This window comes from Trachypithecus francoisi, unplaced genomic scaffold (assembly GCF_009764315.1).
Source record: "Trachypithecus francoisi isolate TF-2019V2 unplaced genomic scaffold, Tfra_2.0 Lachesis_group12, whole genome shotgun sequence".
Lineage (NCBI taxonomy): Eukaryota > Metazoa > Chordata > Mammalia > Primates > Cercopithecidae > Trachypithecus > Trachypithecus francoisi.
Window position 1 is genome coordinate 14,964,511 of NW_022681457.1, and position 127,531 is coordinate 15,092,041.

General features: G+C 50.2%; 5 protein-coding genes across 23 annotated transcripts; 3 read left to right on the forward strand and 2 right to left on the reverse strand.

Moving 5' to 3' along the window:
• Positions 1-4,585: 4,585 nt before the first annotated feature.
• On the reverse strand, positions 4,586-10,304 carry PINLYP (phospholipase A2 inhibitor and LY6/PLAUR domain containing). The gene is made up of 6 exons (XM_033224888.1): positions 9,755-10,304; positions 9,414-9,560; positions 7,990-8,106; positions 5,326-5,478; positions 4,988-5,128; positions 4,586-4,823 (listed from the first exon to the last, which is right to left on the reverse strand). The coding sequence occupies exons 2-6, from the start codon at positions 9,553-9,555 to the stop codon at positions 4,678-4,680; spliced, it is 699 nt and encodes a 232-aa protein (XP_033080779.1). The 5' UTR covers positions 9,556-9,560; positions 9,755-10,304; the 3' UTR covers positions 4,586-4,677.
• Positions 10,305-11,016: 712 nt separating this feature from the next.
• XRCC1 (X-ray repair cross complementing 1) lies at positions 11,017-44,922 on the forward strand. Of its 6 annotated transcripts, XM_033224881.1 has the most exons (17): positions 11,017-11,286; positions 11,698-11,790; positions 24,611-24,721; positions 33,809-33,967; positions 34,942-35,016; positions 35,113-35,224; positions 35,531-35,640; positions 35,714-35,825; positions 36,309-36,567; positions 36,894-37,010; positions 41,012-41,105; positions 41,264-41,396; positions 42,136-42,190; positions 42,285-42,424; positions 43,992-44,082; positions 44,542-44,617; positions 44,724-44,922. In XM_033224881.1, exons 1-17 carry the CDS (start codon positions 11,236-11,238, stop codon positions 44,835-44,837), a joined length of 1,902 nt encoding a protein of 633 aa, XP_033080772.1. In that variant the 5' UTR covers positions 11,017-11,235; the 3' UTR covers positions 44,838-44,922. The 6 variants fall into 6 exon arrangements, with proteins under 6 accessions (XP_033080772.1, XP_033080777.1, XP_033080776.1 ...); XM_033224886.1 differs by lacking the exon at positions 33,809-33,967 and having other exon boundaries at positions 11,026-11,286; XM_033224885.1 differs by lacking the exon at positions 24,611-24,721 and having other exon boundaries at positions 11,097-11,286.
• Positions 44,923-52,972: 8,050 nt separating this feature from the next.
• Positions 52,973-56,151, reverse strand: ZNF575 (zinc finger protein 575). 8 transcript variants are annotated; one of them, XM_033224895.1, is made up of 4 exons: positions 55,961-56,151; positions 55,158-55,259; positions 54,555-54,650; positions 52,973-54,033 (listed from the first exon to the last, which is right to left on the reverse strand). In XM_033224895.1, exons 3-4 carry the CDS (start codon positions 54,631-54,633, stop codon positions 53,375-53,377), a joined length of 738 nt encoding a protein of 245 aa, XP_033080786.1. In that variant the 5' UTR covers positions 54,634-54,650; positions 55,158-55,259; positions 55,961-56,151; the 3' UTR covers positions 52,973-53,374. The 8 variants fall into 8 exon arrangements, with proteins under 8 accessions (XP_033080786.1, XP_033080789.1, XP_033080785.1 ...); XM_033224898.1 differs by having other exon boundaries at positions 54,555-54,720; XM_033224894.1 differs by having other exon boundaries at positions 55,932-56,151.
• A 5,874-nt stretch (positions 56,152-62,025) lies between these two features.
• ETHE1 (ETHE1 persulfide dioxygenase) lies at positions 62,026-85,664 on the forward strand. 3 transcript variants are annotated; one of them, XR_004440571.1, is made up of 7 exons: positions 62,026-62,202; positions 62,633-62,777; positions 62,944-63,092; positions 80,897-81,026; positions 83,309-83,398; positions 84,301-84,686; positions 84,719-84,766. XR_004440571.1 is itself a non-coding variant. In XM_033224889.1 (7 exons), the coding sequence occupies exons 1-7, from the start codon at positions 62,122-62,124 to the stop codon at positions 85,517-85,519; spliced, it is 768 nt and encodes a 255-aa protein (XP_033080780.1). In that variant the 5' UTR covers positions 62,031-62,121; the 3' UTR covers positions 85,520-85,664. The 3 variants fall into 3 exon arrangements, 2 of the variants coding, with proteins under 2 accessions (XP_033080780.1, XP_033080781.1); XM_033224889.1 differs by lacking the exon at positions 84,719-84,766 and adding an exon at positions 85,464-85,664 and having other exon boundaries at positions 62,031-62,202; positions 84,301-84,417; XM_033224890.1 differs by lacking the exon at positions 84,719-84,766 and adding an exon at positions 85,464-85,664 and having other exon boundaries at positions 62,113-62,362; positions 84,301-84,417.
• Positions 85,665-87,523: 1,859 nt separating this feature from the next.
• On the forward strand, positions 87,524-119,914 carry PHLDB3 (pleckstrin homology like domain family B member 3). Of its 5 annotated transcripts, none has more exons than XM_033224900.1 (16): positions 87,524-87,644; positions 88,107-88,432; positions 90,115-90,297; positions 90,531-90,668; positions 95,270-95,398; positions 95,872-96,033; positions 97,537-97,647; positions 97,798-97,881; positions 98,213-98,326; positions 106,709-106,808; positions 106,964-107,054; positions 107,138-107,225; positions 107,473-107,529; positions 115,107-115,323; positions 116,562-116,647; positions 119,480-119,914. In XM_033224900.1, the coding sequence occupies exons 2-16, from the start codon at positions 88,223-88,225 to the stop codon at positions 119,612-119,614; spliced, it is 1,905 nt and encodes a 634-aa protein (XP_033080791.1). In that variant the 5' UTR covers positions 87,524-87,644; positions 88,107-88,222; the 3' UTR covers positions 119,615-119,914. The 5 variants fall into 5 exon arrangements, with proteins under 5 accessions (XP_033080791.1, XP_033080793.1, XP_033080796.1 ...); XM_033224901.1 differs by having other exon boundaries at positions 87,634-87,756; XM_033224902.1 differs by lacking the exon at positions 90,115-90,297.
• The last annotated feature ends 7,617 nt before the right edge of the window (positions 119,915-127,531 follow it).

A 127,531-nucleotide genomic window follows, 5' to 3' on the forward strand; every position in this document is an offset into this window, starting at 1 on the left:
TGACATGCTTGAGTATTATGACTTCTTTTGGGGGTGGTCGCCTTTTAAATCATGACTTTCGATGGGATTGAATTTTAGTCTTTGTGAAGGCATAAGGTTGTTGGTAGGCATCTGTCTCTGGGAGCATCCAAGCAGAAAAGACTAAGACTCCCTTGTAGACAGATCACTGGCCACCATTGGAGTGTGTCTGCATGGCACCACAGGGCTGGAAGACCCTTGGAGGCAGGAATTCAAGGAAATGTATGATGAATTTTGGCATTGCCATCAGAAGCAGAACAGGCATGGAAAACGGGTGAGTGGACGAGACAACCTCATCACCACAGCAGAGTTCCATACATTCCTGAATAATGATGGAGGGATTTGTGTCCACTGCAGTGGGGAACCATGAAGGACACATCAAGGGTATGGTTGGCCTATGGTGCTCTTTGGAGGAATGAATAAAAATGAATAGAATCCTATTGCGTGTCTGTTCTTTTGGAGTTTGAGGGAAAAGAAAGATCCTTGAGATTTTGACTGGGCTGGAAACCTAGACTCCAGCATCTGGGCATAGGAGGGATGGTGGGGAATCTGCTGGGAAAAGACTGGGCTGTGATCCAGAGAATTTATCAGTATCTGAGTTTTGCCACCTTGGAAGGAGTGCAGGCAGACTTACTGTTTAAACATTGGAAGCTTATGATGGTAAAGCGCCTTAGCTCTGGAGCCAGCTGTACCCACTAATGACCCCAATTGGGCCAGCCTTTCTGTAGCCATGCCCTTGGATTGTTGCTCTCCTTCTAGACTTGACTATGTGGTTTGCTTCAGCCACTAGAACAATAGCAAACATGATTCAAGCAGAGGCTTGAAAAGTACTTATGTAGCCGGGTGCGGTGGCTCACACCTGTAATCCCAGCACTTTGGGAGGCCAAGGCGGGTGGATCACAAGGTCAGGAGATCAAGACCATCCTGGCTAACACAGTGAAACCCTGTCTCTACTAAAAATGCAAAAAATTAGCCGGGTGTGGTGGTGCACACCTGTAGTCCCAGCTGCTCGGGAGGCTGAGGCAGGGAATAGCTTGAACCCGGAAGGTGGAGGTTGCAGTGAGCTGAGACTACACCACTGTACTCCAGCCTGGGCAACAGAGCGAGACTTCATCTCAAAAAAAAAAAAAAAGTGCTTATGCACTGGGACTTCTTCTTTTGCTCCCCTTGGTACCCCTACCACCACTGCCACATCCAAACCCCTGGCTGGCTGAGCATGGTGGCTTATACCCATAATCCTAGCACTTAGGGAGGCAAAGGGAAGAATTTCATGATCCCAGGAGATCGAGACCAGCCTGGGCAACATGGCAAGACCCCCATCTCTACAAAAAAGCAACTACAACAAAATTAGCCAGATGTGGTGGTATGCACCTGTGTCCCAGCTACATGGGGGAGGCTGAGGCAAGCAGATTGTTTGAGCCCAGTCGAGGCTGAAGTGAGCTACGATGGCTCCACTGCACTCCAGCCTGGGTGACAGAGCAAGACAATGTCTAAAAAAATAAAAAGAAGGAAAGAAAAAGAAAAGACCTGGACTAACCTGCTGGGTAATAAAGAGAAAAGAGACACATAGCCCAGTCATCCTTGATCCCCGCCACCCATAGCCATCCAACCTCTGAAACAGAGCTCCCTGACTGATAGGCAGCTGAACCCAGCTGAGACCAGCAAAACAACTGCCCAGCTGATCCCAGACCAAGTAGCAACCCAGAGAATCAACTAAATAGGTGATTGTTCTAAACCACTAAATTTTGGAGTGGTTTGTTATGTAGCAAAAGCAATTCATACAGACTTGTTCTCTGTGTGTGTGATGTGGTCTCTTTCTCTCCAACAACATGACTCAGTGATTAAAATCTTTTTTTTTTTTTTTTTTTTTTGAGACGGAGTCTCGCCCTGTCGCCCAGGCTGGAGTGCAGTGGCCGGATCTCAGCTCACTGCAAGCTCCGCCTCCCGGGTTTACGCCATTCTCCTGCCTCAGCCTCCTGAGTAGCTGGGACTACAGGCGCCCACCACCTCGCCCGGCTATTTTTTTTTTGTATTTTTTTAGTAGAGACGGGGTTTCACCATGTTAGCTAGGATGGTCTCGATCTCCTGACCTCGTAATCCGCCCGTCTCGGCCTCCCAAAGTGCTGGGATTACAGGCTTGAGCCACCGCGCCAGGCCGATTAAAATCTTAAACTCGGCCACTTTTTAGCTGTGGGACCTCCAATGTGACAGCCCTCTGAGCCTCCGATGTCTCCTGAAAACAGGGATGTGAATAATAGTGCCTATCACGTACAGTAGTGAAAATAAAATGAAGAACAGCTTCTAAGGGGTCATGATGGTCATTTGTGCTATTAATGAAACATGTCCAGTTCTCTGCCTTCTGACCTTGGGGCAGGATCTCACTTCCTGGTCCCCATGTGGCTAGGTGGGCCATGTGACTAGCTCCATCCAGTGACTTGTATTAAGTCACTTCTGGGTCACAGCGTGTGATTACCCATGGTAGACTTCCCGTGACACAGAAATTGGCCACGTTCAAGTTGGTGGATGCTTTATTTATTTATTTAAGACAGGGTCTCTGTCATCCAGGCTGGAGTGCAGTGGCAAGATCTCGGCTCACTGCAGCCTCCACCTCCCAGACTCAAGCAATCCTCCCGCCTCCGCCTCCCAGGTAGCTGGGACTACAGGGGTGCACCACCATGCCTGGCTATTTTTTTTTTTTTTGTATTTTTGTAGAGACAGGGTTTCGCCATGTTGCCCAGATGGGTCTCAAACTCCTGGGCTCAAGTGGTCCTCCTGCCTCGGCCTCCCAAAGTGCTGGGATGACAGGCGTGAGCCGTCACGCCCTGCCAGTGGCTGATTTATGACTGATGAGCAGAACACCCTCTGGATAGTGCTAGGGTGAAGGAAAAGTTAACCTTTTGAGAATGGGCAGTCATTCAGCAAATATCCACTCGTCTCCCTTCCACTGGAGGGAAGTATATTGCCCCTCTCCACTGATGGGTTTGACCATTTGATTTACTTAATGGAATATTAGCAGACCTAACCTTAGCAAGAGCCTTAAATGCCCTTGGCTTTTGTGCTCCCGTGATGTGCCATGAGAACATTTGCCAGGGAGCTGCTGATCCCAGAAAATTGTGGAATCTCATGGAAGAGACCTGAATCCTCCCAAACTGGAACCAAAGCAGCCATCCCACAAACCCTTAGAAGAATGCTTGTTGGTGTAAGTCTCAGTTTTCATGTTGGGAGGCCTAGGTGGGTGGATCACTTGAACCCAGGAGTCTGAGACCAGCCTGGGTAACATGGGGAAACCCTGTCTCTACAGAAAAAAAAAAAAAAAAATACAGGAAATAGCTGGGCGTGGTGGCACATGCCTGTAGTCGCTGCTACTAGGGAGGCTGAGTGGGGAGGATCCATTGAGCCCATGAGGTTGAGGCTGCAGTAAACGGTGATGGTTTCACTGCACTGCAGCCTGGGAGACAGAGTGAGACTCTCTTCTCAAAAAAAAAAAAAAGAAGTCTCAGTTTTAGGATGATTTGTTATACAGCATTACTACAGTGTTAGTTAATACAACTTTGTTGTTTTAAACCACTGAGATCAGGGACTTGTTTTGTTACTGTAACATCATCTAGTCTGTCCCAATTGATGTCAATGTTTAGCACCTGTCAACTAATGGCCACTCAGTAAGTGGCAGCTATTATGATGATTACTGTTTACTCAGGCATACATTGTCTTTAGAATCCACATGGTCTTAAAGGTGCTAGGCATTGCACTAGGCGCTTTTTAAATTGTCTTTCATTTGACTCTTACAACAACCTTGAGGTTATAACTATTAATATCTACATTTTGCAGACATGAACATTGAGGCAAAAAGAGGAAGCAGTTAATTGAGAGAGATAATCATGGACTCTGAAGTATACCAGACTTGGGTTCAAATCAAGGTTCTGATCCTCCCTAGTTGTTTGACCGAAGGCAAATGACACCCACAATCTATGCCTCAGTTTGTTCATCTGTAGAGTGGGGATAATAATATCAACCTCACAGAGTTGTTATGATCATGAAATGAGGTACAGCATGGAAAACACAGCACAGGGACCTGGCAAAGAGTAATTCCTTCATAAAAGGCAGGGCCACCAGGTATGGTGACTCACACCTTGTCCTCCCAGCACTTTGGGAGGCCAAGGATCGCTTGAGCCCAGGAGTTCAAGACCAGCCTGGGAAACGTAGTGAAACCCTGTTGCTACAAAAAATAAAAAATTAGCAGGGCGTGGTGGTGCACGCTTGTAGTCCCAGCTACTAGGGAGACTGACGTGGGAGAATCACCGGGCATGGTGGTGCATGCCTGTAGTCCCAGCTACTAGGGAGGCTGAGGTGGGAGAATCACTTGAGCCCGGGAGGTTGAGGCCGCAGTGAGCTTTGAATGTACCACTGAACTACAGCCTGGGTGACAGAGTAAGACCCTGTCTGAAAAAAAAAGAAAGAAAGAAGGCAGGGCCTTCTTTCTCCCTCAAAAGGAGGGGATTTGAAATGAGGATTGAGACCCCCTATTTCCTGCATTCTATCTCCTCAAGATACATCACACCACAAGGACTCAGGCTCACTCTATTAACTTCTTTATAGGCACACGGGGAGTTACAGCCTGAGGACAAATGGGGACTTCACACCACGTATATCTTCCTCGGTTCAGATAGCTTTCCCGGGGGAATGAGTGCACTCTGTATGGTGGAGGAAGAGGACGTGGGTGCCTGTGGGCAGTTCAGCACCAGGCTTGGCGAAACACATACTCTCTGTAGCACAGCCCCGCATGGCAAATCTGGGTTTGAAGATACCTGAAAGGGAGATTTCAGACTGGAATCAGAGACCTCAGCCCCTTCTTCCTCATAATCCCAGAACACATCCTCACCCACTTCTCTGGAACCCTCGCCTCCCATGGAACCTAGAAGTTTGGGCCTCTAGTTCTGTTTCCTTCTGGAGAGATCCAGGCACCACTCACCAGCCTGCACGTGTCCAGATAAGGAGATGCAGTGGTTTTCCTGACCAGTACAGCGGGTCATGGGCCCCATGCATTTGTCCCTGAAGGTTGCAGTGCAGGCAGGGCACATCAGGCCATTCTCAGTACGATCGGTCAAGGGAACTGAGGATGAGGATGAAGTGTAAGGTGAATTAGGGATGTTTAAACCGTCCCCCCAACCTCCCAACAACCCGGGGAACACCAGGGTTGCTAACAGACACTGCATTTTACAGGTAAGGAAGCAGGCTCAGAGCCGGCAAGTGGCTACAGCAAAGGTCAATGGAGAGCCAGAGCACACACCACACACCACGGGCTCTTACCGGACAAAAAGGCACTGTTGCAGCCGTCGCTCTGGCAGCAGAAGGATCTGGTTACCATGTAGTCCTTGGGGCCCATGGTGGTGGATACAACGCCGGAGTAGCAGTCCTGGGACCTGATGCAACCCTTGTAGGTGTGCACCCACTCCTTGCCCTCTGTGGGATGGGGACGGGCGGTATGGTGCTGGCTGACCACTCCCTGGCCTCAACCCCTGCCTCAAGGTCTCGCCTAACCCTAGGCCTCCCCAACCCCACAACTTCCTGGGGTGGTCTCTTTTTTGTTTTTCTTTCTTTTTTTAGACGGAGTCACCCAGGCTGGAGTGCAATGGAGCGATCTCACTCACTGCAACCTCCACCTCCCGAGTAGCTGCGATCACAGGCGACTGCCACCATGCCCAGCTATTTTTTTGTATTTTTAGTAGAGACAGGGTTTCACCATGTTGGCCAGGCTAGTCTCGAACTCCTGACCTCAGGTGATCCGCCCTCCTGGGCCTCCCAAAGTGCTGGGATTACAGGCAGGAGCCATTGCGCCCGCCTGGCCAGGGTGGTCTCTTTCAAGCCCCCTAGAGCCATGCGGCCTAATCTGTCTGATGCATGGCCTGGAGTGGTTTCTTAGGTAGCCCTCCCTCCTGCTGCCAGAGCCCCTAGTCGGCCTTTGGTGGTCTCTTCCAGCTCCCCATTGCCAACCTCAGCCTGCCGGATGTGGTCCCTTCCACCCGACCCCACCCACGGCCACCCATCTCTCCCTGTCCTGCCAGGATTGCTCTATTTCAGGCCGCCTATGGCCACCCCCATGCCTTCATGAAATGGTCTCTTCCAGCCTCCACAACTCCCCACCAACCCCCGCCCACCCCGTAGTCTCTTCCAATGAACCCCAGTCCCAGCAACAGGCATCCTCCTCTCTCAGATCCTGCCATGGTCACTCCTCAGACCTCCCATCGAGGGTCTCTTGCTGCCCCTCTTAGCTATATTCAGGTCTATGTTTAAGGTGGGTTCTTCCAGCGTCCCCGGCCTTCCCCCTCCCCACCATGTGGTGGTCTCTTCCTACCCAATTCACTGGTTCCCCCTTTACCCCATCAAGGGGGTCCCCCAGCTCCCTCTCCTCCCTTCCCCAGGGTGCGTTTCCTCTTCTATGTCGGGATGGGGGAGGTCTCTTCAAGCCTTTCAGGTCGTTCCCTAACCCACTAACGCTGGCTGGGTGATCTTCTATCTCACTTTCCTTTCATAGCCCCTCCCGACCAGTGGTTTCTCCCTGCACCCGAAGTCACCTTCATTCCCTCACCAGGCCTCACCTTCTCGCCTCCTGTGACTAAAAGTCTCTTTCAGCTTTGTATAAACATCCCTGTTCCCCATTGGTCTCTTCCATTGCTCCCTTTCTCCTCCATTCTTTTTCAGGTCTGGGGTGGTCTCTTTCATTTAACTCATGCCCATCTTCTCTCTTCCATTTTATTTTCTGAGACAGGTTTCCCTCTGTCACCCAGGCTGGAGTGCAGTGGTGTGCACTTAGCTTACTGAGCCTCGATCTGCCAAGCTCAAGTGATCCTCCTGTCTCAGCCTCCCAAGTGGCTGGGACTACAGGCATGTGCCACCATGCACAACTAAGTTTTTTATTTTCTTTTCTTTCTTTTTTTTTTTTCTTTAGAGATGGGATCTCTTTTTGTTGTCCAGGCTGATCTCAAACTCCTGGGCTTAAGCGATCCTCCCATCTCAACCTCCCAAAGTGTTGGGATTACAGGCGTGAACCACCATGCCTGGCCTCCCTTTCATTTTGCTCATCCACATCTCCCCCTCCCTGTCTCTGCTTCTCCTCTTTAAGATGATTTGCTCAGCCAGGCACGGTGGCTCACGCCTGTAATCCCAGCACTTTGGGAGGCCAAGGTAGGAGGATCACTTGAGGTCAGGAGTTGGAGACCAGGCTGGCCAACATGGCGAAACCCCGCCTCTACTAAAAAACACAAAAATTAGCCAGGCATGGTGGCACGCACCTGTAATTCCAGCTGCTCAGGAGGCTGAGGCAGGAGAATCACTTTAACCCGGGAAGCAGAGGTTGCAGTGAGCAGAGATCGTGCCACTGCACTTCATCCTGGGTGACAGAGCGGGACTCCGTCTCAAAAAAGAAAAAAAATGGTTTGCTCCATACTTCAAGGTTATCGTCCCTCTCCTGTTTGGGGTGGTCCCTTTTCTGTCTCTCCCACTACTCAACACTCCAACATCATCTCTCCTCCCTCTGCCAGGAATGACCTCTTCCTTTTTACACTCTCCCACCCCAGCCCAGCCTCTTCCTTCTCTATCCACTCTCCACCATTTCCACCTCCTGCCGGTTAGATTCTTCCCCTCTCACTATTTCTCTGCCCCCCCCCGACAATATCTTTCCTTACCCCTCTTCTGCCTAAGAAAGTCTATTAACTCTCACCCCTCCCCCCCATTTTCCTTCTCTTTAGGACAGTCTGATTTTCAGAATCCCGTGACAATAATGATTTCCATCACACCATTTATTTCTCTTCCCTCCATCTCATGATGGTCTTTCCCTCTTTCCTGCTCTCCACTGATTTCTTCCCATGCTTCCCCATCTTGAGAACCGTGATGATCCCCCCTCAGCATGGTAGTCTCTTCCACCCTGAAGGTACACCCCATCTCCCCACCAGGTCCCAGGCCACATCGTCTTACTTGAAGTAGCCTTCCCCACCAGGAGCATGCACGTGTCCTTGTCACTGCTGCAGGTCCTCATTTGGCCATGGCACCTGCTTCCGGGCGCCTTACATATTTCGCAGCGTAGTGGGCACCCTGCAGTGTAGACAGAAGGTGAGGCTGTAGTCATGGGTGGTGTGGTCTTCGGACCACGACTTTGACTTAGGACTTTTGTGTCCTGAGAGAGGAGGGACCAGCAGCTCCCTGGTTTTTCATGGTCAGGATGTTGACTGCTGCCCAAGGAACTGTCCAGAGTAGGACGAAGAAGCAGTGGTGATGCCAGCAAAGCTGCTTCCAGGGACGGGAAGCGACTCCACCATGAAGCCTGTTTGCCTAATTACATGGCTGGGCATTTTAGATGCCAGGGTCCTCTGAGAAAGCTCAGGGGTAGGGAGGGGTTGTGGTGGAGGTTTCCATGGACTTTTGTGAAACTTCAGGTCCAGCTGGTTCCTGAATGTGGGATTCTCCTCCTTGAAGGTATCACGTAGGTCTTGCAGACAGCGGGAGCTCAGGCAGGGGGCCCTGAGGCTGGGGTCTGCATCCCAGGTCAAGGAGGGAGAGTGAGGACCAGGAGGGCAGAGGACTTGAACTTCTTGGTCATGAGAGAGGGGAAATCTAGGGGCCCAGATACTTGGATCCTGGGGAAAGTGAGGCTTGCCCGGACTCCTGTGTGCAGGGGAGGAGGGGACTGGGGCCTGAACTTCTTAGTCTAAGGAGAAAGGAAATCTCTCTCCCTCTTTAAAAAAATATATATTATATTAATTTATTTTTTTGAGATGGAGTTTTGCTCTGTCACCCAGACTGGGGTGTGCAGTGGTGCGATCTTGGCTCACTGCAACCTTTGCCTCCCGGGTTCAAGCAATCCTCCCACCTCAGCCTCCCAAGTAGCTAGGATTACAGGCACCCACCACCACACTCAGCTAACTTTTTTTGTATTTTTAGTAAAGACAGGGTTTCACCATGTTGGCCAGGCTGGTCTCGAACTCCTGACCTCAAGTGATCCACCCGCCTCGGCCTCTTAAAATGCTAGGGTTAGAGGCATAAGACACCGCACCAGACCTTCTCCCTCTTTTAAAAAATTATATTTTTAAAAGATTTCCCTTTCCAGACATGCTTTCATCTGATTTCCTAGAATTGAGATGTATTTGGGATCCTTCCTGAAGGATGGAGGATTCAGAGCCCACCAAGCCCCTCTCTCAGGGATCCAATCACAGGAGCTTTTCTTTTCTGGGACCCCCAGGCTTTCTCTTCCTTTACCCTTGACCTCTTCCATAAATCTGAATTTCCAGAATGTCTCCCCATTCACCTTGAGGACTTGCTGAAGGCTCTCTCTCTCTTTCTCTCTGTCTGGGACCTCTCTCTTCCTGAGGTCCCAGAGAGAGTCCAGGTCCCTTGTCACTTACCAAGACCCAGGAGGGTGCAGAGCAGCACGAAGTCCAGCAGAAGGGTCCCTTGTCTCCTGGAGGGCCTCATGGTGTGTGTATCGGCAGTACCTGGTCCCCAGCTTTTATAGGAAGCTAAGGAGGGGCGGGTCCGTACCCACATTCACCCTGCGGGGAGAAATAGCTGAGGTCAGAACCTAGGGCAGTCCTCTGTGGCCTCCAGGTTGGGAAGGCGGAACCAGAATCCAAAGTGACCTGGGCATCTTGTGCCCAGCCCCCCACCTCCATGGATACCCCAGGAGTCTGGGCTTCTAGCCCCCTCTTCCATTAGAACCCAGAAAGTCACTACCCTGACTTCTCACCTTCCCACGGCCCATTTTTGTTTGTTTGTTTGTTTGCTTGAAGACCAAGACGGAGTTGGGTCACTTGATTCCCAGTGGCTGCGAGAACTGGGATGCCCTCTCCTTCTCTCTCTTTCCCTCTCCTCCCAAGGAAGCACCCAGTGTGGATAGGGCCCCACCTGGGAGCACCCAGCATGTCCAGGCTGGTCCTGTGGGTGCGGGGTGCCTTGTCTCCCTTCCCTTCTCTTCATGTGCTTGGCTCACACTCCTTGTATGTTTGGGCTGTCTCCAGTTGCGACCCCACCCCGGGCTGCACCCTTGGGTTTCCAAGGGACCAAATGAACAGAGGGGATGCCTGTCAGCAGCCATAGGCGGGCGTAGTAAAAGACAGATGCCCACAGTCTACATATTGGGAAACTGAGGCTTTTGTGGATGAACTCCAGGATAGGGGTGTGTGTGTGTGGGGGGGGTGGGGGTTGGGCACATACTTTGCGTTATATTTAGGACGCTGAACCCTTCTCTTTTGGCCTCAGGCATAAGGCTGAGAGAGATCTGATTTTTTTTTTTCGCGCGCGCGAGCGCGCGTGTGTGTGTATGTGTGTGTGTGGGGGGGGTGGAGCAGGGGGACAGAATGAAGAGTGCAGCCGCCTGAGCCGTTTGAGGAGATCCTGTTGCGTAGAATCCAGGTTCCCTAGGAAACTACGAAAATTCACTCAGATTTGCTGTCCTAGCCCGGTGCGGTGGCTCAGGCCTGTAGTTCCAGCACTTTGAGAGGCCGAGGCAGGTGGATCGCTTGAGCGCAGGAGTTCGAGACCAGTCTGGGCAACATAGCAAGACCCGCCGCCCCCTCACCCCGTGTTTCCACAAAAAATACAAAAATCAGCCGAATGTGGTGGCGAGTGCCTGTAATCCCAGCTACTTAGGAGGCTGAAGTGGGGGGATCCCTTGGCCCCAGGAGACAGAGGTTGCAGAAAGCCGAGATCCTGCCACTGCACTCCATCCTGGGTGAGAGAGCAAGACCCCGTTTCAACAAAAAATTTTAAAAAATAATAAAATAAATAATAATAATACAGCAAAAAGATTTGCTTTCTAGGCTCCAGTGTGAGCGGCGACTGCATCGTCCAATGAGAATGGCGAATTTCTTCTAGACACCAATCCCGGAGGTCGCTTCTGTTGCTAGGCGCCTAGAAAGCAAGGTGCGGACGTCATCGGGAGGCGGGGCTAGAGCGAGGGTGTGTGACAGAGGGAGGCGGGGTTGGAGGGAACGCTCGTTGCTAAGGAACGCAGCGCTCTTCTCGCTGTGGAGAGGCGCGACTGGGCTTGCGCAGTGTCGACGCCAGCTCCGGCGCGCCGGGGTTTGAAAGGCCCAAGCCTCGCGCGCTTGCGCACTTCAGCCCGCGCAGGGCGCACCCCACCCTCTCCCACCCTCTCCCACCCTCTCTGCCTCTCGGACCCCAGACCCTACCTCATCCTTCTGGCCAGGCGAAGCCCACGACGTTGACATGCCGGAGATCCGCCTCCGCCATGTCGTGTCCTGCAGCAGCCAGGACTCGGTGAGGGACCTGCATGGGGGAGGTTGGAAGACGTGAGGGAATTAATTAGGACAACTCTTAAAAGAACTCTTGGGGTTCTTCTTGGAAGTCTAAGGAGAGTCATGGGGGGATTTCCAGGAGGCTAAAAGTGAATTGTGGAGAGATGTTGAATTAGGGACGTTCCGGCGTCTAGGGAACGAACTTCCGGAGAGAAAAGGAGGAATAAGGAAAGCGTTCTTGGAGAGCCCGTAGGTGAACTTCCACGGGAAAGTGTTGTAAGGGAAACTCCAGGCAGGGTGTGGGGGATTAACGGGAGAGCTTAAGTCTGGAGGATCGTAGAGGCCTTGGGAGGACTCAAAGGAATCATCTGAGAGCTGGAGGCTTAGCTGTCATTTCTGTGCTCTAATTCTTCTCTCCCACTGTTGTTTCCAGACTCACTGTGCAGAAAATCTTCTCAAGGCAGACACTTACCGAAAATGGCGGGCAGCCAAGGCAGGCGAGAAGACCATCTCTGTGGTCCTACAGGTGATCCTGCCACCCCACCTCCTCCTCACTAGGAGTCTGGAGTCCGGGGTACCAGATTCTGCGCCTGAACCAACTAGCAATGCGTTGAGTCACTTTCTTTGCTGGGCCTCAGCTTCCTTACTTGGAAAATGGGCGGCATAATCCCTGTGCCCCTCAGCAGACAGCAAAGGAGACCCAAGGATTAGGTCCAGGATGACCATAGGAACCAGTGTGTGATCCTGGGCTGGTGGCTTCTACTTTCTGGGTTTCAGTTTCCTCAGCTGGAACAAAATGAATCATTGCCACGTACCCTGCCTCCTGCAGCCAGTGGGCTCGGGGCTGGAAGGTGTCCAGGAAGGTCATCTAAGCCAATCAACTCCGCTTTAAAGAAGGGGAAACTGGCTGGATGTCGTGGCTCATGCCTGTAATCCCAGCACTTTCAGAGGCTGAGATGGGAGGACTGCTTGAGTTCAGGAGTTCCAGACCAGCCTGGGCAACATATCAAGACCCTGTCTCTATTTTTATTAAAATAAATACTTTTTTTTTTTTTTTTTAAGAATAATAGGCCAGGTGTGGTGGTTCACACCTGTAGTCCCAGCACTTTGGGAGGCCGAAGCTGGAGAATCGCATGAGCCCAGGAGTTTGAGACCAGCCTGGGCAGTATAGTAAGATGTCATCTCTACCAAAATTTTATAAATTAGCTGAGCATGGTGGTGTGCACCTGTAATCCCAGCTACTGGGGAGTCTGAGGTGAGAGAATTGCTTGAGCCCAGGAGATGGAGGCAGTAGTGAGCTGAGATTGCGCCACTGCACTCCAGCCTGGGCATCAGAGCGAGACCCCCAAAATATAAAAAATAAAAGAATAATAATGAGAGCTAACATTATTCAACATTGCCTGCCAGTCACTGCTCTACACACCTCACTCACGTGGATTAGCTCATTGAGTCCTCATAAACCCCAACAGGCAAGCTCTGTTATCCCCACTTTTACATATGAGGAAACTGAGGCCCAAAGAAGTTATACAACTTGCCTGACAGTCAATCTTTTATTTATCTATTGAGACAGAGTCTCACTCTGTTCCCAGGCTATAGTGCAGTGGCACGATCTTGGCTTGGTTCACTGCAGCCTCTACCTCCTGGGCTCAAGTGATCCTCCTGCCTCAGCCTCCTGAGTAGCTGGGACTGCAGGTGTGCGCCAACATGCCTGGCTAGTTTTTTTTGTATTTTTTTAGAGACAGGGTTTCCACCATGTTTCCAGGCTGGTCTCAAACTCCTGGACTCAAGCAGTTCTCCTGCTTCAACCTCCCAAAGTGCTGGGATGACAGGTGTGAGTCATCGTTCCTGGCCTGGGGGCTGGTTTATGACTATAAGGAGCAGAACACTCTGTGGATAGTGCTAGCGTGAAGGAAAAATTAACCTTTTTTGAATGGGCAGTCATTCAGCAAATATCCACTCCTCTCCCTCCCACTGGAGGGGGAGTATATTTCCCTGCTCTATTGATGGGTTTGACCACATGATTTACTTAATGGAATTTCAGCACATCTAACTTCAGCAAGGGCCTTAAATGCACTTGGCTTTTGTGCTCCCATGATCTGCCATGAGAACATTTGTCAGGTTACTGCTAATCCCAGAAAACTGAAATCTCATGGAAGAGACCTGAATCCTTCCAAACTGCAGCCAAAGCAGCCATCCCATGAACTCTTAGAAGAATGCTTGTTGGTGTAAGTCTCAGTTTTCATGTTGGGAGGTCGAGGTGGGTGGATCGCTTGAACCCAGGAGTAAACTGAGTCCAGCCTGGGTAACATGGGGAAACCCTATCTCTACAAAAAAATACAAGAAATAGCTGGGCGTGGTGGCACATGCCTGTAGTCCCAGCTACTAGGGAGGCTGAGTGGGGAGGATCGATTAAACCCATAAGGTTGAGGCTGCAGTGAACTGTGATGGTTTCACTGCACTCCAGCCTGGGAGACAGAGTGAGACTGTCTCAAAAAAAAAAAAAAAAAGGTCTCAGTTTTAGGATAATTTGTTACACAGCATTATTACAGTGTAAGTTAATACAACTTTGTGGTTTCAAACCACTGAGATTAGGGACTCCTTTGTTATTGTAACGTCATCTAGTCCATCCCAATTGATGTCAATGTTTACTGCCTGTCAACTAATGGCCTCCACTTCCCAGGTCCAAGTGATTCTCATGCCTCAGCCTTCTGAGTAGCTGGAATTTACAGGCATGTGCCACCATGCCTGGCTAATTTTTGTATTTATAGTAGAGACGGAGTTTCGCCATGTTGGCTAGGCTGGTCTTGAACTCCTGACCTCAGGAGTTCAAGGCAAATTAGCACCAAATGCTAATTTAAGTGATCCACCCACCTTGGCCTCCCAAAATGTTGAGATTACAGGCGTGAGCCACTGTACCCGACCTCAGTCTTTTAAACTGTGGTAGGTACAGGTTGCTGACAGTTTTAGTCTTAGGACCTAGATTCAAGCCCCCAGCTCTTCCTCTTACTCGGTGACCTCAAGCAAATTGTTTCATTTCTCTAACCTGTTTTCTCATGTCTGAGAATAATGACATCCAGGCCGGAGTTGTGAAAATTCGGTGACATAATGTATGTACAAGTGCTCTGTCAACAAGTAGGTGTTTGTGTAGAGGGAGGGATTCGTGTTTTTATTACTTACTGGGTGATGATTCCGCTGGGCTCTCTTATGATCAGGTGACTCCAGCAAAATCACATTTCATTCTGTTACCCCAGTTGCTGTGGAAACAGAGTGACTGGAGGCAGAAGAGACAGAATCTGTCCCTGGCCTGGGAGAGACTGAGGGAGTATTGCAGCTGTCACCAACATGGTAGACCCCAGAGGGAGCAGCTTAGGAAGGTGATGTGTTTCAATTGGGATGTCCAGGTTTGATGTGACTTTGGGATAGTCAACGGGCGGCATCCAGGAGGCAGTTAGGGATTACATGTGGAGCTGGAGACAGAATGTGGAAGTTGTCAGTGCAGGAAAAGAACCTATAGACTCGGGGGTAGATGATGGATTTATTTGTTCATTCACTCATTTCTTTAGTCAAGTATTTATTAAGTGCCTTCTGTAGGCCAAGCACTGTTTTAATACAGCAGTACACAGCAGAAGACAAAAAATATTCACTCTCAGTGGGGTGCAGCAGCTCACGCCTATAATCCCAGCACTTTGGGAGGCCAAGGTGAAGGGTCATTGAGCCTAGCAGTTCGAGACCAGCTTGCGCAACACAGGGAAACCTCATCTCTACTAAAAATACAAAAATTTGTCAAGCGTGGTGGCCCATGCCTGTGGTCCCAGCTACTCCGGAGGCTGAGGCGAGAGGATCACTTGAGCCTGGAAGATCAAGGCTGTAGTGAGCTATGATGGCATCATTGCACTCCAGCCTGGGCAACAGCGAGATGCTGTCTCTTAAAAACAAAAGAAATTCAGTCTTGTGGAGCTTTCACGTTAGTAGGGAAAGACTGACAAATGAGTCAGTAAAACATATGTTGGATGATGAGTGCTGTGGAGGAACTTAAGGAAGGGGAATGAGAGTGCCCCAGCTGGAGCTGGAGCATGGCAAGGATTTTTATTTAACTCATAGGATCGGGGAAGGCCTCCCTGAAAAGGGGACATTTGAGCAACATGAGCTATGTATGTATCTAGGGAAAAGACTCTGAAGCTGGCTTGTGACAGCAAAGAGGCCAGTGTGGCTGGGGTGGAGTCAGCCAGGGGGAGAGAGGTAGGAGATGAGGTAACAGGGTAGGACTGGGAGCCCCTAAAAAACCACTTACGGCCTGGAAAGCCATTGAAAAGACTTGAGCTTTTACTCCGGGTGAGATAGGAGCCACTGGAGGGCTCCGAGCAGAGGAGGGACAGGATCTGCCTTAGGCCTTCACAGGATCCTACTGGCTCCATGTTGACCATCAACTGCAGGGGCCACACACAGGAGTGGGAGACCAGCATTACAACAGTTATTTTGTTAACTTCTTCCACGTCAGAGACTCTTTAGAATGACTGCTTGCATCTGTCTGTCAATGACTAATATGTGGGGTTACTCTGGATTCATCAAATGCTAATTTTGATTATTTTGACGTAACTGATAAGGCAGAAATTTCTGGCCACCAAGGCAGCAGCCTTATCTCTGGGTTGTTTTGTTATGTTTTGAGACAGGTCTCACTCTCTTGCCCAGGTTGGAGTGCAGATGCAAAGTCATGGCTCACTGTAGCCTCAACCTCCTGGGCCCAGGCAATCCTCCCACCTCAGCCTCCTGAATAGCTGGGACTACAGGTGCGTGCCACCAGGCCCAGCTAATTTAAAAAATTTTTCGTAGAGATGGGATCTCACTGTGTTGCCCAGGCTGGTCTCGGACTCCTGGGCTCAAGCAGTCCTCCTGCCTTGGCCTCCCAAAGTGCTGGCATTACAGGCATGAGCCACTGCACCTGGCCACATCTGTGGGTTCTTCTACTACCCTGCATTTTCTCCTCTAATCATTGTTACGCAACATCTGGATCTTACCACATGGGGCTTAGCCATCTGCTTATGACAGCCCCACACACCTGATTGTTTGCAGTAGCCACAGAAGGCTCTGTTGCCAGCTCATCACCTGCTCCCAGAGGGAAATGCCAACCTCATTGCTAACTACTCCTGGGCTGGAGGGGTGGCTTGGATAAGATCCAGATATAACTCCTGTGTGTCACTGGAGGTGTGTCATTTTTAGAAGAAAATGTTCATCAGCAGTAGGGCCTATGGTCATTTTTGATTGTCATTGGTTTTCTAGTCATTCAGTTTGCCACTGTGGTGTTTTAAATTTGTTTTTACTGTTTTTTGACGTGTAACATACATAGAGTGAAGTGAAGGTGTAAGTAAGCGTATAGCTCAGTGACTCTTCGCAAACTGCAGCCCTGTCTACTCCACACCCAGATGCAGCACAGAGCCACAGAACATGCCTAGCCCCCAGCAGTTCTCTCAGGTTCTTCCTGTCAGTACCTCTGCAAGGGTGACCACTGTCCTGATTGTTAACAGCATGGATTCATTTTGCCTGATTTTGAATTGCATACAAAATGGAATCGTGTGGTATAAACTTTTCTTGTCTGGCTTCCCTTGTTATGTTTGTTCATTTCATCTATATCATTGAGTGTAGCTGCAGATGGTTTATTGTGATTTTTTTTGTTTGTTTTTTCTCTCTCTGAGATGGAGTTTTGCTCTTATTGTCCTGGCTGGAGTGCAATGGCACAATCTCAGCTCACTGCAATCTCCGCCTCCCAGGTTCAAGTGATTATCTTGCCTCAGCCTCCCAAGTAGCTGGGATTACAGGCATGCTGAGCACCATGCCCGGCTAATTTTTTGTATTTAGTAGAGACAGGTTTTTACCATGTTGGTCAGGCTGGTCTTGAACTCCTGACCTCTGGTGATCCACCTGCCTCAGCCTCCCAAAGTGCTGGAATTACAGGCATGAGCCACTGTGCCCAACTCCTATTGTCTTTTTTTTTTTTTTTTTTTTTTGAGACAGGGGCTCACTCTGTCACCTAGGCTGGAGTGCAGTGTCACCATCTCAGCTCACTGCAGGCTCAACCTCCCGGGCTCAAGCGGTCCTCCCACCTTAGCCTCCTGAATAGCTGGGACTACAGGAATGTGCCACTTCTCCAGGCTAATTTTTTTTTTTTTTTTTGAGACGGAGTCTCGCTCTGTCGCCCAGGCTGGAGTGCAGTGGCCGGATCTCAGTTCACTGCAAGCTCCGCCTCCCGGGTTTACGCCATTCTCCTGCCTCAGCCTCCGGAGTAGCTGGGATTACAGGCGCCCGCCACCTCGCCCGGCTAGTTTTTTGTATTTTTTAGTAGAGACGGGGTTTCACCGTGTTAGCCAGGATGGTCTCGAACTCCTGACCTCGTGATCCACCCGTCTCGGCCTCCCAAAGTGCTGGGATTACAGGCTTGAGCCACCGCGCCCGGCCATCCAGGCTAATTTTTGTATTTTTTGCAGAGATGAGATCTCACTGTATTGTCTAGGCTGGTCTTGAACTCCTGGGCTCAAGCATTCCTCCTGCCTCAGCTTCTTAAACCCTTGGGATTACAGACATGAGCCACTGCGCCTGGCCTATTGTCATTTCTGTATAGTATTCTGTTGTATTGAGATAACTATTATGGTTTTATTATTTCTATTTGATTTTTTTTTTTTAATGGAGTCTCACTATGTTGCCAAGGCTGGTCTTGAACTGTTGATCTCAAGTGATCCCCCAACTTGGCCTCCTGAGTAGCTAGAACTATAGGTGCACACCACCACACCCAACTAATTTTTTTTTTTTTTTTTAAGCTTTTTGAAGACAGCTTCCTGCATAGCTGGGATTACAGGGATTACAGACAGAGCCACAACCTGGCCATTGTGATTTTATTGTATTTGCTTTCTGAATGGGTATTATATGCATATAGTGCGAAATTCAAAAGGGGCAAAAGGGTATACGCTAAAAAGAAAATCTCCCCTCACCCTTTCCATCCCTCCCTGCTTGCTTTCCAACTCCTGCTCCCTCATTCTTCTCTCCTGATGCAACCAGCATTAGCCGTTTTTTTGGGTGGTCTTCCTGGGTCATTCTGTACACATACAAGCATATATACCTACCCCCTCTATCCCGTTTTAAAAAATGCATAGTATATACACTGTTCCCTTGTGTGTGTTTTTCAAGTAACAGTGTATTTTGGAGATGCACACTGCATAAATTTCTACCTCATTCATTCATTCATTCATTCATTTTGAGACAGAATCTTGCTCTGTCGCCCAGGCTGGAGTGCAGTGGCATGATCTTGGCTCGCTGCAACTTCTGCCTTCCAGGTTCAAGTGATTCTTCTGCCTCAGCCTCCCGAGTAACTGGGACTACACGCGCATGCCACCATGCCCAACTAATTTTTCTGTTTTTAGTAGAGACAGGGTTTTACCGTGTTGCCCAGGTTGGTCTTGAACTCCTGGCTCAAGTGAGCCACCTGCCTCGGCCTCCCAAAGTGTTGGGATTATAGGCATGAGCCACCACCCACAGCCTCTATGTATAAACATTTTTATCAGAATTTTTTAAAGTATTTTTTTACTTTTTTTTTTTTGAGACAGAGTCTCACTGTGTCACCCAGCCTCCTGAGTAGCTGGGATTACAGGTGCACACCACCACGCCTGACTAATTTTTTTAATTTCATTTTTTTATTTTTTGAGACAGAGTTTCACTTGTTGGCCAGGCTGGAGTGCAATGGCGCAATCTCGGCTCACTGCAACCTCTACCACCTGGGTTTAAGAGATTCTCCTGCCTCAGCCTCCTGAGTAGCTGGGACTACAGGTGTGCACCACTATGTCTAGCTATTTTTTGTATTTTTAATAGAGACGAGGTTTTTCCATATTGGCCAGTCTGGTCTCGAACTCCTGACCTCAGGTGATCCATCCGCCTCAGCCTCCCAAAGTGCTGGGATTACAGGAGTGAGCCACTGTACCCGGCCACGCCTGGAGAATTTTTATATTTTTAGTAGAAAAAGGGTTTTACCATATTGGTCATGCTGGTCTCGAACTCCCAGCCTCAAGTGATCTGCCTACCGTGGCTTCCCAAAGTGCTGAGATTACAGGTGTGAGCCACCGTGCCCAGCCTGTTGTTTTTTCTCTTGAGACAGAGTCTCACTCTGTCACCTGCCCAGCCTGGTGTGTAGTGGCTCATCTCAACTCACTGCAACCTCCACCTCCCAGGTTCAAGTAATTCTCATGCCTCCTGAATAGCTGCGACTATTGAGGTGTGTGTCACCACAGCCAGCTAACTTTTTGTATTTTTGGTAGAGACAGGGTTTTGCTATGTTGGCCAGGCTGGTCTTGAACTCCTGGCCTCAAGTGATTCTCCCACCTCCACCTCCCACAGTGCTGGGATTATAGGCGTGAGCCACTGCTCCTAGCCAGGAGTTTTTTTATATATGAAGAAGAAATGTCAGGGAGTGCCTGTGCATGTTTAAAGTAAAAATAGTTATATATGCAGTAGGAATCGTTCATTTAAAATACAAGCATCTCCATCCTACCAGATTTAGGAGCCATGCTTAATATTGTGGGAGGGGTAAAGATGTTGAGTTTGACTCAGGGATGGAAGGAAAGGAGTTGAGAACAGTGGTGGTATTGGACAGTGCTTTGCAGTCAGGCAGTTGGGTCCGAAGTACTCTGCTAGTTATTACCTTGTGTGCCATGTAAGCTATTGATTTAACCTGTCTGAGCCTCAGTTTCCCCATCTGTGAAACTGGAGTCGTAACAGACCTTCTACTTAAAGTGGTTTTGAGGCTTCAGCGATGGCTGGTGCATGCTTAGCCAAGTGTGGTGGACAGAACGGTGGCGCTCAAAAGATGTTCACGTCCTTGTCCCCAGAACCTGGAAATATTTTAATGGCCAAAGGAGCTTTGTGGGTTTGATTAAATTAAGGATCTTGAGATGGGGAGAGTGCCCTGGGTTATCCGGTGGACCTCATGTAACCCCCAGAGGCCTTATAAGGGAAAGAGAGAGGCAAGAGAGCTGGAACCAGAGCTGTGAAGATGCAAGCAGAGCCTGGAGTGATGCCAGCGCTTTCAGCGGCTTTGAAGACGAGGAAGGGATTGTGAGCCAAGGAAGGCAGGTGGCCTCAAGAAGCTGAAGATGCAAGGAGACACATTCTCCTCTAGTGCTCCCGGAAGGAAGGAACGCAGCCCTACCGCATCTAGATTTTAGCTCTGTAAGACCCAGTTTCAGACTTTTGACCTCCAGATCTGTAAAGATAACAAATCTGTGGGGTTTTTTTTCGGGGGGGATGGAGTTTCGCTCTTGTTGCCCAGGCTGGAATACAGTGGTGCGATCTCAGCTCACTGCAACCTCCGCCCCCCAGGTTTAAGCAGTTCTCCTGCCTCAGCCGCCCGAGTAGCTGGGATTACAGGCATGGGCCACCACGCCTGGCTAATTTTGTATTTTTAATAGAGACCGAGTTTCTGCATGTTGGTCAGGCTGGTCTCGCACTCCCGACCTCAGGTGATCCGCCCGCCTCAGTCTCCCAAAGTTCTGGGATTACAGGCGTGAGCCACTGCGCCTGGCCAAATTTGTGTTGTTTTTAGCCACGAAGTTTCTGCTAATTTGTACGACAGTAACAGGAAACTCATACACCAAGCACTTGGCACATGGTGAGAATCTGAAAATGTTAGCCATGATGATCCTCTTGTGACAGATGGGACACCCAAGCAAGCATCAGAGAAGGGGTTCAACAGGGCCACCTGGTAAGGGAGGACAGAGCCGAGTTACAGCTTAGTAACTCTTGAGTAGTAACTTCTGCAAACGGTCGCTGGGGGCCTCTTCTGTCTCTCTCTCTCCATCCATCGGGAATGCACTAGAGGCCTGCTGTGTTAATGATATTCACAGCTGACATTTATATAGTGTTTGCTCTGTGCCAGGCAGTATTCCAGGCACTTGGTATGTTATTTCTCATTCTTGGTATGAATTTGAATGTTCTCAACAACTTGATGAGGTAGGCGTTGTTACTGTCCCCATTTCACAGGTTCAGAAACTGAGGTATACGGGGTGAAATGAAATCATTTGCTCCAGGATCACACAGCAGGAAATCAGCAGAACTGGGAAGGATCAGACACTGTTCTTGGCCTTGGGGACACAGGAGGGAGCAACTCAGACATTGTCCTTGCTCTCGTGGAGCTTAAAAGTCTAGCAGGAGGCCGGGTGCGGTGGCTCAAGCCTGTAATCCCAGCACTTTGGGAGGCCGAGACGGGCGGATCACGAGGTCAGGAGATCAAGACCATCCTGGCTAACACGGTGAAACCCTGTCTCTACTAAAAACTACAAAAAACTAGCCAGGCGAGGTGGCGGGCGCTTGTAGTCCCAGCTACTCGGGTGGCTGAGGCAGGAGAATGGCGTGAGCCCGGGAGGCGGAGCTTGCAGTGAGCTGAGATCCAGCCACTGCACTCCAGTCTGGGCGACAGAGCGAGACTCCATCTCAAAAAAAAAAAAAAAAAAAAAAAAAAGTCTGGCGGGAGAGACAGATGCTAGACAAATACAAACAAAAAAGATGTAACTGTGTAATACCAGGCAGTAAACATGAAGAAAAGTAAAGTCGGGTAGGGAGATAGAGAGTGGCACCGGGTAGGGGGCGAGGTAGGCTACTTATGGTCTGAAGTGACATCTGAGTGGACACCTGAAGCACAGAAGGCAAACTTTTACCCAGCTATGGGTATGTTTGAGAGAAAAGTGGTCCAGAGAGGGAAATTGGCAGGTGCAGAGGCCCTGAGGTGGGAAGGAGCCAGACTGTTCTTGGCACAGAAGGGAGGCCATTGTGGCTGGTGAAGAGTCACAAAGCCTGGCCAGAGGCTAAGCAGTCAGACTGGGACTTCTTGTTTTTTTTTTTTTTGCTGTTGTTTTGTTTTGTTTTGAGACAGAGTCTCGCTCCATTGCCCAAGCTGGAGTGCAGTGGCACAATCTCGGCTCACTGCAACCTCCCCCTCCCGGGTTCAAGTGATTCTCCTGCCTCAGCCTCCCCAGTAGCTGGGATTACAGGCGCTCACCACCATGCCCGGCTAATTTTAATTTTTGTATTTTTAGTAGAGACGAGGTTTCACCATGTTGGCCAGGCTAGTCTCAAACTCCTGACCTCAAGCGATTCACCTGTCTCAGCCTCCCAAAGTGCTGGGATTATAGGCTTGAGCCACCGCACCCGGCCCAGACTGGGACTTCTCATGAGGCCAGGCAGCACTGTACACTGCCCAGGGCCTAGGGCTGGGAGTGGCGGTGGAGGCAGGGGAGTCAGCAGGAGGTCTGCCGGCCTCAGCCTTAGGCAGGCCCTTCCTCCAGCACCATCTTCCTTCTCCAGCACGTTAGTGGTGTGATGGAGGAGCATGCATGGACTGTCGCCAGCCTTTTTGGGTTCCGGTCCGGCTTTGCCACCCACCAGCTGTGAAGTTACATAATCACTTCCTGCCTCCGTTTGCTCATGTGTAAGATGCAGATAATTATAGCAACTGCCTGGCAGAGCCGTTGCAGGAGAGTAGATACATGTATTATTAGCAAGAGTCTGGCACACCAGGAGCACTGAGTGCACTCGGATGTTGGCCACAGTTGTGGTTATAGCTGTTAATTCTGTGTGTCATCTCAACTTACTTTGGAGGGAGGGTAAGCTTTTTTTTGGAGACAAGGTCTCATCACTCTGTCGCCCAGAGTACAGTGATGCGAGCACGACTCACTGCAGCCTTGACCTCCCCTGGCTCAAGTGATCCTCCCGCCTCAGCCTCCTGAGTAGCTGGGACCACAGGTATGTGCCACCATGCCTGGCTAATTTTTGTATTTTTTGTAGAGACAAGGTCTGGCTATGTTGCCCAGGCTGGTCTTGACTCTCGGCCTCAAGTGATCCTCCCACCTCAGCCTTCCAAAGTGCTGGTTATACAGACGTGAGCCACCGTGCCTGGCCAAGGAAGGAGGGTTGTTATGACCATCTTCCCTTTTTGCACGTGAGGAAACTGCCTCATAGAGATGTTGACTATGTCACCCAAGGTTGTACAGGTTGGAAATGGCATTGCTGTATTTGAGCCCAGGCCTATCTAACCCCAAGTCCAGGCTCCCTCCTCCCATACAGTGGTGTTCCTGTTGATAGCAGTGTGCAGGTGATGTCTAGATGATCTGACAGGGAGGCAACAGAGCAGATTGGAGCATCTGTCATCACCACGGGTGGGAGGAGAGGGCAGTGTAGGGTGGTGGACTAAGTACCTTGTTTTTTTGTTTTTTTTTTGAGACAGAGTCTCGCTCTGTCAACCAGGCTGGAGTGCAGTGGCACGATCTCTGCTCACTGCAACCTCTGCCTCCCAGGTTCAAGAGATTCTCACGCCTCAGCCTCTTGAAGAACTGGGACTACAGGCATGCGTCACCATGCCCGGCTAATTTTTATATTTTTAGTAGAGAAGGGTTTTGCCAGGTTGGCCAGGCTGGCCTCAAGTGATCCACTGCCTTGGCCTCCCACAGTACTGGAATTACAGGTTTGAGCCACTGCACCTGGCCTAGGTAACCGTTGAGAGTTGCAATAATGTGTCATTCTAGGATCCTAATAAAAGAGCCTCAAACTGGAAGGTAGGACACTTGCCTCAACCTAACTGCCTCCCATGCCCACATGGCTTTCTGCATCTTCATCTGTCAGACAGGAATGGCAGATCCTTTGAGATGAGGCCTCCTATAGGTAGCTCTTTTCTTCTTTCAACAAAGAGTTGTTAACCTGACTGACAGCGGTTAATTGCCTACTCTTCACCATGCCCTGTGGCCATTATTTATGTGCATGATCCTAGATATGGTGGTCATTCCCATTTTACAGGTGTGAAAACTGAGGCTCCAAAAGGTTAACTGGCATGGTCATACAGCTAGTGTGCAGTAGAGCTGGGATTCAAACCCAGGAACTAGTGGTGAGCAAGACTGGACAAAGCCCCTGCCCTCAGGGAGGTTTCCTGGAGTCCTCTGCAATTGTGGGTGAGGGGTGACATGTGCTGTTTGTCTGCATGATGATTTGAATAAAGTTATAACTCTGACAAGTGCTTACCAAGGAGAGCTCCATGGTGGCGTGTGATAGGCTGACGTGGTGGAGTCTGGAGAGATCAGGGAAGCAGGTATGTGTGGGGTGGGGGCGTATGCATTCATTCAGTGACTGTTTAGTCAATTCTTGCTCCATGCCATACCCTGTGCTGCGTGGAGGGGACACATGGCACCAGTCAACCCTGGTGTGCCCCCTCACAGAGTTGACGTTACAGGGACCTGGTGATCTAAAGGAGATTCATCCTGAGGTCCCACAGTGAGCCCAGGGGCAGAACAGGCATTGACAGCGGCCTCTCTCTCTGCCCACAGTTGGAGAAGGAGGAGCAGATACACAGTGTGGACATTGGGAATGATGGCTCAGCTTTCGTGGAGGTGCTGGTAGGCAGTTCAGCTGGAGGTGCTGGGGAGCAAGACTATGAGGTAAGCAGGGCTATGAGATTGATCCCATACTGACCTCTGCCCCTCATGCCTGCATCACCATCTCCCCCAGGGGCTGGGGCTGGGAAGACATGGGGCAGATGTGAGTTACACCTGATTGCTGCCCTCTGGAGAATCACCAGTGTACGGAGGAGACAGAAGGCAGACACGGGGCGGTAAACTGCACATCAGGGAGGAGAGCAAGTTTGGATTGTGGCTTAAAATGACACAAATGTATTATCTGACTGTTCTAGAGGTCAGAAGTCTAAAATCACTCTTACTGGGCTAAAATCTAGGTGTGGGCAGAGCCCTGTTCCTTCTGGAGGCTCTAGGGGAGAATCCATTTCCTTGCCTATTTCAGCTTCTAGAGTCCATCTGCCCTCCTCAGCTTGTGGCCCTTCCTTCATCAAAGCCAGCACTCCTGTCCCTCTAATGCCTGCTTCCATTTCCATTGTCACTTCTGCAACTCTGACTCTCTTGCTTTCTATTTTTTTTCTTTTTTTTTTTTTTGAGACAGAGTCTCACTGTGTCGCCCAGTCTGGAGTGAGTGCAGTGGCGCAATCTCGGCTTACTGCAACCTCTGCCTCCTGGGTTCAAGTAATTCTTCTACCTCAGCCTCCTGAGTTGCTGGGACTACAGATGCCTGTCACCACGCCCTGCTAACTTTTTTTTGTATTTTTAGTAGAGACGGGGGTTTCACCATATTGGCCAGGCTGGTCTCGAACTCCTGACCTCCTGATCTGCCCGCCTCAGCCTCCTAAAGTGCTGGGATTACAGGCGTGAGCCACTGCGCCCATCTTTCTTTTACTTTTATTCATTTTTTTTTTTTTTTGAGACAAGATTTCATTTCCGTTGCCCAGGCTGGAGTACAGTGGCATGATCTCAGCTCACTGCAATTTCTCCCTCCAAGATTCAAGTGATTCTCCCATCTCAGCCTCCCAAGTAGCTGGGACTACAGGTGCACACCACCACTCCTCGCTAACTTTTCTTATTTTCTGTAGAGACAGGGTTTCACTGTGTTGCCCAGGCTGGTCTCAAACTCCTGGGCTCAAGCGATCCACCCACCCCAGCCTCCCAAAGTGCTGGGATTATAGGCATGAGCCACCACACCCAGCCTTCCTTTCTTATAAAGACCCTTATGATGACACTTGACCCATCCAGATAATCCAGGGGCATCTCCCGCATTTCAACACCTTCAAGTTCATCACATCTGCAAAGTGCCTTCTGCCACATTTCCAGGTTCAGGGATTAGGATGTAGACATCTTTGAGGAGCTGTTATTCTGCCTGTCTCCTGTGTTTTCTTCTAGAAGCTTTCTATTTTTTTCTATTTTTAGATTTTCCATTTAGATCTCTGTTTCATCTCAAGTGAATTTTTGTGTATTGTGTAAAGCAGGGGATAAGGTTTAATTTTTCTGTATCTTTTTTTTTTTTTTTTTGAGACGGAGTCTCGCTCTGTCTCCCAGGCTGGAGTGCAGAGGTGCAATCTTGTCTCACTGCAAGCTCTGCCTCCCAGGTTCATGCCATTCTCCTGCCTCAGCCTCCCGAGTAGCTGGGACTACAGGTGCCCGCCACCATACCCGGCTAATTTTTTGTTTTTGTTTTTTTTTTTGTTTTGTTTTGAGACGGAGTCTCGCTTTGTCACCCAGGCTGGAGTGCAGTGGCCAGATCTCAGCTCACTGCAAGCTCCGCCTCCCGGGTTTACGCCATTCTCCTGCCTCAGCCTCCCAAGTAGCTGGGACTACAGGCGCCCGCCACCTCGCTCGGCTAGTTTTTTGTATTTTTTTAGTAGAGACGGGGTTTCACCATGTTAGCCAGGATGGTCTCCATCTCCTGACCTCGTGATCCTCCCGTCTCGGCCTCCCAAAGTGCTGGGATTACAGGCTTGAGCCACCGCGCCCGGCCTAATTTTTTGTATTTTTAGTAGAGACGTGGTTTCACCGTGTTAGCCAGGATGGTCTCCATCTCCTGACCTGACCTCGTGATCCACCCGCCTCGGCCTCCCAAAGTGCTGGGATTACAGGTGTGAGCCACTATGCTTGGCTCTTTTCTGTATCTTTTTTATATGTTTGTTGACAATGCTTATTTATTTAATTTATTTTGAGACAGAGTTTCACTCTGTTGCCCAGGCTGGAGTGCAGTGACATGATCTTGGCTCACTGCAACCTCCATTTCCCAGGCTCAAGGGATTCTCCAGCCCCAGCCTCCTGAGTAGCTGAGACTATAGGTGTGAGCCACCATGCCCGGCTAATTTTTTAAAAAAATTCGGCCAGGCGTGGTGGCTCACACCTGTAATCTCAGCACTTTGGGAGGCCGAGGTGGGCAGATCACAAGGTCAGGAGATCGAGACCATCCTGGCTAACACAGTGAAACCCCATCTCTACTGAAAATACAAAAAATTAGCCAGGCGTGATGGTGGGCACCTGTAGTCCCAGCTACTGAGGAGGCTGAGGCAGGAGAATGGCGTGAACCCGGGTGGCGGAGCTTGCAGTGAGCCGAGATCGCGCCACTGCACTCCAGCCTGGGTGACAGAGCGAGACTCCATCTCAAAACAAAAAAAATTTTTGTAGAGATGGGGTTTCCCTACATTGCCTGGCTGGTCTTGAACTCCTGAGCTTAAAGTGATCCTCCCACCTCAGCCTCCCAAAGTACTGGGATTACAGCCTGAGCCACTGCCTGCACCTGACTGACATTTCAGTTACTGACTGAAAATACTTTAAAAAAAAAAAAAGACTTCCCTTTTCTTATTGAATCATTTTGACTCCTTGTTGAGAATTAATTGACAATATGTGTGGGTTTATTTCTGTACTCTCTTCTCTGTTCCATTGATATATGTATTTTTCTTTATGCCAATACCAAACTGTCTCTTTTTTAAACCATATATTTCATTTTATTTGTTTGTTTATTTATTTATTTATTTGAGATGGGGGTCTCACTCTGTTGCTCAGGTTGGAGTACGGTGGGATGATCTCAGCCCACTGCAACCTCTGCCTCCTGGGCTCAAGTGATCCTCTCTTTTCAGCCCCCCCAAGTAGCTAGTGGGAGTCACCACGCCCAGCTAATTTTTAAATATATTTTGTAGAAACGGGGTTTCACTATGTTGCCCAGGCTGGTCTTGAACTCCTGAGGTCAAGTGATCCACCTGCTGTGGTCTCCCAAAGTGCTAGGATTACACATGTGAGCCACTGTGTGTATCTGGTCTACTCTTTTGTTTTTTGAAATCAGGTCTCACTTTGTCACCCAGGCTGGAGTGCAGTGGCATGATCTCAGCTCACTGCAGCCTCCTGGGTTCAAGTGATCCTCCTGCCACAGCCCCTCAAGTAGCTGGGACTACAGGCTTGCACCACCATGCCCAGCTGATTTTTGTATTTTTGTAGAGATGGGGTTTTGCCACGTGGCCCAGGCTTGTCTCAAATTCCTGAGCTCGGCCGGGCGCGGTGGCTCAAGCCTGTAATCCCAGCACTTTGGAAGGCCGAGGCGGGTGGATCACGAGGTCAGGAGATCGAGACCATCTCTGGCTAACACGGTGAAACCCCGTCTCTACTAAAAAATACAAAAAACTAGCCGGGCGAGATGGGGGGCGCCTGTAGTCCCAGCTACTGGGGAGGCTGAGGCAGGAGAATGGTGGAAACCCGGGAGGCGGAGCTTGCAGTGAGCTGAGATCCGGCCACTGCATTCCAGCCTGGGCGACAGAGCGAGACTCCGTCTCAAAAAAAAAAAAAAAAATTCCTGAGCTCAAGCAGTCTACCTGCCTCGGCCTCCATATAGTCTTCATTCATATTCCCCAAAGGTAACAAATATGTACATATTTTTTTTTCTGAACTGAGAGTAAATTATGTGCATGATGCCCCTTTATCCTTGAATACTCCAGTGAGTATTTCCTAAAAGCTGAGACATTTCTTACTTGACTACAGTGCAATTACAAAGTTAGGAAATTAACATTGATACAGTGCTATATCATCTGATCTCAGACTTTCTTCACATTTTCTTCATTGCCCCGATAATGTTATTTACAGCAAAAGAAAATGCAGAATCATGCATTGCGTTGATTTGTCACATCTCCTTGGTTTCCATTCATTAAAAAGAGTTCCTGTGACGGCCAGACACAGTGGCTCATGCCTGTAATCCCAGAACTTTAAGAAGCCAAGGTAAGAGGATCACTTGAGCCCAAGAGTTAGGGACCAGCCTGGGCAACATACTGAGACCCCGTCTCTATTAAAAAATAAAAAGAAGGCCTGGTGTGGTGGCTCATGCCTGTAATCCTAGCACTTTGGGAGGCCACTGCAGGTGGATCACTTGACCTCATGAGTTTGAGACCAGCCTGGGTAACAATGTCAAAATGCTGTCACAGAAAGAAAGAAAGAAGCTGGGCGTGGGTGGCGCACACCTATAATCCCAGCACTTTGGGAAGCCGGGGTGGGTGGATCACCTGAGGTCAGGAGTTCACGACCAGCCTGACTAACATGGAGAAATCCCATCTTTACGAAATACAAAAAAAAAAATAGCCAGGCATGGTGGCGCAGGCCTGTAATCCAAGCTACCTGGGAGGCTGAGATGGAGAATCGTTTGTACCTGGTAGGCAGAGGTTGCAGTGAACCGAGATCACACCATTGCACTCCAGCCTGGGCGACAAGAGTGAAACTGCATCTCAAAAAAAAAAAAAGGAAGGAGGGAGGGAGGGAGAACGGAAGGAATGAAGGCTCCTGTGACTTTGGGTCTGTGCCTTTGATGTTTTTGAAGAGTAGAGGTCAGTGATTTTGACTGTACAAAATATATGATGTTTCCTTGTGATTAATTTAGGTTGCACACTTTGGCCAGAATACCACAGAAATGATGTGTAATATACAGTTGATTTTGTATATTGACTTCTCATCTTGTGACCTTCACTTACTAAACCTTGTAGTTTGTCTAGATCTCTTGGGATTTTCTGCATAGACAATCACATCATCTGTGAAAAAAGATAGTTTTCTTTTTTCTTTTTCTCACCTTGTCACACTGACTAGTGCAATGCTGAATAGAAGTGGTGGAAGTGGACATCCTCGCTTTGTTCCTGTCTTAGGGGGAAGGCGTTGAGTCCTTCACCATTAAATACGGTGTTAGCTATAGGTTGTTTGTTTTTTATAGATGTCCTTTGTTAGGTTGAGAAAATTATTTTCTATTTCTGGTTTGTTGAGAGCTTTTTTTTTTTTTTTCATGAATGTGTGTTGAATCTTATCAAGTGCTTTTTCTGCTCTACAAGGTACATTTTAACAAATGAAGCTTCTGACCAGGTGCAGTGGCTCATGCCTGTTATCCCAGTGCTTTGGGAGGCCAAAGCGGGAGGATCACTTGAAATCAGGAGTTCGAGACCAGTCTGGGCATCAAGGCAAGACCCTGTCTGTTCAAAAAATAAAAACATTAGCCAGGCATGGTGGTGCATACTAGTAATCCCAGCTACTCAGAAGGCTGAGGTGGGAGGGTCCCTTGACCCCTGGAGGTGGAGGCTGCAGTGAGCTATGAGCATGCCACTGCACTTCAGCCTGGGTGACAAACTGAGACTGTCGCAAAAAAAAAAAAAAAAAAAAAGTTATGTGTTCTTTTGGCAAATGGATTTAGATCAAAATTCTACTTTATTATTTATTATTTTTTTTAAGTGAGGGTCTCACTCTGTCACCCAGACTGGAGTCCAGTGGCATGATCATGGCTCACTGTAGCCTCAACCTCCCCAGGCTCAGGTTATCCTCCTACCTCAGCCTCCTGAGTAGCTGGGACTACAGGCACCTGCCACTGTACCTGGCTAATTTTTGTATTTTTAGTGGAGATGGGGTTTTGCCATGTTGCCCAGGCTGGTCTCAAACTCCCAGGCTCAAGCAATCTGCCCGGTTTGGCCTCCCAAAGTGCTGGGATTACAGACATGGACAACTGCACCTGGCCAGTATTCTACTTTGTAATGATAAAGACAGAATAAGTACATTTTTAGCTAAAATTTTATCATATCTGGTATGTGAATGTTTATTTACCTTCGCTGTCTTTCTGGTAAGATGGAATGGGTAGTTGTATTAGTCAAGGTGCTGCAGAGAGATAGAACCAATAGTTTATAGATATAGATAGAAGAGATTACGAGCGTTGGGTCACATGATTATGGAGGCTGCAAAGTCCCATGATAGACTGTCTGTAAGCTGGAGAACCAGGGAAGCTGGTAGCATGTATCAGCCCAAGTTGCAAGGCCCTAAAGCCAAGGAAGCCAGTGGTCTAACCCTCAGAGGAAATCTCGGTTCATGTGGATAGCAGCTGCCAACCACAGCTTGCCTTACCCCTTTTAGTCACCAGATGATAAATGCAGTTTCCCTGTCAGCTCCAAATCAGGCCTTTTCTAAATAAGTATAGTCAAGGTCAGGGAGAAAGCTTCCCTTCTGTATAATTGTCTTTCTTGTTTCCTTTGCACAATCAGCTGCGCACAAAAAGAGCTATGGTTATATAATAAACAATAAAAGGCTTTATTGTTCAATTTTATAAATTTCACAGCATGTCAGTTAGAAAAGAGACTAAGTGACTAAGTCAGTAACAAAATATACCCAACCAAAAGTGGCTGCATTCATCTTTTTTTTTTTTTTGAGATGGAGTCTCGCTCTGTCAGCCTGCAGTGCAGTGGCGCAATCTTGGCTCACTGTAACCTCCACCTCCCAGGTTCAAGTGATTCTCCTGCCTCAGCCTCCCAAGTAGCTGGGACTACAGGCATGTGCCACCATGCCCAGCTAATTTTTTGTATTTTTAGTAGAGACGGGGTTTCACCATGTTGGCCAGGATGGTCTCGATCTCCTGACCTTGTGATCCACCCACCTCAGCCTCCCAAAGTGCTGGGATTATAGGTGTGAGCCACCGTGCCCAGTCTTTTTGTTTTGTTTTGTGTTTTGTTTTTTGGCAGAGTCTTGCTCTGTCACCCAGGCTGGAGTGCAGTGGCGCAATCTTGGCTCACCATCACTTCCACCTCCTGGGTTCAAGCGATTCTTGTGCCTCAGCCTCCCAAGTAGCTGGGATTATAGGTGCCCGCCACCACATCCAGCTAATTTTTGTATTTTTAGTAGAGACAGGGTTTCACCATGTTGGCCAGGCTGGTCTCGAACTCCTGGCCTCTTGTCACCCAGGCTTGAGTGCAATGGTGTGATCTCAGCTCACTGCAACCTCTGCCTCCTAGGTTCAAGCAATTCTCTTGCCTCAGCCTCCTGAGTAGCTGAGACAACAGGCGTCTGCCACCATGCCCGGCTAATTTTTATATTTTTAGTAGAGACGGGGTTTCACCATGTTGGCCAGGCTGGTCTTGAACTCCTAACCTCAAGTGATCTGCCTGCCTTGGCCTCCCAAAGTGCTGGGATTACAGACGTGAGCCACCGTGCCCGGCCTCAGCTTGGGTTTTTCAATGCAGATTGCAAACATGAATTTCTGCTCTAAATTCCTTGAGAGAACAGACTTGTAAGGAGTTCTCCAGAGAATTTTCACCTTTTCTTTGGTGTCCCCCCAAGCTAAGGCCAAGACAGACAGGCCTCCCAGGGACTCTTTCCACAGGTGCATTTCCTGTTCATTTAACTAGTGTGGGCATTGCCTTTGGGGAGTCTTCAGTTCTATGCAATGTGTTGAGGATCTCTGAGATGCCATTCTCCCTTGCTTGGAGGCTGGGTTTTCTCTCTTGTTCTCTTTCACCACCAAGTGCATAACCCTTAAAGATCAAGTTCTAGCTGGGTGTGGTGGCTTATGCTTGTAATTCCATAGCTTTGGGAGGCTGAGGTGAGAGGATCGTTTGAGGCCAGGAGTTCAGGACCAGCCCGGGCAACATAGCAAGACCCTGCCTCTACAAAAAATAAAAATTTAGCCAGGTGTGGTGTTGTGCATCTCTCGACCCAGCTACTCAGAGGCCAAGGTGGGAGAATCACTTGAGCCCTGGAGGTCGAGGCTGCAGTGAGCTATGATCACACCACTGCACTCTAGCCTGGGTGACAGACCCTGTTTCTTAAAAAAATAAAAATAATAATAAAATCAAGTTTTTGCCACCTGAGATCAGCACCACGATAAACTACCAACATTAGTGCTGCCAGGTCAGACAGGGTCCTGCCAGGAGACTAAAACCAAACTAGTTATTTTAACAGAGAATTTAGTAGAAAGAACCAGTAACTAGGTGTTACTGGAAGACTAAGATATGAAGGAGAAGCAACAGCAGGGAGTAGCTACCACTCCCAGGGTTAGGGGAACAAAAGAGAGGGGCAGGAATTATTGAAACGTAGGTGTTTGGAAACTTGGAGGTGGGGCCCCAGGAGCTGAAATTCAGATCATTTGAGGAGGGCTTTCTCCCCCAGCGGCTGCTGAGAGGGGCTGAACGAGGCTGTTTCTGGAGGTACTGGGACACTGCAAACTGGATTCATCTGCTGCTGCAGGCGGGAACCACTGTAGAAGCTGAAGCTTAACTGGGGGTGATGCTCACAGGATCTGCTAATGCACCAGGAGCAGGTCCCTCCTCCCTCCTGCAGCCTTGCAGCCTCTCTCTCTCGCTCCCCCTATTGGCAGAGCCTGGTCATGATCAGCTAGGGAAGCAGAAACGTGGTTTTACAAGTGCAGGCCCAGATCAGGGAGATGAGTTGTAGAGGGTAGGGTTGAGCTGAGAAACAATCACTTAATACTTAGTGCAGCTCCTCTGACTCTTTGGATTCTGTTCTCTCATTTCCAGCCTCTAGTAATTCCCCTTGCCTTTCCGCTGACTCACCTGTACATTTCCAAAAGGTGTTTGAATATTGTTCCAGTTTACCAAGTATTCTCTGCCGGGAAAGTTCCTTAGGACATGTAGCCTGCTGTATTGCCAGATATATGGAAGACTCCATGGGAGAATTTAGATAAGGGTCGCTCACATCTGGAGGATAAAAAGATCCCTCTGGGGCCTGTGTCGGGGCAGGACTGACTCAAGGCTCAGAAACAAAGTAAGGGTCTGGAGCCATCGAGGCCCAAGCTACATTCTAGTGGCTCCTAGTCCCCTACATGGGCCCTATGCCCTCTTCCCCAGCCCCTAGAAGCTCTCATCTAAGCCAACCTGCCCTGGTTCTCATTCACTGTGCTTTCTCTCACCCCAGGTCCTTCTGGTCACCTCATCTTTCATGTCCCCTTCTGAGAGCCGCAGTGGCTCAAACCCCAACCGCGTTCGCATGTTTGGACCTGACAAGCTGGTCCGGGCAGCCGCTGAGAAGCGCTGGGACCGGGTCAAAATTGTCTGTAGCCAGCCCTACAGCAAGGTACCTAGGGTGCAGAGTCCTTGGTCCTGGGCAAGGAGGGAAATAAGGGCCAATGTTGAGTCTGCTCAACATTGAGGGCCAATAGGGCTGGGAGGAGCAGACAGCTGGTGTCCCTTGGGATTATGGGGAGACTGGATCCCTGCGTTCCCCGAAATGGGTTTGGAATCTTTCCTGTAATGAGAAGTTTCATCTCCTGGAGGGAATCTAGGAAGGGTGAACTGTAGCATCTCAGAGGGCAATCGGAGGAGGGGAACTGACTTGTTAGGGAGGTGGCCTAGTAGAGTAGGCCTAGTAGTTAACATCAGGAGATCTGGTGTCTGATTACTGAGTTCACATCCTGGCTATACCACTTTTTAGATTTGTGATCTTGGGCAAGTGACTTACCTTCTCTGGGCCTCCATTTCCTGATCCTTATAGGGTTGCTGTAGGTTAGGGGATGCTAAAAGCTGTGGTAACAGTAAGACTGGAGTATGTGATGATGCCACACGACAAAGGTGTGCTTCTTGCCCAGGTAACTGTCCTGCGGAGTGTTTAGCCTGTCAACTGGCTTCTCCTTATGAGGTCATGCAGGGAGGGACCCAGGCTTCTCCCATTTTCTGGTTCTGCATCCAGCTAGCAGAGGAGGAGAGAGCCTGGAACACTTCTGTGTTCTGGAAGTAGCACGCAGCACTCCCTCCCATTCCACAGGCAGGAGTTTGTGCATAGGGCAGTGGATTCGCTGGGACACCCAGTAGACTCTGCCAATTGCTCAAAGAGCTAATGTGTGAAAAGGGCTTGGTGCCAGACTCAGAGTTAGGGCTCAGGCACAACAGCTAAATCCTATCATTGTCATCACCATCACCAGGGCCCCTCCTTCAACATGGGTGTTCATGAGAGGGAAAGAGCCAGGAAGGGGCTTCCCTGAGTGAAAAGGTCTTTGAGCCTGGCCTCTGTCCTTGGGCCAGACTCCCTGACTCCCACCTCTCCTTTCCCAGGACTCCCCCTTTGGCTTGAGTTTTGTACGGTTTCATAGCCCCCCAGACAAAGATGAGGCAGAGGCCCCGTCCCAGGTAAGCTGTACCCGTCGCTCCCCATGGCCTTCTCCCTGCCTCTCCACCCCCACCTGCCAGCAGCCCACCTATAACACTGAACTTGCGGGACCTTAGAAGGTGACAGTGACCAAGCTCGGCCAGTTCCGTGTGAAGGAGGAGGATGAGAGCGCCAACTCTTTGAGGCCGGGGGCTCTCTTCTTCAGCCGGATCAACAAGACATCCCCAGGTGAGCTTGGACAACCTAGGTCCTGAGTGAGTAGGGTTGAAACCTAGACTCATGGGTTTGAGGGTAGAGGGGGCTGGGGCTCAGATTCCTGGGTCTGAGGGAGGAGGGTGGTAGAGTCCTGTATGGGGTCTCAGGGTGGAGGAAGGTAGGCCTGGCCTCTTGTGTCCTGAGGGATGAGGGGTCTGGGGGCTGGGACTGCTGGATCATGGGTGGGATTTGGGAACAGTACTCTGTGTCCCATAGATGGGAGTGAAAGGGTCTTGGGGCTCAGCCCTCTCATCCTGAATCCACTTTCTCCCTTCATAGTCACGGCCAGTGAGCCGGCAGGACCCAGCTATGCAGCTGCTACCCTCCAGGCCTCTAGTGCTGCCTCCTCAGCCTCTCCAGTCTCCAGGGCCATAGGCGGCACCTCCAAGGTGAAATCATCAGACTTTGGTGGGGTGGAGGAGGAGAGAAGCTGGAGGCCTCAACCCATCCCCATGCCCTCAGCCCCAGGAGTCTCCCAAAGGGAAGAGGAAGTTGGATTTGAACCAAGAAGAAAAGAAGACCCCCAGCAAACCACCAGCCCAGCTGTTGCCATCCGTTCCCAAGAGACCTAAATGTAAGCTAACTAGATCCCTTGTTCCCATAGGAGCCTGTGCTCCTGTATCCTAGGGGAAGAGGGGCTGGAGTCTGCTGTCCTAAATCTGAGGGAGGAAGGGCTGGGGGCCTGGACCCCTGGGTCTGAGGGAGGAGGGGCTGGGGGGCCTGGACCCCTGGGTCTGAGGGAGGAGGGGCTGGGGCCTGGGCCCCTGGGTCTGAGGGAGGAGGGGTTGGGGGGCCTAAACCCCTGGGTCTGAGGGAGGAGGGGCTGGGGCCTGGGCCCCTGGGTCTGGGGGAGGAGGGGCTGGGGGCCTGGACCCCTGGGTCTGAGGGAGGAGGGGTTGGGGCCTGGATCCCTGGGTCTGAGGGAGGAGGGGCTGGGGGCCTGGACCCCTGGGTCTGAGGGAGGAGGGGCTGGGGCCTAGACTGCTGGGTCTGAGGGAGGAGGTCCTGGGGGTTGAGCCCCAGTGGTGCTAACTGATCTACTCTTTGGCTTCTCCAGTACCAGCTCCCACTCGTACCCCAGCCGTAGTCCCAGTCCCTGCCCCAGCACAGGGGGCAGTGACAGGCAAGCCCCGAGGAGAAGGCACCGAGCCCAGACGACCCCGAGCTGGCCCAGAGGACCTAGGGAAGATCCTTCAGGGTGTGGTAGTGGTGCTGAGTGGCTTCCAGAACCCATTCCGCTCTGAGCTGCGAGATAAGGCCCTAGAGCTTGGGGCCAAGTACCGACCAGACTGGACCCAGGACAGCACGCACCTCATGTAGGCTTGCACTCCACTCTCTGCGCCGCTACAGTTTCTCCCTCAGCTTCCTGTGTCTCCTCCACCTTGTGCTTTCTCTATGTCCACTATGCTGCATGCTTTCTCTCTCTCTCATTCGCTTTCTTTCTCGCTTGCACTCTGTAGCCTTTGTCTTCTCTCTGATTTTTGCATCTCTCCCTTGGTCTCCAACCTCTTTTTATTTCTCCCACCTCGATCTCATGATCTCTCTCTCTCTCTGTGTCTCCCTCCGTCTCCCCTGTCTCTCTCATTCCCCTTTGCCCCTCAGATCACACCTAACTGACATCCTCACTTCTGCCCCCCACCAGCTGTGCCTTTGCCAACACCCCCAAGTACAGCCAGGTCCTAGGCCTAGGAGGCCGCATCGTGCGTAAGGAGTGGGTGCTGGACTGTCACCGCATGCGTCGGCGGCTGCCCTCCCGAAGGTAAGGCCACACACACACCAACCTTGCTCCTTATTCTGTGCCAGTCAATGCCAGGGATCTGGAGAGGAGTCAGACCGGGGCCTGCCAGTGGAAACACAGGTGGTCCCAGCCCAGAGTCAACAGATTACTGAGAGGAGTGGGGCAGGGGCTGGGGTACTCCAGATGAGGGAAGGAGGACCTGCCTGGGAGGTCACAGAGGGCTCTGTGAAGCCTGTTTATCAGAAAAGGCTGGAGGAGTAGTTTGTGCAAAGACTCAGGGGTGGAAGAACAAGTGCTGGGGTCCATACTCATTCATTTAAAGTCAGTTCCGGGACAGTAGTTCATGCCTGTAATCCCAGCACTCTGGGAGCTGAGGCAGGTGGATCACTTGAGGTCAGGAGTTCGAGGACCAGCCTGTCCAACATGGTGAAACGCTGTCTCTACTAAAAATACAAAAATTAGCTGGGCGTGGTGGTGCATGCCTGTAATCCCAGCTACTTGGAAGGCTGAGGCAGGAGAATCGGTTGAACCCGGGAGCCAAAATCGTACCACTGCACTCTAGCCTGGGTGACAGAGCGAGACTCCATCTCAACAAAAAAAACTCCCAAAACCAAAATGAGTCCCAGAAGCCTCTGCTTGGTGCCAGGCTGGACTGTGCAAGGCTGAGGATCCAGTTATCGAGCCCTGCCCTTGAAGGCTTCTCACTTTGATGAGGGATCAGAATTGTTGTAACAGTGGAGTGAAAGCCCTACGGGGTGGCCCGCAGAGAGCGAGGGGTCTTCAAGGTCCCAGGAGAGGTTTTTCAGGCTGAACAGAGGCAGAGAACATGCTGGGCAGAGGAGATAAGGTCAGGGCAGCCTGTTGGCTGCCTGGAGGAGTTGTAGGTGAGGCTGAGCTTACGTGGGGGTAAGAAGTTGCAGGAAAAATGGGACTGGGGCAGTAGGAACCACAGAAGGCTTTGGACTGAGCAAAGCAAGCTCAGATCTGAGGCCCGTGGATTGGAGGGGAGACTGGATTGTACTCTATGGCCCGAGTGTGTTCAGAAGTTAGCTGTACCTGGTGTATTTGAGAAATGATCTGCCTTGGGGGATAATGAGGCTGCGAGGTGGGTAGGCTTAGGTCAGAAGGGGCTTCCGGAGCCCGGGCTACACACTGGGCTCCATACAGCTTCACAGAACCATCATCTGTTGTTCAGGAATCCAAACATCTCTAGAAGCTGAAAGTTCTTTTCTAGGTTCAGCACAAACTCATTTTGCTGCAGTCATCCTGAACTAATGTGAGGCTATTTGTGGACTTTTTTTTTTTATCCCCTTAAGTGTGTCATGGTCTTAACTCCAGAAATATTAGTGGGTTTGATCATGGGGTGCTCCCCCAGGCCCTACTGAGAGTTTATGTAACAATCTGTACGCCAGCCATTTGCCTCTCTGAAATCTGAAAGATTCAAAATTCTGAAGCCCATCCGGCTCCAGGGGCCTCCTCTGAGCAGGGGGGAATCACTGAAGGTTTGATGGCAGCAGGGGCAGGCTCTGTTGGGAGGGATGGACTGTCAAGGGGAGGCTGCAGGTAGGGACTCCTGAGTAGGCTGAGGCCTCAGGAACAGAAGAGGGGATGGGCTGGTGCTATATTTGGGGCAGAAGGAACCAGATATGCATTATTATGTACCTGGGAGCTTAAGGAGGGCATGAAAGAAAAGGGAAAAAGACAATGTTGGATTTGCAACTGGTCTTAACAAAAAGAATTCACAAAGCATTTTATATTTTTAAAAATTCTGGCTTGTAGGCCGGGCGCGGTGGCTCAAGCCTGTAATCCCAGCACTTTGGGAGGCCGAGACGGGCGGATCACGAGGTCAGGAGATCGAGACCATCCTGGCTAACATGGTGAAACCCCGTCTCTACTAAAAAATACAAAAAACTAGCTGGGCGAGGTGGCGGGTGCCTGTAGTCCCAGCTACTCGGGAGGCTGAGGCAGGAGAATGGCGTAAACCTGGGAGGCGGAGCTTGCAGTGAGCTGAGATCCGGCCACTGCACTCCAGCCTGGGCGACAGAGCGGACTCCATCTCAAAAAAAAAAAAAAAAAAAATTCTGGCTTGTACTCATTTGTAAAATAAAAAAAAAATTAACTATATGACGCGGGCAACGTAGTGAGACCCCATCCCTGCAAAACATGAAAAAAATTTTCCAGGTATGGTGGCACACACCTGTAGTCCTAGCTACTTGGGAGGCTGAGGTGGTAGGATCACTTGAGCCCAGGAGGTCGAGGCTGCAATGAGCCATGATTGCACCACTGCACTCTAGTCTAGGCAGCAAATCAAGACCTTATCTCAAAAATAAAAATTGGGCCGAGTGCGGTGGCTCACGCCTGTAATCCCAGCACTTTGGGAGGCTGAGGTGGGTGGATCGCTTGAGGTCAGGAGTTTGAGACCAGCCTGGCCAACATGGTAAAATCCCATCTCTACCAAAAAATACAAAAATTAGCTGGGCGTGGTGGCGCACACCTGTAGCCCCAGCTACTCTGGAGGCTGAGGTGGGAGAATCCCTTGAACCTGGGAGGTGGGGGTTGAAGTGAATCGAGATCACGCCACTGCACTCCAGCCTGGGGACATAGCGAGACTCTGTCTCAAAAAATAAGCCGACTATTGACTGTTAATGAACTACTACATTTTAAATCCTCTGAATCTCCCGTGAGGCACCGTTTTATGAGTGTGACTTACCCAAACAGCATTTCACCAGCTTTAAAACAACCAATTTAAATGCAGAAGGGTCTTAACACGTATGTCTCAGAAAAATGGAACTAATACATTCATTTGCTTCTGCATACCTTCCTATGGCTTAGGGCAGATTAAATAATCTCTCTGTGCCTTAGTTTCCTCATCTGTAAAATGGGGCTAAAAATAGCACCTACCTCAGGATTCATTGACTCAGTATTTGTCATGTGCTACCTGGCATGTAGGAAGTCCCATGTAAGTGTCAATCTGCTACTGTTGTTAGAGCTGGGAAAATTCTTTTCCTGGAATGTTAGTGGCTTAAGGAACCATGATTATAGTGTTGGGGTCTTTAAAACGTATTTGCTTTGAGATTTTCCCCTTAAATGGTGGGTATTTTCCTAATGAGAAACTGACTTTGATTCTCAAAGGGGAAAGTTCTGATTTTTTGTTCCTTTCTGAATTGAGAAGACATTTCTTCCCCAAGAGGGAGGGGAATGCCGGGTGCAGTGGCTCATGCCTGTAATCCCAGCACTTTGGGAGGCTGAGGTGGGTGGATCACTTGAGGTCAGGAGTTCGAGACCATCCTGGCCAACGTGGTGAAACCCCGTATGTACTTAAAAAACAAAACAAAACAAAAAACACAAAATTAGCCAGGCGTGGTGGCACATGCCCTGTTAACCCAGTTACTGGGGAGGCTGAGGCAGAAGAATTGCTTGAACCCCGGGAGATAGAGGTTGCAGTGAGCCAAGATCACACCACTGCACTCTACCCTGGGTGACAGAGTGAGATCTTGTCTTAAAAAAAAAAAAAAAAAAGGCTGGGAGTGGTGGCTCACCCCCAGCCCTTTCAGAGGCCGAGGGGAGCGGATCATGAGGTCAGGAGATCGAGACCATCCTGGCCAACATGGTGAAACCCCGTGTCTACTAAAATAGAAAAAGTTAGCCAGGCGTGGTGGTGTGCACCTGTAATCCCAGCTGCTAGGGAGGCTGAGGCAAGGGAGTCGCTCAAACCTGGAGGCGGAGATTGCAGTGAGCCGAGATCAGACCACTGCACTTCAGCCTGGTGATGGAATGGGACTCTGTCTCAAAAAAAAAAAAAAAAAGAGGGAGGGGAAGAAAGGGGGTGCCCAGGTCTGCAGGGCAGGTGGCCGGGCTGACTGGGTTCACTGGGGCCTCCTGAGCTGGGAGGGAATGGGCTGGGAGCAAGACCATGAAGCCCACGAGAGTGAGTATTTAGTAAACACCAGTGGCTGTTGCCTTCTGAATGCCCTCCTCACTTCCCTGGAGCCTGTTTGTCTGAGGCCTGATTCCTCCCCTAGGTACCTCATGGCAGGGCCAGGCTCCAGCAGCGAGGAGGATGAGGCCTCTCACAGCGGCAGCAGTGGAGATGAAGCCCCCAAGCTTCCTCGAAAGGTCTGATGCCCCCTGTCCAGTGGGGAGGAGGGTGTAGTGGGAGGATGACCTGGATCTGCTGTGGCACCCCAAACTTCCCACTCCTGCCTCTTGCAGGTACCCCTGCATCACACCCACACTGTTCCTGCCCTCCTCACCCACCCACTCTCCCTCCTCAGCGCCCCCAGACCAAAACCAAACCCACTCAGGCAACGGGACCCAGCTCACCCCAGAAGCCCCTATCCCCTGAAGAGACCAAAGCAGCCTCATCAGTGCTCCAGGAAGATATAGACATTGAGGGGGAACAGTCAGGTCAGACTCTGAGGGAGGAGGAGCTGGGGCCTGGACTCCTGAGTCTGAGGGAGGAGGGGCTGGGGGCCTGGAGTCCTGTGTCTGAGGGAGGAAGGGCTGAGTCCTGGACTCCTGGGTCTGAGGGAGGAGGACCTGGGGCCTGGACTCCTGGGTCTGAGGGAGGAGGGATTGGGGCCTGGACTCCTGGGTCTGAGGGAGGAGGGATTGGGGCCTGGACTCCTGGGTCTGAGGGAGGAAGGGCTGAGTCCTGGACTCCTAGGTCTGAGGGAGGAAGGGCTGGGTCCTGGACTCCTGGGTCTGAGGGAGGAGGGCCTGGGGCCTGGACTCCTGGGTCTGAGGGAGGAAGGGCTGGGTCCTGGACTCCTGGGTCTGAGGGAGGAGGGGCTGGGGGCCTGGACTCCTGGGTCTGAGGGAGGAAGGGCTGGGTCCTGGACTCCTGGGTCTGAGGGAGGAGGGCCTGGGGCCTGGACTCCTGGGTCTGAGGGAGGAAGGGCTGGGTCCTGGACTCCTGGGTCTGAGGGAGGAGGGCCTGGGGCCTGGACTCCTGGGTCTGAGGGAGGAAGGGCTGGGGCCTGGACTCCTGGGTCTGAGGGAGGAGGGGCTAGGGGCCCAGATGACTGGATCTGGAGGGCAGTTGAGGCCGGGGGCATGAGATGCCTGGGTCTGTGCCATGCTGGGAGAGCTGCCAGTCTTCCCAGGAGATAAGGCAGCCTTGCACTGACTGAGCTTCTACTTGTAGAAGGACAGGACAACGGGGCGGAAGATTCTGGGGACACAGAGGATGAGCTGAGGAGGTAGGGCTGGGGCTGGGGGTTGGGGTGTCCATGGCCTTGGGTGTAGGGGAGGCTGCCCTGCATGCTCACTCTCTACTCCTCTTGGTAACCCCAGGGTGGCTGAGCAGAAGGAACACAGACCACCCCCTGGCCAGGAGGAGAACGGGGAAGACCCATATGCAGGCTCCACGGATGAGAACACGGACGATGAGGAACACCAGGAGCCACCTGATCTGCCAGTCCCTGAGCTCCCAGGTGGGAAATCCCCCCATCCCTCCTGAAGCAGCATTTTCCCTTCTCAGTTCTCAACTGGGACTTGCCCTGGCCAACCCTGGGGTCACTGCTGTCCCCGTGTCTTGCCTCCCCTCTCCTTCCTCAACCCACTCCCTGCCTCAGCACCTCCAGGTTCTGCTAGGCTTGTTCCCTTCCCTTCAGCATCCTCTCTGTGTCTTGCCTTTTTCTCCCCTCCAGATTTCTTGTTCTGACCACTCCCCTTGCAGCCATGTGCCTTAGTAAAGCACCTCCTTTTTTTCACATCAGGGGTGAGGGCCCCACCCTCACGCTAGTGATTCACTTACCCAGGTGCCGTTCTGTTGGTCTGGGGTGAAGCTGGGCACACCAGGTGACAGAGGCACTGCTCTCTGTCAGGCCCTGGGTGGGCGCACACCAATGTTGGCTTTCACATCAGCCATCACTCTGGACATGGATGCTGTCTGCACACATTGTGTGTGTGCATTTCCAGTGTAAAATAATAAGAATGAAAGAGAATGGGGAAACTCTGCAGGGAGTTGTGGGATGGGAGGCAGGGAGGCAGAGCTTCTTTGAGAATGAAGGGAGCAGAGGAAAGGCAGCCAGGGCTGTACAGAGGTGTGGTTTGGGGACTTACAGAAGAGCCGTTTCCACCCAGTTTCTCTTGGATGATGGGCAGGTAGATGCTTTGATTCTCCAAAGCCCCTAAAGTGGCATCAGCAAATTGATGGCCTAGAGAGTCACCTTAAAATGGAAAGGAGCCACCCCAAAGGTCAGAGCAAGAAAGGCACTGGTTGGAAAGGAGAGCAAAGGTGAAGAAGTGGCAGATACTGATGTTTCCAGCCTGGACTAAGCTCATTAAGTGGCTCCAGGCAGGCCAGGCACGGTGGCTCACCCCGTACTTTGAGAAGCTGAGGTGGGAGGATCGCTTGAGTCCAAGAGTTAAAGACCAGCCTGGGCAACATAGTGAGACGAGACCGCCCCTCCCCCTTGCCTGTCTTTACAAAAAGTTTTAAAAATTGGCTGAGCATAGTGATGTGCACCTATAGTTCTGGCTACTCAGGAGGCTGAGGTGGGAGGATTGCTTGAGCCCAAGAGTAACATGTCAATACCCCATCTGTCTACAAAAAGTTTAAAAATTAGCCGGGTGTGGTGGCACACACCTGTAGTCCCAGCTACTGGGGAGGCTGAGATGGGAGAATCACTTGAGCCCAGGAGGCAGAGGTTGCAGTGAGGCAAGATCACGCCACTACACTCCAGCCTGGGCGACAGAGTGAGCCCTTGTCTTAAAAAGGAAAGAGAGAGAGAGATAAGTGGCTTCCGCCTGTCTGTCAGAAACAAATCGTAATAATAGTCATCGTATCTTCTACTGTTAAAGCAAAGCAACCAACCAGCCTGCCTACCTCCCCAGAAGGCTCTGATGGGCCACTAGGCAGGGGCCACTGCCCGCCATGAATCCCTGCCCACATGTGGACAGCCCTCTCCTCAGCTGCTGGATCAGCCTTGTCACTCCTGTCTGGTCCTGGGAACTCCTGGGGCCTTACACTTACTTTAGCCCCCTTCTCTCCTGCAGATTTCTTCCAGGGGAAGCACTTCTTCCTTTACGGGGAGTTCCCTGGGGATGAGCGGCGGAAACTCATCCGATATGTCACAGCCTTCAATGGGTGAATCTCCAGGGACTGGGGTGGGGAAGGGGTGATGGGTCCAGGGGAGGCCTCAGGGACCTGCTGGGAGGAGTGGGGGTGTGGGAAAGAAGACTATCAGAAGGATGGAGAAGGGCCATGCCCAGCAGGTGAGCACAGGCCATGGAATCCGAATGCCAGCTTGCCCACCGCCGGCAGCCCAGGATACATTGCTTGCCCCAGTTTCCTCTTCTCTACAGTGAGGATCCCTACCCCTACCCCTGCTTCTGAAAGGGCTGGCCTGAGGATTAGCCACTGTGGAAGCTCTGGTCATTGTAGCTATGGCAAGATGGATACATGGAAGAATGGTGTCACCACAGGCAGCCTAGAGGGGGAATAGGTGGGGACTGTGTGAGGACAGCCATTGAGAGTGTCTGGGGAGTACGATGTCAGTGCTGATTCCCTGATGTGCCTTCTACCTCTTTTCTTCTCTCCCACCAGGGAGCTCGAGGACTGTATGAGTGACCGGGTTCAGTTTGTGATCACGGCACAGGAATGGGATCCCAGTTTTGAGGAGGTGAGTATCAAAGAGGCAGAGAATGGGAGCCCCTGGCACACCTTTGCATCTCCTCCGTCCTCCCCTTGATGACACATTCTTGTATGGACTCCACCCCACCCTGCAGGCCCTGATGGACAACCCCTCCCTGGCATTTGTTCGTCCCCGATGGATCTACAGTTGCAACGAGAAACAGAAGTTACTTCCTCACCAGCTCTATGGAGTGGTGCCACAGGCCTGAAGTATGTGCTACACACACACACACACACACACACACACACACACACACACACACGATGCATTTAATAAAGATGAGTTGGTTTGGAGCAGCTGCCTATTCTCACCCAGGAGTCTCCCAAAACGCTAAGAGGCTCCCTGGGACCTGGGGAAGAATGCTGGGCACCTCCATCAGAGATCTGGTAGAGAAGGAACTCTTTTGTCTCTTCTGCTTGGCTCCTTATCCTTGTGCTGGCAAGAGGCAGGGAACTGGGAATCTGACTCTCAGCACTGCCCCTCAACTTGTTCTGGCCCTGTGAGCCACATCTGTGTCTTGGCTGTCCCTTTGTGGGTGGAGGCCTCAGTACCCATGAGGCCCATCTCTCTCCTGAAGCCTCAGCATCCCCAGGCCAGGGATAGTGCCTTTCCTCCAGGGTTTTCAGAAGTAGCTGTATAATGAATATCACCACCGTGGTTTTACATCACCTAATTTAGGAGGTAGAATGGGAGGAAAGGACATTTTAAGCAACCCACTCAAACCCTGGACCCCCTTCAAGGCTCCACCATGTTTAAGTGGGAATTGAGCTGATTGTGAGGGAATCAGGGCAGAGGATGGGATGGTGCTCTAGGCAAAGGCCACAGCATGGGTCAGGAGGTGGGAAGCAGCCTGAGGCAGGCAGAAGAGCATTGCTGCCTTTGGTGAAGAGGCTTTGGGGGCAGATTTAGAAAGCCAGGCACAGTCCTTGCAGCTCTGCTGTCCAGTGTGATCACCACTGGGTACAGGTAGCTATTTAAATTAATTAAAATGAAATGAAATGTAAACTTCACTTCTGTAGTCACAGTGGCCATGCATTTCAGTTGCTCAGTGGCTACTGTATTGGGCCAGTGGCCACTGAATTGGGCAGCACAGAGAACATTTGCATTACTCTAGAAAGGTCTTTTGGACAGGGCTGGCCTGAAGGTCTGTGAACTCCAGGCTGAGAAGCCTGGACTTTAATCTGAGGGTAGAAATGTTAGGAGGGGGTTTGAACAGGACAGAGGCCAGGGTCAGAGGTAGGTTTGAGATCTGACCTTTGGGTAACCTTTTCTTGGACATTCCAAGCCCTTTCCCAACTTTTGCCTCATCAACCAAGGGTTACCAGTCTCACTCCTGTCTCTTTCTGATGAGGATGGTTTTATATTATTATTAGAGACAGGGTCTTGCTCTGTTGCCCAGGCTGAAGTGCAGTGGTGCAGTCACTGCTTACTCAGCCTCGATCTCCTGGGCCCAAGTGATCTTCCTGCTTCCGCCTCCTGAGTAGGTGGGACTACAGGCATGTACTACCACACCTGAGAAATTTTCTATTTTTTGTAGAGATGGACTCTCACTATGTTGCCTAGGCTGGCCTCAAACTCCTGGCCTCAAGCAGTCTTCCCGCCTTGGCCTCCTAAAGTGCTGGGATTACAGGTGTTGAGCCACTGCGCCCAGCTAAGGGTGGCTTTAGACTTCACATTCACTCATTCATTTGCTCATTCACACTCCTACGGATAACTCACCATGTTAGTTTTGTACTACTGCTGTAACAAATTATCACAAACTCAGTGGCTTAAAACAATAGAAATTTATGATCTTATAGGTTTGGAGGTCTGAAGTGCAAAATGGGTATCCTTGGGCTAAAAATCAAGGTAGGCAGGGCTGCGTTCCTTCTGGAGGTTCGAGGGGAGAATCTGCTTTCTTGTCTTTTCCAGCTTCTAGAAGCTGCCCACATTCCATTCCCCTTCCATATTCCAGGCCTGCAATGGCCTATTGAGTCCTTCTCATATCCCATCACCTTGACCTTGACTCTTCTGTTCCATATTTCCACATGTAAAGATCTTTGTGATTGTAGACCAGGCGTGGTAGCTCACGCCTGTAATCCCACCACTTTGGGAGGCCGAGGCAGGCGGATCACGCGAGGTTGGGAGTTTGAGACCAGCCTGACCAACATGGAGAAACCCCATCTCTACTAAAAATACAAAATGAGTCAGGTGTGGTGGCACATGCCTGTAATCCCAGCTTCTTGGGAGGCTGAGGCAGGAGAATCGCTTGAACTTGGGAGGCAGAGGTTGCAGTGAGCCGAGATCATGTTATTGCACTTAAGCCTGGGCAACAAGAGATCTTTGTGATTACATTAAGCCTGCCTGGATCATTTGGGATAATCTCCCTGTTTTTTGTTTTTGAGACGGAGTCTCGCTGTGTCGCCCAGGCTGGAGTACAGTGGCACATTCTCAGCTCACTGCAACCTCCGCCTCCTGAGTTCAAGCAGTTCTCTGCCTTAGCCACTCGAGTAGCTGGGATTCCAGGCGCCTGCCACCATGCCCAGCTAATTTTTGTATTTTTAGTAGAGACGAGGTTTTGCCATGTTGGCCAGGCAGGTCTCGAACTCCTGACTTCAGGTGATCCACCCGCCTCAGCCATCCAAAGTGCTGTATTACAGGCATGAGCCACTGTGCCCAGGCAGGATGTGAACATCTTTGGGAGGCTATTACTCTGCCTACCACAGCCACCATGTGGGAGACACTGGGAAGACAGTATGAAAAAAACAGACAGTAGTCCCCAGTCTCAATGGCCTGACATTGTACAGGGAGACAGAGATGGTGCATGTGCAGTGCAGCCTTGGATAGTGGGAAATGCTGTGAGAGCAAGGAAAACAGCATCGTGAGTGACAGCAGTGGTAAGGTCTTGGTAGTTTAGATAGGGTGATTGGGGATGGCCTCTCGGAGGACTTACAGGGACCTGGGAGAAGTAAGGAGTATCTGAGAGAGCCCTTCCAGGCAGAGGAAAAGCAAGTTCACAGGCCCTGAGGCAGGAGCGTGCATTATGTGTTCAAGGAACAGCTGGGTGGGTGTCAGGCTATCAAGAGACCCAGGATCCACCTAGACTCAGGCACTGCCCTGTGGTTTGGTTGCCAATAAATCTCATCTTTCCTGGCCTCATTTCCCCCCTCTGTGAAAGTAAGGTTGGATCAGATCAACGCCCTCTCAAATGAGTATGTGTCTTTGAAACTTTGCTGCTGGTGTGGTTGCTTTGGAGAAACTCTCCAGCTCACATATACAGGACAGCTCTCTGTATAAACATGGATACAAGCAGCACTGCTGGGTTGGGAGAACAGAGTAGACCCCTTACCCCTCCCAGAACCTTCCCTGAAAGGCCTGAGTAGAGTACAGTACAGCAGCCTGCTCAGTCCTAGCCCTTATGCTGGACACTTTCTTTTCTTCTACTTTTATTTTTTATTTATTTTTATTTTTTATTTTTATTTATTTTTTTGATACAGAGTTTCGCTTTTTTTGCCAGGCTGGAGTGCAGTGGTGCGATCTTGGCTCACTGCAACCTCCGGCTCCCAGGTTCAAGGGATTCTCCTGCCTCAGCCTCCCAAGTAGCTGGGATTACAGTCATGCGCCACCACCCCGGCTAATTTTGTATTTTTAGTAGAGACGGGGTTTCTCCATGTTGGTCAGGCTGGTCTTGAACTCCCGACCTCAGGTGATCCACCTGCCTTGGCCTCCCAAAGTGCTGGGATTACAGGCGTGAGCCACCGTGCCCGGCTTTTGTACTTTTATTTTAAGTTCAGAGGTACATGTGCAGGATGTGCAGTTTTGTTTCATAGGTAAATGTATGCTGTGGTGGTTTGCTGCACAGATCATCCCATCACCTGGGTATTAAGCCCAGCATCCATTAGCTATACTTCCTGATGCTCTTCCTAGCCCCTAACCCCCACCCCCTGACAGGCCCCAGTGTGTGTTGTTCCCCCCATGTGTTCTTTTTTTTCTTTGAGATGGAGTCTCACTCTTGTCACCTAGGCTGGAGTGCAGTGGCATGATCTTGGCTCACTGCAACCTCTGCCTCTTGGGTTTGAGGGATTCTCGTGCCTCAGCCTCCCGAGTAGCTGGGATTACAGGTGTTTGCCACCATGTCCGGCTAATTTTCGTATTTTTAGTAGAGAGGGGGTTTGCCATGTTGGCCAGGCTGGTTTTGAACTCCTGACCTCAGGTGATCTGCCCGCCTCCACCTCCCAAAGTGCTGGGATTAGAGGCTGTGAGGCACCATGCCCAGCTGTGTCCATGTGTTCTCATCATTCGGCTCCCACTTATAAGTGAGAACATGCAGTATTTGGTTTTCTGTTCCTGCATTAGTTTGCTGAGGATAATGGCTTCCAGCTCCATCCATGTCCCTGCAAACTGTTTGGACTAACGGAGGCAAGATGGCGCAGTTCCGGGTTCTTCACCGTCAACTTTCCCGCGCCGGGGAAAGACACAGGTCGACTGTGCAGGCGCAACCCGACCTCCCACGGAGAAAAAGCGGAACCGCCTAGCCACGCCTACCGTCCGGCCCCCAACCCGCCTATGTCCCGCCCACTGCCCGCCCACTCCCAGGCCCAGGACATAAAAGCCGCTCCCGGAGGGCGCACGGAGGGAAGTTCCTCAGCCCCCACTCCTGTCAGGACTGCGTTAGGAACCTCGTGGGAGAGCTCCATGGGGCGACTCCCTTGGCCTCCCCTGCCGGAGACCGCCGGACCTCACCCCTCCCCCACAAAGCTGGCTGACCAAAAAATAAATTTGCAGTTTTGCTCCTAGGCTTGCCTACTCGCTGGTCCTTTAATACTTGCCCTGGTGAGCCTAGATAGCAAATCAGTTTCCTGGAAAGCAAATCAGTTTCCTGGAAAGCAAATCACAAAGGATGTGATCTCATTCCATTTTATGACTGCATAGTATTCCCTGATGTATATGTACCACTTGTTCTTTATCTAGTCTATGGACACTTTCTACGTTCTCTTTCCTCCACAACTTTCAGATCTCAGCTCAAACATTACATCCTCAACAAGGCTTTTCCTAACCTCCACTATATAATAGGATATGCCAGGTACACACTCTTAAAATACTACATCTCATCCATCCTAGTCATAACTTTACATTCATTTATGGTCACATTTACCCATCTTTTCATCTATGATTTACACTCTTTTGTCTCTTAAGGATATTGTCTCTACTTCTGGAGTTACTAAGATAATTCTTCTTTCCATGTAAATATTTTTGAGTTTTTCTCTTCAAATTTAGATCTTAAACTCCCAGAAACGTATTTTTGCATATGGTGTGAGGTAGGGATCTGCAGTAGTTTCCCATTGTTGCTGTAACAAATCGCCATAAGCTTAGTGGCGTTAGACTACACAAGTTAATTTTATTATAGTTCTGGAGGTCAGTGGTCCAAAATCAGCCTCACTGGCCTAAAATCAAGTGTCAGCAGGGTTGCAATCCTTCTGGAGGCTCTAAGGAGGAATTTATTTCCTTGCCTTTGGTAGGCAAAATTCCTTGACTTAGGGTCTTCCATCACTTGAATATTTGCTTTTATGATCACCTCTCTCTGTCTCCTGCTTCCCTCTTTCTCATATAAGGACCCTTGTGATTATATTGGGCCTGTCTGAATAATCAGGATAACTTACCCATCTCAATCACATCTGCAATGTCCCTTTTGCTACATGCCAGCTAACATACAGGTTCTGGGGATTCAAATGTGGGTATCTTTGGGGGATCATTCTTCTATACACCAGGGGATTCAACTTAATTTTTCCCCATGTCTCTTAGCCTTATTTACTGATTAGTCTGTCCATCCTCCACTCATCCATGTCAGGTCTCGACAAACTACAGCCCATAGGCAAAATCCAGCCTACTTAGAATTTTGGTAAATGTTTATTGGAACACAGCCATGCTCATTCATTTATGTATTGTAATGTGTGTGGCTGCTTTCCTGCTAGAGTGGCAGAATGGAATAGTTGTGGAAGACACTGTATGGCCTGCAGAACTTAAAAATGTAACAGATGCAGCTGGGCTCAGTGACTCACGCCTGGAATCCCAGGACATTGGGAGGCCAAGACAGGAGGATCACTTGAGGCTAGGAGATTGAGGCTAGCCTGGGCAACATAGTGAGACCCCATCTCTAAAAAAAAATTTTAAAAATTTAGCTGGGGGCTGGGTGCAGTGGCTCACGTCTGTAATCCCAGCACTTTGGGAGGCCAAGGCAGGCGGACCACTTGAGGTCAGGAGTTCGAGACCAGCCTGGCCAACATGGCGAAAACCCATCTCTACTAAAAATACAAAAATTAACTGGGCATGGTGGCGCACACCTGAAATCCCAGCTTCTCAGGAGGCTGAGGTAGGAGAATTGCTTGAGTCTGGGAGGCAGAGGTTGCAATGAGTGGCGATCATGCCACTGCACTCCAGCCTGGGCAACAGAGCAAGACTCTGTCTCAAAAATAAAAATAAATAAGCCAGGTGTGGTGGTGTGTGCCTGTAGTCCCAGCTACTTCTGAGGCTGAGGTAGGAAGATCGCTTCTGCCCAGGAGTTCAGGGCAATGAGCTGTGATCATGCCACTGCATTCCAGCCTGGGCAACAGAGCAAGACCCTGTCTCAAAAAAAAAAAAAAAAAAAAGATGCTCCTTGACTTACAATGGTGCTACATCCAGATGAACCCATCATAAAGTTGGAAAGTCCTGATTCAAACCATTGTAAGTCAGGGACCGTCTGTACTCTTTGGCCTTTATAGAAAAAGGTTGCCACTCCCAGATCTACAGGTCTAGTTTGTCATATGTCATCATAAGCACAGGTCTGTTTCTAAGCTCTCAGTTGTCTTCCACTGGCCTGTTTTCAAGCCAACACCACCAATTTCATTACTGCACAGCTTTGTAATAATTTTTGTATCTGGGTTGAGGGGGTGGGGAGCCAAGGCTCTCCTACTTGTTCTAAATGGACTTGGGGCCAGGCATGGTGGCTCACGCATGTAATCCTAGCACTTTGGGAGGCCAAAGTGGGAGGACTGCTTGAGTCCAGAAGTTCAGACTAGCCTGGGCAACATAGACCCTATCTCTATATACATACATACATACATACATACATACATAGATGAATGAATGACTTGGCCGCTGCTGGGTTTTTTTGGTTTTTTTTGAGGCCAGGTCTCTGTCGCCCAGGCTGGAGTGCAGTGGTGCAACCTTAGCTCACTGCAACCTCTTCCTCCTGGATTCAATTGATTCTTGTACCTCAGCCTCCCCAAGTAGCTGGGATTACAGGTGCACGCCACCACACCCAGCTAGTTTTTATATTTTTAGTAGAGACGGAGTTTCATCATGCTGGCCAAGCTGGTTTCGAACTCCTGACTTAAAGTGATCCGCCTGCCTTGGCCTCCTAAAGTGCTGGGATTACAGATCTGAGCCCCTCTGTGTGGCCTGCTGCTGCTGCTTTTTAAAATTAGTGTCCACTTTCCTCACTAGACAAGGTCTGTCTTCATTGCTGTGTCCCCAGCACCCCATGCAGGGCCCAGCACACAGGAGGTGCTTAATATTTGTGGAATGAAGAGTAGTCCCATGCTAGCTTGCTCATCCTTATTTTACAATGGGAGAAACAGGCTCTAAAAGGGAAACTGACTTTGCCTGAGGTGTTGCTTGCCCCTTACAAATGCCTTATAACCCACCCATTTTACAGCAAAGGCATCTGAGTCCAGAGGAGTGAGAAAGCTTGTCCAAGGCCTGGCAACTTTTAACAAGTGGGTCAGGGATGGCTCTGAATGTTGGGATTATTTTCTTTTTCTTTTTGAGATGTGTCTTGCTCTGTCATCCAGACTGGAAGGCAGTGGCACGATCACAGCTCACGGCAGCCTTGACCTGCCAGCTCAAGTGATCCACCCACCTCAGCTTCCCAAGTAGCTGGGACTACAGGTACATGCCACCACACCCAGCTTTTTTTTTTTTTGGTAGAGATGGGGTCTTGCTGTGTTGTCCAGACTGCTCTTGGACTTCTGGCTCAAGCTATCCTTCCACCTTGGCCTCCCAAAGTGCTGGGATTATAGGCGTGAGCCACCACACCCAACCTGAAGCTTGGGCTTTTGATTGTCTTTAAATGGTCAGTGGTATACTCTTTTATCACCGAATATATCTTGGGAGATCTTTCCACATCAGTACATACAGCACTTTTTTTTTTTTTCTACTGCTACCTATTCCATTCCGTGGCTGTAATTCAATAGTCGGTCCCCTGTTCTTGGGCACTTGAGTTGCTTCCAGTCTTTGGCCACAACAGTCGCACTGCGGTGAACACCCTTATACACTATGCTTTTTTCACATACATGAGTTTATAGAATAAATTTCCACAAGTGGAAGAGTTGAGACAAGCATGTATTTTCAGTTTCTTAGATACAGTCATATGGCCAAAGTGGAGACACCAATTTAAACTTTTAACAAAAAGAGAGCCTGTTTGCCCACAATCCTTATCAACCCACCATAGTAGCAGACTTTTTACCTTTGCCATGAAGTGTGTGGGGAGAAGCAGAGCCAGGGCTGTCAAAGCACAGCTCCACCTCCATGGTTTGAGATCTCCCCAAAGCAGGGGAGCAAAGAGTTCCTCGGGCTTCTGAGTTCGAGCCCAGTATAAATGGCCAATCCCTTGCCTTGCCCTCTGCCAGCTATCTGGAAGAGGGAGCTCATACAGTCGGTTTTAGAAATCCCACCTCTTACTGGTGAGGGCTGGCGGCAGAGGGGGACAGTGAGCCAAGGGAGGGCTCAGTCTCTCTCCCCTTTGTGCTCCACCTGGTGGTGGCTGCGTTGATGAAGGAGCAGTAAGCGTCTCTGGCCAAAGGCCTGGCCGCAGCTGGAGCATCGGTGCCGGGCCGTCGCCTGGCTGCCAGGTGCGGTTGGGGGGTCGTGACATAGGCGATGGGCAGCCAGCTTGGAGGGAAATGAGAAAGCCTTGGGGCAATGCGGGCAAGGATAGGGGCGGGCATCGGTGGCGTGGTGCGTGTGGCGGTGGGCCGCCAGCTTGGAAGGGTAGCAGAAGGACTTGGGGCAGTCGGGGCACGGGTAGGGGCGGGTGGGTGCGTGGGTCCAGAGGTGAGCCGCCAGCTTGGAGCGGTGGCCAAAGGCCTTCGGGCAGTGTGGGCACGGGTGTGGGCGGGCGCCGCTGTGCGTGAGGCGGTGGGCTGCCAGCTTGGAGGGGTAGGAGAAGGCCTTGGGGCAGTCTGGGCATGGGTGGGGTCGGGCGCCGCCGTGTGCTAAGCGGTGCGTGGCCAGCTTGGACGGGTACGAGAAGGCCTTGTCACAGTCGGGACAGCGGTGCGGGCGCTGGGGCGGGGGCCGCCGGCGAGGCCGGGGAGGCGCGCTCGCGGACGCGGTGGGCCCTGGAGCTGACTGTCTGGGCTTCTGCAGTGGGCCCTGGTGGGGAGCTGGGGGACAGGAGGGCTGGTGGGCTCCAGGAAGCAACCGACGCCCTGGGCCTAGGCCAGGCTCCGCCACGAGATTGATATTCGAGGGGCTCCTCCAAGTGTACTTGGGCACCTCAAGCATCATATTGCGACTCCCCAAATTGCATGTTTCTGCTCCCCCTCCCCCCAGGCGTCATTCTGAGGGACTCCAAAGGGTTACTTTCCTGGATCCCAAAGCTCCTAAGGCTTCCTCAAAGCTACCAACGTATCTGTTTCTAGTGTCTTCCCAGTGATCACCCTGACATCCCGCGTGTCATCCCTGCCCCGTCCCTTCTGTAATTTCCTGAGCCCTAGCAAATGGTTACTGAGGCTCTCTCTCAGCCAAATGGGAGGATTTCCCAGAACGTGGCCATTTTTGGGGATCCCAGATAGTCATCACCCTGGGGCCCTCAAACTTTCACCCTGAGATTCCCCCAGAATGTGACTATCTTGGTCCCCATTCCTGGAGAATGCTCCCTACTCACAGGCGGGGCCACTCTCACCTTCTTTGGTTACCGGTTCCTTGCCAGTGGGACTAGGATCGGTGGCCCCGGCCGCGGACTCCGCGCCTCGCTCCAGCATCTTGCTGGCACAGGAACCTAGGGGCAGGGCGCGGGGTGGGGGGTGACAGCGGTGATTACCATGCTGATAGGGATAGGGTTGGAGGGCCTAAAATGAGGGATCAGACTGTTTAGGAGCAAGGTCTGTAAGTATGGGATGCTAAGGCGAGGGCGGGCTTAGCGGGGGGGGCGGAGCCTAAGACCACAGTGAGCGGGGCTATGCAAATTCAAGCCAGAAGCAGTCCCTTCGCTGTCTAAACCCAGGGCTGGAGTGTTTGAGCAGAGTGGGCGGGGTCTCCACAACTAAGCGACCGTCCTGAGAGCGGAGCGGGCGGGGCCTATGCGCAGAGTGGGCGGGACCTTCCCCACCAGACCCTGCAGTCCTGGAATGGGCGGAGTTGTACAAATAGGACCAAAGCCTGTTCTGAAACTAGACCCAGGAGGCGGGGGCCTTCGAGCGGAGTGGGCAGGTCTTTCATCACCGTCCCAGGGGAGGGGCCTATGAGCACAGTGGGCGGGGCTTCACATTCGAAGACCTAGCTTTACCCGGCTTTTGACTTAGTTCATTGACGCCGCGTCAACTGCGTCCTTCTTGCCGTTAAATTTCATCCCTGGCTTGGATGGGGCCGTGGAGGATAGAGGGGGGACCTGGAGGAAGATACGTAAGGAACCTGGCATGTGTGCGGTCCAGAGACCTCTAATTGACTTCTCCCTCAGAGTCCCAAGCGTAAAGGAGTCAATGCACCCTTCCGAATCAGACATTCAAGCATCGATGCACCCTCCCGAGGCTCAGGCACCAATGCACGGCCCCTCCAGAATCTAGGCGTCCGAACCACAACCGTTCTCCCTCGGGGTGATTCTGGCATTCAGCCTGCAAGCCAGTATCCGCGCCCGAACCCCTGCCCCCTCACCTGCAGGACGGCCCCTCCCCGGGGGCGGGGCTTCGGGCTCCTCCCGCCGCGGCCACGGCCGCAGCCGCTGCCGCTGCTGCTGCACTGCCCTCGGACCCGCGAAGCTGCACCGCCCGGCGCGCGTCCGGCGTCGGGGGAGGGCAGGGAAGGGAGCGCGCGCGAGCTGCTCGGCCCAACCTCATTTCCATCCCCTCCTCCCACGCTGGACCAAAGTGGGCGTCAGAAAGCATGCGCAGTGCCGGCTGGCAGAGGCTGCGGAGGGGGAAGACGGAATGGAAGGAGGAGCTGGGTGCGCCAGCCAGGCGGGCAAGTTCGTGAGCAAGCGCGAGGCTACCGTATCGACGGAAAGTGCACCGCCGGTGGCGGGGCCTACGGTGGCTGACTGGAGTCAAGCACGTGCAAGATTAACATGGACAAACTGCGCTTGGAAATCAATACATACCCCTTCTTTTTAATGTCCCTCTTCTTTTCGAGAATTCCGCTGGGTTCCATCTCCAGAGGCAGTTTCAAGAGCTCGCTGCTAATTCCACCCTTCAAGGAGTTTGCAAAAAGTCTGACCATTTTTTCGAGAGAGGGCGGAGGCGGGACTCCGGGCGCAGAGACAGCCAGTGCCCAATAAAAGGCACGGTATTTGCATAGCGCCTTGGCACACCTCGCTATTGGGTGATTCAAGATTCTCAGCCACGTCCGGATCTACCTTCCCCCTCGGAAGCCTGGGTGGTCCCGAGATTCCCTGGCCCATGCTCGTGGTGCTAGGCCTGGGGTGGCATGCAGCTTGGCATTCTTCCCAAGCAGTGGCCAGGATATGCCCATAAAAGTCCTCTGCACGGGTGGGTCTCCAGTCCGATAACCCGCAAGGTCTGCGATCCCTGGGAGTTTGGCGGGGTTATTTGGACTGGAGCCAGACTGCCTGGGTAACTGGTTTGGAATCCGGCTGTGCCACTTTCTAGCTGTGTGACCCTTTCTAGCTCTCTTTCTATTCCTGTTTCCTCATCTATAAAATGGAGCGTTGTTAGGATTAAATACGATAATCAATGGAAAGTGTTTAGAATAGAAAGTGCCTAGGCCAGGCTCCCTATCTCATGCCTGTAATCCCAGCACTCTGGGAGGCAGAGGTAGGCGAATCACTTGAGCCCAGGAGTTCCAAACTAGACTGGGACCAGGCGCGGTGGCTCACTCCTGTAATCCCAACACTTTGGGAGGTGGAGGTGGACGATCACTTGAGGTCAGGAGTTCAAGACTAGCCTGGCCAACATGGTGAAACCCCGTCTCTACTAAAAATACAAAAATTAGGCGGGCGTGGTGGCACACGCTTGTAATCTCAGCTACTCTGGAGGCTGAATTAGGAGAATGGCTTGAACCTGGGAGGCAGAGGTTGCAGTGAGCCAAGATCAAGCCACTGCACTCCAGCCTGGGCAACAGAGTGAGACTGTCTCAAACAAACAAACACAAAAAACCAAAAACCCAAACAAAAATCCTAGCCTGGGCAACATAGCGAGACACCTTCCCATCTTTAAAAAAACAAAACAAACAAAAACAAAAAACAAAAACCTGGCTTAGTGGCAGCCTGTAGTCCTAGCTATTTCACGGGGATGGGGAGTGGGACTGACCCAGGAGTTCAAGTCCGCAGTAAGCTATGATTGTGTTACTGCACTCCAGCCTGTGCAACAGCGATATCCCATATCTGTAAAAAATTTTTTAAAAATAATTACTCACTCATGACCAGCGTTGTTTCATTTACCCCCATCCACTCTTCCCAAATCATTCCGAAGCTAAATGTCAAACATCATATCTCATAAATATCTTTTTATTACACTTAATTTGCTTGACTCAAGATCTAAATGAGCTCCACACATTATATTAGTTTGAAGTGACTCTTCGTTCTCTCTTTTTTTTTTTTTTGAGATGGAGTCTTGCTCTGTCTCCCAGGCTGGAGTGCAGTGGCGCATTCTTGGCTCACTGCAACCTCTGCCTCCTGGGTTCAAGCGATTCTCCTGCCTCAGCCTCCCAAGTAGCTGGGATTACAGGTGCTCACCACAACACCCAGCTAATTTTTGTATTTTTAGTAGAGACAGGGTTTCACCATGTTGGCCAGGCTAGTCTCGATCTCCTGACCTCCTGACCCACCTGTCTCGGCCTCCCAAAGTGCTGGGATTAGAGGCGTGAGCCACTGCACCCGCCTTTTTTTTTTTTTTTTTTTTGGATGGAGTCTCACTCTGTTGCCCAGGCTGGCGTGCAGTGGCAAGATCTCGGCTCACTGCAACCTCCACCTCCCAGGTTCAAGTGATTCTCCTGCTTCAGCCTCCTGAGTAGCTGGGATTACAGGCACCCACCACCATACCTGGCTAATTTTTTTTGTATTTTTAGTAAAGATGGGGTTTCACCACATAGGCCAATCTGGTCTCAAACTCCTGACCTCAGGTGATCCGCCCACTTCGGCCTCCCACAGTGCTGGGATTACAGGTGTGAGCCACCGTGCCCAGCCTCTAGGGCCACAGCTATTTTCAAGAAGCATGATTTTAAGGAGGCAGAGTAGAAGCCAGAAGACCAGTGAGGGTATTGTTATATATTAATTACAATATTAATTGCTAGCACTTATTATACACTGGAAGCTGTCCTTATGTGCTTAATTTATTTAATCCCCATAGCAATGTTTTAAGAGGAGATGCTACTATCATCCTTGTACAGAGGAGGAAAATGAGGTGTGGAGGGGAAGGTCATCCCAGCCAGGAAGTAGCAGAGCGAGGATTTGAATCTCTCAGCCTGGCCCTGCAGTCTGGGCAATTTGCATTTATGCTTTGCTGCCCATTGAATGGGGCAGAGGGTGTGCTGATGGAAAAGTGGGCGGGTTAAGATAGGTTAAATCTGGCTGGGCACGGTGGCTCACCTTGTAATCCCAGCACTTTGGTAGGCTGAGGTGGGTGGATTACTTGGGGTCAGGAGTTCCAGACCAGCCTGGCCAACATGGCGAAACCCCATCTCTACTAAAAATACAAAAATTAGCTGGGTGTGGTGGCATGCACCTGTAATTCCAGCTACTTGGGAGGCTGGGGCAGGAGAATCTCTGGAACCCAGGAGGCAGAGGTTGCAATGAACTGAGATTGCACCACCGCACTCTGGCCTGGGCAACAGAGCAAGACTCCATCTCAAAAACAAACAAACGAACAAAAAAAACCAGGTTAACTCAGCAGGGCCTGGAAGTGGGTGGAGGTGGCAAAGGTAGGAAGTCAAGTATAGTGACAAAATAATGATGGGCAGTTCCTCATTGAGAACCTGTACTAGGGCAAGCTGTTGAACTGTTTTCAACCTCATTTTGCAGAGAAGAAAATTGGAACCCAGAAGAAGATAAGTTTTCTGCCCAATGTCCTAACCTAACAGCTGAGAAGGGTGAAGCCAAGTCTAATTCTTAGAACATCTCACAGCTGAGCCTATAAACCCCATCGAGGGTGTGTCTTCAAAGGACAGATAAATGGTCTAGAAATTCTGCAAAAACAACAGGAAAGGGTGCCAGGGGTGAGAAGGTCTTATTTAGGGGACTCTCTCAGTAAGGAGTTCCTTTCTCTGGCTCCTCCCTCCCCTGAGCTCCCCAAATCCCTACACCTCCCTGTGTCTCAGACCTGCTGTCCCTACCTCTCTCCCCTACCAGCCAGACTGAGTCACCTCTGGGTCCTCAGCTTTGTCTAGCTTGAGCCAGACATGCATGAGACCTCATGCCTGGAATAAATGAGAAACATTCTCTTAGTGTAGCAGGACGAGCCGCAGACAAAACTCCTCAGACACTGGATTAAAGAAGGAAGAGGTTTTTTATTCGGCCAGGAGCATCGGCAGACTCGCATCTTAAGAGCCGAGCTCCCTGAAAAAGGAATATTTGGCCCTTTTAAAGGCTTACAGCTTTAAGGGGTCCACGTGAAAGGGTTGTGATAAATTGAGCAAGCGTGGGAAACGTGACTGGGGCCTACATGCATCAGCTAACAGAACAGAAAGTTTTACAATGCTTTTTTTCATACAGTGTCTGGAATTTGCAGATAACACAAGTAGTTTAGGCCAGGGGTTGATGTTATTATTATTACTTTGTTTAACTCCTAGGGCCGGGTGGTGGTGCCAAGGTTGTCTGGCTATTTATCTTACTTTTGTTTCTTTCTCTCTTTCCTCCTGTCTTGTGAACTAGGCAAGGTGAGGGGAGGAGGGCAGCAGGAGTAGTAGTGGTCTCCTTCCTTATTAGCTCTGAGCTTTTCTCTGCCTGCTTCAAGACTATCTGGATTCTGGGTGTCTTCTCTTCCTTTTTTTTTTTTTTTTTAAAGACACTCTTGCTCTGTTGCCCAGACAGGGTTTTGCTATGTTGCAGAGGCGCAACCTTGGCTCACTGCAACCTCTGCCTCTTGGGTTCAAGTGATTCTCATGCCTCAGCTTCCCAAGTAGTTGGGCCTACAGGCGTGCCCCACCACTCCCAGCTAATTTTTTGTACTTTTTTTTTTTTTTTTTTTTTAGTAGAGATGGGGTTTCACCATGTTGGCCAGGCTGTCTCAAACTCTTGACCTCAAGTGATCCACCCTCCTTGGCCTCCCAAAGTGCTCAGAGTGCCTGTGCATGTGCCCGGCCACATAATTTTTGTTTTTTTTTGTTTTTGAGATGGAGTCTGTCCCTGTTGCCCAGGCTGGAATGCAGTGGCACGATCTCGGCTCACTGCAGCCTCCACCTCCTGGGTTCAAGCAATTCTGCCTCAGCCTCTTGAGTAGCTGGGATTACAGGTGCACACCACCACGCCTGGCTAATTTTTGTATTTTTAGTAGAGACAGGGTTTCACCATGTTGGTCAGGCTAGTCTCGAACTCCTGACCTTGTGATCCGCCCGCCTCAGCCTCCCAAAGTGCTGGGATTACAGGTGTGAGCCACCGTGCCCAGCCGGCTACATAAAATTTTAATGAAGCAATTTGATAGGCTCAAGGAAAAGCAGGCCTTCTCTGCGTAAAGGCATTAACACAGAGGCTGCTCTGAAAATAGCTCCAGGGACCATGCCCGGGAAACTCCAGAATTAAGATAAATGTTGTTGCGGGAAACCCCTCCTCAGAATCTCTGCAAGGGACAGGATAACGCAGTGGTTCATATCTGTAATCCCAGCATTTTGGGAGGCCCAGGTGGGAGGACCATTTGAGGCCAGGAGCTGAGGACCGTTTGAGGCCAGGAGCTGGAGACCAGCCTGGGCAACATAGCAAGACCCCTATTTCTACAAAAATTTTTTAAAATTAAAAAAAAAAAAAAAGCTCTGCCCCTAGGCTGGAAATTAAGGCTGCTCTGATGTCACAAAGCGACATAGATCCTCCAGATGAGAGTGGGAATTCCTAGTCTCACTACTGCTGTGATTCCAAAGAGCAGACTTTCTGACAGCTCATGACTTGAGACGATAGTCTCAAGTCCTTGGTGTAAACGAACAAAAGCTGTTTTCAGAGGTTCACACCCCAACTGAAGATGAATAGTCCCCAATCTGATTATTCAAGAGATAATGCAAAATTATTATTAATTATTATTATTATTATTATTATTATTTTACGATTTCTTCCTGGGAAGAGAGAAACATTCCTGATAAAAGGCTTATGCAATTCTTGGATGAACTTTAATGGGATCAGATTTTGTTCTAGTAACCAGGCACCCACTCAAAAGTCCTTCAATATATTAACGACCTGGAACCGAGAACCTTTTTTTTTTTTTTTTTTTTTTGAGACGGAGTCTCCCTCTGTCGCCCAGGCTGGAAGGCTGGAGTGCAGTGGCGTCATCTCTGCTCACTGCAACCTCTGTCTCTCGGAACCGAACATATTTTTCTAACCATGACCATCCTACCACCCGCTAGAAAACGGCCCCACGGGACGCGGTGGTTCACGCCTGTAATTCCAGCGCTTTGGGAGGACAAGATGGGAGGAACGCTTGAGCTCAGGAGTTCGAGATCAGCCTGGGCAACATAGTGAGAACTCCATCTCTGCAAAAATCAAATAATTATATATAATATATATTCATATATGTGTATATGTGTATATATATATATGTGTGTGTGTGTGTGTGTGTGTGTATATAAGCCGGGTGTGGTGGCAACGTGCCATAGTCCCAGCTAATCGGGAGCCTGAGGTTGCAGGATCACTTGAACCCGGGAGTTTAAGGCTGTAATAAGCCGAGATCGAGTCACTGCGCTCAAGCCTGCGTGACAGAGCAAGACTCTGTTTCAAAATAAAAAAAAAAAAAAGAAAAAGAAAAAAAACGGCCCCGAGGCTATGAGTGTACTAGGGCCTCTCCTTGGGTTTCTACTTCTGTTCCTACATGAGTATGTCTGTGTGTCTCTGAGCGTCTGTCCCGCGCACTTTGAGCGTTTCCTGTTCTCTGTTTTCTTTAGGTCTCAGAGCGTTCCGGCTATGCACTTTGGCTTCCTCGGTCTCCCCCTCGCCCCAACTCCGCCCGGCGGCCCCCCGCCCTGTGCCCCCAGGCGTCGGTGGCCCCTTTAAGGCGTGCTCCGCCCCCGCCCCGCCCCCGCCCCGCCCTTCCCGGGTCAGTGAGGGAGCGCCCCGCTCCGGCAGGCTCTCGGCCTCCGCTCATTCTTGATCCGCGGTGGGCGCAATGGCTGGGGCTGTATTGAGGGTCACCCGGCGGCAGCTGAGCCAGCGTGGCGGGTCTGGAGTCCCCATCCTCCTGCGGCAGGTGCGGGTGGCTGGACCTAGGAGGGGACTACTGGGCGCTAGGCGGCAGCAAGGACGGAACTCCGGGGTCTCTTAATAGGGAGAGATCCGGGGGAACCCAGGCCTGCATCTTGCGGAAAGCGGGGTGGAGGTTTAGGGCTGGACTCTTGGGTCCTTTAAAGGTGAGTAGTCTGGGGGCCTCTGGGCTTGGGTCTGAACCCCTGGGTCCTCCATGAAAGAACGTGCCGGGGACCCTGATTTTGGGATGTTAGAAAGTTGGAACTCCTTTGTTCTGATAGAGGAAGGTAGTGGGGCCCCGGACTCCCGACTCCAGGGGAAAGAGGGGGCTGGGGTTTCTGCTTCTGGATCTTAGGAAAAGGATAGAGTCAGTCTGGACTACTTGGTGGGTGGAAGTCCGGTTCTGCGCTCTCACCTGGGTCCCCTGTTCCCAGATGTTCGAGCCCGTGAGCTGCACCTACACGTACCTACTGGGTGACAGAGAATCCCGGGAGGCCGTTCTGATCGACCCGGTCCTGGAAACAGCACCTCGGGATGCCCAACTGATCAAGGAGCTGGGGCTGCGGCTGCTGTATGCTGGTCAGTTCGGTGACCAAACTCTTGGGTTCCAGCGGGACTGGGCTGCAGCGTCAGTGGAATGGGAAGCCAGGGGCCTGAACTCCTGAGTCTGAGGGAGAAGGATCAGGGCTAGGACTCCCAGGTTCTCTCTGTACCCTCCTGGACCTGTCCCTCCTCTCTCTCCCAGTGAATACCCACTGCCACGCGGACCACATTACAGGCTCGGGGCTGCTCCGTTCCCTCCTCCCTGGCTGCCAGTCTGTCATCTCCCGCCTTAGTGGGGCCCAGGCTGACTTGCACATCGAGGATGGAGACTCCATCCGCTTCGGGCGCTTCGTGAGTTGGGTGCTGGGTCCCCAAGAGGGTGGTGGCCTGAATTCCTTAAACTGAAGGGAAGAGGGTACTGGGGGCCTGGGATCCTGAGTCCTTGGGGAGGAGGGACCTCAGGACCTGGGTTTCTGACCCCTGAGCTCATGTTTCTGGGAGGGGGCACCATAAACCCAGGTGGGGCACTGGGGCAAGAGGCTCTGGGCAGGTGAAGCACTGGCGGAACTCCTAAGTCAACAGCATTTAAGGAGTTCCCTTCCTAAAGCTTAGGGACAGCTCTTTGGCCTGGCACGCATCTCAAATAAAAGTTGATTAGGGGCTGGAATTCTGAGGGCAGGGCTGAGAAGGAAAGAGACCCAATCCTGTCTTGCGGAAACCGTTTGAGGAAGGAGCATCTGGGTGCTTAGAACCTAGAGCCTAGGACTAGGATGAGGACTGTGAGGACCCTGAAGTGCAACATTTAAGGAGGCACTAACTCTCAGGGTCCTGTAAATACAGGGTCCGCACCTGCGAGTGAGCGCCTCCTTAAATCTTGCACCAACAGCCTTACCCTAGTCTCAGCCCTGCAGTTGCCTCACACTGGAAAGGTCTGAAGGTTCCTGCCTTCCTCGCTCTCTTTGCTCCAGGCACCAGCAGGTTTCCGGCCAGAATTGCAACCGGGGCGTCGGGGAGGGGAGGGTCAGGGAAGTTTCCCTCAGCGGAAGGGAAACAGCTGGCAGGGCATTTTTCTGATCAATTGCTAAAGATGTGTAATAAAGTTTCACTGACTTTGGGGACAGAATGTCAGGTGACAGAAGACAGCCTCCAGGTTAGAGAGTTTTGCTAAATAAGGACAGTTCATTTGAGTCGGAGTGTTTAGAGGAAATGAGGGCTGTGCGTGGGAAGAGAGTTTAGCTACAATGGTTACAGAAGCTTTATTTCAAGCCTTTTTCTGGAAGTAGGCAAAAATGCATTGTACATGTATGTGCATTGTACGTAATAGTCAGGTGCTAACAAACATTTCTTGGAATGAATGTTGAAAGGTTTAGCTATGGTAGATTTAGCTTCAGTTTTTTTTTTTTCTTTCTTTCTTTTTTTTTTTTTAAATTTGAGATTGGGTCTCTGTCAGCCAGGCTGGAGTGCAGTCAGCCTCGACCTTCCAGGCTCAGGTGATCCTCCCACCTTAGCCTCCCTGGCAGCTAGGACCACAAGCATGCACCACCACACCTGGCTAATTTATGTATGTTCTTGTAGAGACAGGGTTTTGCTATGTTGCCCAGGCTTGAACTACTGGGCTCAAGTGATCCTCCTACTTTGGCCTCCTAAAGTGCTGGGATTACAGGCATGAGCTACTGCACCCACCCTTTTTTTGTTGTTGTTTGTTTGTTTGTTTTTGAGAAAGGGTCTTGCTCTGTCACCCAGGCTGGAGTGCAATGGTGGGATCATAGCTTACTGCAGCCTCAACCCTCTGAGCTCAGGTGATCCTCCTGCCTCAGTCTCCCAAGTAGCTGGGACTACAGGCACCTGCCACCATACCTGGCTAATTTTTAAATTTTTTGTTGAGCTGGGATCTCACTATGTTGCCCAGGCTTAATAGCTTTATTGATATAACCCACATACCATACGATTTATCTATTTCAAGTACACAATTCAGCGACTTTTAGTATATTCAGACTTGTTCATCCATTACTACCATTAATTGGAAAATGTTTCCATTGCTCCAAAAAGACCCCACACCCCTTAGCCATCACCCCTAACCTTCCCTTTCCCCTCCTCAGCCTTAGGCAATTTTTTTTTTTTAAATTTGAGACAGTGTCTCACTTTGTTGCCCAAGCTAGAGTGCACTGGTGCGATCTTGGTTTACTGCAACCTTCACCTCCCGGGTTCAAGTGATTCTCTTGTTTCAGCCTCCCAAGTAGCTGGGATTACAGGCATGAGCCACTAAGCCCAGCTAATTTTTTTTGTTTTATTTATTTATTTGAGATGGAGTTTCGCTCTTGTTGCCCAGGCTGGAGTGCAATGGTGCTATCTCAGCTTACCGCAACCTCAGCTTCCTGGGTTCAAGCGATTCTCCTGCCTCAGCCTCCCGAGTAGCTGAGATTACAGGCATGCACCACCATGCCTGGCTAATTTTGTATTTTTAATAGAGACGGGCTTTCTCCATGTTGGTCAGGCTGGTCTCCAACTCCCTACCTCAGGTGATCCACCTGCCTTGGCCTCCCAAAGTGTTGGGATTACAGGCATGAGCCACTGTGCCCGGCCACATTTTTATTTATTTTTTTGAGACAGAGTCTTGCTCTGTCACCCAGGCTGGAGTGCAGTGGTAAGCTCTCAGTTCACTGCAGCCTCTGCCTCCTGAGCGCAAGCGATTCTGCTGTCTTAGCCTCCTAAATAGCTGGGATTCCAGGCACGTGCCACCATGCCTGGCTAATTTTTGTATTTTTAGTAGAGATGGGGTTTCACCATGTTGGCCAGGCTGGTCTCGAACTCCTAACCTCAGGTGATCTGCCCACCTCGACCTCCCCAAAGTGCTGGGATTACAGGCGTGAACCACCATGCCTGGCTTGTCTGAGATTTTGGAGATGGGGATCCATTTTTCTCTCCTTTATTTTTCCTTCTACTTTTAAAAAATGAATTGTTAGCCTGGGTGTGGTGGCTCACGCCTGTAATTTCAGCACTTTGGGAGGCCAAGGCGGGTGGATTGCTTGAGCCCAGGAGTTTAAGACCAGCCTAGGCAACATGGCGAGACCCTGTCTCTACAAAACAATACAAAAGTTAGCAGGGCATGGTGGTGCATACCTGCAGTCTGAGCCACTCAGGAGGCTGAGGTGGGAGGATTGCTTGAACCCAGAAGGTGGAGGTTGCAGTGAGACATGATCACACCACTGCACTGCAGCCTGGGTGACGGAGCAAGATCCTATCTCAAAAAAAAAAAAAAAAAAAAAATTAAGGCCAGGCATGGTGGCTCATGCCTGTAATCCCAGCACTTCGAGAGGCTGAGGCAGGTGGATCACTTGAGGTCAGGAGTTCAAGACCAGCCTCGCCAACATGGCAAAACCCTGTCTCTACTAAAAATAGAAAAATTAGGCAGTATGGTGGTGGGGCACCTGTAATCCCAGCTACTCAGGAGGCTGAGGCAGGAGAATCACTTGAATCCGGGAGGCGGAGTTTGCAGTGAGCCAAGATCACACCACTGCACTCCAGTCTGGGTGACAAGGCGAGACTCCATCTCAAAAAACAAACAAACCAAAAAAATCCTAGTTGTTAACATCCATGGAATGAAGTGAGTCCTCATATTATACATGTGCATGAGTATTTACCCAGATCCCGATACAGAACTTGCCCATCACCCCAGAAGGCTTCCTTGCCTCACTTTCTGGCCAATGACCACCCTGCCAAGGCACCATTGTTCTGATGCATTTAACCACAGGCCAATTTTGCTTGTTCTGACCTTATAAACAGGACTTATACAGTTTATTCTTTTGTGTCTGGCTTTTTTCACACATGATGTTGTTTATACTTGGAGTTCTTTCCTACTTATTGCTATATAGTAGCAGCTGGCTACCTTTTTCTGTGAAGGCCCAGATAGTAAATATTTTCAGTTTTTACAGGTAGTAGGGTCTCTGTGACAGCTACTCAGCTCTTATTGTGGTGTGAAAGCAGCCACAGACACTGCATAGATTAATAGACATGGCTGTGTTCCAATAAGACTTTATTTGTGGCCTTTAAATTTGGATTTCAGGCCAGGCTCACGCCTGTAATCCCAGCACTTTGGGAGGCCAAGGCGGGTGGATCACCTGAGATCAAGAGTTCGAGACCAGCCTGACCAACATGGTGAAACCCGGTCTCTACTAAAAATGCAAAATAAGCCAGGCGTGGTGGGGTGTCCCTGTAGTCCCAGCTATTCAGGAGGCTGAAGCAGGGGAATCACTTGAACCTCGGCTGGGAGGTGGAGGCTGCAGTGAGCCCAGATGGTGCCATTGCATTCTAGCATGAGTGACAAGTGCGAAACTCCATCTCAAAATAAAAAAATAAAAATGAAAAATAAAATTTGGATTTCATATAGGTTTTTTTATTTTTTATTTTTTTTGAGACAGGCTCTTGCTCTGTTGCCCAAGCTGGTATGCACTGGCATGAGCATAGCTCATTGCAGCCTCCAACTCCTGGGCTCAGGTGATCCTCCCACTGTAGCCTCCTGAGTAGTTGGGACTATGGGCATGTGCCACCATGCCCAGCTAATTTTTTTTTTTTTTTTGAGACGGAATCTCACTCTGTCACCCAGGCTGGAGTGTGGTCGTGCGATCTCAGCTGACTGCAAGTTCTGCCTCCCAGGTTCACACTATTCTGCTTCAGCCTCCCAAGTAGCTGGGACTACAGGCGCCCGCCACCACACTCGGCTAATTTTTTGTATTTTTGGTAGAGACGGGGTTTCACCGTCTTACCCAGGATGGTCTTGATCTCCTGACCTCGTGATCTGCCTGCCTCGGCCTCCCAAAGTGCTGGGATTACAGGCATGAGCCACTGCGCTGGGTGGCCCAGCTACTTTAAAAATTTTTTTTTTTTCCTTTTTTTTTTGAGACGGAGTCTCGCTCTGTCGCCCAGGCTGGAGTGCAGTGGTGCCATCTCACTCACTGCAAGCTCCGCCTCCCAGGTTAACACCATTCTCCTGCCTCAGCCTCCCGTGTGGCTGGGACTACAGGCGCCCACCACTGTGCCTGGCTAATTTTTTGTATTTTTAGTAGAGATGGGGTTTCACTGTGTTAGTCAGGATGGTCTCTGAGTCTTGCTGTATTGCTCAGGTTGGTCTCGAACTCCTGGCCTCAAGCAACCTTCCTGCCTTGGCCTCCCAAAGTGTTGGGATTACAAGTGTGAGCCCCACTGTGCCCAGCCTCATCTAGTTGTTACATGTTACTTTGATAGTTTTCAATGTGAAAAAAAAGTTAAAATGATTCTTAGCTTATAGGACTTACAAAAACAGATGGCAGGCCAAAATTCGTCCACTGGCCATAATTTTTGCCCTACAAAATGGGCGAGTTGGCCGGGCGCGGTGGCTCAAGCCTGTAATCCCAGCACTTTGGGAGGCCGAGTCGGGTGGATCACGAGGTCAGGAGATCGAGACCATCCTGGCTAACACGGTGAAACCCCGTCTCTACTAAAAAATACAAAAAACTAGCCGGGCGAGGTGGTGGGCGCCTGTAGTCCCAGCTGCTCGGGAGGCTGAGGCAGGAGAATGGCGTGAACCCGGGAGGCGGAGCTTGCAGTGAGCCGAGATCCGGCCACAGCACTCCAGCCTGGGCGACAGAGGGAGACTCCGTCTCAAAAAAAAAAAAAAAAAAAAAAATGGGCGAGTTGTGGTGGCTCCTAGGCTCAAGCAGTCCTCCTGCCTCAGCCTCCCAAAGTACAAAGTGAATTACAGGCATGAGTCACCACACCCCATTTTTCCTCTGATTATTCAGTTTTTGGCTACCATAAATAATGCTGCTATGAAGATTCTTCCGCAAATATCTTGGGGAACATTGTCCCCAAGTGACTTGCTGGGTCACTGAGTCGACAAATGTTTAACTTTCATAGAAAATCCCAGTTTCTTGAACTAGTTGTTCATCTTACACAAAAGGTGGGACAAATTTAAGTGGTTTTATTGTAGAATGAGTTTTCTTTCTTTTTTTTTTGAGACAGAGTATCACTCTGTCACCCAGGCTGGAGTGCAGCGGCACAATCTCGGCTCACTGCAACCTCTGCCTCCCTCTGGGAGCCTCAGTTCCCTGCGCTAAAACACAGGGTTTATCAGCACCCTCCTCTTGAGACTGTTTCAAGGATTAGCTGACTGCTGTCAGGGTCTCCAACCCAGAGGTTCCCCTTCTAGGTGTGAAGCCCAGAGACACACTTGCTCATGTGCACAAAAGACAGCAGGGGTGTAGGGCAGGTGACAAAGCACACAACAAGGGACTATTTAATACATGATGACGCTACAAGGCAGTAGATCACCGAAACAGGAACAATTCTTTTTTTTTTTTTTTTTTTTTTTCCTGAGACAGAGCCTCACTGTGTCGCCCAGGCTGGAGTGCAGTGGCGCAATCTCGGCTCACTGCAACCTCCACCTTCCGGGTTCAGGTGATCCTTCCGCCTCAGCCTCTCCAGTAGCTGGGATTATAGGTGTGCGCCACCATGTCTGGCTAAATTTTATGTTTTTATTAGAGACGGGGTTTCGCCATATTGCCAGGCTGGTCGTGAGCTGCTGGCCTCAAGTGATCTGCCTGCCTCAGCCTCCCAAAGTGCTGGAATTACAGGTGTGAGCCACCGCGCCTGGCCCGAGTTTTTTTTTTAAATAAACAATGAGAAGTGAATGTCTTAGCTGCCACAGGGCGACCAAATCAGAAAGTTAGGCTTGCCTGTTAAATACGCTGGCTTAGAGAAGTACTGCTGAAAACACTGATCCCCCAGCTCCCTTAGAATCAGAGTCTGATTTTTATTTATTTATTTATTTATTTATTTTTTGAGACAGAGTCTGCCTCTGTCGCCCAGGCTGGAGTGCAGTGGCGTGATCTCTGCTCACTGCAAGCTCCGCCTCCCGGGTTCCCGCCATTCTCCTGCCTCAGCCTCCCGAGTAGCTGGGGCTACAGGCGCCCGCCACCACGCCCGGCTAGTTTTTTCGTATTTTTTTAGTAGAGTCGGGGTTTCACTGTGTTAGCCAGGATGGTCTCGATCTCCTGACCTCGTGATCTGCCCGTCTCGGCCTCCCAAAGTGCTGGGATTACAGGCTTGAGCCACCGCGCCCGGCCCAGAGTCTGATTTAATTGTTCTGGGTGGGCACAAGGAATTGGCATGTTTTAAAAGCTCCACCATTGATTCTTATGTGACTCAAGTGTGGGTTTCAATACTTCCTCCTTTTAAAATTGTGAAACAAGTAATTTTTCTTCCAACATTTTATTATGAAAATTTAAAGCATAGAGAAAGGCTGAATTTTTATTTATTTTTTTTTAACTTTATTATTTATTTATTTATTTATTTATTTATTTTTGAGACAGGGTCTCACTTTGTCATCCAGGCTGGAGCGCAGTGTTGCAATCACAGCTCACTGCAGCCTCAACCTCCTGGCTCAAGCAATCCTCCTGCCTCAGCCTTCCAAATAGCTGGAACAACAGGTGTGCACCACCACTCCTGGCTAGTTTTTGTGTTTTTTGTAAAGACAGAGTTTTGCCACATTGCCCAGGCTGGCCTAGACCTCCTGGGCTCAGGCAATCCTCCCTCCTTGGCCTCCCAAAGTGCTGGGATTAGAGTGAGCCACTGCACCAGGCTTAATTTTTTTTTTTTTTTTTTACAGTGTACATCTCCATCCATCACTCCATCTTTTTTTCTTTTGAGATGGAGTCTCATTCTGTTTCCTAGGCTGGCGTACAGTGGCACAATCTTGGTTTACTGCAACCTCCACCTCCTGGGTTCAAGTGATTCTCTTGTCTCAGCCTCCCAAGTAGCAGTAGCTGGATTTACAGGTGAGCACCACCATGCCCGCTTAATTGATTTTTAAAATATTTTTAGTGGAGATGGGGTTTCACCATGTTGGCCAGGCTGGTCTTGAACTCCCGACCTCAAGTGATCCACCTGCATTGACCTCCCAAAGTGCTAGGATTACAGGTTTGAGCTTCTGTGCCCGACCTATTTTTTTTGGATGGGGTCTGGCTATGTTGTCCAGGCTGGTATTTTGAACCCTGGCTAAGACGATCCTCCCACCTCAGCCTCCCAAGTAGCTGGGCCTACAGACATGCACCATAATACCTTGCTGTAATTGTTCTGTTTTATTATTAGTTATTACTGATTTATTAGTGTGCCTAATTTATATATAAACTCTATCATAGGTGCGTATGTATAGGAAAAAGCATAGTGTGTAGGGTTCTGTACTATCGGCGGTTTTAGGCATCCACTCCGGGTCTTGAAATCTATCCCAGGCAGATAAGAGGGTTTACTATAGTTTTGAATAATGGAGGGAAAGAACTTGGGAACCAAATGGAAAAGAAGCTGAGAGCCTAATTGCCACCAGGGGGCAGTGTAGGCCGTGGGAACTCCAAGGCCAGCAGGCTGAATGCTTTACAGGATCCCTTCTGGGTTGTGTTTCTTTGATGAGTGTAGTTTCAGGTTTAGCTGCTGCAGGGAACAGATGAAAGAAAAGCTCTGGGGATGTGTCACGGACATGATGCATCACGGAGGGGAAGAATGAATTTGTTGAAAGAATTTGGGGTTAGGCAGGCTGGGCTGTTGGGGAAATCACTAGACAAGTTTCAGGGACAATTAAGGGTGCTTTAGGTCAAGATGTTATGTGTTCCCCACCCACAATTTCTTATTTTGAATTTTTAAAAATCTACATTGAAATAATAGTACAAAATATAACAATACACAAGCGCAGGCCGGGCGTGGTGGCTCACGCCTGCAATCCTGGCACTTTGGGAAGCTGAGGTGTGCGGATCACCCGAGGTCAGGAGTTTGAGATTAGCCTGGCCAACGTGGTGAAACCCTGTCTCTACTAAAAATACAAAAATTAACCGGGCATGGTGGCACGCTCCTGTAATCCTAGCCACTCAGGAGGCTGAGGCATGAGAATCACTTGAACACCCAGGAGGTGGAGTTTGCAGTGAACCGAGATTGCTCCACTGCACTCCAGCCTGGGCGAGAGAGCGAGACTCTGTCTCAAAAGAAAAAAAAAAAAAATACACAAGCACAGATTTCATCAGCCATCAGAACAATTATGTCAGTACAGGTCACGAAACTTTTACAACCGCCCCCCTACCCCCGCCCCGTGAATGTTTTTGGGGAATGAGAGTGAAAATGGGTGAAAAGTCCATAAATAGTTTTGATCTTGCAGACTGTCAGGGTTCCCTAGGCTATACTTTGAGACTTACTCTTTTACAAAACGTTTGTCACATCTAACAAAATATGCAGTAACTTTATATCATCATTAAATATTCAACCTGTGTTCAGATGTCTCCAATTACCCTAGGAATAATTTTTACAGCTTTTTTTTCTTTTTTCTTTCTTTTTTTGGTAGAGATAGGATCTCACCATGTTGCCCAGGCTGGTCTCAATCTCCTGGGCTCAAATGATCCTCCCCTTTTGGTGACTCAAAGTGCTGTGATTATAGGTGTGAGCTGCGGTGCCCAGCCTACAGCTGTTTTTAGGAACCAGGATGCAATTGAGCTTAGCGTTTGGCCATTATGTCTATTTAGTCTCGTGTGTGTTTCTTTTTCCTTCTTTTGTTTTTGTTTTGTGTTCTTTTTCTTATTTATTTATTTATTATTTTTTATTAAAAATATTTTTGGATCTAGAACAGTTTCATATCCTTTTGCTCCAGGATATTGACTTTTTTTTTTTTTTTTTTTTTGAGACAGAGTCTTACTCTGTCACCCAGGCTGGAGTGCAGTGGCGCGATCTCGGCTCACTGCAGCCTCTGCTTCCCGGGTTCAAGCAATTCTCCTGCGTCAGCCTCCCGAGTAGCTGGGATTACAGACATGCACCACCACTCCTGGTTAATTTTTGTACTTTTAGTATCGATGGGGTTTCACCATGTTCACCAGGCTGGTCTCAAATTCCTGACCTCAAGTGATCCGCCTGCTTCGGCCTCCCAAAGTGCTGGGATTACAGGCATCAGTCACTGTACTCGGCCTCCAGGGTGTTAACTTTTGAAGCTTCCTGGCATGCTGTCTTCTAAACTATTCCACATTCTGGATGTGTTCAACTGTTTTCTCATGGTGTGTCATTTAACTTATCCTACTAAAAGTTTTCTTTCCTATGAACTGAAGTAGATTGTAGATATTTTTGTTTTAGTTAATAATAATAGGCTGGGCACAGTGGTTCACACCTATAATCCCAGGACTTTGGGAGGTTGCAATAGGAAGATAGTTTGAGCCCAGGAATTTGAGACAAGCCTGGGCAACATTGCAAGACCCTGTCTCTGCAAAAAATTTAAAACAAATTAGCCAGGCATGGTGGTGTGCCTATAGTCCCAGCTACTGGAAAGGCTGGTGTGGGAGGATTGCTTGAGCCTGGGAGTTCCAGGCTTCAGTGAGCCATGATTGTGCCACTGTACTCCAGCCTGGGTACAGTGTGAGGCCATGTCTCAAAAAAATGCATTTTATATATATATATAATATAAAAAAATATATATATACAAAATATATAACTATATATATAAAATATATATAATATATATATATATTTTTTTCCCCCGAGATGGAGTCTCACTGTGTTGTCCAGGCCGGAGTAAAGTGGCGTGATCTTGGCTCACTGCAACTTCTGCCTCCCGGGTTCACACGATTCTCCTGCCTCAGCCTCCTGAGTAGCTGGGATTACAGGTGCACACCACCACACCCGGCTAATTTTTTGTATTTTTAGTAGAGATGGTGTTTCACTATGTTGGCCAGACTGGTCTCGAACTCCTGACCTTGTGATCCGCCTGCCTCAGCCTCCCAAAGTGCTGGGATTACGGGCGTGAGCCACCACACCTGGCCGCATTTAATACATTTAACCTACTAAACATCATAGGTTAGTCTAGTCTACCTTAAAGTACTCGGAACATTTATATTAGCCTACAGTTGGGCAGACTCATCTAACACAAAGCCTATTTTATGCAAGAGTGTTGAATATCTCATGTAATGTATTGAATACTGTATTGAAAGTGAAAAACAGAATGGCAGTTTGGGTGCATGGAATATGATTTCTATTGAAAGCGTATCACTTTTGGCTGGGTGCAGTGGCTCACGCCTGTAATCCCAGCACGCTGGGAGGCTGAGATGGGAGGACTGCTTGAGGCCAGGAGTTCAAGACCAGGCTGGTCAACATAGTGAGAGCCCATCTCTACTGAAAAAAAGAAATAAAATGTATCACTTTCACATTATTGTAAAGTCAAAAAATTGTAAGTCATCGAGTGCATCACACCTGTAATCCCAACACTTTGGGAGGCCAGTGTGGGCAAAAATTAGCTAGGCACAGTGGTGCGTGCCTGTAATCCCAGCTACTCAGAAGGCTGAGGCACAAGAATCACTTCAACCCAGGAGGCCGAGGTTGCAGTGAGCTGAGATCATGCCACTGCACTCCGCAGCCTGGGTGACAGAGAGAGACGCTGTCTGGAAAAAAAAAAAAAAAGCCAGGCCTGGTGGCTGGCTCACACCTGTAATCCCAGCACTTTGGGAGGCCAAGGCGGGCAGATCATTTGAGGTCAGGAATTTGAGACCAGCCTGGCCAACAGGGTGAAACTCCATCTCTACTAAAAAGACAAAAATTAGCCAGGCATGTTGGTGGGTGCCTGTAATCCCAGCTACTCAGGAGGCTGAGGCAGGAGAATTGCTTGAACCCGGGAGGCAGAGTTTGCAGTGACCCGAGATCACACCACTGCACTCCAGCCTGGGTGACAGAGTGAGACTCTGTTTACAGAAAAAAAAAAGATCTTAAGTCAGACCATCTTAAGTCAAGGACCACATGTATACCAAGGGTTGAGCCACAGGGTATGTGTAGATTTAGCTTTAGTAGAAACTGCCCAGTAGTTTTCTGTGTACTCTTCCACCATGGTGTATGACAGTTTCAGTTGCTTCAAATCAGTCTTTCATTCCAGCCATTCTGGTGTTGTGTAGTGGTGTCCTATTGTGGTTTTACTTTTATTTCCTTGATGACAGATGAAGTTGGGCACCTTTTAATGTGTTTGTTCCATCTGGGCACCCTCTTTTGCAAAGTGTTTTTTTCAAGTCTTTGCTAATTTTTCTATTAGGGAGTCCATCTTATTGATTTGTACATGATCTTTATATATTCTGGATCCAAGAACTTTGTTGGATCCAGTACAACTCCTTTACCTGTGGTTTCACTTTCTGTGGTTTCAGTTATCTGTGGTCAACCATAGCCTGAAGATATTCAATGGAAAATTCTAGAGATAAACAATTAGTAAGTTTTAAATTGTACATAGTTCTGAGTAGCATGATAAAAATCTCACACCAACCCACTCAGGACATGAAGTATCCCTATGTCCAGTGTATCCATGCTGTATAGGAGTATGTTACCTGCCCGTTAATCACTTAGCAGCCTTCTTGGTTATCAGATAAAAAAAAAAAAACCATAGTATTGGCCAGTCACGGTGGCTCACGCCTGTAATCCCAGCATTTTGGGAGCCTGAGGCGGGTGAATCACCTGAGGTCAGGAGCTCAAGACGAGCCTGACCAACATGGTGAAACCCCGTCTCTACTAAAAAAATACAAAAATTATCTGGGCATGGTGGTGGGCGCCTGTAATTCCAGCTACTTGAGAGGCTGAGGTAGGAGAATCGCTTGAACCTGGGAGGGAGAGGTTGCAGTGAGCCGAGATCATGCCATTGTACTCCAGCCTGGGCGACAGAGCCAGACTCTGTCTCAAACAAAACAAAACAAAACAAAACAAAACAAAACATAGTATTTATAGGGTTTACACTATCTCAGGTTTCAGGTATCCACTGGGATCTTGAAGGTATCCCCTGCAGATAAGGAAGGACTAGTGTTTATGTTTGTAAATATCATTTCTCACTCTAAGGGCCACTTTTTTCACTATCTTTTTTTTTGTTTTGTTTTTTTAGACAGTCTTGCTCAGTCGCCCAGGCTGGAGTGCAGTGGCGCGATCTCGGCTCACTGCAAGCTCCACCTCCTGGGTTCACACCATTCTCCTGCCTCAGCCTCCTGAATAGCTGGGACTACAGGTGCCCACCACTATGCCCAGCTAATTTGTTTTGTATTTTTAGTAGAGACGGGGTTTCACCGTGTTGGCCAGGATGGTCTCAATCTCTTGACCTTGCGATCTGCCTGTCTCGGCCTCCCAAAGTGCTGGGATTACAGGCGTGAGCCACTGCGCCTGGCCCTTTTTTTTTTAAGGTGGAGTTTCACTCTTGTCATCCAGGCTGGAGTACAATGGTGCGATCTTGACTCACTGCAACCTCTGCCTCCTGGGTTCAAGCAATTCTCCTGCCTCAGCCTCACAAGTAGCTGGGATTACAAGCATGTGCCACCACACCTGGCTAATTTTTGTATTTTTAGTAGAGATGGGGTTTCACCACATTGCCCGGGGTGGTCTCGAACTCCTGACCTCAGGTAATCTGCCCGACTTGGCCTCCCAAAGTGCTGGGATTACAGGTGTGAGCCACTGTGCCCAGACACTACTGCCTATTTTGTATTTTTAAAAGTGTAAAATATTATTGAATTTTATTTCAACAGTATTGCTTTTAATGACTGTTGAGTATTTCATTTTTATATTAGTGTGCTTAACTTTTTAAAATTGATTTGTAAGATCTGTTTGTATATTAAGTATATTGACCACCATGTGGTATGTATATGTTACAAATATATTTTCCCTGCACATTGGTTCTCTTTAGATTTTGTTTATGGTGTTGCTGCCATTCAGAAACTTCTGACTGATCTTTTCCTTAATGATTTATCACTTTAGATGTCACATTTGAATATCCCGTCTGTATTAGTCTGTTCTCACGCTGCTAATAAAGACATACCTGAAGGCCGGGCGCAGTGGCTCACGCCTGTAATCCCAGCACTTTGGGAGGCCAAGGCGGGTGGATCACGCAGTCAGGAGTTTGACACTAGCCTGACCAACATGGTGAAACTCCATCTCTACTAAAAACACAAAAATTAGTCAGGTTTGGTGGTGCACATCTGAAATCCCAACGACTCAGGAGGCTGAGGCAGGAGAATCGCTTGAACCGGGGAGGCGGAGGTTGCAGTGAGCCAAGATTGTGCCACTGCACTGCAGCCTGGGTGACAGAGCAAGACTCTGTCTCAAAAAAAAAAAAAAAACAAAACCCAAGACTGGGTCATTTATAAAGAAAAAGGGGTTTAATGGGAGGCCTCACAATCATGGTGGAAGGCAAAGAAGGAGCAAAGGTACTGCTTACATGGTGGTAGGCAAGACATCGTGTGCAGGGGAACTGCCCTTTGTAAGCTCATCAGATCATGTGAGACTTATTCACTATCACGAGAAAAACCCACCCCCATGATTTAATTACCTCCCACCAGGTCCCTCCTACAACCCGTGGGGATTATGGGAGCTACAATTCAAGATGAGATTTGGGTGGGGACACAGCCAAACCATATCATTCCACTTTGGTCCCTCCCAAATTTCATGTCCTTACATTTCTTTTTTTTTTTTTTTTTTTTTTGAGACGGAGTCTCGCTCTGTCGCCCAGGCTGGAGTGCAGTGGCGCAATCTCGGCTCACTGCAAGCTCCACCTCCCGGGTTCACGCCATTCTCCTGCCTCAGCCTCCCGAGTAGCTGGGACTACAGGCGCCCGCCATCTCGCCCGGCTAGTTTTTTGTATTTTTTAGTAGAGACGGGGTTTCACCGTGTAGACCAGGATGGTCTTGATCTCCTGACCTCGTGATCCGCCCGTCTCGGCCTCCCAAAGTGCTGGGATTACAGGCTTGAGCCACCGGTCCTTACATTTCAAAACCAATCATACCTTCCCAACAGTCCCCCAAAGTCTCAACTCATTTCAGCATTAACTCAAAAGTCCACAGTCCGGCCGGGCGCGGTGGCTCAAGCTTGTAATCCCAGCACTTTGGGAGGCCGAGACGGGCGGATCATGAGGTCAGGAGATCGAGACCATCCTGGCTAACACAGTGAAACCCCGTCTCTACTAAAAAATACAAAAAAACTAGCCGGGCGAGGTGGCGGGCGCCTGTAGTCCCAGCTACTCGGGAGGCTGAGGCAGGAGAATGGCGTAAACCCGGGAGGCGGAGCTTGCAGTGAGCTGAGATCCGGCCACTGCACTCCAGCCTGGGTGACAGAGCGAGACTCTGTCTCAAAAAAAAAAAAAAAAAAAAAAAAGTCCACAGTCCAAAGTCTTACCTGAGGCTGGGCATGGTGGCTCACCTGTTACCCAGCACTTTGGGAGGCCAAGGCAGGCAGATCACCTGAGGTCAGGAGTTCAAGACCAGCCTGGCCAAAATAGTAAAACCCTGTCTATACTAAAAATACAAAACTTAGCCAGGCATGGGGGCACATGCCTGTAGTCTCAACTACTTGGGAGGCTGAGGCACAAGACTTGATTGAATCTGGGAGGCAGAGGTTGCAGTCAGCCAAGATCGCACCACCCCACCCCAGCCTGGGTGACACAACAAGATTCTGTCTCTGAAAAAAAAAAAAAACCGAACAAAATAAAGTCTCATCTGAGACAAGGCAAGTCCCTCCCACCTATGGGCCTGTAAAATCAAAAGCGAGTTTAGTTACTTCCTAGATACAATGGGGTACAGAGATTGGGTAAACACATCCATTCCAAATGGAAGAAATTGGTCAAAATGAAGGGGCTACAGGCTCCATGCAAGTCCTAAATCCAGTGGGGCAGTCAAATCTTAAAGCTCCAAAAAGATCTTTGACTCTGTGTCTTACATCCAGTCACGCTGATACAAGAGGTGGGTTCCCATGGTCTTGGGCAGCTCTGCCCCCCTGGCTTTGCAGGGTACAGCCCCCCGCCTGGCTGCTTTCACGGGCTGATGTGGAGTATCTGTGGCTTTTCCAGGCACATGGTGCAAGCTGTCAGTGGATCGACCATTCTGGGGTCTGGAGGGCAATGGCCCTCTTCTCACAGCTCCACTAGGGGCAGTGCCCCAGTGGGGACTCTGGTGGCTCCCACTCCACATTTCCCTTTTGCACTGCCTTAGCAGAGGTTCCCTATGAAGGCTTCACCCCTGCAGCACACCTCTCCATGGACGTCCAGGCATTTCCATACAGCCTCTCAAATCTAGGTGGAGGTTCCTGTTCTTGACTTCTGCTCACCAGCAGGCCCAGCACCACGTGTAAGCCACCAAGACTTGGGGCTTGCACCCTCTGAAGCAATGGCCTGAGCTGTACTTGGCCTCTTTTAGCCCCAGCTGGGATGCAGGGCACAAAGTCCTGAGATTGCACAAAGCAACAAGGCCATGGGCCCTGCCCATGTAACCATTTTTTCTCCTAGTTCTCTGGGCCTGTGATGGGAGAGGCTGCTGTGAAAACCTTTGACGTGCCCTGGAGACATTTTTCCCATTGTCTTGGTGATTAACATTTGGCTCCTCGTGACTTACGCAAATTTCTGCAGCAGGCTTGAATTTTTCCTCAGAAAATGGGTTTTTCTTTTCTATCACATTGTCAGGCTGCAAATTTTCCTAATATTTATGCTCTGTTTCCCTTTTAAACATAGGCTCCAATTCCAAACCATATCTTTGTGAATACGTAAAACTGAAATGAATGCTTTTAACAGCACTCAGGTCACCTCTTTTTTTTTTTTTTTTTTTTGAGGCAGAGTCTCGCTCTGTCGCCCAGGCTGGAGTGCAGTGATGCAATCTCAGCTCACTGCAAGCTCCGCCTCCCGGGTTCATGCCATTCTCCTGCCTCAGCCTCCTGAGTAGCTGGGACTACAGGCGCCTGCCACCACGCCCGGCTAATTTTTTGTATTTTTAATAGAGACGGGGTTTCACCGTGGTCTCAATCTCCTGACCTTGTGATTCGCCCGCCTCGGCCTCCCAAAGTGCTGGGATTACAGGCGTGAGCCACCACGCCCGGCCTCAGGTCACCTCTTGAATGCCTTCCTGCTGAGAAATTTATTCTACTAGGTACCCTAAATCATCTCTCAAGTTCAGAGTTCCACAGATCTCTAGGACAGGGGCAAAATGCTGCCAGTCTCTTTGCTAACACATAACAAAAGTGACCTTTATCCCAGTTCCCAAAAAGTTCCTCATCTCCATCTAAGACCATGTCAGCCTGGACTTCATTGTCCATATCACTCTCAGCATGTTGGTCAAAGCCATTCAACAAGTCTCTAGGAAGTTCCAAACTTTCCCACATTCTTTTATCTTCTTCTGAGCCTTCCAAACTGTTCAAACCTCTGCATGTTACCCAGTTCCAAAGTCACATTTTCACGTCTCCTTATAGCAGCACTTCACTCTACTAGTACCAATTTACTGTATTAGTCTGTTCTCCTGCTGCTAATAAAGACATCACTGAGACTGGGTCATTTATAAAGAAAAAGAGGTTTAATGGCTCAAGCCTGTAATCCCAGCACTTTAGGAGGCCGAGACGGGCGGATCACAAGGTCAGGAGATCGAGACCATCCTGGCTAACCCGGTGAAACCCCATCTCTACTAAAAAATACCCCATCTCTACTAAAAAATACAAAAAACTAGCCAGGCGAGGTGGCGGGCACCTGTGGCGTAAACCCGGGAGGCAGAGCTTGCAGTGAGCTGAGATCCGGCCACTGCACTCCAGCCTGGGCAACAGTGAGACTCTGTCTCAAAAAAAAAAAGAAAAAGAGGTTTAATGGACTCTCAGTTCCACATGGCTGGGGAGGCCTCACAATCAGGGTAGAAGGCGAAGGAGGAGCAGAGAGCAAAGGCATGTCTTACATGGCAGCAGGTAAGAGAGCATGTGCAGGGGAACCGCCCTTAATAAAACCGTCAGATTTCATGAGACTTATTCACCATCACGAGACAGCATGGGAGAAACCTGCCCCCTTTATTCAGTTACCTCCCATGACATATGGGGATTACCGGAGCTCTAATTCAAGATGAGATTTGGGTGGGGACACAGCCAAACCATATCATCTTCCTAACCAGAGGTCAGATATTATTGTATTTTTGTTGTTGTGTGTCACAGCTTTGTGGTTTTATTTTTCACACATTGAAATATTTAATCCACTTGGAGTTTACTCTGATAATATAAGATTAGAGCCTGGGAATCTAAATTTTTTACCAAAATATACATCTAGATAAGACCTTGGAGTAGGGTGGGGCTTTGGGGACCAGTTTCATCTTGAAGGATTCTTGGTGACTATATCTGTACTCTGCCACCCCTGCCAGGCCTTGGAGACCAGGGCCAGCCCTGGCCACACCCCAGGCTGTGTCACCTTCGTCCTGAATGACCACAGCATGGCCTTCACTGGAGATGCCCTGTTGATCCGTGGGTGTGGACGGACAGACTTCCAGCAAGGTGACTAGCTCCTTTATCCAGCCCAAGATCTTCATATAGTTACATGTGTGTCAAGTGTTGAAGTATCTGTTACAAGAATGAATGGATGGACATTAGACTTTTAGGAGGCTTCAATATTAAATTCAAGGAGTTTCCCTGCTAGAGCAGTGGTCCCCAACCTTTTTGGCACCAGGGACCGGTTTCGTGGAAGTTAATTTTTCCATGGACCATGGCGGGGCATAGTTTCGGGGATTCAAATGTGTTACATTTATTGTGCACTTTATTATTATTACATTGCAATAGATAATGAAATAATTATGTAACTAACCATCATGTAGAATCAGTGGGAGCCCTGAACTTGTTTTCCTGCACTAGATGGTCCCATCTGGGAGAGATGGAAGATAGTGACAGATCATCAGGCATTAGATTCTCATAAGAAGAACATAACCTAGATCCCTCCCACGTGCAGTTCACAATAGGGTTTGTGCTCCTATGAGAATCTAATGTTGCCGTGGATCTGACAGGAGGCAGAGCTCAGGTGGTAATGGGAGCGATGGGGAGCGGCTGTAAATACAGATGAAGTTTTGCTCAGTCACCTGTTGCTCACCACCTTCTGCACAGCCCAGTTCCCAACAGACCACAGACCGGTACCCAGGGTTGAGGACCCCCATGCTAGAGTATGGGAAGAGTTAGATTCAGGGGCTTAGCTCCTGGGGGACAGTTAGATTCAGGGGTGTGTTCATTACCTATTTGAGTCTAGCTTGGGCAACATAGTGAGGCTCCCTCTCTAAGAAACACATAGAACTAAAAAAAAAAAAAAAGAAGGAAAAAAAAAAGGGCTGGGTGTGGTGGCTCATGCCTGTAATCCCAGCACTTTGGGAGGCAAAGGCAGGTGGATCATGAGGTCAGGAGTTCAAGACCAGCCTGGCCAAGATGGTGAAACCCCATCTCTAAAAATACAAAAATTAGCTGGCTGTGGTAGTGGGTGCCTGTAATCCCAGCTACTCAGGAGGCTGAGGCAGAGATTTGCTTGAACCCAGGAGGCGGAGGTTGCAGTGAGCCAAGATTGTGCCACTGCACTCCAGCCTGGGTGACAGAGCAAGACTCCGTCTCAAAAAAAAAAAAAAAAAGAGCAAGAGAATAAAAAAGAAGTTGTTAGAGCCAGCAGTTTAATTGCCAGGGAGCAATGATCCATTTAGAGTCTAGCTGCTAGGGGCGGTTAGATTTAGGAGCTTCCCTGTGGAAAGGGAGTGTAGTTTCAGAATCTCAGGGTTGGGCCATCCTTTGAGCATGTGTGACAATGTGGGGTTAACACTAGGCCTGGAATTTAGCTGCCTTGAAGGGAGAAGTGAGGCTGGATAAGAGGGAAAGACAGAAGTCATGATGAGATGGTCATGGGAAGCCACATCCCCAGGCGTCTTCCTCCCTCTTCCCTCTCTCCTCTCTGCATCTCAGTCTCTGTCTTTTTCTCTTCAAGGCTCCCAATCTTCCATTTATCCATTCGAAGTACAGTCAGGAAGCTGAAGGATTTAGGCTGAAATGCAAGGTGGAAGAGAGGTTTGCCCCCTACTTAGGACTCAGAGCTGCTTGTGGGGACCATGGCGTCACACTCTTCTCCTGGGCCTCATGTCTTTAGTTTCTTTTTTTTATTATTATTTTGTTGTTTTTTTTGAGACAGAGCCTCACTCTGTCTCCCACGCTGGAGTGCAGTGGTGTGATCTTGGCTCACTGCAACCTCCACCTCCCAGGTTCAAGCAATTCTCCTGCCTCAGCCTCCTGAATAGCTGGGATTACAGGCATGTGTCACCACGCCTGGCTAATTTTTGTATTTTTAGTAAAGACAGGGTTTCACCATGTTGGCCAGGCTGGTCTTGAACTCCTGACCTCAGGTAGTCCACCTGCCTCAGCCTCCCAAAGTGCTAGGATTACAGGCATGAGCCACTGCACCTGGCTTTGTCTTCAGTTTCTTACCTTCTAGTGCACCTTTCTTGTTCAGAACCCTTACTTGACATCCCCTGGGTGACAGCCAAGGTCACAAATGACACTCTTTGGTGCTTCATGGTGTCATTCCAACCCTATTTACAGCCATGCTGAATTTCTCTCCATTCCTCAATTCTTTGTACATGCTGTTCCATCCGCCTAGAATGCCTTTCCCTGTTCTCTACTTAGACAAAGGGATATTGGCAGGACATGAAGGAGATGGTTTAGCTACAGTGATTTTATCCTCTCACCCTTTTCTTGAAGGAAGGGGTTAGAGTCTTCTGTCCTGTTGATCCACTGACCTCTGATCTTTCCTTCCCCAGGCTGTGCCAAGACCTTGTACCACTCGGTCCATGAAAAGATCTTCACACTTCCAGGCGACTGTCTGATCTACCCTGCTCATGATTACCATGGTGAGGGCTTCCTGGAGGAGCTGGGATTACAGACCCATGCCTGTAATCCCAGCTATTCGGGAGGTTGAGGCAGGGGAATTGCTTGAACCTGGGAGGTGGAGGTTGCAGTAAACCAAGATCACACGACTGCACTCCAGCCTGGGAGACAGAGTGAGGATCTGTCTCAAAAAAAAAAAAAAAAAAAAAAACAACTTTGAAAGGGGAGTGTAAATCTCTGTAATCCTTGGAAGGCATGAAGACTACCAGTCTCAGAAATTTCTCTGGCCAAAAAAAATTAAGTGTTTGAGGCTGGGCAAGGGGGCTCACACCTGTAATCCTAGCACTTTGGGAGGCTGAGGCAGGAGGCTCGTTTGAGCCCAGGAGTGAGTTCGAGACCAGCCTGAGTAACATGGCAAAACTCTGCCTCTACAAAATACAAAAAATTAGCCAGACAGGGTGGCATGCTGCCAGCTACTTGAGAGGCTGTGGTAGGAGGATTGCTTGAGCCCAGGAGATTGAGGCTGCAGTGAGCTGTGATCGTACCACTATATTCCAGCCTGGGTGACATAGCAAGACCCTGTCTAAAAAAAAAAAAAAAAAAAATATATATATATATATATATATAAATAAAGTGCTTGAGCCTGCTGTGTGTGGATGTAGACACTATGTGACTGCCAGATGCCTGGAATTCTGCAGGGCATGGGTTTTCCTGGGCCTTACTTGTGGAGCTTAGGGAACTGGGGAAAACTACATTTCCCATAGTTCCCATGGAGGAGGGACAGCTACTTTAGGAATATTCTGGGAAGAACCCCTGCCAGAGAGGCCCCTGCCAGAGAGGCACCCAAAGCCTCCTGGGGAATGTAGTTCTGAGAGGCCTGAGGCACTGGACTCCTTGACTTTCCTTCTGCTCCCTTGGCCACTAGGGTTCACAGTGTCCACCGTGGAGGAGGAGAGGACTCTGAACCCTCGGCTCACCCGCAGCTGTGAGGAGTTTGTCAAAATCATGGACAACCTGAACTTGCCTAAACCTGAGCAGATAGGTGAGTGGCTGTGTACCTGGGCTCCTGGGTCTGAGGGAGGAGGGGCTGGGAGCTGGGACTCCTGGGTCTGAGGGAGGAGGGGTTGCGGGTTTGGACTCCCAGGTCTGAGGGAGGAGGGGCTGGGGGCCTGGGCTTCTGGGTCTGAGGGAGGAGGGGCTGCGGGTTTGGACTCCCGGGTCTGAGGGAGGAGGGGCTGGGGGCCTGGGCTCCTGGGTCTGAGGGAGGAGGGGCTGGGGGCCTGGGCTCCCGGGTCTGAGGGAGGAGGGGCTGCGTGTTTGGACTCCCAGGTCTGGGGGAGGAGGGGCTGGGGAGCCTGGACTCCTGGGTCTGAGGGAGGAGGGGCTGGGGGTTTGGACTCCTGGGTCTGATGGAGGAGGGGCTGGGGGCCTGGACTCCTGGGTCTGAGGGAGGAGGGGCTGAGGGCCTGGGCTCCTGGGTCTGATGGAGGAGGGGCTGGGGGCCTGGACTCCTGGGTCTGAGGGAGGAGGGGCTGCGGGTTTGGGCTCCTGGGTCTGAGGGAGGAGGGGCTGGGGGTTTGGACTCCTGGGTCTGAGGGAAGGAGGGGCTGGGCGCCTGGACTCCTGGGTCTGAGGGAGGAGGGGCTGGGAGCTTGGACTCCCGGGTCTGAGGGAGGAGGGGCTGCATGTTTGGACTCCCAGGTCTGGGGGAGGAGGGGCTGGGGGACTGGACTCCGGGTCTGAGGGAGGAGGGGCTGGGGGTTTGGACTCCTGGGTCTGAGGGAAGAGGGGCTGGGGGCCTGGACTCCCAGGTCTGAGGGCGGGGGGGGACTGGACTCCCGGGTCTGAGGGAGGAGGGGCCGGGGGACTGGACTCCCGGGTCTGAGGGAGGAGGGGTGGGGGACTGGACTCCTGGGTCTGAGGGAGGAGGGGCTGGGGGACTGGACTTCTGGGTCTGAGGGAAGGAGTGGGCTCAGGACCAAAACTCTAGTTCTCTGAAGAGGAAAGTTCCTAGGATTTCTGGGTCTCCAGTGGGGCCTGGAGCTCTGCCTAGGCCCCTTAGTTTTAACCTTGATTTCTTGCTTTCAGACTTTGCTGTTCCAGCCAACATGCGCTGTGGGGTGCAGACACCACCCCCTGTCTGATCTCACTTCTGTCAGATGCTCCCATCAAGTGTTAATGCACTAGGCGGGAGGAGAGGGCGGCATTGACACTGCACCTCTCCTTTCCCACCCCATGCCGGAACCCCAGCCCCTGGAGCTTCCTAAATAAAACTTATTTTTAACATGAGTCTGACTTCTACCTATTTTCTAGGGGGAACCAATTGGGTTTCTGGGCCTAAAGGGGTGGAGTTCTGGTTCTGTGGAGCAGCCAGGAGGCCCAGGGAGCCTGCAAGGTTTTTTTTTTTCTTTTGAGATGGAGTCTCCCTCTGTTGCCCAGGCTGGAGTGCAGTAGCACGATCTTGGCTCACTGCAACCTCTGCCTCCCAGGTTCAAGCAATTCTCCTGCCTCAGCCTCCTGAGTAGCTGGGACTACAGGCACATGCCACGACCCTCGGCTGATTTTTTTGTATTTTTAGTAGAGACAGGGTTTCACTGTGTTAGCCAGCATGATCTTGATCTCCTGATCTCGTGATCGACCTGCCTCGGCCTCTCAAAGTGCTGGGATTATAGGCGTGAGCCACCACGCCCGGCCTGGGAGCCCACAAGATTTCTAACTCACAAGATCAAAAACAAACAGATATCTGGGGCAGGTCTTCTCATCACCTTGGATTAGAACACCGGCTTTCGAGCCACTTCCCACTTAGCCCTGGGGTAAGGTACTTCACTTCTCTAGGCCTCAGTTTTCTTATCTGTAAAATGGAAGGAATAATAATAGGGTGTTGTGATGCTCTGATGAGTCAATGTGTGTGCTGGCACGTGGCCTATCAGTGTTCACCATTAAAGTTGCTATCATTTAGAATGATCTTTTGGGTACTTCCTGGCTTGAAGTGACAGTATACACAATGGTTAAGAACATGGACTTTAGAGAGAATGAAGCCTGCATTTTACCGCTTATAACGTGTAGATCTTGCCTACATTTTTTTGTGTGTGTGTGTGAGATGGGTCTTACTCTGTTGCCCAGGCTGGAGTGCAGTGGCACATTCAAGACTCACTACAGTCTCGACCTCCTGGGCTCAAGAGATCCTCCTGCCTCAGCCTCCACAGTAGCTGAGATGACAGGTGTGTGCCACCACACCTGGCATAATTTTTGTATTTTTAGTAGAGATGGGGTTTCTCCATGTTGCTCAGGCTGGCCTTGAACTCCTGGTCTCAAGCAATCCACCTGCCTCGGCTTCCCAAAGTGCTGGGATTACAGGCCTGAGCCTCTGTGCCCAGCCAACCTTGGGTGCATTTGTCCTCTTCAGCTTGTATCCCCAAGTATAAAATGAAGGTAGTAGGCCAGGCTCGGTGGCTCACGCCTGTAATCTCAACACTTTGGGAGGCCGAGGCAGGCAGGTTGTTTGAGCCGAGGAGTTCAAGACCAGTCTGGGCAACCTGGAGAAACCCAGTGTCTACTAAAAAAAAGAAATGGAGGTAGTAATCACTTTCTCACTGGGCAGCTTTGAGGGTGAAATAAAATGACCAGGTATAAAGTGTTTAGCACAGCTCTTGACTTCTAATCATCCCTTTTCATATACCAGTTATTTTCCTGTTTTTGCCCAGAGAGGAAAGGGTCTGGCTGAGACCTTTAACCTCCGCCCTCCACCCCATAGCAAAGTGTTGGGGGGTGGCAATACACTTCCCTCAGTCTCTAGGCAGGTCTCTGACTCAGTTCAGGGCACCCCTTCCCCTTGTCCAGCTCCCCAAACCGGTCAGGGCCCTTCTGAAGGGCTCATTAGAGGGGAGACGTCCCCATCTCCATTCCTGCCTTCCTTTCTGAACTCCCAGGGTCTGGACATTAGAGAGGTGCCCATACAGCGGTAGCCAAGACTCCTCCAGTGGGGCAGGAATGAGGGGATCGAGGGAGACTGGGAGGTCGAGATGCTGAGTTCCATGAGGGTGGGGCCGGTGGGGCCGGGATGGCCGGATGCCGAAGCCGCGGGTGGGGCAAGCCCGTGGCTCCCTCCTCCCTCAGGAGCTGTTGGACCTGTTGTCCCCCCCTCCACTTCCGGGCTGCTGGGGAGGGGGACGGGGCGGCCTCTCTCCTCCCTCTTCCCCTGCCACCTGTCTCATAGGCAGAAGCGGCCGTGCCCAGCGCGCAGAGCGGAGCGAGCCGAAGCCTGAGCTGGTGAGGGGGCCGAGGCTGTGGGGAGGTGGCGGTTGGACTTCGGAATCTCAAGGACTCCGACTCCTAGCTTCAGAGAAGGGCAGCCTGGGAGCCCCGACTCCTGGACCCCTGGGTGAGGCGGCATGGGCGCTGTTGCCCTGCACAGTGGGGTCGGGACTAAGACTACGGGGCTCCGGGAAGGACGGGGCAGGAGTCGAACTGCTGAGTCTCGGAGGGAGAAGATGGGTCGCTCTAAGCGAGTCCAAGAGATTGTGGGGGGCTGCTGGGAGGGTACAAGGCCTGACACTTGGAGATGAGGGAGGGGAGGCGGGGTCGAACAGGCCAGTAGGGGGCGAGCTACGACCCGGACTCAAATTCCGGTCCCGTCTCCGGGGGCGTGTCGCCTTGAAGCCATCGAGCCCCGCCTCTGGAAACTTAAGGACACGCCTCCGTAACGCTCAGTTCCATCCTTTGAACTCTTAGGCCCCGCCTCCTGGGGGGTCTCCGCGCCCCGGAGCAGACGCGAGCGGCGCTCAGCCCTCCTAGGCCCCGCCCCCGGAGCGCCTGGTCCCGCCTACCCCGCAGGAGCCGGAGCGGCCATGGGGACGCGTAGCCGCCCCGCCGAGGGGACCCCGCCGCCGCCGGTCCCGGAATGCGACGTGGAGGTCCAGCCCCAGGGCTATCCCGAGGAGTCCCGTGAACAGGAGGCCCCCAAGGTACTGGCGGAACCTTCGAGTCGCGGAGGAGCTGAGCAGCAGGCGGAGGAAGAAGTGGAAGAAAGCAGCAGCACTGAGAGCAGCCGCGACGCGGTGAGGGGCCCGAGGGCGACAGCGCGGGTGGCCTGGACCGACAGGGACTCAAGCAGGTGGCCGGACAGGTAGACAGGTAGAGGGAAACCAGAAAGACAGAGACCTGGAGACAGCAAGAGAGACCCAGTGATAACAGAGAGTACTGAGAGACAGACACCAGGACACGGAGCCAAAGAGGCAGAGACACAGACAGACAGAAACCAGATACATAACCAGATAGACAGAGCCACGGGGAGGCCCCAAGAACGGAGACAAGACCCAAACGGGCGACGGAGACAGAGAGACGGGTATAGAGGAACCAGATAGGTGGCTCACGCCTGTAATCCCAGCACTTGGGGAGGCCAAGGGGAGGATCGCTTAAGCCCAGGAGTTCGAGACAAGTCTGGGCAACATAGCAAATCCCCGTCTCTAGAAAAAAAATACAGAAATTGTCCAAGCGCAGTGCTGCGTGCCTGTAATCCCAGTTACTCGGGAGGCCGAGGCAGGAGGATCGCTTGAGTCCAGGAGTTGTAGGCTGCGGTGAACTATGATTGTGGCACTGCACCCCAGCCTGGGACAGAGCAGAACCTATCTCTAAACATGAGAGAGAGAGAGAGAGAGAGAGAGAGAGAGAGAGAGAGAGACTCAGAGACAGAGGGATCCAGAGACAGGAGAGACTACTGAACAGAGAGAACCAAATGAGTAAGAGATGCAGAGAGATCAAGAACCAGACAGAGACCCAGAGACATGGAGACTGAGAGATAAAGACCCAAAAAAGACAGAGACACAGTGAGTCTAGAGACAGAGAGTCAGAGAGAGGGGAGTCGAGACAGAGGGAAACCCAGAAATAACCGGCAGAGATGCTCAGAGAAACAAATAGAGAAAAACCTCGAAAGAGGGACATACTCCGAGGGAGAAAGATCTAGTGATTCAGAGGCAGTGGACAGATACCAAATCTGAGAGATTGGGGTCGGGTGGAGAGAGAGACAGAGAGACAGAGCCAGGCGCTACGAGAAAGTGACGCCAAGAGAATAGGACCTGAATAGAGAAAAAGAAGCACCTTTCATAAGTCGGCTTTACATCCACCCACCCTCCATCCGGTACTGCAAGCCTCTGTGGTCCGTGTGGTTGGGTGGTCACTGGACTTGCACCCTCCCTCACTCTGACCTTGAATACAGGAGGCTGAGTCCGGGCGCGGTGGCTCATGCCTGTAGTCTTAGCACTTTGGGAGGCCGAGGTGGGAGAATCTCTTGAACCTAGGAGTTCGAGACCAGCCCAGGCAACATAGCATGACTCCCTCTCTACCAAAAAATAAAAATAAAATAAAATAAAAATAAATAAAAGAGCTTGGGGTGGTGATGCGCGCCTGTAGTCACAGCTACCTAGGAGGCTGAGGCAGAAGGATCGCTTGAGTCCGGGAGGTCGATGCTGCAGTGAGCCATAATCGCTCCACTGCACTCCAGTCAGTGAGACCCTATCTCAGGACAAAAAAAACCAAAAAAACCAAAAAAACAAAAAAACCCACACACACACAAAAAAAAGAAAAGAAAGAAAGAAAAGAGCCTGCGACAGATTATGGGAGTGGTGGTTGTGTTAGGTAAGTAGACTGAGACCCGCAGAGGGGATGTTGGGTGGGGACCAGACCTACTTAGTGATTGCAGGGGACGAGGCATCTCCACTAAACCACGCCCCCTCAACTTCAGCCCGAGGCTAAGCCTCCGACAGCAACGGCGTCCACACCCCACTCATCCACCTCTTCGGGGGAAGGGGTGCGAGGGGCGGCGCGGCGCCTGCGAGGACAGCAACTGGAGGCATTGACTCGCGTGGCCCTAATGGAGCAGCGAGTGAAGGAGCTACAGCGCCAGAGGAAGGAGCTGAGGATCGAGGTGAGGCTACGGATCCCTTGCGAAGCCTGGCCCCAACTCAAGAGGAACCCGCAAAGCCGGACTTTCAGCCTTTTCCTCCGGTGGGATCAGATTCTAGGCCCTCCTCTCTTCCTCCCTCCAAATTCAGGTCCCTGGAGTCCTTCCTTCCTTCCTTCGAATCTGGTAGTTAAGGCCCTGGGCCTCTTCCTTGGACCTAGGCGTCCGAGCCCCCAGCCTTGGCATTCTCTCTGCAGATGGAGGTAGAAGTGGCCTTGCTGCGGGGTGAGCTGGCTGGGGAGCGAGTGGCCGCTCGCCGGGAGGAGGAGCAGCTGCGAGAGCTGCTGGGGCAGCAGGCGGCCTCGGAGCAGCGCGGCCGCCAGCAGCGGGAACAGGTCTGTTTGGCTCACAGGGTCTTCAGCAGCTGCGTCCTTCCTGGTCCATGGATGTTGGTGTGCTCCTAGCCACCTGCGCCCCGGGGTTGTCCCCATTCCCCAAAGGAAGACATTTGGGCTCCCGAGAGAGTGAGGGGCAGATGCCCCTCCTGGTTTTCCTCCTCCCTCCCTGGGCGTGATTTTTGGGGCTCTTCCTTCGTCCCCTGTGCGTTTGCTATTTAAATGTGGGTGTGTGAAAAATTCCAAACCGGCCGGCAGCGGAGGCTCACACCTGTAATCATAGCACTTTGGGAGGCGAAGGCGGGCTGATTGCCTGAGCTCAGGAGTTTGAGACCAGCCTGGGCAACATGGCGAAACCCCCATCTCTGCTTAAAAATACAAAAATTAGCAGGGCGTGGTGGCCGGCGCCTGTAGTCCCAGCTGCTTGGGAGGCTGAGGCAGAAGAATCGCTTGAATCGGGGAGATGGAGATTGCAGTGAGCCAAAATTGCACCATTGCACTCCAGCAGCCTGGGCAACAAGAACGAGACTCTGTCTCAATAAAGAAAAGAAAAGAAAAGAAAAGAAAAGAAAAGAAAGAAAAAGAAAACTTCCAAACCTACAATAGTCAGGCAGCTCCCATGTCTTGTGCTCACCAGCTTCAGCAATGATTAATATTCTTACATTCTCGTTTCATTATCTCCCATTTGTTTCCGTCCCCAGTTTTAAAAGCCAATCCCAGACATCATGTGGCCTGTACATATGTTTACAGTGTATCATTGACAGATAAGAAATCCTTTTTGGCTGGGCGAGGTGGCTCACACCTGTAATCCCAGTACTTGGGAGATGGCGGGGCACGGTGGGAGGATCGCTTGAGCCCAAGACTATGAGACCAGCCTGGCAACATAATGAGACACCGTTTCTGTGAAAAATAAAAATACAAAAATTAACCAGGCATGGTGGCATGTGGCTGTGGCCTCAGACTCAGAAGAATGAGGTGGGAGGATCAATTGAGCCCAGAAGGTAGAGGCTGCAGTGAGCTGTGATCACGACACTGCACTCCAACCTGGGCGACAGAGCAAGACCGTGTCTCAAAAAAAAAAAAAAAAAATTAATAAGTTCTTAGTATTGTCTTATTTCTGGTTAGTTTTTGTGTTTCCCAGACAATCTCAAAATGCCAGTTAACAGGTGGCTTGTTTGAATGAAGTCCCCAAAGGTCAGTGTGATTGGTTGATATGTCTTGCCTATTGTTTTATCTCTGGTGGTTCCCACCAGCTGTGTCTTCCCCATACTGTTTATTAGAAAAACCCAGTCTTCTGTCCCACAGGCAGAGCATGGCCAATTGCATGCCTGTGGTGCCCTTGAACATGCCTCTGTTTCTGCAAGCAGGTGTTGGTTAGAGGGAGAGGTTTGATCATATTCAGAAGTGCTTTAGTGCTTCCTAAGCCAGTGTCAGGAACCTCATCTCTGGTTGTCCAGACCTCATGAGGTCACCCTGGTCTCTCGCTCTCTTTTTTTTTTTTTCGTAAGATAGAGTTTCGCTCTTGTTGTCCAGGTTGGAGTACAATGGCGTGATCTTGGCTCACCGCAACTGCTGCCTTCTGGGTTCAAACGATTCTCCTGCCTCAGCCTCCCTAGTAGCTGAGATTACAGGCATGCACCACCATGTCTGGCTAATTTTGTATTTTTAGTAGAGATGGGGTTTCTCCATGTTGGTCAGGCTGGTCTCGAACTCTTCACCTCAGGTGATCTGCCTGCCTGCCTTGGCCTCCCAAAGTGCTGGGATTACAGGCATGAGCCACTGCAGTTCAAGGCCATCCTGACCAACATGATGAAACCCCATCTCTACTAAAAATACAAAAAATTAGCCGGGTGTGGTGGTAGGCACCTGTAATCCCAGCTGTTTGGGAGGCTGAGGCAGGATAATCACTTGAACCTGGGAGGTGGAGGTTGCAGCTCCCAGGAGCCAAGATCACACCACTGCACTCCAGCCTGGGCAACAAGAGCAAAACTCCATCTCAGAAAAAAAACTTCTATCTGAAGATTGTAACATCATCAGCGGTCATTGCTTGGGTTGGTTACTGTTATAGGTTGGAAAATGGTGACTTGTGATTTTGTCAGTTTTTTATTTGCAAGTGTCGTGTATGTTGGAATTTTCTGAGGCTGGATCCTGGGCCCTCATTTATCCTCAAAGATCACGTATTTCTCCCAGGCCTTCTCTCCAAAGAGAGAAATGTACCCTTCTTCCTAGGGTACTGGCTACTAGGTACTCCTTTCTCACCCAGATCCAGAAATCTCGGTCGCAGCCCCTCCTCCCTCTGTCCCAGGAGTCCAGGCCCCCAGCTCCTCCTCCCTCAAACCCAGGAGTCCAGACCCCCAGCTCCTCCTTCCTTAGATCCAGGAATCCAGGCCCCAGCCCCTCCTCCCTCTGACCCAGGAGTCTGGCTGCTTCTCATTCACCATATCCAAAGCTGACCTCAGCAACTCCCTTCTCCACACTGTTTGTCTTGCTGTCCCTTTGGTCACCAGGCCAGAGTCCTGGACTTTGCCCTGCACACTTCCCTAGCTCTCACCTCCAAGCCCATCAGCCACCATGTCCTATCCTTTCTGCTTCCTGATCCTCTCTGTCTAGTCCATCTATTTTTCAGCCCTACCACCCAGGCCCCAGCTTAGGTCTCACCCTCACTGCTTGGAGGACTCCCAAGGGAGCTGCTCTCCACCTCTCTAACCCATCTCCCTGAGGGATGATTCCTAGTTCCTACTCCATCCTTTCAGTCCTTCTGAGGTTCCCCATATCCCCAGGTTGACCAAACCGCCTGTGAGCTGGATGAGCTGGCCTTCCCACTATCCTCTCCCACCACATTCTTCCCACCACGTTCTTCTCACCACCACATCCTCTTCCACCCTGGCTGGAGTTTGTCCCCCAGACTTCTTGTACTTTTCAACTTTCACGCATTTGTGCCAAGCCGTTTCCTCTGCCCAAAATGCTGTTCTAGCTCCTTTTATTTTCCCAGATCCAAATGCTCCCTGATTGTTTTGTTTTGTTTTATTTCATTTTTGAGACAGGGTCTCACTCTGTCGCCCAGGCTGGAGTGCAGTAGTGCAATCACTGCAGCCTCAACCTTTGGCTGACATTGTTCCTCATTCTAGGTTCCCAGAGTCTCTTGATTTTACTGCCCTGATCTTTCCAACTGGCTGTGTTCCCACCTGGAGGGCAGGGCCCGGATACAATCCACTTCTGCATCCACCGTATCACATAGCAAGAATATGTTTTGCATTCATTTCTTTTCTCTCTTTCTTTTTCCCTTCCTTCCTTCTCCCTCTCTTTCTTTCTCTCTTTCTTTTCTTTCTCTTTCTCTCTCTTTCTCTCTCACTTTCTTTTTTTTTTTTGAGATGGAGTCTCACTCTGTTGCCCAGGCTGGAGTGCAGTGGCATGATCTTGGCTCACTGCAAGCTCCGCCTCCCGGGTTCACGCCATTCTCCTGCCTCAGCCTCCAGAGTAGCTGGGATTACAGGCACCCGCCACCACTCCCGGCTAATTTTTTGTATTTTTAGTAGAGATGGGGTTTTACCGTGTTAGCCAGGATGGTCTCGATATCCTGACCTTGTGATCCGCCTGTCTCGGCCTCCCAGAGTGCTGGGATTACAGGCGTGAGCCACCGCGCCTGGCCTCTCTGTTCCCTTCCCTTCCCTTCCCTTCCTTCCCTCCCTCCCTCCCTCCCTCCCTCCCTTCCTTCCTTTTTCTTTCTCCTTCCTTTTTCTTTCTCCTCCTTTTCTTTCTTTTTCTCTTCTCTCTTCTCTTCTCTTCTCTTCTCTTTTCTCTTCCCTTCCCTTCTTTCTCTTCTCTTCTGAGACGGGGTCTCCCTCTGTTACCCAGACTGGAACAGTGATGCAAACACAGCTCCCTGCAGCCTCAATCTCCCTGGCTCCAGGAATCCTCCCACCTCAGCCTCCTGAGTAGCTGGAACTACAGGCGTGCACTAACACACTCCACTAATTGTTTTGTTTTTTTTGTAGAGATGGGCTCCCCCGGCCGGGCGTGGTGGCTCAAGCCTGTAATCCCAGCACTTTGGGAGGCCGAGGCGGGCAGATCACGAGGTCAGGAGATCGAGACCCTCCTGGCGAACACGGTGAAACCCCGTCTCTACTAAAAATACAAAAAACTAGCTGGGTGCGGTGGCGGGCACCTGTAGTCCCAGCTACTCGGAGGCTGAGGCGGGAGAATGGCGGGAACCCGGGAGGCGGAGCTTGCAGTGAGCTGAGATCGCGCCACTGCACTCCAGCCTGGGCGACACAGCGAGACTCCATCTCAAAAAAAAAAAAAAAAAGAGATGGGCTCCCCCTATGTTGTCCAGGCTAATCTCAAACACCTGAGCTCAAGAGCGCTTCCTGCCTTGGCCTCCCAAAGTGCTAGGATTACAGGTGTGAGTCACCACACCTGGCCTCATTCATTTCTTTAAAATCTTGGCTCTGACTGTGAGGCAGGCCTGCACAGGAGTGAATCACATAGATGAAGTCCCTGCCTTTGTAAAGCTGACACCCCAGGCAGGCTCTGAGATGTGGCTGACCGCTGCTTCCCCCTCTACGCTCAAGCTGAGGCTGAGAACCTGGTTGTTCTTTCAGGAACAGAGGCGGCTGAGCCAGGAACGGGATCGCCTAGAGGGTCTTCGCCAAAGACTCCGGGAGGCCCAGGGACAGCTCAACTCACAGCCAGAGGACCAGCGCGAGCGGCTTCTGCAGGGTGTGCAGGAGGTAATGGCCCTCTGGTTCTATCTTTCTTTTTTTTTTTTTTGAGACAGAGTCTTGCCCCATTGCCCAGGCTGGAGTGCAGTGGTGCAATCTCGGCTCACTGCAACCTCTACCTTCCAGGTTCAAGCGATTCTCCCACCTCAGCCTCTCGTGTAGCTGGGACTACAGGTGCGCACCACCACACCCGGCTAATTTTTGGAATTTTAGTAGAGACGGGGTTTCACTGTGTTGGCCAGGCTGGTCTCGAACTCCTGACAGGTGATCCACCTGCCTCAGCCTTCCAGAGTGCTGGGATTACAGGAGTGAGCCACTGTGCCCAGCTGGCCCTCTGGTTCTTAACCCCCTCCTCTCCCAGGACCCAGGAATCCAGGTCCTCAGTCACCTTCTTCCTCTCACCAGGAGTCCCAGCCCCAGCACCCTACTCCCCGGGGCCCTAGGGATCCAGGCCTCCAGCCTTTTTGTGTTCCGACCTATAGATGAGGGAACAACTGGATGTGGCCCAACGCGCCTATGAGGACCTGGAGTTCCAGCAACTGGAGCGGGAGAGCCGGCAGGAGGAGGAGGATCAGGACAGCCCTGGGCCCCAGGTGCCAGACCCCAAGGTCCAGGAACTTCAGGCCAGCATGGCGCAGCACAGAGTGAGTCATGCCCGACCAGCGCTGCCCCCCCCTTGCTGCTCTTCTCTGTCTCCCCTGCTCTGTGTCTGCCTTTTTCTCTGTCCTTGTTTCTACCTGTCATGTTCTTCTGAATAGTAACAACAAGAGCTGATACTGATGAAACATTTACTATGTGCCAGATATGGTCCTGAATGTTTCATGAGCATTTCTTCATTGAATCCTTACAACAAACCTATTGAGGCAAGTCCTATTACTTTTTTTCCCCCCCATGTTATAAATAAAGAAGCTGAAGGTCAAGATGCTTAAGTAATCTTTTCAAAGTTTCTTTAGTAAGGGATAGAGCCAGGAGTTTTTTATTTTTATTTTTTGAGATAGGTTCTCACTCTGTCACCCAGGCTGGAGTGCAGTGACACATTCACAGCTCACTGCAGCCTCGACCTCCTGTGCTTAAGCGATCCTCCCACCTCAGCCTCTCGAGTAGCTGGGACCACAGGTACGAGCCCCCATACCTGGATTATTTTTGTATTTTTAGTGGAGACGGGGTTTCACCTGGTCTCAAACTCTTGGGCTTAAGCAGTCCTCCCACCTTGGCCTCTCAAGGTGCTGGGATTACAGGCATGAGCCACCATGCCTCGCCACAGCCAGGATTTGAACAAACTTGGTGTTCACCACCACATTCTTTGCCTCTATTCCAAAAAGATGCTCCATCAGATCCCTCCCGGGAGCTTCACATTCAAGGGTCTGACTTGTCAGACCCTTGGGAAAAAAATGCGCATGTTTGACCATATTTGACACAGAGTTTCCCAAAGTTTTGGATTAGAAAGCTCGACCGGGCTCAGTGGCTCACGCCTGTAATCTCAGCACTTTGGGAGGCCGAGGCAGGCAGATCACCTGAGGTCGGGAGTTCGAGACCAGCATGACCAACATGGAGAAAGCCCGTCTCTATTAAAAATACAAAATTAGCCGAGCGTGGTGGCGCATGCCTGTAATCCCAGCTACTTGGGAGGCTGAGGCAGGAGAATTGCTTGAATCTGGGAGGCAGAGGTGGCGGTGAGCTGAGATTGAGCCATCGCACTTCAGCCTGGGCAACAAGAGCGAAACTGCGTCTCAAAAAAAAGCTCTTCTGTGGGTTTCCTTTCCCCACCTGTTTCTGGATCTTTTTCCTGTCTCACTGGCTTTTCCTTTGTCTCGAGTTGTCTCTATTTGTCTCTGTTCTATTTCTATCTTTTCTTTTCCCTGAATCTTTGTCTACATCTCTGTCTTTTGGGGCCTGTCTTGGTTGCTGTTCTCTCTGTCCATCCCTTTCTCTTCATCTTCCCCAGATCTCTTCTGGACCCTCAAAAGGGAAGAGGGTCCAGGGAGCTGAATGCTGGGTCCCCAACCCTGGACACTCTGATCCCGTGGTCTCTGGGAGGGGCTGGAGCAAACCCCAGCCCTCCAGGCAGATGTGGTTCTGTGGGAGGGTGGCCTGGAGAGCTGGCTGGCGCCTTGGCAGATGGGTAACCGGGACGGGGTGCTCTGCAGCGCCGGATCCGGGTCCTGGAAGAGCAGCTCAAGTCACTGGGGGAGCAGATGGCAGCCGAGAGCCGGGGGCTGAGCCGGAAAAAGGAGGAGGCCCTTCAGGCCCTGTCACAGGTGAGCTCCCTGGCACCTGCCCTACCATCCTCACTTCCCCCTGGGGCATCCCACCACCTCCCCGCACCCCGGATGTCTCCTGACATTAGGGAAAGCAGCTAGGACAGCCCATTCTGACTTTGACACGTAGCTGTCCATATCTTCTGGTAGGAACGGAGCCGGCTGCTCGAGCTCAATTGCCTTCAGGGAACACCTGGCGGGGACTTCTCTGAGCCCAACCCAGCCCTCACTAAGGTATGGGGATTTTGTATGCCTCTCAGTCCCTCCTCCCTCAGACTGGAAAGTCCAGGCCCTAGCTCCTCCTCCCTCAGACCCAGGAGTCCAGGCCCCAGCCCCTCCTCTCTCAGACCCAGGAATCCAGGCCCCCAGCCCCTCCTCAGGGAGCCAGCAGTCTGCCCACAGCTCTATGCTGGGAGACTAGACCCTAAGGACCACATTCCATCTCTCCTTAGTTTTTCTTTCTGAAAAATGGGTGGCACTAGAGGTGTGGGCCAGAGCGTGTGGGAACTCATGGTTGCTCTGGGGTCCCTCCTGCTCCCACGAACTTTCACCCCCTCTCCTGCAGCTGCTGTTCACCCAGAAGACAGACCACCAGCTGCTGGTGCTCCAGGACCCTGTGGCCCACTCTGCTGCCACCCCTACCTCTTCTTGCCTCTTCTCTGTCCACAGCTCCCTGCAGGTACCCCCCCACTGCCTCTGTTTCCCCATGTGTCTTATTGGTCAGCAGGGAGGGAGGGGCTAGGAGCAGAGTCCCCGAACTGGGGTCTCCAGAACTTCCACTCTGATTTTTCTATATGGGGGTGGGGGGATAGGAAAGGCTGGCCAAGGGATATTCCTATGACTCCAGCTTTATTATTATAATTTTTTTCTGCGTAACACCCACCCCTGCCCTGGTGAAATGGGAACATGTGCACCCAGGAGTAGATTTTAAAAGCAACTGAACAGTGTATTTTAATAAGAAGGTCTCCCCTTCTCATAAGTAATGCAGCTACTTGTGTTTTGAGAATCCTTCTAGACTTCCTTAAAACTGTGGGGATCAGGGGGGCAGCTCATTAACAGTTACAACAGACGGCCAGCACGGTGGCTCATGCCTGTAATCCCAGCACTTTGGGAGGCCAAGGCGGGCGGATAGCCTGAGGTCAGGAGTTCGAGACCAGCGTGGCCAAGATGGCGAAATCCCATCTCTACCAAAAATACAAAAATTAGCTGGGCATGGTGATGTGAGGCTGAGGCAGGAGAATTGCTTGAACCTGGGAAGGCAGAGGTTGCAGTGAGCCGAGATTATGCCACTGTACTCCAGCCTGGGCGACAGAGTGAGACTTTGTCTCAAAAAAAAAAAAAAAAAAAACCCTAATCTAAAATGCTCGAAAATCTGAAACTCTTTGAGTGCCTACATGATGCTCCAAGGAAATGCACATTGGAGCAGTTTGGGTTTCAGAGTTTTAGGTTACAGATGGTCAACCCAAATATTCCAAAATCTGAAAGAAAATCCCAAATCTGAAACCTTTCTGGTCCCAAGTATTTCAGAGAAGGGATATTCAACCTATCCTTTTGAAAAAGATGTGTATTAGCTACAAGTTGGCTTTTCTTTTTAAAAATGATATATTTCGAACATATTTATGGGGTACATATGATGTTACATGCATAGAATGCATAATAAGTCAGGGTATTTGGGGTATCCATCTCAAATATTTATCACTTCTGTATGTTGAGAACATTTCAAGTCCTCTTCTAGCTTTTTTTCTTTTTTTTTTTTGGACAGAATCTCACTCTGTTGCCCAGGCTGGAGTGCAATGGTGGGATCACAGCTCACTGCAGCCTCAACCTACCAGGCTCAGGTGATCTTCCCTGAGTAGCTGGGACCACAGGCATGCACCATGCACAACCACACACCACCATGCACCACCACACACAACCACTCACCACCACGCACCACCACACGCAGCCACGCACCACCACACCCCATGCACCACACACAGCCACGCATCGCCACACACCACCATGCACCGCCACGCACCACCATGCACCTCCACGCACCACCATGCACCGCCACGCACCACCACGCACCACCATGCACCTCCACGCACCACCATGCACTGCCACGCACCACCAAGCACAGCTGATTTTTGAAGTTATTTTGGTACAGATGAGGTCTCCCTATGTTGCCCAAGCTGGTCTTGCACCCTTGGGCTCAAGTGGTCCTCCTGCTTTAGCCTCCCAAATTGCTGGAGTTACAGGCATGAGCCACCACGCTTGGGCCCAATTTGTAGCAATAGGATCTCACTGGCTTTTATTTTATTTATTTATTTATTTGTTTGAGACAGAGTTTCACTCTTGTTGCCTAGGCTGGAGTACAATGATGCAATCTCAACTCACTGTAACCTCCGCCTCCTGGGTTCAAGTGATTCTCCAGCCTCAGCCTCCCGAGTGGCTGGGATTATAGGCGTGTGCTACCACACCTGCTTAATTTTGGTATTTTTAACAGAGATGGGGTTTTGCCATGTTGGCCAGGCTGGTCTCGAACTCCTGACCTCAGGTGATCTGCCTGCCTTGGCCTCCCAAAGTGCTGGGATTACAGGTGTGATCCACTATGCCTGGCCCACTGGTTTTTATTTTTTCACTTAACTCTATCTTGGAGATTGTTTTATACTGATACATTTAGAGTTGCCTCATTTTTAATGACTTTACAATAATAATAATAATACTAACAAAAGCAATAATAATAACAATGGTTTTATTGAGTCATTATAGTGTGCAAGGCATGGTTACAAATGCTTCATGCTGATTGGCTTACTGATTTGTCTTTGCAACAAATCTGTGAGCTAGGTTCTTGTTTCCATGGCAAAAACACCATGACAGAGAGGTTAAGTTGTTTAACTAGCTAGTATGTGGAAGAGCTGGGATTTGAACCCAGGTACTCTGTTTTCAGAACCTAGGTTCTTTTTCCCTTTTTTTTTTTTTGAGATAGGGTCGGCCTCTGTCACCCAGTCCAGAGTGCAGTGACATGATCTGCCTCCCAGGCTCAAGCCATCCTCCCACCTCAGCCTCTGGAGTAGCTGGGACTACAGCCACCACACCCAGCTAATTTGTGTATGTGTGTGTGTAGAGACAGGGTTTTGCCATGTTGCCCAAGCTGGTCTCGAACTCCTGAGCTCAAGCAGTCTTCCTGCCTCAGCCTCCCAAAGTGCTGGGATTACAGGGGTGAGCCACCACGCTCAACCTCCTAGAGCCTAGGTTCTTAATCACTCTGGGCTTGACATTCCACTGTGGGGACATGGAACAACCCTCCCTCTGCAGATGGTGATTTGAGGTTTTTTTCAACTTTAAGCAATGCTGTTAAGAATACGAGTGTGTGGGCCAGACATGGTGGCTTATGCCTATAATCCCAGCACTTTGGGAGGCTGAGGCGGGTGGATCACCTGAGGTCAGGAGTTTGAGACCTGGGCGACAGAGTAAGACTGTGTCTCAAAAATAAATAAATAAATAAATAAATAAATAAATAATAACAGTGTGCAGCAGCTCATGCCTGTAATCCAGCACTTTGAGAGGCTGAGGTGGGTGGACCCCTTGAGGTCAGGAGTTCAAAACCAGTCTGGCCAACTTGGTGAAACCCCATCTCTACTAAAAATACAAAAAATTGGCTGGGCGCGGTGGCTCACGCCTGTAATCCCAGCACTTTGGGAGGCTGAGCCAGGCGGATCACAAGGTCAGGAGTTCGAGACCAGCCTGGCCAACATGGTGAAACCCCGTCTCTACTAAAAATACAAAAATTAGCCAGGTGTGGTGCACATCTGTAGTCCCAGCTGCTCAGAAGGCTGAGGCAGGAGAATAGCTTGAACCCAGGAGGTGCAGGTTGCAGTGAGCCGAAATCGTGCCACTGCACTCCAGCCTGGGTGACAGAGCTAGGCTTTGTTTAAAAAAAAAAAAAAAAAATCATCTGGGTGTGCTGGTGCATGCCTATAATCCCAGTTACTCAGGAGGCTGAGGCAGGAGAATAGTTTGAACCCCGGAGATGTAGGTTTCAGTGAGCCAAGGTCGCACCACTGCATGCCAGCCTGGGCAACAGAGTGAGACTCCGTGGATGGGCGCGGTGGCCCATGCCTGTAATCCCAGCACTTTGGGAGGCCGAGGAGGGCAGATCATGAGGTCAGGAGATCAAGACCATCCTGGCTAACACAGTGCAACCCCGTCTCTACTAAAAAACAAATGAACAAAAAAAAAAATCAGCCGGGCATGGTGGCGGGTGCCTGTAGTCCCAGCTACTCGGGAGGCTGAGGCAGGAGAATGGCATGAACCTGGGAGGCAGAGCTTGCAGTGAGCCAAGATCGTGCCACTGCATTCCAGCCTGGGCGACACAGCAAGACTCTGTCTCAAAAAAAAAATATTGTTATTTGCTAATCAATATTAATAATACTAATTTTAACACACTTAATATAGGTCAGGGTCTGTTCTAAACCATTTTATCACTTTGAACCTTATAGAATTGCTATTACTTGGAGGCAAGAAACAGTTGTATACTGGCAATTCCCCTGGCTCAACCTAATATATAAAATTTCATTTTTTCTTGGGAAGAACCCCCATAAGCAGGTTCCGTCATTATTCGGGTGAAGGGTTAGCAGATGTTCTTCTGTATGGGAAATTAACTTTCTAGCTGCTTTCCCTGGAAACTTGATGAAGGTAGGTGTCAGCTGTGTTGCCAGGCAACGTGACTTAGAATAGCAATTACCCTTATTAGTCAATTGCATATATGAAAATACTTGGTGGGACACCATGTCCAGTCCTATGGAGTTGTCACCTGAGTTGTTGGCTCCTGTGCACAGGAGGCCTCTAAGCCCAGGTATACCCTGTACCCACCAATGTGGATCTCATTGCTTAGCTCCTGGATCTTACCTGGGGGCCACACATGCTTCTACATGCATTGTGTGAGGTCACTCGTTTAATTCTTGCAACAACCCAGGAAGGGCAGTGAGATGTTACCCACTTTACAGAGAGGATACCTCGCTTGAGAAGAGAAATGATTTGTCTATGACATGCACCCAGGAAGTGGCAGAGCTGGGATTTGAACCTGAACCGGCCTGTTTCTATGGCCTGCTGATGGCTTATGCAGCTCCTACAACATAAGTGCCATGCAGACAAAGCTGGGGTCTGTCCTGCCCACTTGGTTCCTCAGTGCCAAGTATCTAAGATCTCCCAGCTACGAAGTGCTGGGAATGTGGCTGGAAGGAAGGAAAAAGTCAAGAAAAACACAGGGATTTGAGCCTCAGTTTCCTCTCCGTGAAGTGGAGCTAACATTTCTTAACTTCCAGAGTTTTAATTTTAAATTTTTAAATTTTTAAGACAGTCTCGCTTTGTCGCCCAGGCTGGAGTGGAGTGTATGGTGCGATCTTGGCTGACTGCAGCCTCTACCTCCTAGCCTCAAGTGATTTTCTGCCTCAGGTAGCTGGGATTACAGGCATGCGCCACCACGCCAGGCTAATTTTTGTATCCTTTGTAGACATAGGGTCTCACTATATTGCCCCAGGCTGGTCTCAAATTCCTGAGTTCAAGTGATCTGCCTTCCCCAGGCCTCCCAGAGTGCTAGGATTACAGGTGTGAGCCTTCATGCCTGGCCCATTATTTTCTTACCCTTGATTCCCCTGAACCCCTAAATATTCCTAAATTTACTACCTAATGTCAAGCCCATCCTATTACACAACCACAGTTCAATGATCAATTTCAGGAAACTAACACTGAGACAATACTATTAGAATCCATAGATCTTATTTATAATTTGTCAGTTGTTCCACCAATGTTTTCCCCTCCCTCCCTCCCTCCCTCCCTTCCTTCCTTGTCTCTCTCTCTCTCTTTTGGCTCGCTTGCTCTTTCTATTTTTTTTTTTTGGCAGAGTCTTGCTCTGTTGTCCAGGCTGGAGTGCAATGATGTGATCTTGGCTCACTGCAACTTCTGCCTCCCTGGTGTAAGCCATTCTCCTGCCTCAGCCTCCTGAGTAGCTGCAATTACAGGTGCCCACCACCACGCCCAGCTAATTTTTGTATTTTTAGTAGAGACGGGGGTTTCACCATGTTGACCAGGCTGGTCTTGAACTCCCGACCTCAGATGATCCGCCTGCCTCGGCCTCCCAGAGTGCTGGAATTACAGGCATGAGCCACTGTTCCTGGTCCCACCAGTGTTTTTTTCTAGCAAAAAATTCACAAAAAGAAAACAAACTTTTTTTTCTTGGCTCAGGAACACAGGTTGCATTTAGTTTTCATGTTTATTTGTTTTTAAAAAGTTAACATTATCCTCATTCAAAATTCACACGGTGTGGGAGGATATTCAGAGAAGACTCTGCGGCTCTTGTTGCCCCTCCTATGCTGTTCACTTCCTGAGGGTCACCAGGGTTACCAATTTCCCATGTGTTCCCCGGAGATACTCTGTGTTGACACAGCTAGTCGTGTACATACTTTTTCCCTCTTTTTATGCATACCTAGTTTATTCTACACTGTTCTGTACTTGCTTTAAAAAAGAAAAAAAACTTTAGGAGACAGATCTCACTGTCGCCCAGGCTAGCGTACAATGGCATGATCATGGCTCACTGCTGCCTCAACCTCCTGGGCTCAAGTGATCCTCCCACCTCAGCCTCCCGAGTAGCTGGGACTACAGGTGCACACTACCACATCCGGCTTTGCTTTTCTCTTGGATATTATGTTCTTTTTTTTTTTTCTTTCTTTCTTTTTTGGATCTTATGTTCTATCTGGATATAGGATGCATCTTCCTCTTGTTCTACACCGCAGAATTGTCCATGGAGTCAGCTGGGCATGGTGGCTCATGCCTGTAATCCCAGCACTTTGGGAGGCCGAGGCAGGTGGATCACTTGAAGTCGGGAATTAGAGACCAGCCTGACCAATATGGTGAAACCCCATCTCTACTAAAAATACAAAAATTAGCCTGGCGTGATGTCACACGCCTGTAATCCCAGTTACTTGGGAGGCTGAGGCAGGAGAATCACTTGAACCCAGGAGGTGGAGGTTGCAATGAGCTGAGATTGCACTACTGCACTCCAGCCTGGGCAACACAGTGAAACTCCAACTCAAAAAAAAAAAAGGTCTATGGAGTGCATAAGCCATGGTTCATTTACCTTGTCCCCTTCTGATGGGCACTTAGGCGGTCTCCATGCTTTTGTTAGCACAGATGGCACTGCAGGGAATGACCTCGAACTCAGATCACTTTGCATGTGTATGAGTGTACCATCGGCTGAATTTCTAGAGTGGAATTGGGGCTCCACGGTTTATGCATTTGTCATTCAGATTTTTTTTTAAAAAGCCAAGTTGCTGTCCATAAAGCTTGTTCCAGTAGAACACCCCCAGTATTACATGAGGGCATCTGGGTTTCCTACATAGCCACCAGCACAGTGGGTTTTTTGTTTGTATGTTTTACTTATTTATTTGTTTTGAGACAGGCTCACTCTCTGTCGCCCAGACTGGAGTGCAGTGGCATAGTCTCAGCTCACTGCAACCTTGACCTCCTGGGTTCAAGCGATCCTCCCACGTCAGCCTCCACAGTAGCTGGGACTGCAGGCACGTGCCACCACGCCCGGCTAATTTTTGTATTTTTTGTAGAGACAGAGTTTCACCATGTTGCCCAGGCTGGTCTCCAACTCCTGGGCTCAAGCAATTTGCCTGCCTGGGCCTCTCAAAGTGCTGGCATTATGGGTGTGAGCCACTGTGCCCGGAGGCAGTGGGTGTTTTTTTTGAGACGGGGAGTCTCATTCTGTCGTCCAGCCTGGATTTCAATGGCGAGATCTTGGCTCACTGAAACCTCTGCCTCCCGGGTTCAAGCAATTCTCCTGCCTCAACCACCTGAGTAGCTGGGATTATAGGCATGTGCCACCATGCCTGGCTAATTTTTGTATTTTTAGTGGAGACAGGGTTTCACCATGTTGGCCTGGCTGGTCTCGAACGCCTGACCTCAAGTGATCCACCCACCTTGGCCTCCCAAAGTGTTGGGATTACAGGCATGAGCCACCACACCTGACCCACAGTGGGATTTTTAGAAAGAGTTTCATTGAGGCATAATTCACATCCCCATACAATTCATTCATATAAATTGTACAGTTCTGTGTCTTAGTATATTCAAAGTTGTGCAAACATTACCACAATCAGTTTTAGAACATTTTCATTACCCCCCAAAAGAAACCCTGCATCCCTTAGCCTCTTGGTTCCCCCATCTACCCCAGTCCGGGCAACCATGATTCTACTTTCCATTTCTATGTTCATTTGCCTGTTCGGGACATTTCTTTTTTTCTTTTCTTTTTTTTTGAGACGGAGTCTCGCTCTGTCACTCAGGCTGGAGTGCAGTGGCGCGATCTTAGCTCACTGCAAGCTCCACCTCCCAGGTTCAAGCGATTCTTTTTTTTTTTTTTTTTTTTGAGACGGAGTCTCGCTCTGTAGCCCAGGCTGGAGTGCAGTGGCCGGATCCCAGCTCACTGCAAGCTCCGCCTCCCGGGTTTACGCCATTCTCCTGCCTCAGCCTCCCGAGTAGCTGGGACTACAGGCGCCCGCCACCTCGCCCGGCTAGTTTTTTGTGTTTTTTAGTAGAGACGGGGTTTCACCATGTTAGCCAGGATGGTCTCGATCTCCTGACCTCGTGATCCGCCCGTCTCGGCCTCCCAAAGTGCTGGGATTACAGGCTTGAGCCACCGCGCCCGGCCGTTCAAGCGATTCTTCTGCCTCAGCCTCCCGAGTAGCTGGGACTACAGGCGCCCGCCACCATGCCCGGCTGATTTCTGTATTTTTAGTGGAGATGGGGTTTTGCCATATTGGCCAGGCTGGTCTTGAGCTCCCGGCCTCAGGTGATCCGCCTGCCTTGGACTCCTAAAGTGCTGGGATTACAGACGTGAGCCACTGCACTCGGCTTGACATTATAAATGAGATCATACCCCTGTGAGGTCCTTTCACTCAGCATATGTCGACAGTAGTGTTTTGATTTGTGCTGACTGGGTGGTGGTTTCACTGGGCAGTGCTCTGACTTAGGGTGGAGATCAAGCCTTTTTCCTATGCTCACGAGCCTTTTGTGTTTTCAGGGCTCCATTGGCCTCCAGAGGACCGGGAGCCTGCCCCGGAAAAGGGGAGAGAGGGCAAGCCAGAGAGGATCCCCCCGACCTCTGTCCTTCCATTGTACTGGTGAGGATACCCCCCGTTCCCTGCTTCCTTCCCGCATCAGCACCCATCCTGCAGCAGAGGATGGAGGAAACCCGCACCTATGCCTGCAGGGGGAGAAGTGGAGGGACTCAGGCCAGGGTATATCCAGCCCCGTAACCTGGTTCCCTCTATCCTAGAATCCCTGGAGGCCTCAGCTCTCCCACCAGCAGTGGGGGATTCCGGCAGATACCCCCTCTACCAGCTGCTGAACTGTGGCCATGGGAATAGGTGAGACGTCAGAGAGAAGGTGGGGAGATGGGAGAAGAGTCCCAGCCACTGTAACCCACCCCGTCTGTGTTCCCTCCTCCTAGCTGTGGGGCCGTCCACCCGGACATTGCCCACATGGAGCGGCTCCTGCAGCAGGCCATGGCGGAGAGGGAGCGGCTGCTCAGGGCCCGGGTGAGAGCCCAGGCCATCCTCTTAGGAACAGAAGACTGCCCCAGCCCTTCTTCCCTCAGACCCAGGAGACCCCTAGTCCCTCCTCCCTCAGACCCAGGAGTCTAGACCCAGCCCCTGCTCCCTCAGACCCAGGGGTCCAGGCCCCCAGCCCCTCTACCCTCAGAACAGGGAACCTAGGACATTCTCCAGCCACCCCATCATCTTATGGGCTGGCATCCTCATTGAGTGCTTCATCCTGAATCCACAGGAAGGAACAAGAAGGAGCACGGAAGGTTCCTCAGGCCCTGCTGTCCCTGCCATCACGGTCAGTCCCACCCCTGCTCTCATGCCCACCTCTCCCTGCTCTGTTTCTCCCCCTGACCTATGCCCTCTCTTACATCTGACCCTTTCCTTTCCTCCAATGGAACAGAAAAGTGTCCAGGGCTTGGCAAGGGAAAGGGAACTGCAGAGGACCAGTTCCTGTTCCCATGACCCGTCGATGGTCATCTCTATGTGTGGCAGGTCCTCGGGTAACTTGCTCTACTCTCCCTCGGTTTCCTCTTCTGTACATTGGTGACAATGTCAGCAGTCAGTACAGAAGGAGGACAAGTCCATGCTGGGACTTATTCCTGGCCTCTAGCAATCCTCCTACCTCAGCCTCTCAGAGTACTGGGATTATAATGTGAACCACCATACCCAGTCCATGCTGGAACTTTTCAAAATCATTTAAAATTTTGTTTTTGGCCAGGCGCGGTGGCTCATGCCTGTAATCCTAGCACTTTGGGAGGCCAAGGCGAGTAGATCACCTGAGGTCAGGAGTTTGCAACCAGCCTGGCCAACATGGCGAAACCCCATCTCTACTGAAAATACAAAAATTAGCCAGGCGTGGTGGCACATGCCTGTAATCCCAGCTACTCAGGAGGCTGAGGCAGGAGAATCACTTGAACCCAGAGGTGGAGGTTGTAGTGAGCCGAGATCACGCCATTGCACTCCAGCCTTGGCGACAAGAATGAAACTCCATCTCAAAAAAAAAAAAAAAAAACCAAAACACTGTTTTTATTTTTATTAAAAAAAAACTTTTTATTTTAGAAAAATTCAAGCATATGCATGAGAGAAGGAGTAGATTAATAGACCCCCAGGTGCCCACTGTGCAGCTTCAGTCATTTTCAATATTGAATCTTGTTGTACTTGCCAACTTTTTATTTATTTATTTTATTTAACTTTTTAATTTGTGTATGTACTAGGTGTATATATATATTTTATTTTTATTTTTAATATTTTTCTTTTTTTTCTCAATAAGTCTTCTGCACTCCTATTTTTTTTTTTTGAGACGGAGTCTCGCTTTGTCACCCAGGCTGGAATGCTGTGGTCGGATCTCAGCTCACTGCAAGCTCCGCCTCCCGGGTTCACGCCATTCTCCTGCCTCAGCCTCCCGGGTAGCTGGGACTACAGGCGCCCGCCACCACGCCCAGCTAGTTTTTTTTAGTTTTTAGTAGAGACGGGGGTTTCACCATGTTAGCCAGGATGGTCTCGATCTCCTGACCTCATGATCCGCCCGTCTCGGCCTCCCAAAGTGCTGGGATTACAGGCTTGAGCCACCGCGCCCGGCCCCTATATTTTTAATGTATTTTATTTTTGTAGAGATAGAGTCTTGCTGTGTTGTCCAGGCTGATCTCAAACTCCTGGACTCAAACAATCCTCCCATCTCAGCCTCCCAAAGTGTTAGAATTATAAGCATGAGCCCCTGGTGCCTAGCCACCAATTTTATTTTACTAATCCCATACCAACATCCCACTCTGCACCGAAGTATTTTAAAGCAAAATATTGTATCCTTTCACTCAAACATCACTATTTATCTCCAATAGATAGGCTTGTTTTTCGGGGGACGGAGTTTTCTCTTGTCGCCCAGGCTAGAGTGCAGCAATGTGATCTCAGTTCACTGGAACCTCCACCTCCCTGGTTCAAGTGATTCTCCTACCTCAGCCTCCCAAGTAGCTGGGACTACAGGTGCCTACCACCACACCCAGCTAATTTTTTTTTAGTAGAGATGGGGTTTTGCCATGTTGTCCAGGCTGGCCTTGAACTCCTGACCTCAGGTGATCTGCCTGCCTTGGCCTCAAAAAGTGCTGGGATTACAAGTGTGAGCCACTGTGCCTGGCCAGTAGTTTTTTTTTTCTTTAACATAACAAAAATTCCATTGCCATATCTTATAAGATTATTAATTTCATTATATTGTAATATGTAGTCCATATTCACATTTCTCTCATTGTCTCCAAAATAAATATATTTTTAAATTTATTTTTTCTTTTTCTTTTCCTTTTTTTTTTTTTTTTTTTCAAGACGTAGTCTCACTTGGTTGCCCAAGCTGGAGTGCAGTGGCACTATCTCGGCTCACTGCAACCTCTGCCTCCAGGGTTCAAGCGATTCTCCTGCCTCAGCCTCTGGAGTAGCTGGGATTTCAGGCGGCCACCACCATGCCTGGCTAATTTTGTATTTATAGTAGAGACGGGGTTTCACCATGTTGGCCAGGCTGGTTTTGAACTCCTGATCTCAGGTGATCCACCCACCTTGGCCTCCCAAAGTGCTGGCATTACAGGCACGAGCTACCGTGCCTGACTTTGTTTTCTATTTTTAACAGTAGAGACACTATATTGGCCAGGCTGGTATTGAATTCCTGGCCTCGAGCCTCCCTTCTGGCCAGCCAAAGTGCTAAGATAGGCCTGAGCCACCATGCCTGACCCAAAATATCTTTTCACAGTTGATTTATTTGAATCTATATGCAAAGCACACACTATGCATTTGGTTTAATGTCTCTTAAATCTTTTAATTTCTAACAGTTCTGCCTCCCCATTAAAAAAAAATAACCGGGCCGGGCGCGGTGGCTCAAGCCTGTAATCCCAGCACTTTGGGAGGCCGAGACGGGCGGATCATGAGGTCAGGAGATCGAGACCATCCTGGCGAACACGGTGAAACCCCATCTCTACTAAAAAATACAAAAAACTAGCCGGGTGAGGTGGCGGGCGCCTGTAGTCCCAGCTACTCAGGAGGCTGAGGCAGGAGAATGGCGTGAACCCGGGAGGCGGAGCTTGCAGTGAGCTGAGATCCGGCCACTGCACTCCAGCCTGGGCGACAGAGCAAGACTCCGTCTCAAAAAAAAAAAAAAAAAAAAAAAAAAAAAAATAACCGCTATTTATTTGTGGAAATAATCCATTTATCCTGTTGACTTTTTCACATTCTTGATTTAGCTGACAGCTCCCTTCATAAATTATATTTTTACCTATACTAATAATATTCATAGAATGGATGCATTTTGTTATAAAGAATGATAAAGCTAGGCACGGTAGCTCACGCCTATAATCTCAGCACTTTGAGAGGCCGAGGTGGGAGGATCACTTGAGTCCCAGAGCTGGAGACCAGCCTGGGCAGCATAGTCAGACCCTCATCTCTACAGAAAGTTAAAAAACTAGCAGGTGTGGTGGTGCATGCCTGTGGTCCTAGGTACTCAGGAGGCTGAGGTGGGAGGATTGCTTGAGCCCAGTAGGTGGAGTCTGCAGTGAGCTATGATTGCACCACTGCACTCCGGCTTCAGTGACAGAGTGAGACCCCACCTCAAAAAAAAAGAATGGTAGATAAAGTATTAAGAAAGTGGTCGCTTTCTTCCTGACCTCACTTCTACTGCTGTGAAGCCTTCAGATCTATGTTTATACTTTTCCACAGGCACCAATCAAGCCATATTTTGTGAATTTATTTGCCTCATAAATAAGCACATCCTTCCCAACCTTTTTGTTTTTACCACCATCTGTCCTTCCCTTATTCATTTCAGCCAATATTTATTGAGTGCCTACGGTGTGCTAGATCCTGGGTTATAGCAGTGACCAAGATAACAGTCCCCACCTTTGGGGGAAGCTGATGTTTTAAGGGGGAAGGAAGATGGACACAAAACAACATCAATATGTAAAGTAAATAGCATGTCAGAGGCTGATAAGAGCCAGCGAGCAAAATAAGGCAGGAACAGCAGTGGGGTCTTCTGCGTTGTTAGGCATAAGCTTGTGCTCATTAAAAACGAAGCACAGGCCAGGTGCGGTGGCTCACGCCTGTAATCCCAGCACTTTGGGAGGCCAAGGCAGGCAGATCACCTGAGGCTGGGAGTTCGAGACCAGCCTGACCAATGTAGAGAAACCCTATCTCTACTAAAAATAGAAAAATTAGCCGGGCGTGGTGGCATGTGCCTGTAGTCCCAGCTACCTGAGAGGCTGAGGCGGGAGAATCGCTTGAACTGGGAAGCAGAGGTTGCAATGAGCCAAGATCACACCACTGCACTCCAGCCTGGGCGACAGAGTGAGACTCTGTCTCAAAACAAACAAACAAACAAACAATTGTTCCTGCTCTGGTGTTCTGCCTGGCTTGTAGTGTCATCATGTATTAAACAGTCCCCTGCTGTGTGCTTTGTCCCCTGCCCTACACCCCTGCTGTCTTTTGTGCACATGAACAAGTGTGTCTCTGGGCTTCACACCTAGAAGGGGAACCTCTGGGTTGGAGACCCTGACAGCAGTCAGCTAATCCTTGAAACAGTCTCAAGAGGAGGGTGCTGTGATAAACCCTGTGTTTTAGCGCAGAGAACTGAGGCTCCCAGAGGGACAGGAGTTCTGTGGAGGTGACATAGCTGGGCAGTGGTGGAGTCCCAAGCCCATCCCTGGTCTTCTCCTAGATTGGGGCCCAGCTCCCTACGTCCTAGTTTGGTGACCTTGGAGAGTCACCTCTTCTTAAAGCCTCAGTTTCTTGATCTGTCTAGTGGGGGACATTAATGGGTTGTTTTGGAGAAGAAACAAAATAATCACAGTGACCACTTGGCATAGTGCCTGACACAGGGCGGGAGCTTCCACACATGGTGGCGATCCTTGGTCTTCCTGTGTGGATTTGGGGAGATTGCAGGCCCAGCGGGTGCTCTTCAAACCTGGCCTTTCCCTCCCTGCAGTCCTCCTCCCTAATCCTTCTCCTTTCCCCACCTCACTCTCCTGTCTCCAACCAGTAAATCTCATCTCTTTCTCATCCTTTCTTGCTCTGGCCTTGCTTCAGTTTTCTTTCTTTCGTTCTTTCTTTTTTTTTTGAGACACGATCTCCCTTTGTCACCCAGGCTGGAGTGCAGTGATCTGATCTCGGCTCACTGCAACCTCCACCTCCTGGGCTCAAGCCCTCCTCCCACCTCAGCCTCCTAATTAGCTGGGATCCTAGGCATATGCCACCACACCTGGCTAATTTTTGTATTATTATTTTTTTGAGATGGAGTTTCGCTCTTGTTGCCCAGGCTGGAGTGCAATGGTGCCATCTTGACTCACGGCAACTTCCACCTCCCGGGTTCAAGCGATTCTCCTGCCTCAGCCTCCCGAGTAGCTGGGATTACAGGCATGTGCCACCACGCCCGGCTAATTTTGTATTTTTAGCAGAGACGGGGTTTCTCCATATTGGTCAGGCTGGTCTCGAACTCCTGTCCTTGGGTGATCCGCCCACTTTGGCTTCCCAAAGTGCTAGGATTACAGGCGTGAGCCACTGAGCCCAGCCTAAGTTTTGTATTTTTTGTAGAGACGGGGTTTCACCATTTTGCCCCAGGCTGGTCTCAAACTCCTGGGTTTAAGGGATCCTCCCCTCTTGGCCTCCCAAAGTGCTGGGATTACAGGTGTGAGCCTCCGCACCCATCCTGCTTCAGTTTTCTAACTCCTTGACACTCAAAGTGTGGCTGGTGGAACAGCAGCATCAGGGCCCACCTGGGAGCTTGTCAGACATGCAGAACCTCTCCCCTTACTCCAGACCCCACCCTGAAATGACTGAATCAGAGTCTGCATTTTTTTTTTTTAAGACACGGAGTCTTGCTCTGTCACCCAGGGTGGAGTGCAGTGGTGTGATCTCGGCTCACTGCAAGCTCCACCTCCTGGGTTCATGCCATTCTCCTGCCTCAGCCTCCTGAGTAGCTGGGACTACAGGTGCCTGCCACCACACCTGGCTAATTTTTTGTCTTTTTAGCAGAGACAGGGTTTCACTATGTTAGCCAGGATGATCTCGATCTCCTGACCTCGTGATCCGCCTGCCTCGGCCTCCCAAAGTGCTGGCATTACAGGTGTGAGCCACCGCACCCAGCCCAGAGTCTGCATTTTAACATTTTAACAAAAATCCCCAGCGGATCTGCTTGCACGAAGAAATCTGAGTTGTACTGAACCTCCGTTTGACCTCCGGAATCCTACCACTGTTTGCAGGGATTATTTGGGAAGAATAGGTTGGATCAGAGTCAGGCTCTCATAAATAATGGACACTTGTCTTGCCTTAAATCCTCCTCCTCAACCTGTATGACCATCTGAGGTGACCACTCTACCTGGTGAGTTCTGGCTCTGTCAGCTCTGGCTGTGTGACTTGTCTCGAGCGACTTAACCTCTCTGAGACTTGGTTTCCACATCTGTGAAATGGAGAAAAATGTACTTACCCCTCTAGGAGAGTTTGAGGGGGTAGAGATTATACCTAGAAAGTACTTAGCAGAGGATTATATTCATCAATTTCAATCACAACAATAACAACAACAATAATAATGTAAACAAGCACTCTCTGTTTTATTTTTGAGACAGGGTCTCACTTAGTCACCCAGGCTGGAGTGCAGTGGTGCAATCATAGCTCAGTGCAATTTCCATCTCCTGGGCTCAAGCGATCCTCCTGGGCTCAGTTTCTTTCGTAGCTGGAACTACAGGTGTGCGCCACCAGGCCCAGCTAATTTTCTGGATTTTTAGTAGAGATGGGGTCTCTCTATATTGCCCAGGCTGATCTCCAACTCATAGCCTCAAGTGATCCTTCCACTTCAGCTTCCCAAAGTGCTGGGATTACAGGCATGAGCCACTGCACATAGCTTCTCTTTTCTCTCTCTCTCTCTCTTTAAATAGAGAAGGGGTCTTCTGTGTTGCCCAGTCTGGTTTCAAACTCCTGGGATCAAGGGATCCTCCCACCTCAGTCTCCTGAGTAGCTGGAATTACAGGCTCAAGCCACCACACTGGCTCCAATCTTCATTTCTTTTTTTCAAAAAAAATTTTTTTTTTCAGAGACAGGATCTCACTGTGTTGCCCACGCTGCCCTTGAATTCTTTTTTTTTTTTTTTTGAGACGGAGTCTGGCTCTGTCGCCCGGGCTGGAGTGCAGTGGCCGGATCTCAGCTCACTGCAACCTCCGCCTCCCGGGTTCCCGCCATTCTCCTGCCTCAGCCTCCCGAGTAGCTGGGACCACAGGCGCCTGCCACCTCGCCCGGCTAGTTTTTTTTTTTTTTTGTATTTTTTTAGTAGAGACGGGGTTTCACCGTGTTAGCCAGGATGGTCTCGATCTCCTGACCTCGTGATCCACCCGTCTCGGCCTCCCAAAGTGCTGGGATTACAGGCTTGAGCCACCGCGCCCGGCCTACCCTTGAATTCTTAGGCCTAAGTGATCCTCCTGCCTCAGCTTCCGAAAGTCCTGAGATTACAGGCATGAACCACCATGCCCAGCCCGATCTTCATTTTGCTAGGCCTCTGATGTTTCAGGGTGAGCTCTAGAGTCAGAAATACCTGGGTTCATGTCCTAGTTCTGCTGCCTAGAAGCTCTGTGTGACCTCGGGTGCATTATGTCATCTCTCTGTACCTCATTTTGCTCATTTGTAAAATGGGGCTCACAGTTGCCATGAAGTGCCAAGGAGCTATTGTCCATAAAGCCCTGGGCAGAGCATCATAGTCAATCCATGTAGCCATTGCATTCGTCAGATGGTCCTTGTTAATATTACCCTTTGAAGACTGTAGCGGGGCTTACACTCAAGCTGCTATGACTTGCTCCCCTGGAGGGGCTCCAGGCTGTAGAATCCCCCAGCCCTTAACATCAGCTGCCTCTTCTCTTTGCTCCCCAGGCCCCGCCCACCCCACCCCACCCTCCAGGCCCACGAATCTTGGATCTCCGGCAGCATCTGGAGGGATGGGGCCACAACCCAGAAAACTGCCCACATGTGCAGGTGTCTGGGGGCTGCTGCCGCGGACCCCTGGTGAAGATGGGCGGCCGCATCAAGACCTGGAGGAAGCGATGGTTCTGCTTTGACCGCCAAGCCCGCCGCTTGGCCTACTATGCGGGTAATCCCAGCCTGGCCACCATGGGCCCCGGGATGCTGGAATTCCACTCCGGAGGCCTTTCCCCTACAGGCACCAGAAGTCCTGGCCCCCACTTTCCATGTTCCCCAGGATCCGGAAGTTTGGTTCCTTAGCTCCTACCTTCCCTACAACCCAGGAGTCCAGGCTCTCAGCTCCCTCTTTCCTCCAGATCCTGGAGTCCAGATCCCCAGCCCCTCTTTAAGTCACCCAGAATTCAAACTCCCAGCCCTCCTTAGGGATGTAGATAACAGATAGATAACAGCTTAATACAATTCAAGCTTCCCAGGGCCCATGTTCCTAAGACACCCATGAGTCTGAACCTACACTGTCAGCTGCCCCCAGTCCTCCAACAGCCAGGAGTCTCAGGCCTTGTCCTTCTTCTCTAGGAGAATCAATTATTCCAAACCTCTCCTTGGACACTTTTTTTTTTTTTTTTGAGACGGAGTCTTGCTCTGTCACCCAGGCTGAAGTGCAGTGGCATGATCTCAGCTCACTGTAACCTCCGCCTCCCAGGTTTAAGTGAGTCTCCTGCCTCAGCCTCCTGAATGGCTGGGACTATCGGCTCTTGCCACCACACCCGGCTAATTTTTTGTATTTTTAGTAGAGACGGGGTTTCACTGTGTTAACCTCGATGGTCTTGATTTCCTGACCTTGTGATCTGCCTGCCTTGTCCTCCCAAAGTGCTGGGATTACAGGCGTGAGCCACTGTTCCCAGCCTCCTTAGACACTTGTATTGCCTTAAATCCTTCTCCCCTAACCTGTATGACCATCTGACTCTACCTGGTGAGTCCTGGCCTTGTCACCTCTGGCTGTGTGACTTGTGCTGGGTGACTTAACATCTCTGAGTCTTGGTTTCCACATCTGTGAAGTGGAGATAAATGTACTTACCCCTCCAGGAGAGTTTGAAGGGGTTAGAGATTATACCTAGAAAGTACTTGAGTACTCCCTGAATTCCATCCCTTCTCAGAGTCCAAGGCACTCAGAGCCTAGGATTCCAGCTCCACAGACCCCACTCCCCAATAGTGTCCAGTTTCTGCACCCAGTCTCCCATCCAGCATTAACATTCACTCACCTCTCAACCTTTAGAGACCTTCAGACTCTTGTCACCATGTTTTGTACCCCAAATCCAGTCTCAGGACTTAGGGCCAATGACCCTCACCTCGACACACTCAGATACACCTTTCTCATTGGCTCTCTTTTTCTCTTACCTCCCCTACCAGACAAGGAAGAGACCAAGCTCAAAGGTGTCATCTACTTCCAGGCCATTGAGGAAGTGTATTATGACCACTTACGCTGTGCCTTCAAGGTGAAGCCCCTCAATGTCATCCTACCCTCCCAGTTGGAGTCCGAGTTGGAGTCAGGCCTTATCTCATCCCTGGCTCATCCTGGGGAAAACCACTCGCAGCTTCTCCTGTCAGGGTACTTACAGGAGTACCTGTTTGTCACAGAGAAGACAAACAGGTCACCTGACTGCAGGGACTAAAAATCAAGAGCCCACACTCTGGCTTTCAGCTACTATTAATTTTCTTTTCTTTTCTTTTCTTTTTTAAGACAAGAGTCTCATTCTGTCGCCCAGGCTGGAGTACAGTGGCGCTATCTCTGCTCACTGCAACCTCCACCTCCCTGGTTCAAGCGATTCTCCTGCCTCAGCCTCCCGAGTAGCTGGGATTACAGGCGCGCCACCGTGTCTGGCTAATTTTTGTATTTTTAGTAGAGACGGGGTTTCACTATGTTGGCCAGGCTGGTCTCAAACTCCTGACCTCATGATCTGCCCACCTTGGCCTCTCAAAGTGCTGGGATTACAAGCGTGAGCCATCACACCATCACATGTGGCTCTCTCTCTTTTTTTTTTTTTAAGACAGAGTCTGGCTCTGCCGCCCAGGCTGGAGTGCAGTGGCGCTATATTGGCTCACTGTAACCTCCGCCTCCTGGGTTCAAGTAATTCTCCTGCTTTAGCCTCCCCAGTAGTTGGGATTACAGGCGTGCCACCACACATGGCTAACTTTTGTATTTTTAGTTGAGATGGGGTTTCACTGTGTTAGCCAGGCTGGTCTCGAACTCCTGACCTCAAGATCTGCCCACCTTGGCCTCCCAAAGTGCTGGGATTACAGGTGTGAGCCACCACGCCTGGCCTGTCACTGTTAATTTTCTTGGAACAAAAGTTTTAGAGCCAAAATATGGCAAACTCTGATGTCAAACTGGGAATGAATGAAGAGTTCAGAGCAAGGGTGGGGCAGCCTGGGAGCATCTAAAGGAGATGATCTGCCAGGCGTGGTGGCTCATGCCTGTAATCCCAACATTTTGGGAGACCGAGATGGGAGGATTGTATGAGGCCAGGAGTTCGAGCATGGTCAACATAGCAATATTCCATCTCTCTTTTTTGTTTAAATTTTTAAATGAAAAACAAATAAAGGAACTGGTTGTTACTTGGCTCCTGTCAACAGTTGCCAAGTGGGAGTGGGCCCCAGAGAACTCAGGAATTGGAACTTGTATAAAAGCACAGTGCCAAAAATTTAAATGTTGGCAACTGATACAATATTTAGAAAGCTCTGTGGAGAATAACCAAACTGTGGCTTTTTAGCAGTTAGGTTGGAATCTCAGCTATGTGACATCAAGAAAGTGAATTCCTTTCTTTAGCCTTAGTTTTCTTTGTTTCTTTTCTTCTTTTTTTTTTTTTTTTGAGACAGGGTCTTGCTCTGTCGCCCAGGCTGGAGTGCAGTGGCACAATCATAGCTCACTGTAGCCTCTATCTCTCAGGCTCAAGCAATCCTCCTACCTCAGCCTCCTGAGTAGCTAGGACTATATATGTGTGCCACTACACCCAGCTAATTTGTTTTGTTTTGTTTTGTTTTGTTTTGTTTTTCTGGTATTTTTTGTAGAGATGGGGTCTCCCTATGTTGCCCAGGCTGGTTTCGAACTCCTGAGTTCAAGCAGTCCATCCATTTCAACCTCCCAAAGTGCTGGGATTGCAGGCATGAGCCACCCAGCCTGGCCAGCCTTAGTTTTCTCGTGTAGAATGGGCACGCATCAACGCATTCCATCAGGGTTATTGAGAGGACTAAAAACAGATTATGGACATAAGGGATTTACTCAATTTGGGATTGGCACGTGGGTACTCAATAACGGATTCTAGACACTAACTTTCCCAAGGTACAAGGGGACCTAGATTTTGGGGAGGTGGAATTTGAATGCCTATATATCGAATATAGGAGAAGTTAGGCTGAGAGAAGGCGCCATAAGTCCTACTTTTATTTTTTTATTTTATTTTATTTTATTTTTTGAGATTGGAGTCTCGCTCTGTCGCCCAGGCGGGAGTGCAGTGGCCGGATCTCAGCTCACCGCAAGCTCCGCCTCCCGGGTTTACGCCATTCTCCTGCCTCAGCCTCTCCAGTAGCTGGGACTACAGGCACCTGCCACCTCGCCCGGCTAGTTTTTTGTATTTTTTAGTAGACACGGGGTTTCACCGTGTTCGCCAGGATGGTCTCAATCTCCTGACCTCGTGATCCGCCCGTCTCGGCCTCCCAAAGTGCTGGGATTACAGGCGTGAGCCACCGCGCCCGGCCAAGTCCTACTTTTAAATTTCTCGGCCTGGCGCGGTGGCTCATGCCTGCAAGCCCAGCACTTTGGGAGGCCGACACGAGTGAATCACGAGGTCAAGAGATCGAGACCAGCCTGACCAACACGGTGAAACGCCGTCTGTACTAAAAATACAAAAATTAGCCGGGCATGGTGGCACAGGCCTGTAATCCCAGCTACTCTGGAGGCTGAGGCAGGAGAATTGCTTGAATCCGAGAGGTGGATGTTGCAGTGAGCCAAGATCGCGCCAGGGCACTCCAGCCTGGCGACAGAGCGAGACTCCGTCTCAAAAAAAAAAAAAAAAAAAAACATTTATCTTGCCCATAATTTATCAATAGCGCTCTACAAAGGTTAATTTTAAGCACTTTCCTGTGTTAATTCATTTAATCCTAATAACCCAGTGAGGTAGGTGGCATCATTTGGGAAGACAGGGAAACTGACATTCAGATACTTAAGTACCTTGTCCAGTGTCACACAGACTGTAAGTAGCAAGGCTGGGTTCGCACCCAGACTGTGGCCAGTGTCTTTTGTCCTCATTACCCTCACTTTCTGCTTATTCCAGAGCCCCAGCCCCCGCCTGACCTTCTGCGTGAAAACCTACGAACGCCTTTTCTACATGGTGGCTCCGGGTCCCGAAGCCATGCGGATTTGGATGGACGTCATTGTGACAGCAGCTGACGAAAACCACGCCCCCTGAGTGGCACCGCCCACTTGGGGGGAAGTCCTTTCGAGGCTCCGCAGGCGCGAGGGTGTTCCTAGGCCCCGCCCACTGCCGGCAAACTTGGGCGCACGCCTTTGGAACTCTCCCGGGAATTCTGCGGGCCCCACAGCTCGGCTGGCCTGAGCTGCTGCGTTCTGGGTTGCTGGTGCCTTGCCCCCGACGGGATCGCCAGCCCCTGAGGCCCTGCCCGGGGCAGGAGGAAGATTGCAGGGGCAGGAAGAAACTATTTATTGGTGCTCCTGTGATACCGAATTAAATACGGAGGAAAAACAGGAATTGCTGCTGTAGTTTCCAGCCTAGGCGTCCGGGGCCCCTTGGCCCTTAGGCAGGACATCTGAGTTATCGGTACCTCTGGGAGCCACGCGTCCCACAGCCGGCTCTCTTTAGGAATGGAGGCCTTCAACTCTAAGGTCATGGCTGGGAGAAGAGGGTGAGAGGCTTGCGTCCTTAGTGTTTGGCAGTTTTGCTTTTTTAGTTTGTAGGCCCTTCTGTTTCCACCCTTTCTGGCCTGACCAGCTGCTGGAAATTTCTAGGAACTCCTAGGCTTCCCCCCATTAGGCCTTTGCCTACGTTGTTCCCGCTGCCTTTTTCTTCCCTTTTTTTCTTTTTTTAATTTTATCTATTTTTATAGAGATGGGGTCTCACTGTGTTGCCCAGGCTGGTCTCCAACTCCTGGACTCAAGCGATCCACCCACCTTAGCCTCCCAAGGTACTGAGATTACAGGTGTGAGCCACTATGCCTGGCCCTCCTCCTTCCCTTAATCAGATGCACCTCATTCTTCCAGCCTTAGTTCAGTTGTCACCTCCTTCAGGAAGCCCTCACTGACTTTCCTGGCTGGGTCAGGCACCCCCTTTTGACCTCTATCATCCCATCCCTGAGGACCCTGGGTCATCATGGGCGATGGATCTGTGTCCTTTATGCACTGAGAGCTCCATGAGGCAGAGCCAGCATTGTCCTGGTCACTGCTGTTCCCAGCCCCATAGAGCATGTCTCATTCCATGAAAGTGGAAGAAAAACAAAAAACAAAACTCTCTTCCCTTTTCACCTCTGGGCCTTTGTACATTCTGTTCCTTTTGCTTAGGCACCTCTCCCCATTCCACGAAAGCCCTACTCATCATTTCGCTTTTAGTTCCTGTGTTAAGTCTTTTTCTGCAGGAAGCCTTCCCTGATTGTCCTGGCAGGTCAGATGCTTCCTCCGGGCTTTGCTTTTTTTTGAGACAGCATCTCCGTCTGTCGCCCAGGCTGGAGTGCAGTGGTGCAATCTCGGCTCACTGCAACCTCCACTCTCAGGTTCAAACGATTCTCCTGCCTCAGTCTCCTGAGTAGCTAGGATTACAGGCACCCGCCACCACACCACGCCTGGCTATTTTCTTTTTTTTTTTTTGTATTTTTAATAGAGATGGGGTTTCACCATGTTGGCCAGGCTAGCCTCCAACTCCTGGGCTCAAGCGATCTGCCTGTCTCAGCCTCCCAAAGTGCTGGGATTACAGACATGAGCCACTGCTCCTGGCCCTGGGGTTTTCATTATAACCCTGACCGCTCCACCTGTGCCTCCCCATTCCCAACCCTGATCATTCTATCCTGTGCTTCTCTCATCGTGGCCTTGACTACCCAGGATCATCACTGCTGTTGAGTCTGTCTCCTGCTCTGGACTGGGAGTGAGCACTGTCTTGGTCACCACTGAGCCCTTGGTACAGCAGAGGGCCTGGTGCGTACTGGGTATGGAGGGATCATCTGGTGATTGAATAAACTGATGGGAAGGTGATGCTAAGGGCTGGGGACCGTCATGAACAAGGCAGGCAGAGGTCTTTGGCTGACTTCATCCTTCAGGTCTCATCTATGGCGCCCCTTCAAGTAGCTCTCCCTGACCCCTAGGCCGGGTCAGGTGCCTGTTCTGGGCCTCTACAGTCCTCCAGGGTCCCCCACCTGAGCACTCTAGGCTGTCACTCTGGAGACAGCTCTTTCCTGCCTCAAAAAGTTCCCTTGAGGACCCAGATACAGTGCTCTGAGTCATGGGAGTGCAGACACCCAAATTCCTAGGTCCTCTGGGACTCTTAAGTGTCCCTTGGTCTCTACCTTCAGGTGTGTGACATCTGGATTCTTGGATCAGTTCATCCCCCAGCCCCTCTGCAAACCAGGTCCCTTACTGAATCCTGCTTCATGGACATCTGACCAATGTAGATGACAGCTCCCCATGTTCAGAAGAGCCCTGCTCTTGGGTTTCATGCTCTGTGGTCACCGTGTAGAAGTTCGTAAATTTATCTTTGAATTTCTGTTTTGTAAGCTAAGACTAATGAGACAATGAAAGCATGATAAGCCAGCCTCACCTCTCTGGGACAAGTTTCCACTCTTGTCCCCACCCCATTTTTTTTTTCTTGAGATGGAGTCTTACTCTGTCACCCAGGCTGGAGGGCAGTGGTGCGATTTCGGCTCACTGCAACCTCTGTCTCCCAGGTTCAAGCGATTCTCCTGCCTCAGCCTCCTGAGTAGCTAGGATTTTAGGCAATGGCCACCACACTCGGCTAATTTTTGTATTTTTAGTAGAGACAGGGTTTCACCATGTTGGCCAGACTGGTCTTGAACGCCTGACCTCAAGTGATCCGCCCGCCTCGGCCTCCCAAAGTGCTGGGACTGGGATTACAGGCGTGAGCCACTGCGCCTGGCCTGTCCCTTTCTTAACTCTGCCCCGTGATCACTGGCACCCTCCACCCCTGTTGCAGGCATGCCACAAGACCAGAGTTGGCTACTCGTGCCTCATGGTATCTTGGGGTGAAACATGGCAGTGGGCATCTGGTGGGACGGGGAACCCAGCCAGGTTGCCCACGTTGTGGGGCAGGGTCCCTAGCCACCATTGAAGGTCTGTGTTGGTTCCGCGAGTATCTCTGTGCCCAAGGGAACATAACATTAAACACCATGAGGGGTCAAGAGAAAGGCTGAGGGCCGGGTGCAGTGGCTTATGCCTGTAATCCTAGCACTTTGGGAGGCTGAGACAGGAAGATCACTTGAGCCCAGGAGTTTGAGACCAGCCTGGGCAACATAGCAAGACCCTGTTTCTAAAAAAAAAAATTTAAAAATTAGCTGGACATGGTGGCACATGCCTGTAGTGGCAGCTACTTGGGAGGCTGAGGTGGGAGGATTGCTTGAGTCTGGGAGATAGAGGCTGCAGTGAACTGTGATTGTGCCACTGCATGCCAGCCTGAGTGGCAGAGTGAGACTGTCTCCAAAAAAAAAAAAAAGATTGAGGCAGAAGAAATGAAAAAAAAAACAGTGTTTCTATATCAGTACCTTTAATAACACTCTTTCCTGGTTTTTTTTTTTTTTGTGAGACGGAGTTTTGCTCTTGTTGCCCAGACTGGAGTGTAATGGTGCGATCTCAGCTCACTGCAACCTCCGCCTCCCAGGTTCAAACGATTCTCCTGTCTCAGCTTCCAGAGTAGCTGGGATTACAGGCGTGCGCCACCACACCTGGCTAACTTTTTGTGTTTTTAGTAGAGACGGGGTTTCACCATGTTGGTCAGGCTGGTCTTAAACTCCTGATCTCAGGTGATCCTCCTGCCTCCGCCTCCCAAAGTGCTGGGATTACAGGTGAGCCACCCTGCCCAGCCTCTTTGCTGCCTTTTGAACCAGGTCTCTACATTTCATTTCTCACTGGGGCCAGAAAATTACACAGTCAGCCCTGTCCCCGACTCCACTCTTTCCCTAACTTGTCCCAGATGGTGTGTCCCAGAGGGAGTGGGCCTGAGTCAGGCTGGGAACCTCACTGGGCTCAGAGCCTGCTCTGCCACAGGGAGACGAGAAACCCAGAGTGAATATGGTCCTGGCCTTGTCTGAGGCCTGGGAGTGATCTGTATTGCGGGCGGCTGCCTCCGCACTGACCCCTGAGCCAGATTCTAGATTCTTTGCCATAAAATCTGCAAAGGATCTCGAAGAGCCAGCCACCTACCATGCAGCGGGCTTAAGTGGTGCCCTGCATTCAAACCTCCTTCTGTTCCCTGGTCATGGGCCAGGTGGGGGTCAGCGCCTAGAATCCGGGCAGGCCTGAGCAAGAGGTACCTCTCCACCCTGGGTCCCACTCCCTCCCGGAGATGCTAGTTCTTCCGGTCTGGCCAGTTGGGGTTCCTCCCTGAAACTCTCCCACACAGCTGGGACCTGCAGGGCCTCCTGCTTCAGAGCAGCACACAATAATAATGCTTGTCTCACCCTGCATGTCCCTCACTGGGTCCCCGCTTTATCCCTCAGGAGGTAGGGATTTTCAACTGAAGTTCAGAGAGGGAGATGGAGTTGCTTGAGATTACACAGCAAGAGGGTGACAGAAATAGGATTAAAATGTGTCTGTCCACTTCCAGACTCGATATTTTGCCCACTACCTTACTTTACCATGAAAGACAGTCCTTCTTTTATTATAAAAAAGACACCTTGGGCCGGGCATGGTGGCTCACGCCTGTAATCCCAGCACTTTGAGAGGCTGAGGCAGGCGGATCACCTGAGGTCGGGAGTTTGAGACTAGCCTGACCAACATGGCGAAACCCCATCTCTACTAAAAATACAAAAAATTAGCCAAGTGTGGTGGTGGATACCTGTAATCCCAGCTACTTGGGAGGCTGAGGTAGGAGAATCGCTTGAACCCGGGAGGCAGAGGTTGTGGTGAGCTGAGATCGCGCCATTTACACTCCAGCCTGGGCAACCAGAATGAAACTCTGTCTCAAGAAAAAAAAAAAGAAAAGAAAGACACCTTGGAGGCTCAGAGAGGTGCAAGCATATATGCAGCATCACACAGCAAAGCAAGAATTGGGGCTAAGATTCCAAGGCTGGGATGTGGTGGGGGCGGGCAGGGGCCAGTGCTGAATGAATGACTTCACAAGGAGTCATTCACTTTCTCTCTCTGAGCTTCAGCATGATGCCAAGTGACCTCACCCAGGTGACTGAAGTGCTCGTCATTGTTGGGAGCGGGGGGTGCCTCACAGGGTCTGGGGAACAGATAATATCTTTATAAAAAAAATACGACCGCTGCTTGTCTCGTCATCAGACAGTGAGCCAGCCCCATGCAGCTGGATCTGACATCTGACTCTGCCACTTCCCTTGCTGTGTGAACTTGAACAGATACCTTCCTCTCTCTGGGTCTCAGAGTCTTCCTCTGTGAAACAGATCCTCCCCTCTACCCCCTCGTTAGGAATTCAAGGTGAGATTGCTTGTATAAGAGCCCACCACCCTCTGTGGCACACGGTTGGAACTCAAGAAGTGGGGGCTATTAATAATAATAGTAATACTAACAATCTATTTAAATTATTACAGGGTCTCTCTCTGTCACCCAGGCTGGAGTGCAGTGATGTGATCACAACTTACTGCAGCCTTGACCTCCCAGGCTCAATGTGATCCTTCCACCTCAGCCTCCCGAGTAGTTGGATCTACAGGTGCACACCACCACACCTGGCTAATTTTTGTATTTTTTGTAGAGATGGGGCTTCACCATGTTGCCCAGGCTGGTCTCAAAACTCCTGGACTCAAGTGATCTGCCCACCTCAGCCCCCACAAAGTGCTGGGATTACAGGCATCAGTCACTATGCTTGGCCCTTAACCCATTATTAGTAATAAAAACTAATGCTTTCATAGCTCCTAGAATTGGACCCTATTTTAACCATTTCACATATATTTAACATTCACGCCCTAGCAGCCCTATGAGGTGGGTACTACTAAGACCCTCATTTTATGGATGAGGATGAGGACACTGAGGCACACAGGGGCCAAGTAATTATCAAAGTTTCACAGCTGATATCCAGTGGACCCATGTACCTAATTGTAGGTATTGTTAGTTAAGCCAGACTGCCTAAGTTCAAATACCATCTCCCCCACTTCCTAGCTTTGTGACCCTGAGCAAGTTGTTAAGCCCCCCATGCCTGCCTCGATTTCCCCATTTGTAAATTGACTATCATAGAAATCTCTCATGGGATTGTGTGTCAGGGGTGTGGAAAGTTGCCTGGCACCAAGGAAGCACTGCATACATGTGCTTTTGTCATAGTCTTTGTTTAGACAGGATGCCTTTGAACATCAAAGAATTGGAGCCACTTGATCAAGTCACACAGCAGATTAGGGGCAGAGTTGGTATTCAAATGCATGCCTCTGTGGCTGTAAAACTAAGGGTCATTGCAAAACACAATCTCAGGCCTAAAGCCAGGCTCTGACTTTGGCAAGTGGCACTGGGGGCCTTCGGAGACAGCCCTGGGTTCAAATCCCGGTTCTGCCACTTCCAAGCCTCTCCCAGCCTCAGTTTCCCCATCTGTGAAATGAGACTTAGTTCTCTCTTTGCAGAGCTGTCGTGACATTCAGAGAGGATTCACAGAAAGTGTTAAGCACAGAGTAGGTGGTTAATAAATGATAATAACCATACTTACAGGTGAGGATTAAATGAGATAATACATGCCCTCTGTTCAAAATAGTTTCTGAGAAATAAACACTCGATACTCAGTCACTGTTGTTATTATGACTTTTGTTACCGTTGCTATTAATGTCATGATGTGGTTTATGGCAAGAACTGCCTGGAATCAGCTTGGAAACCTCCCACTTCCTCTTCCCTCACATTGGATCCGTCAGTAATCCCTACTTGTTCTTCTTCCTAAAATATTTTAGATCTTTCCACTCTTCACCTTTCCTTTAGGACACCCTTGGCCAAGTACATCCGCCCTGGCCTGTGTCAATGTTCTCCACCAGGGACACATCTGTGGTTGAACAAGTTGGGTTTATTGCTTCTTGCAGAGGGAGAAAGCACACCATGAGGTAACTGTGAGGTGTCTAAGTAAATGGGTGTTAGAAAGGATTTTTTTTTTTTTTTTGAGTCAGAGTCTTGCTCTGTCGCCCAGGTTGGAGTGCAGTGGTGCGATCTCAGATCACTGCAACCTCTGCCTCCTTGGTTCAGCAATTCTCCTGCCTCAGCCTTCCAAGTAGCTGGGATTACAGGTGTGTGCCACCACACCCAGCAAATTTTTTGTATTTTTAGAAGAGACAGGGTTTCACCATGTTGGCTAGTCTGGTCTCGAACTCTTGAGCTCAGGTGATCCACCCCTTTGGCCTCCCAAAGTGCTAGGATTACAGGGGTGAGCACCTGGCCAGAAAGGATTGATTTTAAGATTTGGACTTGTGTGTGGTGCTCTTGGGAATGGTGCAAGGAAGTGGGGCCTCATTCTAGTTTAGATACTGTTAAACGGAGAAGGAGTAATGCTGTGATTGGGCATTTGCATAAATCTCATTTATGAGGCAGGAGAAACAAAGTGAGGTTAAAGTTGTTACTTTAATATAAGCAGTCATTTATATTAGCCAGGATATGGGGATGCTTAGTCATTCTTTGGTTTGCACAATGATCTTGTTTGTTTCTGTGTTCAGACATGGTTATGGATTGGTCTTGATTTTTTTTTCTTTCTTTGTTTTTTTTTTTTTTTTTTTGAGACAGGGTCTCACTCTAGTTGCCCAGGCTGGAGTGCAGTGGCGTAATCTCAGCTCACTGCAGCCTCAACCTCCCAGGCTCAGGTGATTCTCCCAGCTCAGCCTCTCAAGTAGCTGGGATTATAGGCACACGCCCCCACGCCCAGCTAATTTTTTGTATTTTTAGTAGAGATGAGGTTTCCCTGTGTTGCCCAGGCTATTGATTTTTTTCTGATCCTTTACTGTTGCAGTGTGGCCTTGTCCAGGTTGGTGCTCTGTGAAATTATGTGCAGTTGAACTCCATGGCCTCACTGTTTGTGCCAGGCCAACTCCCAGCTGTTAGGGGCTGTTTTGCTCTTTCTTCCCTGGAAAACTACCCGGCCCCTTGTTGGTTTCCTGCCCTTCTCTCTCACCGCTTCTAGAGTCATTTTCCTTTTTTCCACAGAGGCCACAGTGACATTCGTACCTTGTTTTCATTG

Excerpts from the sequence above, each read along its gene's own strand:
- PINLYP (XM_033224888.1), bottom strand. The coding sequence starts at position 9,555 with ATGTGGGTACGGACCCGCCCCTCCTTAGCTTCCTATAAAAGCTGGGGA. Across the intron at positions 8,107-9,413 it reads CTGCACCCTCCTGGGTCTTG|GGTGCCCACTACGCTGCGAA; the intron begins GTAAGTGACAAG and ends TCTACACTGCAG. Across the intron at positions 5,479-7,989 it reads GGTGGGGAAGGCTACTTCAA|AGGGCAAGGAGTGGGTGCAC; the intron begins GTAAGACGATGT and ends CCCATCCCACAG.
- XRCC1 (XM_033224881.1), top strand. The coding sequence starts at position 11,236 with ATGCCGGAGATCCGCCTCCGCCATGTCGTGTCCTGCAGCAGCCAGGAC. Across the intron at positions 35,225-35,530 it reads GATCAACAAGACATCCCCAG|TCACGGCCAGTGAGCCGGCA; the intron begins GTGAGCTTGGAC and ends CTCCCTTCATAG. Across the intron at positions 41,106-41,263 it reads CCCCCAAGCTTCCTCGAAAG|CGCCCCCAGACCAAAACCAA; the intron begins GTCTGATGCCCC and ends CTCCCTCCTCAG.
- ZNF575 (XM_033224895.1), bottom strand. The coding sequence starts at position 54,633 with ATGCTGGAGCGAGGCGCGGAGTCCGCGGCCGGGGCCACCGATCCTAGT. Across the intron at positions 54,034-54,554 it reads GGAACCGGTAACCAAAGAAG|CTCCCCACCAGGGCCCACTG; the intron begins GTGAGAGTGGCC and ends CCTGTCCCCCAG.
- ETHE1 (XM_033224889.1), top strand. The coding sequence starts at position 62,122 with ATGGCTGGGGCTGTATTGAGGGTCACCCGGCGGCAGCTGAGCCAGCGT. Across the intron at positions 62,203-62,632 it reads TCCCCATCCTCCTGCGGCAG|ATGTTCGAGCCCGTGAGCTG; the intron begins GTGCGGGTGGCT and ends CCCTGTTCCCAG. Across the intron at positions 63,093-80,896 it reads CCATCCGCTTCGGGCGCTTC|GCCTTGGAGACCAGGGCCAG; the intron begins GTGAGTTGGGTG and ends CACCCCTGCCAG.
- PHLDB3 (XM_033224900.1), top strand. The coding sequence starts at position 88,223 with ATGGGGACGCGTAGCCGCCCCGCCGAGGGGACCCCGCCGCCGCCGGTC. Across the intron at positions 96,034-97,536 it reads CCAGCATGGCGCAGCACAGA|CGCCGGATCCGGGTCCTGGA; the intron begins GTGAGTCATGCC and ends GGTGCTCTGCAG. Across the intron at positions 98,327-106,708 it reads CTGTCCACAGCTCCCTGCAG|GGCTCCATTGGCCTCCAGAG; the intron begins GTACCCCCCCAC and ends TTGTGTTTTCAG.